The sequence below is a fragment of the Barbus barbus genome (assembly GCF_936440315.1).
Source record: "Barbus barbus genome assembly, chromosome: 36".
Lineage (NCBI taxonomy): Eukaryota > Metazoa > Chordata > Actinopteri > Cypriniformes > Cyprinidae > Barbus > Barbus barbus.
In genome coordinates this window covers 3,462,501-3,600,804 of record NC_136714.1, presented here as the reverse complement: position 1 = coordinate 3,600,804, position 138,304 = coordinate 3,462,501, and the positions used below count along the sequence as shown (strand labels likewise).

The following is a 138,304-nucleotide window of genomic DNA, read 5'->3' as shown; positions in this document are numbered from 1 at the left end:
CCAAAAAAAGCATGTCTTAAACTACTTTGCGCTTGAAATTGCTGCAGTTGTTGTTGCTAGGAGGAGGCACCACAGACAGCAGAGAGCATGTGGTAGAAGAGAGAGGATTTTTCCACACATAATATTTTATTTGCATGCCAGAAGAACAATAACAATAACAGAATCTAAAGTAAAGTCGTGACGTATTGTCAAGTATGGTGACCCATACTCGAAATTGGTGCTCTGCGTTTAACCCATCCAAGTGCACACACACAGCAGTGAGTAGTGAACAAATGCACACACACCGTGAACACACACCCGGAGCAGTGGGCAGCCATGCTGCGGCGCCCGGGGAGCAGTTGGGGGTTCGGTGCCTTGCTCAAGGGCACCTCAGTCGTGGTATTGAGGGTGGAGAGAGCGCTGGACATTCACTCCCCCCACCTACAATCCCTGCCGGCCGGGGACTCGAACTCGCAACCTTTCGATTACGAGTCCGACTCTCTAACCATTAGGCCACGACTTTCCACGACAGTTCAATCCCCCGACTTTCTATACAAATCAGAAAAGATTTACTTAAGTAAAGTTAAGCATGCTTTTATATTCTTAATAATATCAAGGCGAACATTTACTAGACTGAAGCAAATTAGGTTCACTTGATTATCTTAGTTATCATCTCTTAATTATTATTGTATTGCATTGCTTTGTTTTGTCCCCCACAAAAAAATCATAAACCTGGATTTTCTGACTATATACGTATTTATATATATATAAAATCAGAAATATATAGTCAATATATAGATACGATAGTCAGAAAATTCAGGTTTATGATCAAACCTTTTGTTTTGTGTAGCTAAGCTTACAGTAGAGCTAAACTTTTCCTAACTGTCTGAATTTGTGAATTTGTCTGCTATCATAACTACTTTTACTGCCCATGTTTGGGCATACAAAGCTAAATTAGCATATTCACTAAATAGCTCAAATAAACGCATGACAAATCTATGTTAGCACACAGAGCACAGAAAGTAGTGAAAGCTGCAGTGCAGAGAGACCTGAAGCAGCTAGCTGTTTCTCTATATATAGTGGGTATCCTGCTGTGTGTGGTCAAGCATTCTGTTTCTAGAGTGGTGAAGCCAGGCCTTATTAATGCTGTCCTCAATTACTCCACTGCCTCCAGTCCAACATTCACCATGCCATAATCTCTCACAAACCATTCATAGTCTTGATGGGACTATAGATGACATAGATAGTTGTATCGCAGTCTTCAAAACGTGACATTTTTTTATGAAAATTCCAGAGGCTAACGTATACAAATTGTGGCACAGTTGGATATGATATAGTTTGAGTCTGTCAAGCAGCTGGGTTTCTTTGCAGAAGTTTCACCTGAACTAGACTGTTTTATTCACTTTGTAATCTAAATCATTGAGGTTCTCTCAGATTTATGGAGGGTGATATCAGTAGAGACAGGCTGTATGAGATAGAGTGGATCTTTTCCTCAATTTGGTCGAGAGGAGAAGCGGTGTGTAACAAATTGTTTCATCATCTAAAAACTGCCCTGATGCTCCCCCACACACTTTTCCCAGTCTAATCCATTTTCCCATTTCCTCATTGCTCATATATTCCACTTATTGGAGTTTGAAATCCAATGGAATACTGAGGATCCCACATCATGGATGTATTTGAGTGAATGGTGTGATTTATTGTTACTAAGCAATTTGTTTATTTGTTTATTTTTTATTTGTTATTTATTTGTTCCTTCCTTCCTTCAGGTTTCAAAATTATATTAAAATGCAATTCATATAGACAATGACTTGATATATCTCTTCTGCAAAACTTTAAATTCTGAAATAAAGCTTTTTTTCTTTCTTTTTTTTTGGTGGAGTGTGGCTTCAATTTATAAATGTCTGGAAATAGCCAAAAATAAAGTCAGGCCTATACATAGGCCTATTCCATACAACACACACACACACACACACACACACACACACACACACACACGCAGACAGGGGCGGACCCTGGACTTTTTGGCACAGAGCAGCCCACCAAACCCAGTGCGCAACACACCGCACCACACCATAAATGACTGGCATACTCCTTTATAATTTGTCTTTTCTGTTGTATATGGCAAATAGTAAAGAATTTTAAAGAATTTTTATGAGGGACAGTTTAATATCACTAAAGTTAAATACATATATAATCAGTCCATATTACACAATGCTCTGGTATTGTCTAGAAGACTTGAACAATACAGAATGTGGACTGTTTTTATGGTGCCTTTCATATTGGTCATATATAGTATTTGTCCTTTTGCAGGAGCTTGACATCATTTTAAGAAACAGAGCTCCAATTGTGGAAAAGAGTATACAAATTATTTTTATGATGAAAAATACAGTAAACAGTACTGTGAAATATATAATGTTACAATTTAAAATAGCTGTCTTCTATGCAAATATATAGTAAAATATAATTTATTCCTGTGATCAAAGCTGAATTTTCAGCATCATTACTTTTTCATTACAGCATCATTATCATTACAGTCTTCAGTGTCACATGATCCTTCAGAAATCATTCTAATATGCTGATTTGCTGTTTTCACTGTTGTGCTGCTTCTTATTTTTGTGTAAAATGTGATACCATTCAGTCTTGGGTAAGATTAAAAAATATAAATTAATATTTTTCTTCAACAATGTTGCATTAAATCAAAGATTATAGAATACAAAAAGGGACTTTGATTAAATTGATTTAAGTGACAGTAAAGATATTTACACTTATTACGAAGTAATTATATTTCAAATAAATGCTGTTCTTTAACTGAGAACCTGTAACAGGGCAAACGAGACGTGAGGATCCATACGCAAAGCTTTATTCACAGACATGACATAAACAGGCAGGGTCGAGCATCAGCAAACAGGTCTGTAAGAAGCAAGACAAAGTGTATTCCTAAGGTTGGCGTAGATCGATCAGCGTACAATATCCAAATGGCTTGGCAACAGGGGTAATCCAGAAACATGAGCTATAGTGCAGATGAGTCCGAGCGGCGAGACGAGAGTAAATCCAAGATACACGGGCAGGAATCAGGAAACTGAAAATAAGGTAACAGGAAAAGACTAGACTGAACTAAAACAAGACACTAAGCTCCGTAAAGCTGCTAATCACTAGGTGAGGGATAAATGCAGCACAATACTCGGTGACTAAAGCAGGATTTGAGTGTGTTTTATATAGCGGGTGTAATCGCTTTCAGGTGAGCGAGTGATTGAGACAGCTGTGTGTATTTAGTGCAATGGATGATGGGAAATGTAGTCCAGGGTGATATGTAACAGTCTGTGTGGTGTGAAAGTTAATGTAATAGAATAGCGATCTCTGGTGGCTAGCGGATGGAAGTCCATTAACCAGATTCATGACAGGAACCCACCGGCGCAGAGCAGACAGAGCAGAAGACTTCCACGGTGGAGCACACAGAGCAGGACCCCACCAGTGCGGAGCAGACAGAGCAGGAGCCCACCAGTGCAGAACAGACAGAACAGCAGCCCACCACGACGGAACAGGAGAGCACCACGACTGAACAGGCTGACCAGGAACCCACAGCAGAGATTGGAGCCTTGGAGAAACTGAGACACAAAAAACAGAGAAAGCATATACGGTCTCAAGGCAGGGAACACAAGAAGTCCATCAGTATTTTCCCTGGTGAAAACTGAGAGGGCAGACTGTTCATAAGCAGGCTCACTGATTGAAACTGGACAGGCAAACAATTCACCCACTGGTTCACAACTGAGAGGGCAGACAGTTCATAAGCAGGCTCACTGATTGAAACTGGAGAGGCAAACAATTCACCTACAGGTTCACTAGTTGAGACTAGACAGGCAGACAATTCTGAATCAGATTTAACTGCAGAGTATAAACCAACAGATAGTTCACAATTTGATGCATTGACTGACACTGGAGGTTTAACATCAGACCTACTGACTGAATCAGGACTGACACAAGGCTCAGAATCAGGTTTGTTAACTGAAACCAGATAGGTAGACAGTTCATATATGGTCTCTAAGGCAACAGAACAGACATGAGGTGCATTTATAGTTTCCGGGCTCAAAACAGGCAGTTCAATATTAGACTCATGGACTGGAACAGGACATACAGTTAAATTCAGGATTAAGTTCAGACTGAGACTGGTAAAAGAAATGGTTCAGAATTAGGCACGGCTGACAGATCAAAACCAGGTGCACTGACTGAGACTGGACTGGCAAACATTTCAGTAAGTGATATAAGACAGGCAAATATTTTACAGTCAGATTCAGTGGGAGCAAGACAGACAGATAGTTCAAAGGGAAACTCCTTGGCTGAAACTGGGTTGGCAGACTGTTAATTTTCAGTCTGATTGGTTGTGACTGTACAAACAGACAGTCCATTAGTAGCCTCTTTGGGAATGACAGACAAGGCTGCTAATTCAAAGACAACTTCTTTGGCTAGATCGGGACAGGACAATAATTCACAATCGGCCTCAATGGCCAGTTTTGGACTGGACGAGAGTTCAGGGGCAGCCCTTCTGGCTGTGACAGGACAGGCGACAGTCTCCTTGACTGTGACAGGACACACTGGGAGTTCATAATTGAGCACCACTGTCACCTCTGGAGGTTCTGCAGCAGATGCCGCCACCTCTGGAGGTTCTACAGCAGTCTCATAGGGTAACAGAGAGAAATTGTTGCTGGGCGCCACCACCTCTAGATACATCACAGTGGGCGTCGCCAACTCAGGCAGTTCAATGGTGGTGTATGCAGCCCAGACGCAACATAAAACAATCCCCATCAAGGGAAGTGCTTCAGACAAGGGAGTTAGTTCAGGAACAGGTGAGTTAGAGTGAATGGATTTGGGGATAACAGCTGTGCATGCAGACACCAGCAGAGCATTCCTCACACTAAATACCAGACTGGGATACCAAGAGACTGACCTTGAAGATCTGAGTGCAGCAGACAGGAAGTAACCAGACTCTGGATGATCAACAGCGATGTGGCGAGACCCAGGACTGTCAACTGGGACATGACGAGACTCTGGGAGATCAGCAGAGATGTGACTAGACTCTTGACGATCAGCTGTGACTGGACTCACGAAGATCAGCTCTGCTAAGAACTCTTCTCTGCTAAATTTAGTGGTGTTACCCCTTTGGGTTTCGCCTGATTTGTTTGTGTAGTGTTGCGGTGAAAGTGGACAGAGCAGTTGTCTCGGGGGCACTTCCGTGGGTTTAGGAGATTCGCCAGTTTATAGTTGTTTTTCCTTCCCATCGGGTTTTGTGCATAATGGAACCATCATCAGTAGCCACATGAAGACCAGGGTTGAGTTCATGTAGGTAGTTTGGGATTTTGGTAGTTAGTCAGAAAGGCGCACCTTACTTTTATTATTTGTGCTTTAGGTTGAGTGCTGTTAATTTAGTCTGAGATTTCACGCACACGGTTAAAATGTCTACAGTAGAGGAATTTATAGTGTCTCCGTCGGAAGAATTATTAGATATCTGCACGAAAGAGCAGCTTCTTAAAATAGCTGAACATTATGTTATTGATGTCGGCAGTAATATGCTTAAAGAACGACAAAAAGCTATTTTGAGGAGTAATTTAATTGAAAGAGATTTTGGCAGAAAAAATATGTCTCTTTCAATACCTCTACTTTCCATGTCGACTTCAAATTTAACATTTGAACACCAAAGAGAGTTATTTGCCATGCAAATTGAGCATGAAAGGTTTAAAGTGAAGTCCGAGATAGATAGGGATTTAGCGGTGGCGAAAATTACGACAGATTAGGTTAGATTTTAAACATGAACTTGAAACGGATAGAGATGGTGCTGCAGCTAGAATAGGTGTGTATTCACAGTCAACTTCTTTTTTGGGACGTGGCAATTCCGGTTTTGATGTTGTAGGAAATTTGCGACTGGTGCCAAAATTTTGCGAAAAAGATCCAGATTCTTTTTTTGTACTTTTTGAACACATTGCTGATGCATGTAATTGGCCAGACGCGGCTCACTCATTGATGCTTCAGACTGTATTGAACTTGGAAGAAAAGCGAAAAGCAGAGTCATCTTGAGTTTGCTCGTGATTTACAAATGCATTTTTCACGCTGGTGTTCTGCTGCTGAGGTCAGTGATTTTGAAGGGTTGTACAACTTAATTCTGTTCCCAATCTTGTTGCAGTTTATGTTGGTGAGCAAAAAGCACAGACCGCAACTACAGCAGCAATGCTTGCAGACGATTATGTGTTAACGCACAAACACATCTTTAATCAATATAAGAACCAGTTAAGTCACAATGCACCAAGTACTAATGTGTCTGAAGTTGTTGTGCACCAGAATAAAGGTTTCCAGTCTGAAAATAGAAGTAATGGTTTACGTGACTGAGATAGATTCTGTCAGTATTACCATAAACGAGGCCATTGGAAGTCTGACTGTTATATGCTTAAACCTAAGCTCAAATCTGTTACGGTTGCTTCGGTTAAAGGTGCGGGTTTAGCAGTAACTATGAATTCGTCTAATGTGAGTTCTGCTGAACAAATTAGAAACACTTGTTCTGCAGTGTTGGAATCTTACCAACCGTTTGTTAAAACGGGGTTTGTGTCTTTAGTAGGCAGTGATACAAAAGTGACTGTAAAAATTTTAAGAGACACAGGAGCATTTGATTCTTTTATCCTGGCAGAAGTATTGCCCTTTTCCCAGGAGTCTGAATTGGGTAGTTCAGTTCCAGTTCGGGGGATGGGGTTGAATGTTTTGTATGTGCCGCTGCATAAAGTGATGCTTGACTGTGATTTGTTTCAGGGCGAAGCTGCACTGGCTGTGCGTCTAGCATTGCTGATTGAGGGAGTTGCTGTTATTCTTGGTAAAAAATTAGCAGTCTGGTTTGGTCTGATGTTTCACCATCTGTGGCGGTGGAGGAAAAACTTTTGTTAAATCAGGACCTGGATGAAAGCAAGCGGGATTTTCCTGAAGTTTTTACTGCTTGTGCAGTAACACGCGCTATGTCGCGCATAAAAACTAATACGGATCCTGCTACACAGTCTATACGGATAAACCTTCAGAAAAGTTTTCCTTGCCTTTGTCTGATTTTCCTTTTGTCTATATCTCACAGTGAGCTTGTCTTGGAGCAACAGGCAGATTCCTCTTTATCGGAGTTGTTTCAGCTGGTTAAACCTAACACTGAGATGGGGGATAGCGCCAGTGGATATTTTCTCCAAAACTCGCTATTGGTGAGAAAATGGGTTAGGATTGGTTAACTTGGGAACCCTGTTTTTCAGATTGTGGTACCATCAAAATTTCGTGACGCAGTTCTGAAGGTGGCGCACAATGAATCTGGTCACTCAGGCGTTAATAAAATGTATGACAGAGTGTTGAGGCATTTCTTTTGGCCTCGTGTTAAAAGGGATGTGTCTGCTTATATTAAAACTCGTCATACATGTCAGCTTACAGGTAAACTGAACCACACGTTAAAACCTGCTCCGTTATTTCCTATTCCTGCAGTGAGTCAGCCTTTTGAACATCTTATAGTTGATTGTGTAGGTTCTTTGCCTAGATCGAAGTCTGGTGCAAATTACCTACTAACGGTGGTGTACATTTACATTTACATTTATTCATTTAGCTGACGCTTTTATCCAAAGCGACTTACAATTGCTATATATGTCAGAGGTCGCATGCCTCTGGAGCAACTAGGGGTTAAGTGTCTTGCTCAGGGACACATTGGTGTCTCACAGTGGATTCGAACCCGGGTCTCTCACACCAAAGGCATGTGTCTTATCCACTGCGCCATCACCACCACATTTTTTTGATGTGTCAAAAAAAGCTTCTTAACTTTCCCCCGTTTGGTGGTGTGTGTGTGGGGAGTTTCTCTCTCGCGCATCACCCCTTTTGTGTTATTTACTTGCCAGCATTTGTGTTCAATTATCATTTTGTTTGTCAAATACATTTGTTATATTTTGGTTAAATCCTCGCTTTCCTCTTTTTTTGTCATAATCTTTGAGCCGGGTTATGACACCTGTTACAATGTTCGAGGCTCTGCACTCTGAGCATAACTTGCTTTTCTATAACAAGCTATAAAATATTTTCTATACACACGTTAATGCCTTGGGCAGTGGCAAATAGCTTTGGTTTATATTTAATTTGATAACATTAATGTTATAATTTGAGATTTATAATAAATATTTTAACTGCTAATATGTATAAGGAATACTGCTGTAAAAAAGCGCCTTATTTGTTTAAAGTGTTTGCAAACCAAATGTTATTGCACGTTTGTTCATATTGAAGTACTTTTAAATGAAAAAAGTACACAATACACTACTTTTGAGCTTTGAATTTTGTGCATAATATCATGCGATTAATCATGATTAAAAATTGTAATCGTTGGCTAGCACTAATATATTTTAAAGGAAATGGTTTATTAATTTTTACTTGATAGTTTCACCACTTGACATTTTGAAAGACATTCAATCCATATATTTGTTGAAAATGGTACACTCAGATAAATAAATAAATAGAAACTGTACATTATTTTTACCAAAAGGGTGCATATTAGTACCTTAAAGTTACACTTTAGTACTTAAAGTGTAGCCCTACTTATTATTGCCTTTTAAAAAGGTACGATTCCAGTGACAGCTTTTGTACCTTTATTTCTGAGAATGTATAAACTTTCTTTCACAAATGTATTTAATCAACTTGAGTACAAGGACATTTCTTGTTTCATTTTGAAGATGAAGAAAATGAGTCTCTGATCTTCAATTATGATCTTCATTAAGATCCCAGTTCCAGATAGATTTGCTGTCAACTTTCATTTTGTGGAGATATGTTTTAATTAAGTCTGATGACTGACAGAGAAATAAACTGTACCCTCAGGCCAAACATCCGCTGCACAACCAGTGGTAGTCTAATTTAGGAAGTGCTCTATTTGAAAATAACCAACCTTTTAGCAATACCATCAACATACAATATTGTGACATCCCAACAGAGCAACTTTAATCACCAGTGGACCAATTATCCATGACTTCATTTAAACAACGCCACAGTTTAGGAAAGGTTATTGCTTTTGACTCACAAACAGTCTGTCAGGTAATTGAATATTGAGCCAGTAGGTGCTGATTGCAGGAGGTCTGATTTGAAGTGGATCCGTCCTAAGTTAGCAGCAACTGAGAAATTTTCTTCTTAAAAAACAATATATATACCTTTTTGGTAACAATTTACAATAAGGTTGAATTAATTAATGTTAGTTAACATGAACTAACAATGAACAACGCATCTGTTCAGCATTACTTAATCTTTGCTCATGTTAACTTATTCATATACTAATGCGTTAATTCATGCATTAGTTAACATGAACTATATTAACTATGCCTGTAAATAGCTTTATTTAATAAGCTTTATTTAATTATACTACATACAGTATACAGACATAACTTTATGTAGCAGCTAACACACACAATGGATAAACAATACTAACTCCCCATTTGGGCACTGATTTGGGCTATTGGTAAACTTGGAAACCATCTAAACATCAACGGATTATGTTTCTCATGTTTGTATATACTGTTTATTAACATAACTTACCATTAGCAAAGTATTTACTAAGGGAATTTGTGAACCTTATTGTAAAGTGTACACTAGTCCAACATTAACTAACGTAGACTTTATTAACATGATTTAGGCATACCACTAACAAATAATAAACAAACAAACAAAAAATAGATTTAACAGTTTTGTTCCTATGTGACAGCACACCACTAAAGCCTTGTTTCCACTGAGCGGTACGGTACAGTGTAGTTCAGTACAGTACGATCCGGTACGGGTAAACCTGATCAGGCTTGCTTTTCCTCTGCCAACAGTAGGCTACCCTTTACTTAATAGTCGTGGTGTATGCCAGAAAGTAGCAATCGACAATAATGCGTGACAATAAGCACAACTCTGCCTCTTTTATATCAGTTTTAATGAACAATAATAGCCATTATAAAAGTATACGTACAAAGTATTAGAGGCTTATATAAGAGGAAATAAAGACAAAAGCAAATAATTCACAGTCAAACGTTTGCTACAAAATCAGCGCTGTACTACGGTAAAGTTCAAAATAAATATAAAGTTAAACTTTGTGCTCAGTCAAAACTATATGACCAGGAACAAACAATACATTCATGAGACCACGAATGCCTGTTAAATATACACAAACGAATTGATTCTCGTTTAATCACTACAGAGACATCAGAGCCAGCGGCAAATGTCGGAAGGACTAGCCGAGCGTAAGGCTGCTCGAGGCGGATACATGAGCACAGAGCATCAGGTGATCGCCTGGTGCTTCGAAATCGGCATAGCAAATTTTCAAATAGGCGCTATATCTTCATAAATAAACCACAGATTTGAGTTTTAAACAACTACATTCTCAGCCTGAAAAACTCTTAAAACTACATAACAGAATAACAGTAATATTTTGAAAATTATGCGGGTTTTTGGCCAATGACGTTTCACAAATCCACAAGAACAGACAAGAACACATATTGAAAAACGGTTATTGTCTGTGTGAAAATATAAAAGAATAAAATACACTGTTATATTTTGACTATCTACCGAGCGAGCGCACGTTCTCGTGGGGTTCGGTGGCAAAATCACCCGCGGGAACAGGACGGACTTACTGAATTGGAAAGCGGGATAGAAATGGTCCTCTTGGAAGACTTTTCAATGACATTCATCGAAAATAGCAGCTTTAAAACGCAAAGGTGATTACCAACTATTTGTCCAGCTTAACCTGACCATGCTTGCTCACTTCCTTAACGTTAGGAGAAACACCTCCTTCTTCTCTAAGTTTGTTTATTTATTAATGAATTGATTATACTGTATAATATAAAGGCAGCGGCTATTTGTACTAAGTGCAAATAGCATATTTTCTTAGCAATAGATATTATTTACACTAAGTGCAAATAGCAATGGATTCTATTTACACCAAGTGAAAATAGCAGTATTTTTTAACGATATGCTATTTTAAACTAAGTGTAAATAGCTATAGATTCGATTTACACTATGTTAAAATAGCAAGATTTTCTGCTATTTATACTACTTATTGCAAATAGTGGCAATTATCTGCACCTCAGTATTGTAGTACATTATAAAATAGTATGCAATAATAATGTATTGAGTGTAAATTATAGTTTTAATTCAAATTATTAAATGGATGCCACTTTATTGGGACAACAAAGCCTTCCCTACATCTACCCTAACCCTACCCGATACTTTTATTTTTTATAAACCCCCCTGCTCTCCCCCCACTCACCATCATGAACAGCACTGTGACTGCAGTGGAGTCATTCAGATTCCTGGGCACCACAATTTCTCAAGACCTGAAGTGGGAAAATCACATTGAGTCCATTGTTAAAAAGACCCAGCAGAGGTTGTACTTTCTTCGCCAGCTGAGGAAGTTCAACCTGCCACAGGAGCTGCTGAAACAATTCTACTCTGTCATCATTGAATCCGTCCTCTGCACTTCAATAACTGTCTGGTTCAGCTCAGCTACCAAATCTGACCTCAGAAGACTACGGAGAGTAGTCCGGACTGCTGAGCGAATCATTGGTACAACCCTCCCCACTCTCCAAGAACTGTACTCATCCAGAGTGAGAAAAAGGGCTGGCAAAATCACTCTGGACCCCTCACATCCAGCACACTCCCTCTTTGAACTGTTACCATCTGGTCGACGCTACAGAGCTCTGAGCACCAGAACGACCAGACACAGAAACAGTTTCTTCCCTCAGGCAATCCATCTCATGAACACTTGACAATAAACGTGGAACACACAACTCTATTATTTATTCACCACACTTGCTTACTTTTTTGTATTTTCATTTAAAATTTGCACATATCAGACCTGTACATACATAATTGTTTATATTATATATTGTGTTTTTGCTATTTTGTACATTGCCTATTTGTATATTATTCTTTTATTATCTGTGTCCTGTCCTGTTGCTGCCATTCTGTTGCACTGTGGAGCTACTGTCACTACAACAAATCCCTTGTATGTGTAAACATACCTGGCCAATAAAGCTCATTCTCATTCTCATGTTAATAAACAGTCTACAAATGTTAGTTAAACGTTAGTTAATGTTGAACTAGTGTACACTTTACAATAAGGTTCACAAATCCCCTTAGTAAATACTTTGTTAATGGTAAGTAATGTTAATAAACAGTATACAAACATGAGTAACATTATCCGTTGACGTTTAGATGGTTTCCAAGTTTACCAATAGCCCAAATCAGTGCCCAAATGGGGAGTTAGTATTGTTTATCCATTGTGTGTGTTAGCTGCTATATAAACCTGTGTGTACTTATGTAGTATAATTAAATAAAGTGTATTAAATAAAGCTATTTACAGGCATAGCTCATGATCATTAACTAAGGCATGAACACATTAGTATATGAATAAGTTAGCATAAACAAAACATTAAGTAATCCTGAACAGTGGAGTTGTTCATTGTTAGTTCATGTTAACTAATGCATTAACTAATGTTAATTAATACAGCCTTATTGTAAAGTGTTACCATATTTTTAAAGCTATGGTTTTTGTCTTAAGTCTATTCCAGCTGAATTTTGAATTTATCCACTTTCTTGATAAACCACAAATATAGTACTCTGCATCCGATAAAGCTGAATTTCTTTTGCACTAGAAGGGTTCCTTTAAAATGGGAGCATGCTCTTAGAAAACTGAAAATAATCCTGGTAATGCATATTTTGTCTGTGCATTTGTAAGTATTCCCTTCAAGTTCCTAAACACTTAAAAGGTTTTTATTCATATATTGGTTTATGATACAAACACTTTCATTTTTCATTGGATTTGACATGCCCACAGGCCCTTTAATACTGCACAACTTATAATTTCATCTAAGAGTAATCACTGTACGATTAGCATACATTATGTGTGTTTTAATACTCCTAACCTTGGATAAACCAAGTGGCAGAAGATCAAGTGCTTTGGGGTTTTTGAGAGTGGGGTAAAAAACAGTCTTACAGGATTAAATGTATTTTATATCACACCTACATTGTGGTTTAACTTAATGGTATTGAACATGGGGCGTGGGATTGAAAAATCACACTGAAACTGTGTAGAACAGGATCAGCCACAATGCAACAAATCATGGCAAATCATTATTATATAAAAATGCATACAAATATTTATTCTGCTAAAAATGTAACTCAAAGAAACCGAAAAGCCTAGTCTTTTCTGAAACTGAAAAAAATAGTCTTTTACATCTTTTAGTCTTTTACATCTTGGATGGCTTCAGGGCGAGTAATTTTTGGGTGAACTATCCCTTTAAACTAACAACACAAACTATTATAATCTTTCATGTCTTGATTCTGGTTGTACCAACACAATCTCATGGCAATTCATAATTATTTCACTAATTCATAAGAATTGAATCTCATTCACACATTTTTGTATGATCTGCTAATGGCCCAATGTTTTTTTTTAGGGGTGCATGCTTTCATTCATACAAACCCACCACCTTAGTAAATAGTTGTGTTTTCTTGTGATATTGGGGTGACTGTACATCTTTTAATGCCCAATACAGACTAACTTCCACAAGAACTAGAGGAAGAAACAGCACTTCTAAGAAATGGTGAAAGCATGATGTATGGTGTAATGGTGCATGTTCATACACAAACTCATATTTCACCTTCTTCATTTCCTTCAGATCTGTCTCTAGTCCTTGACTGATGGATCAGCAATGAACATTCACCATTATTATGCTGGTCTAAGTGTGCATTGTCCTATAGAAAATAAATACCCCAAAGAATACTGTATTATAATAATATTTCAGGGAGGAAAAATAAATGTATTAATTTAGCCGTCTCTTTTATCCAAAGCGATGTGCAAATTAAGATTTATTTGTTTGTTGTAGTTAAGTGCTACAACAAAGCAGGAATTCCACCAGCAGGGAACAGTGAATGAAAACGTTCTGGAAAGTGATCTTGTTCCTGTCTGTGATGGTCCCATTTACTTAACAGACCTATTTGTCATCAAATTATTGCAAGACTAAATAATTTTTAATTTTACAACTATACGGTACTCTCCCTTTAAGTCAGCAGTTGTTTCATTTACGTCTTTTATGTTGTCTATCTCTTTCAAAACTGCGGCACACACTGTGACATTTCCCCCCTTTGGCTTTGGAGAGTGAATGTGATGCACAACATGGTAATGTGTCCCAGAGCAAGTTTATGTACACATGCTCACAAACAGTTGAACTGACAATATGCTTCATTAACCTCTAGGGGAAATTACATAACACGGTTTAAAACGAACTACTGCAACTTCACATTTCTTATGTAGGATTTTCTTCAGACTGTATTATGTAAAAAAAAAAAATTATAATTACATAAATCTATTTACACTGAAATATTAAATTAAAAACAAATAAATAAATAATTTTGAGTTATCACTTTTATAATGACAAGCCACATCCTTTTTCCTGAAAACAGTCTCTTCTTTGGAATTGTACTGTCACGAATCTGGTCCATGCTCTCCCTGTCAACCACCACTAGAGGTCACCCGTTCACCACAGTGACTTTTACACTCACAGCACATTGGACTCCATTTCCCACAATCCATTGCACAGATCACAGCTGTCACCATTCACACATCACACACACCTGATCACCATTTTCCAATCACCACCACACACCATATAAGCCTGGGACTTGCTCTTGCTCAGGGCCGAGTATTGTTAGCGTTTATCTCTCATTCAGCGATAGCAACTCTACAGAGCCATAATTCTAGTCTTGCCTTGTTTTCCTGCCGTGTCTGACCCTGCCCGTGTTTCCTGGATTAACCCTTCGCCTTGCCGTTTGGACTCTGTTTGCTCCCCGTTTGGATTATTGCTCTCGTCTCTGGATTATCTCTCTGCCTTGCCCCTTTGGATACTGTTCGCCGATCGTTGACCCACGCTTGCTCCACGGATTGCTCTGTCTTGCCCTTGCCATACCTGTTTGCCGATGTCTGACCTTTCATCTGTTGAAAAGAAAAGAAGATATTCAAACTATTACTGTATAACAAAAGAAGATGTTCTTCAAATATCTTCTTTTGTGTTTCACAGAAGAAAATAAATCATATGAATTTGGAACAATGTGAAGGTGAGTAAATGATGACAGAACTTTCATTTTTGGGTGATGTTAGGACAGGTCTTAAAGGTTATATGCATTAGCACTAAAATTCCGTTTTTCTGTTGAGAAAATGAATGAGATTTCACCTTATGTTCCCCAACTGCTGCACTCTTTTGTAGTTGAAAGTTAAAAAGACTGGAAATCTGTAAAATGAGCCGTCGCACAAATGGCTCAGTGCTCAAATTAAGATCTCACAAAGGGGTTCTCAATAAATCATTGAGTAATTTCATTGGTTCCATCAAGAGCCAATTTGTGTATCTGTGACATCGGGGTCGAGAATAACAGGAACGGGATGAACAGGTGAAAGAAAATGAGCTCAATTTATCTCCATCTCGACTTTTTCTTCAGCAGATGAGCTAATCACCATTCTCTCAGTCTAGCTGTATATTATCAAGATAGAGAAATGATTTATTCAAACCTAATTTGACTACTTGTTTCATTCAAAGTCACAAAGAGTCCAAAGCCTCTGTATAGCCCACAGGAGCTGCTCCTCTTGTCAGAAAATTGAGATTGTATTAAAGGCTTTTGTGACAGGCAGTGCAGCAATGCTACTGTAAGTGACCTAATTTTAACCATGACTCATATGAGAGCCCCAAATCTACATCTAATAGGAATGAGTGTTCTGATGAACTCATCAGAGTAAGAAAGAAGGAAAGAAAGATGTCTTCAAAATCCATTTTGAATAAAGAAAATTAGGCCTATATTAAGCTTTTTTTTGTTTTTTTGGAAGCCACTTGTCTGTTCTGTTTGTATTTGTGTGAATTATTTGATATTGTCTGCCATAAAATTTGTCTCACTCTGAGTTTAAGACAGCAGAAATTCGCTTAAATTCGATTCAGTTCAATTCTAGTTTATATGTATAACGCGTTTCATGATACAAATCATTGCAAAGCAGCTTTACAAAAAATTTAAGTTTCTACATTATAATAGTAGCTCGGTGGTGACTATGTCGAGGTGATGCAGAAATGCACAGTAAAATTCATGCAGTTAGTTAATGACATGTAATCAAGCAGATGGTGAAACAGCTATGATTATGTGTTGAGGTCAAACATATAGCAAAATTTGGTAGTTTTGTATGCTGTTTCAGGGTTGGCAACATCTCTTCTCAGGTGTTCGGTCATCTCAGATCTTTGTAAGGGTTGGATCCAGACTAAAGCTTGTGTAATTCCTAGTTACCTCGGGATGCCAATCCCGTGGCAGACACAGAGAAGCAAATAGAGACAAAATTAGCATAGATGCTGTTCCAGCCAATCACAACATGATGTGTTCAAAACAAGCAAAAGAATGATAATGTGCATTTGATCAGATATAAATGTAGTACAAGGGGTATGAGATGCATTATGTGAATGCTTGGCTAAAGAGATGTGTTTTAATCTAGATTTAAACAGAGAGTGTGTGTCTGAACCGTGAACGTTATCACGAAGGATATTCCAGAGTTTGGGACCCAAATGTGAAAATGCTCTACCTCCTTTAGTGGACTTTGCTATCCTAGGTACTACCAAAAATCAAGAGTTTTGCGACCCTATGGAGCATGATGGATTGTAGGGTGATAAAAGACTAGTTAGGTATGCAGGAGCTAAACCATTTAGGGCCTTATATATAATTAGTTATATTTTGTAACTGATGCAGAACTTAATAGGTAGCCAATTTAGAGACTGTAAAATTGGGGTAATATGATAATATTTTCTTGACCTGGTAAGGACTCTAGCAGCTGCATTTTGTACTACCTGTAGCTTGTTAACTGAAGATGCAGAACAACCACCTAGCAGTGCATTACAATAGTCCAGTATAGAGGTCATGAATGCATGAACTAGCTTTTCTGCATCCGAAACAGGTAGCATTTTCCGTAGCTTGTCAATGTTTCTAAATGGAAAAATGCTGTTTTTGTAACATGAGAAATACGATTTTTAAAAGACAAGTTGCTAAATTAGGAGTTGTGTATCACCGTGCTCCCACTCACGATCAGCATGTTATATGTTTGGGAGTGGACCACACTCAGAAAAGGCTGATTTTCCGTGAGCATTTCACGATGAGGAGGCTCTGTTACCTCCTGGCTTTCTTCTCGAGGAATGGGAGTTAGGCTGCAACCTTGCGGCTTGGGTCCTGTGTTTGCCGAGATGGCACGTGGCTTATACTCACAGTTTGAGACGAGAACAGATGGGCATTCCCATTTCTCTCTCTTTCTCCAGCTGCGTGCAAACAGATCCCGAGATGTTTATATATAGTGATAATAAACAAATGTGCCACCAAGCAAATCACTTGCATCTGTCAACCATCCCATAAGTTGGTATGATGACAGCATAGCCATCTGTGGTTACAATTTTATGGGATAATAAATGAGGAAAATATCAGAAAGGGGCTCTTTTGTTAAATCCGTGCTGCTGCGCCCACCCAAAACTCCTCGGAGGGTATTGGGACACTAAAGGTGTCAACCTGATGCTCTTCCGGCTGATCAACTTTTTATTTGCTTTGGAGCTTATGGCGAAGTCCTACTTCATACATGCCTGCGCATCTTTAAATGCATACGTAACCCTGAGACGATATTTTGCATTGCAACAGTATTGTCATGGCAATTAATCTATTATTTTAAACACAGTATTGTCTATTTTGTTCAATTTTACAAACAAAAATAGTTCTAAACAAACTCACAACTGTTGTGACTTTCCAACAACAACACACATTGTGTCAGGACTGTGGACTGTTTTTGTTGTGTTTTTTGCTCCCCATGTGTTTTTTTGACCCAGTTTCTCCCCTGTCTGATTACTCTGATTATTAGTTGATTCCCCGCAACTGTCTGCCCCTAATTTAGGTTAGTATATAATGTGTAGTCCTTTCTATGTTTCCTTGTCGGTTATTAGATGTCTTCCTTGTGAGTCTACCCCTGTTCCTTGCCTGTTGTGTCATTAAGACTGTTATTTGAATAATCTCTGTGTCTCCTCATTCCGTGGTCCTGAGAAATGTGACAGAAGAACCGACCGAAACAGTTACCTCGGTGTCTACCCTCCGTTTTGTTTACCGTTTTTACTCCGTGTTTTTTTCCGTTGTGTGTTTCCCTATGGATCCCCTCATCCAGCCCGAATTCCTCCTCCTCCTGCTGGAGCAGGGGAACGATCTCTCGAGGACCATACAAGACTGTTCCTGTTGTTAGCTAACGCCACCAGCTACCCGGACAATGCACTCTCCGCATTCTATGATGCAAGCCTGAACACCACATGCAGAGTGCTGTCATCCGAAGATGGTCCTTGAGAGGATTTCGCCGCCTTCGTGTATTGGACTCTGGCGAGAAACAAATCGCCCCTCACCACTCCAGACCCAGAGCCCAGCCCACATCTCCCCGCTGTGCGGAGCATCAGCCCGAGCCCACCGATGATAGAGATCCAATTCCCGCTGCGATCATCGAGTCAGCGCAAAGCCGAGCTAATGAGTGGAAGATCGCCCCGGAAGTTGCGCCCAACATGTCAGACCAGGTGCGAGAGCCAGCGACAGTGCCCACCACAAGGGAGCAAGCCATGGACGATGTGAGCGCGGAGTGGAGCTCCACCCCCTGCACCACGTCTGAGGGTGAGCTGATTATACATCTGGGGCTGCTGGAGTTGGAAGAGGGTCTGATTGACTGGGAGACTGATATGGAGATCGAACTGCCCCCTCTCCTCTCTCCATCATCCCCGCTGGTCCCGTCCAGCCTTCCTTCATCTCTGGTCCCCATGTCCAGCCCAGACAGAGGACTTCCGATCCTCCAGTGCCCGCTCCTCGAAAGTGCCCTCCAGTGTCTGCTCCTCGAAAATGCCCTAACAAACACCCACCCACTCGCTTGCTCCTGCCTCCTCCACCGCTGTCGTCTGGCAGCCCCTCCGCTCACCCTCAGCCCTCTATCTGTACGGTGCGAGCCCCACGGGACTGCCATCCTCCAGCGTCGCTGGGGCTGGAGGATCCCTCACCTCCACCTCCAGCCTCCGAGGCCCGGACTCCGGCTCGGCCTGTTGACCCAGCAGCTCCACCTCAGCTCCTAGCTCCCTTGCCTCCACCGTCACCCGTCGATCCACCAGCTCCTCCGGGCTCCCTCGTCCCGCCAGCTCCACCTTGGTCCTCAGTAGCTGCGGATCTCCGGATCTCTGTCTCCGCCTCAGTCGCCAGAGCCCTCGGCTCCACCCTGGCCACCCGTATCCCCGGCATCTCCCTGGCTCGTTGGCTCTTCGTCTCCTCCTCGGGCTCCTCCACCACCTGCTCCGCCGCCATTGGTCGGCCCCCTGGAGTCGGCAGCCATCCATCCTCCATGGCTCCTCCCTCTTTTGTCGCCCCCCTGGTCTCTTTCTACCGGCCCCCTCCTAGGTGTCCGGCCTCCTCCTGAGCCGCCTCCCAAGTTCCCATCTGCCCCTCCCCATGTTGTTACTACGATGCGAGGCCGCACCTTCCGGTAGGGGCCGTTATGTCAGGATTGTGGACTGTTTTTTTTTTTTTGTGTTTTTTGCTCCCCATGTGTTCCGTGACCCAGTTTCTCCCCTGTCTGATTAGTCTGATTATTAGTTGATTCCCCGCACCTGTCTGCCCCAAGATTAGGTTAGTATATAATGTGTAGTCCTTTCTATGTTTCCTTGTCGGTTGTTAGATGTCGTCCTTGTGTGTCATTAAAGACTGTTATTTGAATAATCTCCGTGTCTCCTCATTCCGTGTTCGTGAGAAATGTGATACAGTGGAGTTTCTGAATGAATCAGCCAGCTGAACTGTTAAATGAACGACTGAATGACTCACTCAGTAAGACATTGACTTGCCACCACCTATTGGCAGTTTAAAGTATTGTTTCGTTTTGTTAAATCATTTCATATTCCAATATTCATTAAACAAAAAATAATACCCAGTTTTTATAAACATTTATGCAGTGATGAATTAAAATACTTCTTTCTAAACCCACTTTTTGTAATGTCTGTTTAATGCTTTTCTCCTCTAATACAATAATAACTTTACCATGATCTTTTGTGTGATAATTTTCAGCCAAAGTAGATATAAGATGAATTAGATTGATAATAATAATAAAACTGAACTTGGAAATGCTTTTGATAGATTTAGAAAAAAAAACATTCAACTTTGGACTATGTGACCAAGATTTTACATCAAAGTATGAGTATTTTACATCACAATATGTATATTTTGGTGGAGATTCAGCCCAGAAATGTTTTATTGTCAGGGAGTCTCTGCCTCAGCTCGTTACACTCCCTTTATCACTGCACTCTCCACACTGCACCGGTGTTTCGTCTACAGTTTGCATTCACGAACTACGCCTATCTCCTTACTGTGCTAACCTGTGTTTACTCACCATTAGATGCTCCTTCGCTCCACCGCTCCAGTTCTCCACCATTCCTTCGCTCCTCTGGATCACCTGCCAAAGACAAGCTTCAATTACCTCAGCTAAGAACCCAGGAACTGTTGTTTGTGCTATACTCACCTGCCATCAGCCATTCATGGTCTGCTCCTCGAACCTGTCAATGTGTCCACCTGTGTTAACTCTTACTTCTTGTCTCTGGCTCGAGTTGCTGACAGAAGACCAGACCAAACAAGATGACAGCGGCTGAAGACAGGCTTTGGTGTCTGTGGCAGGGTGGTCGGGAGCTGGAAAGGTATGTAGAGGAGTTCCTAGAGCTCTCCAACCAGGTGAGCTGGCTTGACGCCGCGCTCTGTCTGTTTTCGGCTGGAGCTGGATGATGACGTAATTGCCTGCGATCTTTCCACATACAGTTTTTTTTCTTTTTTTCTTTTTTTCTTTTTTTCTTTTTTTCCCTGTTCGAGTTGGTTAATCATGTCCTCTATTTAAATAGTGTAAGTCTCGAAGTAGAAGAGATTCAGAGCGATCATCATCCAGTCCCTCCTGAAAACCACCGGGCCTCGCCAGCTCACCCCTTGCCAGGACCTTCCACATACCTGGCAAAATCTCCTCTAAGCACCGTCTCTGTCCTCAGCCCAGAAACGCCGTCTGCGGCGAAGTCAAGCCCGCCGTCCGCAGCGAGGTCGCGCCTACCATCTGCTGCTCACTCAAGCCCGCCGGCTGTGACTCACTCAGGATTGCCAGCTGTTTCAAAGGCAAGCCCGCTGGCTGCTGCCCACTCTCCACTGTCAAGCCTGATGGTCCTCTCCCTCGCCTCAGCCCTAAAGAGGAGATTGCGGAGTAAGAGACTGTGGGCTCCAGCCCCAGAGCGCACTCCAATGCCCGCTCCTCCAGATCCCGAATCAGGCCCAGGGAGGTTCTCGGAGTCCTCTACTTTCCAAGGATTTTTTTTTTGAGGGTGCTCCGGTCATAGAGGCGGGGGCTGGGACCTCGGTGGTCCTGCCATGGAGTCCCCAATCCGCCATGGCTGCCCGAGTCTCCTGCTCTGCCATGGCCGCCCGAGCTCCCAGCTCCACCTTAGCTCCTGGGACTGCTTGTCCCGCCATGGCCCCTGAGCTCCCTGATCCGCCCTGTAGGTGTTCCCCGTATCCCAGAAATTCTTTTGGCATAGGCTGTAAACCAGAAGTTGTGGATAAATCCACAGACAACTCTCAAGCTGCTCAGCTTTGTTTATCTGTGCATTTCTCAGATTGTTTTCCAGAGGACCTCCTGGCTTGAGTTGTTGACAAATAAGAGTGTCCAAGATAAAGAAAATGAAATGCAATTTAAGAATTTTGAAATGGTTTTAAAATTAAATATAAAAATGTAATGTGGTGTAACCATGAAGGAAATATAAATAAAGAGTTTTTCACTACATTTTCCTTACACCATAAATACATTTTAGTGTACACAATTTAATCAAAACTACTTGGCTTGAATTGATCTTACGTATGAATTACCCTGACACACCGTATTAATTGAACATTTTGGCTCTTGTCCAGTTGAAGAAGCCATTTTCTTAGAAATGGTAGAAAAGGTATTTGTGGATCATTGCCTACTGTGACTTCATGAATATAGGAAATTTTCAGGATGCATTCTGGTGAGGTTCATCTTCAAAAATCAAATTGTTTTTGCTATCTATAGCGCAGTTAAATGAAGTTTACTCTTATATATTTGTGAGATATAAATCTTTAGTAAAGCAATAAATAATGACCATTTGTTTAGACAATGTTCCGTCTGATAATGATTCTAATGAAAAGTGCAGAAGCAGCCTACTGTTGCTATGGTTACATGCCCAGGCAAACATTATATTCACAAATGTCTATTTACCACCCTGACTAAATTGTGATTACTTTCTTGATGGTTACTGAAACGTTTGTGAATATGAATGTGATGAAGTTTCATTGATCACAAAAAGTTCACTGACATGGAATAAGTCGCAAACTGAGAATAATAGCACACAGGAAAAAAATTGCATGCATATGCATTTTTTTTTCAGACGTTTTCTTGATTTCACTGCATATGTGACAAAAAAAGGAAATGAAGTAATTTAAAGCACTTGTCAAACTTTTAAACAAAATCCAAACATAGACAACTATTTTTTTTTTGTTAACAGAGGAGAAAAAAACTAAACAAAACTGTCACATAATTACACAACAGAAGCTACATTAAAGTCAACTAGACTGGAAACAGAAGAATCAAGTTCAAGTTACAAAAACCTAAGGAAAAAAATTACAAGCATGATTTAAATTGCTTCATTACTTTTTTTTTTCAACATCATTAAATAAAAGTACCTTATATTTATACATGTTGGCAGGTCATCACTTTCACGTACAATATTAATGAGAAGAATTACTCATGGAAAATGTTTGGGCCCCATATAATTTACTTTTTGAATATTTTGCCACCAGAAAAAAAAAATGTGGTGAAAAGTCGTTCTATATATTCATCACTTTGACAGGGCTTTTCCCATGTATGGCCATTTACAACAACTCATATCCATTTTCATTATTACTGTGTATCAAGCTACGACAGTTATGATCTTACATCATTCCTACATGGAATCATTGTCACTTAATGATCAATATGTCTTGCATATTTGTATGGACAACTGCATAATATGTTTTATCTGTTGGGAGAAATGTCAGAATTAAACACTACTAAGGCTTTTACATCTTTTTACAAGTCATTTTATGAACTGACCTATATTTGGTAAAACGCACTCACACCATTCTGTTATTATTATTATTATTAATATTATTATTATTATTATAATCTGGCCAGAAAATCATATAGAAAAGCGAAATCATTAATAGCAATAAGTAACTCCTCGACTACAGTATCTCACAGGTGACCGATTCCATAAACTCCACTGACTTCGCTGCTCATTTGAATTAAGCAAAATTTTTCTCAACTTTGGCAAGTCAGTGGACAAGCCCACATTGTGTATCACTCACGTGGCCAGATATCGCCAGGTCAAAAAAAAAAAAAAAAAATGTCATCCAATTGCTTTGCCTCAGTAAGTCGCTGTCAGTGTGAATGGAGCATGAGGTGCTCAGACACAAGGATGACACTAATTGCAGCATGAGGAGGAGGTAAACCGTTATCCTGGCAGGATAAGTGGGAGAAGTTTTCCACTGGGAGTGAGAATTCCTGGGAAAATACTTGTTCAATCAACTATTGATGGTGTAATTACTGTTGAGGAAAAGGAAAACTGGAGCTAGCAGACTTCTTTCCTGGAATATAATTTGACCCTAAACCCAAATATTATTATTATTTTTGTACTGCGCAAGCAGTATTTCCTAAAGAGCTGTGCACTGTAACATCATCCTAAAATATAAATTTCCATAAGCCTTCCTCAGTGTTAATACTTCACTAAAAAGCAATTTTTACCTGATTTACATACATTATCTGTGCAGAAGTGTAATAATGAGGTCCTTGTTTGGAAACACTTTAATGTTTTAAACTTTATACTTGTTTGTTCACTTACTTGAAAAATGAACAACTGAAGTAGTGCTAACGCTTAATGACTTCCCTTTAAGACCTCAAAATTCTACTTAATATTTAAGTTTTTATATATATATATATATATATATATATATATATATATATATATATATATATATATATATATGTGTGTGTTTGCCATACACACTGTCAAAATTGTATATATACAGTAGATTTTACAGTGTGTGTGTGTGTGTGTGTGTGTGTGTGCGCACAAGGTGACTTTTTTTTTTGAGAAAGTAAAAATGCACAAAGTTTCCTGTAAGTGGCAGGTTTAGGTATAGGGTGATAGAAAATATGGTTTGTACAGTATAAAAACCATTACACCTATGGAATGTCCCCACAATTCACAAAAAACAAACACATGCGTGTGTTTGTGTGTGTGTGTGTGTGTGTGTGTGTGTGTGTGCACATGTGTTTGTTTGTTTATTTATTTCTTTCTTATTAAGGGGTATTTTTATGTCCTTTATGAAGTCTGTTTATGTGTTCCAAATATGCATTATTTTTCACACACTGTATTTTACATTATTGCAGCACCTATTCTCAGTCTGCCTCAAATGTTCTGTTTAGTTCCAGTTTTGATGAAACCCCACCTTCGAAACATGAAATGTGCTCTAAATGGTTAGTTGGCTCAGAACCACTTTTTAGGTGCAATATGGGATTTGACCATGATGCAGACGAGGCATGTGCACATGTAGATTTGGTCCTTGCTGCTGTGGGTAGTGTCAGCTAAGGCCAAGATATCACAGTTAAGAGACACAGTTATTAATTTATTGGCTGGGCAGTTTTATAGTAAGCCTTGTTTAGAAATGAGTTTAGAAGGCTGTTAAGGAAAGTTTCATGTTATAAAAAAAAATAAATAAAACATTCTGCATGGATTTGCCAAAATTTGTGAGGTTTGTTGCATTGTGTAATAATAATAATAAAAAAAAAAGTTTAGTAAAATCTGCCCTGGCCAATATCTTAAAAAACTGCAAATTTCTCAAACCCATGTGAATGTTTTGCTTTATGCTGACAGAAGTGTAACAATGTGACATATTTCAAATGAGTTTCCAATTTGTGGCAGAATAAGTAATAATATGTGCCAGGATTTTTTCAATATACCCAATAATGTGGCTTCTGGGAATATGTCTGATTTATACAAAGCAAAAATTGCAAAAATGACCATGAAATAGACAAGGTGGTGTTTTAAAGGAATAAATAAATAACTTAGGCCAATAAAATACAGCTGGCACAATACATTGCAGGTTTATTGGCACTGGCTTTCTTTGTCTGACCAGGGTCAGAAATTAACTTTTCCATGAAGGGCCAATATTTGCACTCTGAAATTGATTTCTAGGGGCATTTAAAAAAAAAAATCTATCTTTGTTGTGTTTTAGATCAAATATTGAAATGGACAGTTCACAACAATTAAATCAATCAGAAATCTAAAGGCTGTTTAAAAAAAAAAAGATGTTGATATGATGTTGACCATATTATCAACATCATCAAAAACTGTCTTTAAAGTGCAAAGCATGCAGGCACAAAATATTATTCTTTCAGTAGTTTGAGGTTTTCATTAATTTACAAAGTTTTACAAAGTTACAGATGGGTTTAGCTTAAGCCAGGACTAGGCCTTAGGTAAATTAAGATATTTAAGCAGCTTTTATAAAAATGTCTTAGAATAAAACTTTACAGGTGTGCATCTTGAGACAGAACAATGGCACTGACATATTTTAAGATATGTCAGAGCAAGATATTTTTTAGATGAGACAGCTCATACATGCATTTTAATCTGGGACTAGCCTTAAGCTTTGTCTGTGAAACCGGGGGTATATGTTCTAAAAATTGACCAAAAACCTATTTAGCCAGAACACATTCCTTTAAGGGAACCCTGAGTCATGTACCCCCACTCTCTTTACTAGCTCAATATGTCAGCTCATGTTCGCCCTGGAGCAGTTAATTGAATGCAAACACTTTGCACTGCTTCTGAAATAGCAGATATATTAGCTTGTAGCCAAAAATCTAATTAAGCAACTAAAGTTATTATCTACCATTATTGCTTGGCTCCTATTAGCAGGGGATTGCACAGTAGAACGTGTGTGAACAGTTCAGCATAACAGTGATTCCTTGTTTTATTAAGCCTTGAATGCATCTACATATGTTATTTGTTGGGGGACTGTCAAGGTCTCTGAATGTCTTCCAATCTTGCTGGATTGGAATGGTAGAAAGTACAGTAGCTAACACGCTAACCAAATGGCAACACTAGTCAAGAATATAATGCCTCAAAAATGCTATATTCTGATTTACAAATGGGATTATTAGGAAATATGTAATTCTATGAAATTCAGGAATTTTTAAGTGTGTTTTGGGCATCCAAGTAGTCTTTGGGGACATGTTTCATTGAATGTCCATGCATCTAACACTATTTATGTATTGTTATATGCATACAGCAATGCTATCATGGCAATGAATTGAATTATGGATCCTGCAATGGTCAGATGGTAAATACAGTTGCAGTTGTTGTTTTTATGAATGGTCTATACTCAAATGTAAATGTTTGCCATCTTTTCCAATTTCGAAGTTATTCAGCTATGAAGTTAAACCTCATTTTTAATTTTAACTGAATTAGAGGCAATTAGAAAATCTTCTTTCTGAATAATTTCAGCGCAGCTGTAAAATGTGCTTTAATGAGCATCATCTGCATCAAAACTCAGAGTCTGAAAAGCGTCTTTTATATTAGGCAATATTGTATGATCAAAGTGTCTTTATGTTTCATGCTGCTGCAGCCACATTGAGCAGAAGATGAAAGATGAAATCTGAGTTAATATTTCTCTTACACAGCCTCTATTATCAATGCAACAAAATAAACGATGTTAAATAGTGTGCCATATGGTTAATCACATTTTCTTTTAATTGCCAGTTGTTCTTTTTCATCAAAAATGTGCATCTTTCACAATATTTAAGTTTTGATGCGATAAACTCCAAATGTGCAGCAAATTAGGCCAAAAATATGGCTCTAAAATAGCAAAGCATGTGTTATTAACCAGTGTGACGTGTGCACAGTGTATGTCCTCTGTTGTGACATTGGTTAATTGGAATGTTTAGAAGCACTAAACCTAATTATTGTACATATCAGTATAAAAAGGGTGTTAGAACACATATAGGCCTACCCAGAAATTAATGAATTAGCTCACAACGATTGTGTTATGTGTTGCACAGTCTACTCACATACTGTTAATTTAAAAAGTGAGTGTAGTAATTGGGTGCTATAGTTAGTTGAACATTGCAACATGGCCCTGTGGAGTGGTAAAGCCAACGTTATTCTCTATAGAGCTCCTCTGATATGCTTTATTCCACTGGCTGATTGCAATGCATTCCAGATGTGTCCTTTGCCCTTCTATGTCACGGTGGAGCTAATTGTTAGTGTTTTCTATTTCTCTTTGAGTTGCAAATTTCCCAGAAGTGTCGTTGTCTGTGTGAAACCACTAATTACCTTGTATAATTAGACATAAATTATGGTGCGCAGCACTGTCACATTGTACTTCAGTGGTGTGAACCTAGTATGTTTAAGAGGGCAAAAGATGTAGATTTATCAGTGGAAAGGACTGTTTTAATGAAATGGATTAGGCTAATTCATGTTAATTAGAGTGCCACAACAAACAAATGAATATTAACAAACAGTGACATCAGAAATGTGCTGCATTCGATGTAGAAAACGTCAAATAAACAAACATTTTGCATTAGTTATACTATAACTAGTCACTATGAAGCTACAATAATTAAAAAAATTAAACCTTTAAGAAACAAGTTTGTGTGGTAATAATTACAGTAATTACATCATGTGTTGTATGCTTTCATGTCCGTTTGCATTAGGTGATTAACTACTGTTGTTTGTTGTTCTTCTAGGACAAAAGTTTTATTTTGATTTCCTGAGTCTGCTATTAGTTTATAGCCCATTAGCATCGCCAGCACGGCTGCCGCTAATCTCGCTTACATTGCTAATACTTTATTCACACACATTACCATTATTTCACTGTTACTTGCTTAAATGGCGGATTTGTGTCTACCTTTGAGTGCAGGTGAGGACACATTCGAGCTGCATTCGGTGCAGCTGGAGCTGGAGGCCATGGAGAAACGAATCTGCAACCTGGTGGAGAAGCAGACCCAGCTGAGAGAGCAGAGAGCCACGCTGGAGACATCCTGGGCTGACGCTCACAAGTCCGGGGTAAGTATACAGCACGCTGCTAACACTCCCACCACCTCTACTCCGTGTGTTTCTCTGCACAGACCCTGTGCGCCCAGTATGCAATCTTCCCAGATGTCCTTCACTCAGGCACTGGGACGCCACGGACAAGGATCTGTCCTAGGTCCTCTGCTATTTTCAATATACATGTTGCCTCTTGGTAATATACTTAGAATATACTTCAGTTTTCATTGTTATGCTGATGATACTCAACTATATATCTCAACAAGACCAGATGAAAATTCTAAACTATCTAAGCTAATAGATTGTGTAAAAAAATTAAAAGGTTGGATGACCAATAATATCCTCCTATTAAATTCAGGTAAGACAGAGATATTACTTATTGGACCAAAAAACAGTACACAGAATCTCTTGGATTACAATTTGCAACTAGACGGATGTACTGTTACGTCAAAAATCTGGGTGTTATATTAGACAGCAACTTGTCCTTTGAAAATCATATTTCCCATGTTACAAAAACAGCATTCTTCCATCTTAGAAACAATGCCAAGCTTTGAAACATGCTACCTGTTTCTGATGCAGAAAAGCTAGTTCATGCATTCATGACCTCTGGACTGGACTATTGTAATGCACTGCTAGCTGGTTGTCCTGCATCTTCAATAAACAAGCTACAGATAGTCCAAAATGCAGCGGCTAGAGTCCTTACCAGGTCAAGAAAATATGATCATATAAGCTTCAGTCTGGATCCAACCCTTAAATGATCTGAGATGACTAAACACCTGAGAAGAGATGATGCCAACCCCTCAGAGGACCTCAGAGGATGCCAATGCTCAGACAACATACAGAATTACCAAAGTTTGCCATAAGTTAAATATAATAAGTTTCTGCAATATATAAATATATTGTAGCAACTTAATTTCCTGTAGAGCTGCTTTGCCATGATTTGTATCGTAAAAAGCACTATACAAATAAACTTGAACTTGAACTTAGAGCACATCAGTCTGATTCCACGTGCTGTTTTCAAGTGTTATAGTTGAAGCATTATTAAAACATTATTTGCTTTGTTGACCTTTTTTGGCCACAAACTTCTATGGCAGTCTGTTACAACAAAATTAAGAACACTTGAAAGTAATTTAATCTCAAGCTGTACATGTTACGGGGCTGACGAGACGTGAGACGTGCGGATCCACGTGCAAAGCTTTATTAAGAAACATGGTCAGAAACAGGCAGGGTCAGACATCGGCAAACAGGTATGGCAAGGGCAAGACAGAGCAATCCGTGGAGCAAGCGTGGGTCAACGATCGGCGAACAGTATCCAAAGGGGCAAGGCAGAGAGATAATCCAGAGACGAGAGCAATAATCCAAACGGGGAGCAAACAGAGTCCAAACGGCAAGGCGAAGGGTTAATCCAGGAAACACGGGCAGGGTCAGACACGGCAGGAAAACAAGGCAAGACTAGAATTATGGCTCTGTAGAGTTGCTATCGCTGAATGAGAGATAAACGCTAACAATACTCGGCCCTGAGCAAGAGCAAGTCCCAGGCTTATATGGTGTGTGGTGGTGATTGGAAAATGGTGATCAGGTGTGTGTGATGTGTGAATGGTGACAGCTGTGATCTGTGCAATGGATTGTGGGAAATGGAGTCCAATGTGCTGTGAGTGTAAAAGTCACTGTGGTGAACGGGTGACCTCTAGTGGTGGTTGACAGGGAGAGCATGGACCAGATTCGTGACATAGCCCCCCCCCCAAGGAGCGGCTTCCAGACGCTCTTATATAGTCCAGGAGGGCGGTGGAGCGGAGGCGGAACAGGGGGAGGGACGGAGGGCCAGGTCCATGAGGAAGTGGGAAGACCGGGGACTGAGGCAGAACCGGCAGAGCAGGACACCCAGGCGGAACCGGAGACCAGGACAGAGCAAGAGCCCACCAGGGCGGAGCAGACGGACCAGGAGCCCACCAGGGCGGAGTAGATGACCACCAGACCGGAGTAGAAGACCACCACGGCGGAGCAGACGACCACCAGACCCGAGCAGAAGACCCCCACAGCGGAGCAGACGACCACCAGACCCGAGCAGAAGACCACCATGGCGGGGCAGACGACCACCAGACCCGAGCTAGAGCCCACCAGGGCGGAGTAGACGGACCAGGAGCCCACCAGACCGGAGTAGAAGACCACCACGGCGGAGCAGACGACCACCAGACCCGAGCAGAAGACCACCATGGCGGGGCAGAGGACCACCAGACCTGAGCAGAAGACCCTCGCCAGGAAGCAGACTGGGCAGGAAACCATGGCAGAGTCTGAGATCTGGGGGAAACAGAGACAGACAACACAGGGAGAGCAGAGACAGACAATACAGGGAGAGCATTCATGATCTCAGGGGGCGTGGCAGGGCAGGACGAGGATTCATAGACTGCGTTTATAGCCGTGACAGGACAAGGCGTGAGCTCACAGACGGCATCTTTAGCCGTGACAGGACAGGGCGAGAGCTCACAGACGGCCTCTTTAGCCGTGACAGGACAGGGCGAGAGCTCACAGACGGCCTCTTTAGCCGTGACAGGACAGGGCGAGAGCTCACAGACGGCCTCTTTAGCCGTGACAGGACAGGGCGAGAGCTCACAGTTGGCCTCTTTGGCCGTGACAGGACAGGGCGAGAGCTCACAGACAGTGAGTTCAGAAATGGTCTCCATGGCCGTGACAGGGCAGACAGTGAGTTCAGGAACGGCCTCCATGGCCGTGACGGGGCAGATAGTGAGTTCAGGAACGGCCTCCATGGCCGTGACAGGGCAGACCGTAAGTTCAGGAACGGCCTCCATGGCCGTGACAGGGCAGACCATGAGGTCAGGAACGGCCTCCATGGCCGTGACAGGGCAGACCATGAGGTCAGGAACGGCCTCCGTGGCCGTGACAAGGCAGACCGTGAGTTCAGGAACAGCCTCCGTGGCCGTGACAGGGTAGACAGTGACGTCAGGAACGGCCTCCGTGGCCGTGACAGGGCAGACAGTGAGTTCAGGGACGGGTGCCACCACTTCGGGAGGTTCTGCAGCGGAAGCCGCCACCTCTGGAGGCACTGGAGCAGACTCGTGGACAGGAGAGGCCTCAGGAGCACAGTGTGCAGCCCACACACTCAAAATGGCAACCGCCATAACGGGAAGTACTGAGGTCAGGGGAACAGTCTCTGTAACAGACAGGGTTGAGGCCCTGGGAATGCCAGCTACTCGCACTGACATCAGTGGTGGGTCCATCACACTGGATATCAGACAGGGAACTTGAAGGACTGACCTTAAATCCTTGGGTGTGACAGACTCTGGCTGGAGCACTGTGACGTGGTGTGACGCTGGCTTGACAGCGGAGACGTGGTGTGACGCTGGCTTGACAGCGGAGACGTGAGCAGACTCTGGCTTGACAGCGACGACGTGAGCAGACTCTGGCTTGACAGCGACGACGTGAGCAGACTCTGGCTTGACAGCGACGACGTGAGCAGACTCTGGCTTGACAGCGACGACGTGAGCAGACTCTGGCTTGACAGCGACGACGTGAGCAGACTCTGGCTTGACAGCGACGACGTGAGCAGACTCTGGCTTGACAGCGACGACGTGAGCAGACTCTGGCTTGGCAGGCAGGACGTGAGCAGACTCTGGCTTGGCAGGCATGACGTGAGCAGACTCTGGCTTGGCAGGCATGACGTGAGCAGACTCTGGCTTGGCAGGCATGACGTGAGCAGACTCTGGCTTGGCAGGCATGACGTGAAGGGGTGCTGTTGCTGCCGCCATTTTGTGAGTGAGTGCGGTGCCGTGTTCCTCCGCGACACCCACAGTGAACGGAGAGCCCACACACAGTAAAGCATAGTCCATAAATTGACTGAGAGATGAACGGGGACCCTCGCGGATTAACCTTGACCGGAGCGGCTGATTAATGCCCTCACAAAAAAAGTCAATAAGTGCATAGTCCGGCAGATCAGAAAAATAGGCGAGGTCTAAGTACTCCTGAATATAATTCTCGAGCGGTCGCGAGCCCTGCTCGAGGGTTAATAACAGTCGTGCACAATCCATACCTGGCCAATGTCCTCTGGAAAAGCCGCTGGATCCTTGTGTGGCCGAGTATTCTGTTACGGGGCTGACGAGACGTGAGACGTGCGGATCCACGTGCAAAGCTTTATTAAGAAACATGGTCAGAAACAGGCAAGAAAGTCATATAGGTCCGTAATGAGTAAATGATGAAGGAATTTTCATTTTTTGGTGCACTGATATATCCTTCTGTAACTCAAAAGCCAAAATGTACTGGTGAAAAGCTACACTAAAGAGAGATCCTCCAATCTGCAAACCTGTGAAGCCAAGAAACTGTCTTTACTCTTCCCAGTCAGCGTAGATTTTTATCCCTCATCATCATCTTTGTTACCACATAAGCCAACACATTAACACCATGCCAGCAATGGAGTGCTGCTGGTAAGCTTCCATCTCTTTTCAATCTGCAGCACTCACTAGTGCAATAATCATAAGCCTCACCGGCTTCTAACACTCCAGATCCGCCCGCCTAGCTGGCATGAACTGAAGCGCTGCTTGGTGGGATGCTAATTGCCATTTCCTCGTCTCAAGCTTCTTGATTGCACCCCGGCTGTTAAGGATGACGACCTCCTGTACAGGAATGGCATCGACACATCCAGCTGGAGCGCAGAGCTCTCCGCCCGGCGCAAATACTGCTGATGTGAAAATCAAGTTCTGTCAGTGTTGTGCTGAGAAGATTCCACATATGTTTTGAATCATTTAGCATAAGACAATTTTGAGATAAAACAACGCAAATATGGCCCATATTAATGACTCAAAATGGCTCGTATTAATGTCAATATTTTTCATTTCATTTATTTTATAAGAAAAAAAATAAATCTATTGAAAACTTGTCTGTTATTAGTCATGCATAAAAAAGTCATGGCACATGCATAATTCCGAGCTAACAACAGTTTAACATAAACAGTTACTAAAAGAGAGTCGCCCAAAACATCTAAAGTAAAGGTTGATATAGTATTGGATGATTTTTGTCTTTTGTGGCTAGTCTCTGGAATGTTCCAGAAAGCAGTAGAATATTACAGAATGTTACAGAAACATCTAGAATGTTCCCATTCTTGAAAAATTTTTAATAATTGAATAAAAATGTAAGGAAAGGAAAGGAAAGTGGTGTGTGGCCAAGTATGGTGACCCACATTTATTCATTATATTTACTGAATAATCCAGCAAACCCTCTCATTCAACAAACAATCTGTGAGGGTCTATGGACCCATCCCCCCGAAAGAGCACCCTAAAGGGCTCAGTTACCAGGGCAACCATCTGATAACGGACCCTTCTGAAACCCACACAATGCCCATACAAACAAAACTTTCTTCCTTGTCACTCATAGACAAACCTTTCTACAGATAAACATGCATCTCAGGACATTGTGTGTATGATTTTAACTATCTTGTATAGTGTCTCTTGCATTGTATTTTGTTTTATGCATGCTAATTATATTGATATGAGTGAATATTATGAGTGAAGTACTAGTTAATGTAACTACACCTATATCTTGTGTCCTACCAAATTAATAATCATTTGATGACGCACACTTTGGTGTACACCACCTCCTCATAGAATGCCAGGTGTGTGTGTAATTTAATCAAAGTATAGACTGCCAGAGCCTTTCAAACCATGCTCTCAGACAAAGGGCCATAAAACCCCCCAATATTTCCAGCCTCTCGCTTGGAAATTCAGCCTTTCTCATTGGTCAAGCCCATCCTGAAAGGTGTGACTCTTCCCTGACTTTAAAGGGCTCACGCACAGGTCCGCCTTTCTCTTCTGCAAAATCTTCCGATTGCTGCCTGTGTGGTTGGACTCACGGAGCGCCTGAGCCGGTGTGTGCGGGCGTGCTCAGCAGGCCCCAACATAGAGCCTGAACCATAAGGAAAACTTTTTTGCTGTTACATTGTGTAATTAAGTAAATGATTAAGCAGCACAATAATTGTTGTAAAAAGTGACTAAAATGTTGCATCAGAAATCACATAAAATCCAATAAATTGACAACAGACAAATAGAGAAACCTGGATAAAAAGTGGATTTTTGTGAAAATCCATTTAAAATATCTTAAGCAAAATTAATGGATTACATTGCACTCTGTAACAGATTATGGTGCTGAAATCTTAAAAATCCAATATGCATGCAAAACTCTTGTGAAATGTCAACTTTGTTAGCAGGAGCTCTGGGCTATCTAAATAAACAGGGTTTCATGCACACATTATTAATTTAGAATGCAAAACTATATCTATTTTGTCTTACAGTTTGCTGTTTATTAAGTCAAAGTGAAATCAAAACTGACAACATTTACCACTTTAAACAGAAGATTTGTTTTTATAATGTTTATCACAATGTATATAGGCTATTGGGACCAAATAGCTACCTTTATCAGCAACTTTTCATACTCCAGTCATGTTTTAAAACATTTGTTTTGAGCACAGTTGTTGTTTTAAATGGTTCAGCACTACACTGATTTATAAAACAAAATTCTTAAGAGTTTGTGAGCTGATGGTTTTCAAGATGAAGGAAATGCCATCCCTACTGACAAGCACCCATAAGACAATATACTTGAAGTGTCAAATTCAGGAGAAATAAAGGCACTGCCATAGCAGTTTTAGGCCCATTTTCAGCTCAAATTCAAACCCTCCTCTGCAGGGTTGTCAATTTTTCACAGCCTCCACTTGGGAACCGGTGGCAGAAGTAGGTCAACAGCGCCTCAACCTAACTACCCAACACAGCCTGCACAGAAAGCTCTCGAATGAACTCTAACTATAGCTTGTACTCAAATCCACTCTTAGGAATTATAATAGAAATGACTGAACTCTGAACTCTGCTTATGAACTAGAAGCACTATGCTTGAATAATTTCTCCAGTTTCCTGAAATTATCTGAATGATTTTATATTGAACTAATTGAAGACGTCTGTAAACTATATGTTTTAACATTCTTAGGTATCTTGCCCTGCAGACACAGATCAAATCTGTTTCCACTGGAAATATATAAATAACTCCAAAGTCATAACTTCAATAAATTTTAGATCAAACTTAATTTGTCTGAGAGGCAACCCTGCTGAGTTATCCAATTTCACAATCTGTAGCCACTTGGAATTGGAACTGAGATGCTATTCTTGGTGAAGTGTGTCATTTGTGCACCACTAGGATCACAAAATGGAGTTGCAAAAAAATAATAATTGTTTTGTGTCAGGCTGGTTGGGATGCTCAAACAAATAGTGCAGTGTTTTCATAGCACTACAGAGGGGAACTCAACCTTCAGATACTGTATGCTTAAAAAGGGAGAGGAGGAAGTATTGCTTTTGGGGAAACCAGTATAGCAAAAGAAAGTTTACAAAAAACATTGCCTACCCAAGATTTAATGACTGCAGATATTATGTAGAAAAGGATTTTCTTACTAGACAAAGACTGTTTGATTTGCAGCATTCTTTAGTGTCTTCAATGTCTGTTTTCAGTTTATTCATGCCTAACAGCAAAGAGGGACTTTGGGAGAAGTGCAGTTTGACTAACAAACATAGCCTATGTGCCTTTATCTTTAGAACACTTGTTTGGCTTGCTTTTTGGGGGAAAACATCTCAGCCTTCTTGCTTTTGATCATTTTTCGAACCACTTCCAAAGGTTAGTAAAATGCTCGTCCCTAAACAGATTTATTCCAAGACAGAATTTGAGCTGAATCAGTCCTCTTAGAATGTTTCATTCTACATGAACCGAAAACATTTCCATCATGATTATCTCTTAATGACAGAGGAGCTCAGAGAAATGACAAAAGATTATGTAGAAAAGCCAAAAAGTAGTATACTTCAAGTTACTTTATTAAGTATACTTAAGTAAAGTTCAAGTATATTGTTTAAGTGTACTTTACGTAGGAAGTATACAAATATCAGTGTACTAGTAGTATACTTGAAAGTGTATTAATTCAATACTCCTTGGGACTAAATTGGCCCACTTTCTAGTATATAAAAGTATACTTTAAGTATAACAGTAGTAAACTTTGAGTACACAACTAGTTTACATCAATGTTTTTAGCTTATACTACAATTATAGCCTACTAAAAGTGAACTTATAGGTATTTACTAATTAAATACTTGTAATAGTATTTTTAGTACACTTTGAAGTATAGTCTACTAGTTTAGTAGTTTTATACTGAAAGTATACTCGTAAATTTTTAACTTAAGTATAAGTATACTACTATTTAAGTATACTACTATGTCCCTATTAGGTATTAATTTATTTTAAACACAGAATATGGGTAAGTTTCATAAAAAAAAGAAACATTTTGAAATAAAAGCTGAAAAAAAGACTATGAATTGGATTCAGAATGATAATCTAAACGTAGATGGAGTCGATCAACACCCCAAAGCTTGACAGTCATTATTACCTCTTCATTGGTCGACATTTTATTCCATAACGTTACACGGTTTTGATGCTGTTTTATGTCTGATGATTGTGTTAGATTACGTGTGGAAGCATCTGTTGATTTGGTTTTTTCTTCACTTGTGTTTTTTTTGGAAATTCTGTACAGAAGATGTTTATTTGCGCCCCCTACCATATTACAATGAAAACACGGATTCTAGGAGCACAGGTATAGCTCAAATATATTTAGATTTTTTTCTAAGTATGTCAAGTATACTTAAATGTCATTTTAAGTATATTTCTGAGAAGTACATAAAGCCCATTTCTGAGAAGTACATAAAAAGTAGACTAAAAGTATACTTTCCTATTTCTTTAGTTTAAAAGAAGTATACTAATAGCACACTTGAATAAACTACTTTTTTGTATGGGTATGGTTGGCTTTTAAGAGCAGAAAGCTGAACTAAAGCTGCTTTTTATGTCTATTCACTGATGGTTCTGAGAAAAAAAAAATCTTTATTAAGTAAATCAATAGCTGCTTTCATATCAGATGAAGATTTTTCTCCAATATGGCAGAAAAGCACTGCAGGAATACAATAGCGAAAACATATAGTCTAAACCTTTCAGGAAATACCAACCATGAACTCTGAACCCTGAGTCTAAAAACATTAATAATATTTCATTAAAAGCTGAAAAAAGTAATCATTTCATGTCATTTCAATCCTGCAATGCTTTCTTTCTTTGGTAAAACAAATTGAGATGTTCAAATGTTTTCTGTTTTTGGATAAAACTGAATGCATTTTAGCGCCACTCGCTAGACATTTTACTAGTATCATGAAACATGCAACAACATGATCACTTTGCAGAATGTGGCCATAGGCATGTTTTTCCAATAAATCTGCATTGAGGCTTCTACCTTTGTGAAGCAGACTTATACTCTATGGTGATTTTGTGCGTGTTCTAGAGTAATTAGTCACATGGTAATTAAGGGTTAGGTGACAGCTATCACATATGCTCTATCATTTTAAACTGCCTAGCATAATAGGATGTTCTGCATTCAGTTTTTTTTCAGAAAGTATTAAGCAAAGATAATATATAATTCTGTCATGATGCACAGTTGATGCAAAGTAAAGTACATTCATATAAGATTTAATGTTTTTATTCCAAAAAGGAATGGGTCAAATATTCACCCTCATTCATTTATCACACTAAATACGAGGTAAATAATCCATGTGCATTTCAAATTCATAGTGTCGGCTGCTTAATTTCACGATTCATTTTCCTGACTTTGGGCCTACTTTCAGTGATTTTCTTTTTCTTTCTTGAATGATAAAACCTGATGAAGGTTAGAGAAAGACTAGCAAATCTTTTGAGCTTCCTTGGAGTATCATGAAGTCCCCTGCAACAAACTACTAAGATCAGACATCAGGGTCAACTGTCAGGTCAAGACGTAAGCAATAATTCTGAAAGAGATGCAGAGCTGTCCAGAGAGCCGGGGGAACTGCTCAGACATCAATCATTTCTTCAACACTTGACATTCGGCCTCTTTGGGAGAACAGCTAAGAGAGGAACATGAAGAGAACACGAAAGCATCCTAAGGGGTGAATTTTTGTTAATGGGATAATCATCCCAAAAAAGGAAAAAAATGTTGATTCGGACCTCCTTAAGAGTGGTATTCTTAAAAAAATAATAATAATAATTATTGTGCTGAATGGAATAAGGTATACAGAATGGAAGAAGGTATACAGGAGCAACATTCGAGCAATATTTCATTGTTTTGGGTGAAAAGTCCCTTTAAGATTGAGAAATTAAGGGTTTGGCAGTTTGTGGGAAGCAGTCGAAACTTCTAAAGCTCAAGATGAAACTCTTTTTCTGCTGTTTGGAAGTCACATGCAGTGAAACTGGAAGACAATCATGAATGCATAAATATGCACGAGACTTCATCTCAGCACACATCCGCCTCTAAACCCAAGTATTAGAAATAATGGGACCTAAAAGCTCCCGCTCATAGTGCTGACTTGACAAACCTGCTTCTCAGAGGTGGCTCAATCTTTTGAAACTGTTGTCAAATTTAATAGCACACTAAAGGCAGTACTCTTCTCTATACATCCCGTGTTAGACAAACCACGAGGTCTAAACTTAAATTGCTATGAATATTTATGAACCTGATTTTAAGGCACTGATGGAGAGGATCAATTTTCCACAGCGTGTAGGTCACTCATAATGTTATTTCTATATAATGGTGCTCAGGTGATACTTTTAATTAATTATAATCAGTGAAATTATTGCATCCCATTGTTTCAACAAGAATATTTTTTTTAATTCTTTCTAAAAATGCATATGTACATGGAATGGCGTGGGCGTGAGTAAATATATTTTACACATTTGTTGCAATTAAACTCTAGACACACGTGAGAAACTAACAGTGACTAGAGAAAGTATTTTCTTTATTTGCTTTCTATTTAATCTCCCTGCTGTTTAGATACTGATCTCATGTATGATTTTCGAATGTGATCTCATGATAATTCGCATGTATTTTACGTAAAATGTGGTTCTACAAAATGGAAGTTTTCTACTTCAACAAAGTGGTCTATGATATTTGCGTTGACCAACTGCACCCCATGCAATTAATTAGTTAATTAACCACCAATTAAGACACACAACATCACAGACCCAATAAACAAATATGAATAAAGCAATGATGCACGTAAGAATTATATGTGAGTGCTTTGCCTAAGAGAAGTAACTGATTCACTCCCATCTGTTTGTTGTAGCCAGACGTTGCATCCACATTAAGATTGGTACCCAGTCCCTAAAGGATGGAACATAGATAAAAAAACAAAAACAACAACAACATTTGACTGTTAAGGTTAGTGCATTAGATTCTGCTGTTAGATGTCATACACAATCTGGTTCTAAAAAGCATCTCCATTGGTGTATATTCAAAATTAGATGTATAATATGATGAAATACATTTTTGCAGAGGCTATTTGTGGTAGATTATATCTACACTCTGTAAGTGCAAATTGTGCAAATGTTTTTTTTTTTTCTTTGCATTTTCAGGGGAATGCAATAGTCTTGCAAGAGAAAATACTGTTATTAAAAGCACAAAAAAACTTAAAAAAAAATTATTATTATTTTTAAGAGTGATCCTGCTCCAGCTGAACATCTGACATTGAGATTATATGTATTATAAAGTTTCTTGAACAGAACCACTGCTGGTCCACACGGAACCATCCTTGATCCCGTTTGTTTAGTACATTTAGTCATTTGGCAGACGCTTTTATCCAAAGCGACTTACAATTGGGGAATACAAAAAGCGATTCATCTTGAAGAGGCAATCAGACAGAGGAAGTGCTCGTAACACCAAGTCTCAGTCATTGTTCAAATAAGTACAAGCTAGTAAGGGAGGGAGAGAAAGATAGAGGGAAAGAGTACGTTTTTTTGTTACAATATCATCCACATTTGAATTATTCATCCTGCTTCCTGCTGAAAAAAAATGAACTGTACTTCCCCTGTGTAGAGTTTTAAATAAGAACACCCTCTCACCGAGAGTGACAAAAGTCATTTGATGTTCTTAAAGATGTGTCTGCTTTAATGGATTCAAGGAGCTTGAGGATAATAACATTGACATGCCTATTTAAGAATGTTGAATGATGTGTGTAGTGATTCGTACTGCTGGATTTCATATGTCAAAACATATTTTTGGCATGACCATCTGGTGGTGCCTGTGTAAAATATCCTTCTTCCATATGTTTTCATTGTCTCTTCAGGAGACAGTCACACCAGCCAAACGCAAGTTTTAGTGAAAAGGTACAATTTATGTGCTACTAATTATTTTTGCACTGCAACACAACCATGTACAAATTAATTTTGTTAATTCAACCAGGAGTAAGAGTTGGGATGAAACGGCAGTAATATGCATAATTTTGGGGAGACAGGCTTAAATCCTTTAGACCTGCAGTATATGATGTTGTTGACATTTAAAGTTATGTTCATCTCTAGAGAAAGAACATTATTTGAATCACTAATTTATTACTGGATTTCCAGCACAAAACCCATCTATACAGTGCATTTTCTTCAAGCCAAGTGTGTGTCGCATGATTACTGGCTTTATGCAAAATGTAAGCAGTGATAGTTTAGAAATGTACGGCAGTTGGAGTTGTGTGAGAGGTTTCACTAGCTGTGCAACGGAAACTAATGAATCTATATAAATACTACATTAATTAAATATACACTTTCTGTTTTTATTAATATTTATTTATTTATATGTAATATTAATTAATTTATTTATAAATCTGTTGAATGTTTCTACTTTTAAAAATGTCAGTTATTAAAATGTATGATCATACATACAATATATCCTAGTTCTCTGTCGATACTCCACTTCATACTATGTCTTGTCTTAAGATGCTATGGGAAAAGCCTTTTTTACTTCTGACTGAAGCCTTATTCAATCACGCAGTGAAACTGCACGGCCATTGGTTCGTGCAGTGTGTTAAAAACGAAGCAATGGCTCTGCAACGGAGCTGCACGAGCCTATGACGCTATATAAGCGGCCGTTTCGCCATATGAACTCAGATGTCTTCTCTTTCGATGATGACTTTGTCTCTCGCTGATCCAGGAAGCCAGCTTGCCGTTGAAACGCCTCGCAGCTGGAACCAGCGACCTCTGCTCGGCTGAATCCGCACTGAAGGCAGTTCCGGTCCCGCTCCCCTGCAGCCATCCGGCGAAGCTCACGCATTTCTAAAAGAAGCAAACGGTGTTGTTGCAAATGCCGCACCGTTATTGCGGTTCATGCAGGTCCCCCCTGCACGCCGATGACGACCACAGCGAGTGCGTTTCCTGTTTGGGGAAATCCCATGCAGATGCCGTGCTCGCTGGCTCTGATTGTTCTCACTGTGAGAACATCAGTCTCGCCTCTCTGCGCTCGCAGATTGCTTTCTTTTCAGAGAGCGACTCCACCCCTCGCGCCCTCCTGTTTTCTTCCTCGCAGGGACCTGTGAGGAAAAAACAGCGGGGTAGAGGATCTCAGCACACGGCTGAGAGCGAGGTCACGTCGGCTCAGACCCCACGTGCCTCGCTCTCGCCACACAGAGGGGTTTCTCCCGTCCCTTTTTCTCTGCTAGCATGAGTGATCTGGTCTCGTTTGGGGGGAGTGACGAAGAGCTGAATGATGACAGCATGTCATTAGCAGCTTCGGACGCAGAGGAGCTGTCGGGCTCAGTAGCTGACCCCGCCCTCCTGCTTTTGTCCGCTCCCAGCGCCGCCAAGGCTGGGATGGATGCCGAACTTCTCCACGTCCTCTCGAAAACGGAGGAAGAGCTGGGTCTGGAGTGGTCTCCATCGGAAGAGCCATCTCGCAGCTGTCTGGATGAGTGGTTCCTGCCGGGGCGCCGTCAGGCCCCTCGTCAGCGATCCTTGCCGGTCTTCCCTGAAGTTCCCCACGAGCTCACGAGATCATGGCACTCCCCCTACTCCGCTCAGCTCCGTACTTCCGCTTCATCCGGCCTCACCACGGTCGACGGTGCTGAAGAAAAGGGGTACGACAAGATGCCTCCTCTAGACGAATCAGTAGCCGTACATCTCTGCCCGCCCTCTGCTATCGGCTGGAATGCAAAAAAGCCCACCTGTCTAAGCCGTGCAGGACCACTGCAGCGCTCACTGGACGCTCCTACGCTTCGGCTGGACAGACGGCTTTGGCGCTCCACTCTATGGCGGTCCTCCAGGTCTTTCAGGCCAAACGCCTCTCTTCTAAGGACGAGTCTGAGCCTGATCCTGCGACTCTTAGGGAGCTGAGAAGTGCTACAGACCTACACCAAGACCGATGGTGAGTAGGGTGAGAGCAGGGGGTTTCTCCTGAAGTCCACAATCATCTCCACTGTTTTGAACGTGTTGAGTTCCAGGTTGTTAAGACTGCACCAGACAGCCAGCTCCATAACCTCAGTGCAAAAAAAAAAATGTTCCATTTCTTATTACATTTATATATTTTTTAAATATATTTTCAAAAATATAAAAATGGCCAAAAACATACTGGTAGAAAATTTAATTACACAAATATATTTTGAAGCATATTTTAGCAAATATACATTAAATGCCATATTTTTTTTGTATATTTGGAAATATATTTCCATTTTTTTGAACAAATGTACTAACTAGTATTGTTACAATGTAGCACTAGTAATTTGCATTAGTAAAAATATTTTAATTATAAATTAAATATTTTATTTCCTTCAGAAGGGTTCTAGCTTTATGGGGGAAAAAAATGCCGTTTTTGATATATATAATGAACTCCCTTGAATTTCTAATCAATTATTTTGATTATGTCAGGTTGACTGTGGGTTATTATATGCTGAGAGCTGTAATAACTGTGAAGTGTTTCACACTACATTTTGAAGCAGCTTAGCGTGAGTCCCACTTTGAGTGGTGTTAGCTTTAAGCAGCCAAAATTAAACTGCTCATTCTCAGATTTTCTGTTGATGGCAGTCGCCGCAGTTGGCTCAGCTTCACCGCCCCACAGGGAGTGAGGGGGGATGCTTATACGATCCTTTTGTAGTGCTTCTAAAGTCATCAGACACTGGGATACCCAGATGGTCTGGTGCTATACTTTTGTTGCACTGACACGCTTATTTGAGGGTGAGCAGAAATAGATAACCCTCATACCTAGCGCACTTCCTGCCAGCTCTGAAACACAATGCCCTTACAGCTCAGCTGCATGCTATTCAACCCCATTATGAAGTTAAGTGGCAAAAGTTTTAGTGGTGCCCAAAGTCTTTGGAAGAAATGTCCTTCCTGTAAACCCTTACTTCTTCTACTGTTTGTGCTTGACTTAAGCCAATTTGTTCTGTCCTTTACGATTCTGTCCCTCTCTCTTAACACTATTCCTAACACTGACAGAACTCCATTGGAAGGAAGACTGGAATTTGCACCCACTGTTTGCTAACATTGCTTTTGGAAATCCCTGGGAATGCCTCATTGGCTATGTTTTGTGATTAAGGGATTTTAACGGCCATTATAATTTGGCAGGTTTTATATTCTGCTACCATCGTTGATGGAGGAGTGTGGTAATTCTATTACTGTAGGTTAGTCTTGTGGTTCTGAAACCAAGTCTTTGTGACGCTGGATAACACATATGGCCTTTTGGCTGTCCCACAATGCTAGAGAACTTAGACCTATGTGCAGAAAGGTCAAAACACAGTGGATTTAGAAAAAAACAAAAACAGAAAATATTTCCTACCATGCAACAAAGTCATAGTTAAGAGTCAATAAGAACTCAAAGAGTTTAAGAAGAAAGGCCGTTTTAAAAGATGAAATACTGAGATTTAAGAAGATTTTTGGAAGCTTCTTTATAAGTGAGGCTAAAATCAAAATAGTTTTTGGTAATGTTACCTCACAGAATGTATGTGAGCTCTGCGGTCAGTGCACACAACAGGAGCTTTACCTTTCTCACTTTCTTAAAGCTGCTGTATGCAATTTTTTGGGAATGTACTAATGCATAATAATACCATAATTAGTTTGCAGATATTTAGGAAATATGCTATGTATTTGTTTCTGTGAAAAACAATGCTAAAGCCAGTTATTCTACTTTGAAATGTGGGTTCAGTGTCGGAATGTCTATTTTTGTTATGGTCTGTGTGACTCCGCCCACTGCCAATTTACCCAATGGTAATTCGACACCCCAGGTTGCCAGTTGGCAGAAAGCACAGCATACTGCAAACATAGAAGTCAGCAAACAAACTGGGTCAGAGCTCCCAAATTCCCCAGAATGGACCGCAGTGCCCATTTTAATCACTAGCTGTCAATACAGAATGTAATTTCAGAAGTAGACACTAGCAATGTGTCTCTTTATGAAATGAAAATACCTAGTATTTCAAATCAATATGTTTTGTCATTGTTATGTTTAAATCAACACTTTTTTCCATGTAGTTGAATGCTTGAATGAAAAAAATTCCATGACAAAATTCCATCCCATACATTACACAGATCCTACAGAAAGTCATAAATGTGAATTATATTACATAAATATTACAATTGGATAGCTCTTGTGTTTTCATAACCATTAACAGTTGTGTTCTTGGTCCAACACTTGCAGAATTATTTTTTTTTATTAGTTATACAGTGTCCATGAGATGCAAAGCATTTGTCCCAGGGGGGCAGTAAAGGAGAGATAGAGCACTAATATTTTTTTCTTAGCTTTACTGCAATTCATTTTAATGGTGGGGGAAATGAACTTCCCATCTCCTGCATGACTCAATCTTGACTGAGATCTACACACTGGAGCCTTACACTAAGATGAATATGCAGTGGTAAAGTTGGTGTGCCTGCTGCTGGAAATCTTTAAACCACATTTGCTTTCTCATTCTATGGATATGATCCTAAGCTCTGTTGTTAAGTTGCTGTGCAGTGATGTGACTGATCTGTTTTCAAATGTATAGTGATTTGCAAACAACACAAGAAAAGTCAAACTGTGTTTCAAAAAATGTCAAACTGTTTTTTTACATTTTACATGGTACAACTCTCATATGCTACATATGGAGCTAGAAGTCTGTTAATTCCGTTACAGGAAATGGGATTCCAGTAATTTCTTGAATATATGGGGATATTTATAGTGCTTGGAATTCAATAGTCTACTGGATGTATTTTAGGGTGCATTAAACACAAACAATAGCAAAGAGCATTTGCTTCGCTTGAAGAAAGTCGCCACATCTGCCCCTTACAGCATTAGGAAAATAAGCTTTCTTCTCTAGCCATTTTCTCCTACTCTCACTCTCTCTCTCTGTCTCTGTCACACACACAAACATACACAATCACTTTTGCTCTCCATCTTGATCTCCACCTTTTTCATCACTTATCTCTTATTTAGGTCCATTTATTCTTGCCAAATAGTTCAGTGGAGAATAAAATTTCTAGCATTATTTACCCTGTTCTTTCTTCCACGAAACACAAAAGAGAAATTCATGATGTCATGGTCATTCATTTTCATACAATTACATTGAATGGGGACTAAAGCTTTTAAAAAGATAGTTTACCCAAAAATTTAAATTTGGGGTTAATCTGCGCGTTTATGTCACAAGCTGCAAAGTGGATTTCGTTTTTTGACTGTTTTTGTATACTAGTCATACACCTTTTCTTTGTTTTAAAAAGCAGACTTAATATTTATTCAGTTCAATTCAATTTTATTTGTATAGCGCTTTTCACGATGCAAATCGTTGCAAAGCAGCTTTACAGAAAATTAAAGTTTCTACATTATATTTAGTAATAGTTTATCAGTGGTGACTGATCTCAAGTTGATGTCCATATGGCAGAAACGTAGGGTAAAAATCAAGCAGTTAGTTAATGTCATGAAATCAAAGTGAAAGTGAAAGTGAAAGTGAAGTGACATGCGGCCAAGTATGGTGACCCATACTTGGAATTCGTGCTCTGAATTTATCCCATCCAAAGTGCACACACACACAGCAGTGAACACACACACACCGTGAACATACACCCGGAGCAGTGGGCAGCCATTTTTATGTTGCGGCGCCCGGGGAGCAGTTGGGGGTTCGGTGCCTTGCTCAAGGGCACCTCAGTCGTGGTATTGAGGGTGGAGAGAGCGCTGGACATTCACTCCCCCCATCTACAATTCCTGCCGGCCCGAGACTCGAACCCGCAACCTTTGGATTACGAGTCCGAATCTCTAACCATTAGGCCACGACTTCCCATCAAGCAGACGGTGAACACTATTAACAGCAATGATTATATGTTGTGATCAAACTTATAGCAAAATGTTGTAGTTTTGTATGTTGTTGTCTGAGGGTTGGCATCATCTGAGGTCTTCTGGGGGTTGGCATCATCTCTTCTCTAGTGTTCGGTCATCTCAGGTCTTTGTAAGGGCTGGATCCAGACTGAAACAGATCCTAATTAGGAGACTACAAGCACACGAAGCTTTGTGCAATGATGCTTATTTTATTCAAGCAGTTTTTCACAAAATTAACCTAGAGCTGATCTGCAGAAAAAATAAGAATGTTGGCTTAAATACTTTATGGACATGTGTATGTGTATGACATATATGGGTTTTTGGAAAGAAATGAGGGTAAATAATGACAGACCTTTAATTTAACAGTGACCTATTCTTCTAAAGTTAATGAATGAACTTTCCCCTTTCCCTTTCACTGATACATAAATGTACATTTATATAGGGCTCCTGCTTTCTTGCAAAAATAAATGTGTCCTCCTCCTGTAAGGTCTTTTGTTAACAACCAATGATTCATGTGCAGCATTTTCATGGACAAGGAGGCTAATACAGGGACTCTGTCTGAGGCAATTAGCAGACTCCCCAACATGGAGGCATGTTGGACTACTGAAAGGAGATTTCCTCTGTTGATAAAGATGTGGGATTTGATACTTTCTATAAAAATGTGTTAAATGGGTGTTAGACCATGAAACAATAGTAAGAAATTAAAAGTTACAATAGAATTAGATGTAGAAAACAGATCCTGTATACACGTAGTCACATTTTTGACAATAACAAAAGTTTTAACAGATATTCATAAGAAAAAGCTTGTGCAAATGATATGCAAGTGGGGCTATTAGAGGTGTTAAGTGAGTCGCTAAAAGGCTTTTATCAATGTTAACAAATGTACAGTGAATGAATGTTATTGTAATTCACTCATTGCATCATGTGGTCTGTGTTTTTCTTTTAATTTAGCTAATTCACTGGGTTCCCAATAGCCCAGTTGCCTGTGGAGCTGATAAGAACCATCACTGCAATTCTCCATCTATTCAGCTTTTTAGGTGAGTGTACTGTATGTACTGTATGCAAGTAAGCTGGATATACTATATCCAACTTTTTCAGGAATATGAATATTAAAATGTAGCAGAAAAATTACTGACCTTAGGCCATTCAAGATGAGTTTGTTTGTAGATGAGTTTGTTTCCTTATTGGAACAGATTTGGAGAAATTTAGCATTTCTGTACATCACTTGCTCTCCAGTGGATCCACTACAGTGAAAGTGTGCCGTCAGAAAATATCTGATAAAAACATCACAATAATCCACAAGTACTCCACAACCCTTTATATAATATTGTAATTTCATTGTAACAAAAATCATTATTAGAATTACCTTGTTGATGTGTCCACCCAGAGTTGGTATACAATGGAACTTTTTGCAAGTATTCATCCGAGAATGGGTTATATGTGGCCATAAAAAACTGCACATGGTGCACAGCATTCAAATGATTCTTGAATGGCATTAAGAGGGCTCATGTGTGCCAAGAACACATTCTCCACACCATTACACCACCAGGACCAGCCTGTGCTGTTGACAGAAGGGAGGATGGATCCATGCATTCCGGCTGTGTACACCATATTCTGACCCTACCATCTGTGTTTCACAGCAGAAATCGAGATTCACAAGAAGAGGCAATATTTTTTCCAATTTCCAACTCTGCCCAGCAGTCCAGTGGACCATGTTCTCGCTGACAGCAGTGTCATAGTCTTCCACTGCTGCAGGCCAATCATTTCAAGATGTGACATGCTGTACATTCAGAGATGAACTGCGAATGATTTGTAAGAGGAGTTAGTTTCTGAACAAAGCATAAGAAGTGGATTCCGGAAGTAAATTATTAGCATTGTTGGTAATAGCTAAACCTTTTAAAACAGACCTACTATGGAATTTAAGCTGTTAAGTGGTGGTATATGCTTATGCACAAGCCACAATTCACAATGATTTTAACTTGAGTGTTCTTAAAAATCAGGCTTAATAACCAAATTGAAGTATTACACTACCCACAATCCTGAATGGAGGTAAACCAATCTCTGTTATCAAGGAAACAGGAATCAACAGTGACCGCCCACTTTAGGAAATCAATGCGAATTACATAATTGTCTCTTTACACCTTTAAATAACTTTATACAATTATAAAGTAGTGTTGCAATTCCCAATTTGGTTCATGTTGGTAATAGGTATGCTACTAAGCAACTAGTTAATAATAAGTCCTTAAAATAATATTTTACCATAGAATTTTATTTGTATAATTCCACAATAAAGAACAATAATAGATTTTGTATTTTTATTTTTATTTAATTCTGTGGGGAAAATTTACTGGAAAAAGTGGGCCTTGCCAGACCTGGCAACAGTAGACTGAGTTTAGTGAAATGTCAATTGCATTATGATGCAAATTACAATTCAATTAAATTAAAGTAATTTTGACTGAAGAAAGTCTTACCTATGCAGATGACAGGCTGTTATTAAATGTGATCAACAAAAGCATCATCAGGCATGTGTGTTTACATCTTCTCCCACACTTTCAATTTCTCTGGCTTATATATCGTCAGCCTCTATCAACACATGTAATTAATAAATAAATATTATAGTGGCTAACGCATTTGATTTCAATTACAACCATCATACCAACTCTTAGTAAGCACTGGCACATCATTTATAATTACAAAGCTTTTGCACTAAGCCACTGGCCTGAAGGGCTTTAATTAAAACTATAAATACTCCTACATGACACACTAATAATGCAACATAGCTCTATGCATGATTTTCCCATTGTAAACCTTTTAAGATTTCACATGGCTCTTCCCTAGACTAATATGATGCTTCGGGCATGAATCAATTGGTTTTTAATTGGCATAGAGTGCAAGGCACATCTCAAGACTTATTATTTATACTTCAAAAAACACATGGATGATTACTGGAATACTTTGGTCTAATGTCTGGTACTAGAACAGATCCAAAAGACTCATGATGAAATAATAAAAAACATTTTATGTTAAACAGTCACTTACTGTTACTCTACATTCACTGTTGTTCATATATTTCAGATGTGTTCTTATGTTTGTTATAAGATTAGGAGCAGTATTTTGGAGCAATGAGTTATGTTAGCCAACTATGGTCATATGTTTCATCATTACCAACATAGTTTAACAATTCAGTGTTTCCTGAAGACCATAGTTCCAATGAACATTCCCAATCATCATTGCAAACATGCATGAATGGAACTACAGCTCTCGACCTGTAGCTAGAAGCAACGTTTCTTGTTAGTAAGACATAGACTTACATAGACCATGTTAGAAACAATAAACAAAATGCAGTACATACTACATCTTTCATTCTATTTAGGGTGAGTTCAGGTCAAGTGAAATATATGAGGCTATTTCTGCTTGATTGTACTGGGCTCAATGGGTCTGCCCTTTCAGAGCATAGCAATGGTCTTTCATTAACACTGTTTCTTTAAATGAATATATATATATATATATATAAGTATTTTTTATTGTAAGGTGGTTAAATATTGCTGGCCCTTTTTGGCTGAAGATGCTCAATAAAATTGGCCACCATAAATGAAATAATTAAAAACACTACATAAACGAATTTGCTGATTATTTAATAATTTATTTATTTGTGCATGTATAATTGAATTTTTAGAAATATTTTTATTAGTGCTGTCAAACGACTACTCGCGATTAATCGCATCCAAAAAAAAAGTTTATATAATATATGTGTGTGTGTGTACTGTGTATATTTATTATGTATATATAAAGACACACACATACAGCATATATTTGGAAAATATTTATATCAAATCAAATCAAATCAAATCACTTTTATTGTCACATCACCACAGCACGTGTGCCTTCGTGAGTGAAATTCTTGAGAGCGTGCTCCAGACACTGCAAAAACAATTTACATATAGACATTACCATACATACGTACAGACTTATACAGATGACAATGTGTAATATACACATACATATACTCAGTACACACAGTGTACTATTAGACAGACATACAGTTACCGATACACATTATACACAGTATGTAGTACACATTCTACGTTATATACACACAGTAATATGCGAAGATGCAGCAGATTATATATAAACCGGATGTGCAAATGTCATGGATGTGCATTGGATGGTATCCGGTGCTGGCAAAAAGACCAGCACCGGATACCATGAATTTGCATGCATATATTTATATAAATTATATCATATTTAAATGTATTTAATATATAAATGTAATATATTTTTCTTAAATATACATGCATGTGTGTGTGTATTTATATATACATAATAAATATACACGGTGCACACATATATATTATGTAAACACAATTTTATTTTGGATCTGATTAATCGCAATTAATTGTTTGACAGCACTCATTTTTATATATGTTTATCAAAATTCTGTCAGTGTAATGGTTCAGTTCAGTTCTGTTTTAGTTTTCATGGACTTTTAGTTTGTATTACTTTGCTCCCCAATTCTCATTTTTCATTTGTTACCATGTTTACAGATTTGCTCATTGAATTCTCACACCTGGCCCTTGTTTTACCCCTCATTATTTGGTGCATATCTTGCCCTTGTTCAGTTCAGCTCTTTGTCTTGTCTTGTTTAAACTGCCACATGTTTTCTCCTGTGGCTTTCTTTTTATTCCTTCGATTATCTTCTTTGTTTTGTTTAATGAAGTTGCATTTAGATTCTACCTTCTCATCCTCATTTTCCTGACGTGCTGTGAAAGTTAGATGACATCTAACGCATGTCAACACAAAATGTTCTATCAGCTGTTTGAATTGTACACATGCATGAATTGAGTAACCAGATTTTACTGGGTGTATAGACTGCATGTTAAATATGTTGCTGAGTGTGTTTGTTTGATCTAAACATGCATGGTTTCATAATTTTTAATTAAGATGCAAGGTTTTTGTGATAAATCAAAGATGGCCCACTTTACCCAAAAAGCTATTTGTCTGGACTGCATGACCTCAACATTTTATTGATAGCCAATATACCTTCCTAATAACACATTACATGAACTGAATTCAAATGAAAATATTACAGCTAGATTTAAAAAAAATGTAAACGTTAATTTAAAAAAAAAACTCTCTTTAAAAAAAATTAGCAGCTTTTTGTTTGTAACGGGGCGAACGAGACGGGAGAGGTGCAGATCCATTTGCAAGCTTTATTCCAAGACGTGGTCAAAAACATAGGCAGGGTCAAAACATCAGCAAACAGGTATAACACAGGCAAGACACAAGAGTAATCCTAGGGCAAGCGTGGGTCTTTGATGGCGAACAATATCCAAAGGGCTTGACAACCAATCCGGTCTCATCCCAAATCGTCACATATTGACGCTTTGGTTTTGGCGTCGCTTTTTGACGCTCAAGGTACCCCTTTAGCGTCACTTTTCGACGTGAAGGGAAGCGTAATTTTTCGGCGTCGATATGCTAACGCGCTATTGGGAATTATATCGTCATAATAAGGTTGCCATTATTGCATATATGTAGAGGTGTGATTTTTGAATGTAAACAGTCAAAATAATGACTTACCCAACCCCTGCCCCTAAACCTACCATCTGTGAAGAAAACGCAAGATATAGGAGGCAGATGCAAGTACTGGCATAATTTATTTAAAAATGATTAATATACGCTAAGTGTTGCCTATTTAAAAAAATTACCTTCCCTTCACGTCGAAAAGTGACGCGAAAGGGGTACCTTGAGCGTCAAAAAGCGACGCAAAAACCAAGCGTCAATATGTGACGAGTTGGGATGAGACTGTGTTATGACAACAGGGGAAATCCAGAAGTGTGAGCTAATAGTCCAGATGAGGTGCAAACAGAGTCCGAAACAGCAGGCAAAGGGTTAGTCCAAGATACACAGGCAGAAAATCAGGAAACAAACAACAAGGCAACAAGAAATGACTAGACTTAGCTGCTTTACTGAGACCAGTTTCCAGTTCTATCACTAGGTGAGTGATAAACGCAGAACAATACTCGGCAGTCTGAATGAGGAAGTCCATGACTTATGTAAGGCGTGTGAGGGGAATCAGCTGTGTAATCAGTGCTTTCAGCTGTGTGTGTGTCATCAGTGCAATGGATGATGGGAACTGTAGTCCGGGGTGAAGTGCAACAGTTAGTGTAGTGCAAGAGTCCATGTGGTGAGCGGGTGACCTCTGGTGGTTAGTGAACAGAAGTTCATAAACCAGATTCGTGACACTGTTGTTCAGTTGTGACTAGTTAATTTCTCCAAAACATCAGTATACATTGGTAAAGCAGCGAGTTACATTGTATGGGAAAATAACCTCTGTTTAGGAAAAAAATACAGATAAACTCGAAAGGGATTTTATTGCTTGTCACTCCTGGTTCAGTTATGGTGAACATGGAAATTTGTGTAGAGCGCTAATCTTGAAAGCAGCTTGCAAATCAAAGCTCACTTTCAACCCACGAGAGTACTGTTCAATATTCATGGCGCAAAACCTAAATCTTACATTAAATCAGTTCAGCGCGCCATTGTCGTCAGTGTACCAATGTGATTTACACAGATCACCCGCCATAATGTTACATCTCAAAAAGTGTATTTCCAAATAGTTCCCTGTGCTTGACAAAATATCTCATCACAGATGTGCTGCCGTTATACGACGGCTGGAAAATGGATCTGAAATGAAATGGCTCACACTGAAGACTTTCATGACAGAATTTATATTTCTGACTGCACCATAACACTTTGCATTTCTTGTTCTGCGCCTGTCCTGTTCTGAGGTACTGATGGGAGAGAGAGAGTGATGGCACTGTTTGATTCTTTAATCAGAGCTGGGATGTGAGGAGTTAACTGTCTCTGAGGGGCGTATATCGACCACGCTGTCTGCTGTGAACTTCATGCATACTCATGATCAAAGATGGCAGAAATGGAACATAACCAAACAGTTGCTATTACTGTAATGCTTTTGCTATCTCTTAATTGGATACTCTGGATAAGAATCTTATTTCTGACAATGGAATGTTTTGTAAGTATATCTTAAAGAAAACATATTGACTTTATTTTTATCTGTAACACTTTAGTTTAGGGACCAATGCTCACTGTTAAGTAGTTGCTTATTAGCATGCATTATACTAGCATATTGGCTGTATAGTAATACTTAAAAATCACATATTAATGCATTTTCTGCATGATCACATTTTAGATACCTTATAGTCCTACCCAATACCTAAATTTAACAACTACCTTACTAACTATTAATAATCAGCTAATTGGGAGTGTTGACCTTTTTATCATAGAACATCTTACATGCTTGGCAGTGCTGGGTTACTTATAAACTGCAGTATGTTACTGATCGCAAATTACGGGACAAAAATTTATGTAATTCAATACATTACACATTCTAGGTAATATAGACTGCTATTTGATTAGTTTTAGATTACTTTTGACTTAACTCGTTTGTTACATTTCTTTAAATAAAATAATCTAATCTTGTCCCATTTGATATAAAAAATATACAAAGAGAACAAATATATTACATTTGTTGTTATTAACAACATGAAGTACATTAAACATTACATTATGTCAAGGGTTCCAAATCTGTGGTTCGTGAAGGAACTGCAGGGTGTTTTTGAGTTTAATAAGAAGTTAATAATTAATCAAATCATAAAAAAACTAAAATGAATCATTTTGAAATAAAATAAAACACCTACTAAAGAAATTAAATATTTCCTTTGTTTACCTGCATGTCATGTCACCATTAACCATTAACATTAATAATGTGAGGATGCTATGTTGAAATGCATTTAAATAAAAAAATGCATATGAATAATTTATTGCTATTGAATAATATGAATATGTAATAATGTGATCAATAAAAAAGTAGGTCACACTTTATTTTAAGCGCCAATTCTCACCATTAACAAACCATTAACCATGACTTTTGCATTAATAAGATCCTAATGTGTTACTTATTAATAGTTAATAAGGTAGATGTTAAGTTTAGGTATTGGGTAGGATTAGGGATGTAGAATAAGGAATTATTCCATTCTATTAATATGTGCTTAATTACTACTAATAAATGGCTAATATTCTAGTAATATGCACGCTAAGCAACTAGTTAAGCGACCCTAAAATAAAGGGTAACACTTTATTTTAGGGTCTCTTAACTAGTTGCTTATTAGCATGGATATTACTAGAATATTAGCCATTTATTAGTAGTAATTAAGCACATATTAATGCCTTATTCTACATCCCTAATCCTACCCAATACCTAAACTTAACAACTACCTTATCTATTAATAAGCAGCAAATTAGGAATTTATTGAGGGAAAAGTCGTAGTTAATAGTGAATAAGTGTTCCCTATTCTAAAGTGTTCCCAAATAAAGTGTTACAGATTATTTTATAATCTAATTATAAGTAGCCTACTTAGTTTTGGGAATCTGATTATATAATCCAGATTACATGTAACCGGTTACTACCCCGCACTGGTTCTTAGTAATTAAAATTGAGTCTTTTGATACAATAACCCCACCGAATAAAGAAGAAATGTGAAATTTACCTCAAATTAAATATTCTTTTATCATGTACTCACTATCATATTGTTTCAAACAGTCTTTCTTCTGTGGAACACAAAAGGAAATGTTTTGAAGAACGTTCATGCTGCTCCTTCTCATTAAAAATGCATCCAAGAAGTCCACATGCTTTCTGTGCATATTAAAACAGATCATATGACACGAGAGTGAGTTGATAATGACCGAAGTTTAATTTTTAAGTAAAAACTTCTTTGAAGATGTAATTTTGAATATTTTTACACAGAAATTAACTTGCTAATAATCACAAAGCTGGACTGGCTAATGAGTTATTTCAGTCAGTTAAATGGAAGATTTGATGTAGCCTAACACATATCTGGCTGCATATCCGTTTTGGTTTATGAGCTGTGTTCTACCAATCATCTGATCCCATCTCCAGCTGAAGCACGCTCATCCATTACCCTGAAAAATAGATGAACGTTGCTTCCTTATCTGTGTAATCCTGACAGAAGCACAGCTCCTCCCTGTGAGATGAAGGCAGAGACGGCTCACTCTAAAGGGAGATCTATGGCAGATTGCTTTGCTCTCTCCAGCTAAACGCTGTCCTCAGAAATCCTGCCAGCCTGCCTGCCTGGGAAAACAGGCAACAGCAACATCACAAGATTCTTGATAAGGCTGTGTGTGGTCTCTCGATTTTGCCATGCTTTCCAGATTTATTTTTATTTCTTAGCAATGCTAAGGGATTGACATTGTTAAAGGTGCTATAGGTGATTGTCTTCAGCAACATTTTTTGTTATTCTGGTTGAAAGTGTCTTCACATCCTGATAGCTATCATTAAGTTAAGTGGTCTAAATGTATTTATCTGTATTAATATAGTCTGTGGAAGGTGTAGGACCAAGAAATGTTCATCCAATCAAAATGTTCGGTCCGAGCATTTTAACTGGCTTTCCTACCTGCCTGTCAAAGTATGTATTTGCATACCTCTGCACACCCAGTTCGCGCAGACATGATACGTCATCAGCGCGTTCATGCACGCTGTGCAGACGGAGCGAGAATGGCAGGCAAACATCAATAAACCGATCTTCCTTTCTGGTATTGTAGTGCTTTTACTAACTGTGCTATAAAGTTTTCTCACCGTGGAATGACACATGATGTAGCCCAGCGGTTCACATTTCCAGTCCTTGGGCCCCCCGTCTCTGCATATTTTGCATGTCTCGCTTAGTTAACACACCTGATTCAGAAAACCAGCTCTTTGGGAGAGAGCTACGTGCATGAACTGTAGTCCGATTGACATGCTCCCTACACAGTGTTCATTGCTCCCTGCTCCCTGAGCAGGGGAAATCCGTTGAAGTTTATTTATCTCTAACTTGGTTAGACATATGGCTTTGATTTCATAGAAATTTTAGAGTTCAACATATTTTATAAAGTACTTATTTTATATAAAATAACAATAGTATGCTACATTATCTTTATTGTAAACTTAAACTTTTTTGTACTTTCGTTTTTTTTTAAATGCTTTCACTTCAGCAATAATCTGCTATGTGTCTTCATTAAAAGAGGCCAACCTTGGGTCTGTATTCCAAAGTGTTCAGGAATTACAGCCATGCTGTAACAAGCATTGATTAACAAGTGTTCTGTTTTCAGTGATTTTATACCTCCAAAGGGGCGACGTATCCTGGGGGGATACAAACATTAAAATCAAAAATAAGAGTCAAGTTTTGAAAAAAATCATGAAATTGTATTATTTGAGTTCCAATAAGATGGAAAATAGAAATAAATTAATTTTTTGACGTCTCTTAATGGTCTTGCCCTTTTTAAGGTTAAAGAAAATAAAATAAAATTAAAATAAGCAGTTAACTCAAGTAAAAACGTTCCACTGTGTCAGTGTTGCTAGTTAAGATATTCTAAAAAGGCTATTTCAAAATACTGCATAAACATCATGGGCTGATACACAGTGATTAACTTGTGATACTTTCCTCTATATTACTTTTTTCTGCTCCTCTGCGTCGCTTCCTACGGAAGCGTATTGCATTCACTTGAGGAAAAAAAATCTACTTAATTAATTAAGAATTACGATATAATTTTTCATGAAAAAAAAGTTTTTGCTCTGTTTTTCTGAATTAACGAGTTCATTATCTCAGAATTACGAGATCATTTTTCATTAAAAAAGTTTTTGCTCTGTTTTTCTGAATTAACGACTTAATTATCTCAGAATTACGAGATCATTTTTAAAGAAAAAAAAAGTTTTTGCTCTGTTTTTCTGAATTAATGACTTAATTATCTCAGAATTACGAGATAATTTTTCATGAAAAAAAGTTTTTGCTCTGTTTTTCTGAATTAACGAGTTCATTATCTCAGAATTACGAGATCATTTTTCATTAAAAAAAGTTTTTGCTCTGTTTTTCTGAATTAATGACTTTATTATCTCAGAATTACGAGATAATTTTTCATGAAAAAAGTTTTTGCTCTGTTTTTCTGAATTAATGACTTAATTATCTCAGAATTACGAGATAATTAAGTCATTCATTCAGAAAAACAGAGCAAAAACTTTTTTTTTTCATTAAAAATTATCTCGTAATTCTGAGATAATTAGTGAAGTGTGAAGTGAAGTGAAGTGAAGTGACATTCAGCCAAGTATGGTGACCCATACTCGGAATTCATGCTCTGCATTTAACCCATCCAACGTGCACACACACAGCAGTGAACACACACACACCGTGAACATACACCTGGAGCAGTGGGCAGCCATTTTATGCTGCAGCGCCCGGGGAGCAGTTGGGGGTTCGGTGCCTTGCTCAAGGGCACCTCAGTCAGGGTATTGAGGGTGGAGAGAGTGCTGGACATTCACTCCCCCCACCTACAATTCCTGCCGGCCGGAGACTCGAACCCGCAACCTTCGGATTACAAGTCCGACTCTCTAACCATTAGGCCACGACTTCCCAATTAACTCGTTAATTCAGAAAAACAGAGCAAAAACTTTTTTTTAAATGAAAAATTATCTCGTAATTCTGAGATAATTAACTCGTTAATTCAGAAAAACAGAGCAAAAACTTTTTTTCATAAAAAATTATCTCGTAATTCTGAGATAATTAACTCGTTAATTCAGAGAAACAGAGTAGATTTTTTTTCCTCAAATGAATGCAATACGCTTCCGTAGCTTCCTGCCTTGTGCCCCTGATAATTTTCTTTTTTCACTCATTTTTTAGAAATGATACTGTCAGAGCACATAAATGACAAAACTATTTTAACTGCGTGCGCCATGCATAATTAATGCATTATGATTATAATTATGTCATGACGCAGAAAGGGTTTAAATTAGTCCAACATGTCATGTTGTCAAATCTTATAATTTTTCGTTTGTCAGTTTTATTTTATTCAACATTATTTTAATCAGTTCGATCAGTACTAAAATTGTTAACTGTCAGTAATCATTTTGCTTAATATATGGGTGTAGGAGCGCACAATGGTCACAAGAGGACGCTCTTTTGAGAAAAAAATAAATAAAATTGTGCGGTGCCCCCCAGTCATTTTGCGCCCTGCCAATGTCGCCTATGCCAGGGGCCGGCCCTGAGGGTGACATAATATACCTCAGTAAATAAATACAATTTAAATTAACGTCTCGCACACTTTAATGCCCTTTGTATGGAACATATACGCTCACTATGAACTGGAATCTTGGTGGAATATCTGGCGATGTCCACTTCACAGGGCACTTAATGACATACGGTCGAACAGAACAACCGTCGGACGTGATAAGAAATGTGAGAGCAGGGAGGGCGCGAGGACTGCAATTGGGAACCGTTGATGTAGCCTATTGTAGTAATTTAACGTTGTCTCTGGTATTCTGCTCTTGAGCGTATGTGCGTTCAGGGGCGTGGCTTTGGACGGTGATTGCAGGGAGGGTGGAACGTTCTCTTTCAGTGCTATCAGGCTAAAGTTAGCATTTTCCGAGATCTCCTACTGCACCTTTAATGGATGACAGCCAATGTGTAGTATGATAATATATTTATTAAGTATGTATGCTTTAGCTAGCAATAACTATATAAATAAATTAAGAGACCAGTTGAAAATTAGTTTCTCTGGATTTGCTGGATTTACTAAGTATGGAGTTGAGTAAGATGTTAATATTTGTTTTATTCTATAAAGGTCTGATAATATTTCTTCCAAATTTACAATAAAAATATATGAACTTATATGGACTTTTTTTTTTCCAGAAAATAACAATTGGTTAAAAAATTATTGTTTTCATTTGTTGTGATTGAAAGTGGGTTATTACACCAAATATTATTATTATTATTATCATTATTATTTCAGTTATTTATTTAGCTCTTCTGAAGTAAACAAAACAAAAGTTGTTTTCCTCAAACGCATAACTATAAATGTTACATTAAAAATATGAATAAAGTAATCCAAATAACATTTTAATATGTATATTTTATATATGTGCTTATTTGTAAACTTAACAGTTTAAACAGTACTATATTATATTATTAAAAATAACATTATATATGTTTCTAAACTTACATCTTATGGTAATTTGTAACTAATTTATGTTCTAAAAACATATGGTTGATTTATGATTCATGTGAACTCATTCAAAATATTTTAAGTTGTCTATGAAATATGGTTGGTAATAATCCTTTGTATGAATGTTGCAATATGTTCTATGAAAGTCGTTCAGAAACACCTAGACAACTGTTAACATACGCCAATAGAATCACAAAAAAAAGACAGAAAAAAAAGAAAAAGTGTCCAGTATGCTAGACATATACTGTAGAATGAGGAGGCCAGATATGGATGTTTATTTGTGCAGAAAGAGTCTAAAGCCTTCAAAATGTCTAGACTCCACATTTTTCCCTTCAAATGTTTTAATTTGAATGCTTTGCTATAACGTTTCAGAATATATTTATTCCAAGCTGTAAATCATTCAGTTAATATCTCAGTACCACAGGCAAAAGGGTTTGTTTCTATAGAACTTTATTTTATGTACTCATACATTTTTAAATCCTCTATGCTTGTATCTAAAGACATCTCAGATGATGCTCTCTTTTATACATAACAAGATACTGTACATTTGTGGCAAACATTAGCAGACACAACCCACACTTTGTGCTTTACCTTTTTTCCCTGTATTTTTGGTATGTTTTAACATCACGAACAGACAAACATTTGCAATATTTCATACACTGGCATGCGCACAATGATCTGGACCTTTTTGAAGTCAAAATAACACCAAACAACATCCTTTTTGTGGTGTGTTCTGCAACTTTTAAAATTAAAATTTTAATGCATTCATTTATTGGTTTTATTCTCACACATACGGTTTTGTCAGCCTTATGAAGTTTTTTTTCTTTTTGTGTGGGTTAAAAAGAAAACATAAAAAGGGCTCAAACAATAGGGGGTGTAGCTGTTGATACGCCGGGCAACATCTTCAACAGGCCGGCCCGGCGGGAGAGCGTGCCACGAGTATGTGAACATCTGAAAGGAGCAGAAACAGACGCAGTGTTTCACAAAACATGTGCCAAACATTTCTTCTTGCTGGCCTATTTCAAAAAGTTGCTCGATATCATCAGATTTTCTTTCTTTTTGAACTCAGAAACCTGCTTTCAGCTTCATTTGTCTAGTATTTTAACAATATATTAGTGCAGTTATATTTCCTGTTCCTGAAGTTTCATGAACAAATAAAACCAATGAGCCGAAAGGCAACAGAGACTGTATTTTGATGCATATTTTGCATTGCACATAATGACACACATATCTATAACATTCAAAATCCTAAACATCTCTTTCATTCCTCCGTGTGCTTGTGAAAATACAGAGTAAACTTCAAAACACACCATTTTGATTCATTAAATAAGATTTTACATACGCCATACATTCTTTAATGGGTACAACAACTCAATCTCATATGAAAACGTAACTATTTTATGAGGTGGCAAATTCGTATTGATTTGTACGACGTTATGATTTTTAGAAAAAAAAATAAAAAGCATGAGATCCACCTCTATTCCTCACCCTAAGTCATAAGCAGATTGTCCGAAAAATGCACGAATGAGACTTTATATGAATCAGCCACCAATTCGCCAAAATGCGAAATAGTTATGAATTGGGTTGAGATTGTGTTGGGTACAATTATAAATGATCCTTCATCGTGTTTGAATTTAAGAGTATTTACAGTGTAGTTTGAATGCATATTCTCATTATAGTTAACTTTTACAATCTAAATAAACAAAAACAAATTCAATTAAAAACATGTGTTTTACGTTTCTGCTTGTTGCAGTGCCAATAATTCACTTTCTATGCAATTGATTTTTAAAGGAAAGTTTATCTTTACGAAGATATAACATATAACACAACACACGTTTTTCATTTATGTCTAAGGCCTTTGTCAGAATATTATGAAATATATATAAAAAAAAAAAAAAGGGTTTCACTACATTTTGAATATCAGTGGCATTTTTATCACTTTTACCGATATTTGCACTCTTAACCTTTGGCTAATTTCTGATCCTGGCTGTGCTGAAGCCTTTAATTTGTTGTCATTTTATTAATGGAAATATTTATTTCGTTATCTGAAATTATTGGTAGGTGTGAAACTGAATATGTGCACCGCTCTGAGTTTATAAATAGTAAATAAACATGTCAAACACGATAGCATAACAGTGATCTCAAGCTACAGCTTTCTGTCGACTTTAATAAATAGCAAGACATGAGCTTTTCCTTTAACATAGAAAGAGGAATCAGACTATCCATCCAATTTGAGAAAGACAGGATAATTTAATTTCTCATTATTTTCTGACAGTTGACAAGGAATGTTGCAGAATATTGAAAAATGTGCCAATGTGAAACTGCTGAGTGCCATACCTCTGAGAGATGTGAGATGAAACGTGTTATGGGCATGGAATTCAAATGTACATTAGATACTGCATCCCATAGTCTAACTCTGAGGCCTGTTTCACGCCGCATGCACAAGTGTGTAAGCAAAGCAGCAGCAGGAAAGCGTGGGTTACCAAATTGAACATTTCCACTAATAATGACCACACATTATACAACGCTTCTCAAGAATGTGCGGTAGTGGTGCAGATGTGACATCAGAACTCAGAAGACTAATTTGGTGCTACTGGTTCCTTCAAAAAAATTGTTACGGGATTTTATAATGTTTTTTTTTTTCTTCTTCGATTTAAAAGTAAAATAAAGAGGTAAACATAATTTGATGATATTTTGTTCTGCAATGTAAACGGCACACACACATACTGAAAACACAAATTTGGAAGCAGTTATGTTTTTTTTAATTCTCAAAGGAAACAGTGGCGAATTAGTCTTCCGTGTTCTGATGTCACACCTGCACCACTCCATTAAAAACTTTTACAAACCTGATCATCCTTGAGGAGGGGGAACATATTTATATCTCTAAAGATACCCACAACCTAACCCACAAACTGTAACAAATAACAGTATGAATTCAGTCAGATTTACTGAATAGAAACTACCATTTTTGTGCCTGTTATTATGTGACAAAAAAGAAAAACAGGTGAGTAGTTAGATTCATATTTTAAATTACTCTATAAGCTTGTGATGGTAAGTATAATTACTTGGCATTTTACTGTATTTGTTTGGCCAGTGTGAATGCTGTTACACTTTAGATTTGTGAGGATTTTGCCGTGTCCTTGTATGGGGTGTGAAAGAGGCCTAGTTTCTCATGACAAGTAATTCGTCTGCCTACAATGAAAGTGCAAATGCTACACGCAGCACAATAACAGTCAATCAGAACATACTGATATTTAACATCAACCACTGCCAGCGTGAATGCGTCTTTAAATGGAAGAGACAACTTTTGTCGCTTACTACTTCATCTTGCTGTGACTAGCTAGGATATGGTGTAAGCATAACATCTTGTTGGAGTAACTGAATTATAATCATAATGACATTAATTCCATCTCTGACTTTTTTATCTAATCAAATCATAATGTATTGATCTCTCTTTCTGGCTACTATAAAAGTGGCTTTTACCACCAAATCCCTTGCTATATATCTCCAAAATAGCGTTCGTATAGATAAAGAGGAAATGGCCAATTATAGAAGCTAGAGTGCCAGTGTGTGGTGCGAGCACAGCACAGCTTGAATGAACCACGTGAATCTCCAGATACTTCCTGGTATAAAGCAGCGGTGAGTTTGTGCTTTAGGTGAGTTGTGCTCATGTGTGGAACTTTAATTCCACAATTGGGTCTTTTCCCATTCTGTTACTGTAGTTTCATCTGGTACTTTATTATATAATTCATATGGATTGCAAACACTTTTATTGTGATTCAGCTGTCTTGAGTGATCTAAGAGTAATCTCTTACAGATTACAAGTGCAATTTATATAAAATACATTTCAATGTTATTTACAAGTGATTTGCAATGTTATTATTTTACAATATGGACAGTGTTTGGGGGGAAAATGTAGGAAACCTGTGGAATAAAATAATGATTTTATGTATCCTTTTATGCATGCATAATCTATTCTATTATAGATTATATTCTCTCTGCCCTTTCATTTTTATATTTCTGGTAAATAGGCTTCATGATAGGAGAATGAGAGGCTGGAGGATACATTTTGATTAGCACTCAGTGAATTTTAATTTAGATTCCAATTCAAAGGGCTACTTTGAGAAAAGACAGTTTGCAAGACCATGTCCGTCATTTACTCCTCAAACCATTCTGAATGGAATTCATCACAAGCGTGCATCTGGAGTCTTTCACACTTCACAGTGTGTAGTGAAATTAAAGACATCTTTTATATATTGTAATACATTTGGGTTATTATCGGACACCTGAAAATAAATGTAATGTTTTAATTATTTTTAATGAAATATATATATATATTTGTTAACAGTAGATGCCTCATAACACAGAATGCAATACAAATCAAAAGGTCCATATCTTATACATAAAATCTGTGAAGATGTGATGTACTGTATAAACATATGTGCCTTTCTTTGAACATCTAGTCACATTTTTGTAATTAATTGTGTAACATTAAAAGCATTTGTAAGGTAAACTCAGTTTAAGACTGCTCATCTCATACAGTTAAGGTTAAAAATATAGGATAGTAGTGAAAAAAGAAATATGTGAAAATTTATGATTAAGAGGCAGATAATGTTTCAATCTTCCATAATAATCAATTGTAATTTAACAGTTTGAAAATAAATATGTGGCATTATTTTAGTTTTTTATTTAGATATTATTGTAAGCTATTAATCCATTCTCCTTACACCGAGGTCTGTCTAGCATCATTTTAAAATGAACTCAGTAGCAGCAACTTATGGTGATTATATTGGTTTCGAAAATCCTTGTAAATCATTGCAAAATGTTAAAAGTTAACTTAAACAAAACGTATTAAGGATGATGTTCATTATTAACCATTTCCACTGAATTATCATCAGCTATGTCTAGGTCTCATTACATTTAATAGTCCTTCCAGAACATACAACCAGAAGTCTTCCATTTCTCATATTTGCTCACTATTATTAGTGATGGAATGAACAGTAAAATGTGTTCAGCAAAACGATTGCACAACCCTAAACTATGTTCATGTTGATCAATGTGTGATTGCTTCCAGAATATAACCCTAACCCTTTCCTGTTATTGTCATGAATTTTCCATACTTTCCATATTTAACCTTTGACCTCAGGAGTAAGTCATCATCTACTCCCATTTTGAATATCATGTTTAAATCAATATGTTGCCGGCAGCAGTTTCAAAGCCTTTATGTGATGGTATTGAGTTTCCACCCACAACCCTTTTATGCCGTGACTATATGCGCAGGGGTCTTTGATTGTAGCTTGGGTGAGGTATGAAAATGGAACGTGGAGAATCCGAAAAAGGGAAAACACAGTTGTCTCCATGGTCTTCTGTGCTTCTCAGTGTGCTGAAATGGAAACCCACTCTCACATCCGCCAAGGCAGTGGCTATTCTTAGAAAGGGCACAGTTGGGACCACATGCATTATTTATGAGGTGGATACACATTCATCTTTCAACCTCTGGGCCACCTCAACTCAATCGCTGTGGCACTAACATACCGAGGTCAAAAATTCAGTTGTAACAAACACAATTACACACAAAGTGTAACTCAGCAAGGGAGACTGACCAAAGAGACAAGGAGTTGTGCGTCTTTCGAAAACACTCGCGTCTCTCTGTAAGTCTACAAAAATTTAGGTGTTTACAAGTAAAGAATTAGCGTTCGAGTGGATGAAGTGGTCGCTTGGGTTGTTGAGCAACATTGACAACAAGTCAGAGGCAGTAGTAGTGTGGTGTGTACTAGCAATAGTAGTTGTAGTATTAGTAGTGAACACGTATGCTATTGTAGCTTGCGCTTTTAGGTTACCGCCGCTCCTCAAAGACGGTATTTGCGCAGGAGGTCGGCTTGCCACATGTACTTGCGCTCGGGAAAGTGCTTGGGAATCTTGATCTTGCGGAAGTCCTGGATGCACTTCTCCAGCTCCTCTTCCACAGTCAACTTTTCTTTCGCTGGCCGTTTCTTGCAGGTGCTGGTGTCCCGGGAACTTGTGGTCAGCGTCCGGAGAAGGACGCTCTTGCGATGCTGCTCGGACTGCTGCTGCTGCAGGACATGCTGAACGGGGCCTTTCTTGGGAGGCCTGTCCAACGTTTGCACGTGCGTCTGTCGGCTGACCGGCCCACGGATGACGGTGCCTTGCGGGGAGCTGGCCTCAGAGTGGCTCTCTGAGCTGGAGGTGGAGAGTTCATTGAAGGAGGTTCCACTCTCACCTTCGCCTTCACCTTTGTGTCCCTTGCAGCAGCAGTCGCAAGGTGGAGATGACCAGCGAGATGGGCCACCTGGAAAAGAAAAGAGAAGAGTTCACTCAAGGCCTGAAGGTGACATAGACTATGTGTATGGAATACTATAGTGTACTTCTTACTGTATAATATGCCACGTATAGTATACAGTAGCGTTCTGTCCAACCAAATTTTTCAGTGTTTATGATTTTATTTAATAAATATACAAATGGATGCTACTTTATTAGCTGCATTTCCACTGTCGGGCCAAGTTCTAGTGCGTGCCAAGGCCAGATGGGTTTCCATTGTCACTTCCAGGGCTTGAGCAGGACTCCTCGGGATCAATGGCAAGGGCTTTTTGGCCCGCCGACAGTGGAAAAGCGGCTATTGAGAACTTACTGGTAGAAGCCCAATCCTGCTTCTACCCCTAACAATATGGAACCTGTTAATTAATAAAAGTCCAGGAAGAGAACAATAGTTTTGAACGTGGTAACAATATGGGCCGCATGCATGAGAACAAAGCATCCATTTCAATTAAGCCACATTTATATTACATGGTTCAAGTGACCCAGTTCCAATATATTTCCACCTATTTTGCACAGATCGGATTACACAAACGTGGAAAAAGGAAAAAAGCACATGGATTCCGATATTCTCAGTTTGGTTTCATGCCTCATTCATATGTGGAAATAAATCTGAAAATGAGTCAGATACGAGTATTTGAATCTGCCATGTAAGCAGACAGATTGTATATTCCCATAAAAACGAGTAAAGTAATAAAAGCGTGGCATCAGACATGTATTGAACGCACATTTTTGCGCCACTCACTGGACACTTCATTTTGCAACTGCCACAAAATGTAAGGTATGTAATAACGGTGTGGCAGAAACATCACCTTGACCATATAAAGGGTGACTGAAAATTTCTAGGAGAACAAGCAGAAAATTTATGGAGCCTGGGTTGCTATATTATTTTCTCATCACGTGTGCAGCCTGCACTGCAATCGTTCACATATTTTCATAATTTTAACTGTATTACTGGTTAATACTTTGATAATAAATAGACTTAAATCATAGAAATTACAATGTGCAGTATTCTTTTAATTTCAGAGGGATATAATATATATGTATGTATATATATATGTATATGTATATATATATATAAATTACTATTGGTTTACATTAATAAGTGCAGTTCCTAATAATATTACATGCTCATTTCTTGTTAATTTCATGTTTATACACACTTGACAGTAAAGCTTGAGTTGGGAAGCTGACAATATCAACCATAACATTCAAAATCAATTTTTTTATGTAGAAAAGGTATATCTTGTACTCTTATTAAATGTCCCATTATTCTTCTATAGTCTTATATGGAACTGTCCAACAACTTCAGTGATTATGTGTGATTTAGTCGCAAATTGAAGAATTTGTGATTTTTCTTACTTCATACACATAAAAGAGCAAATCTCTGTCAAAATATGATTTCTTGATGATTTGATATTTTATATTAGCCTAGTGATTTTATAATTCATATCTTATAATGTCAAAATATAAAGGAAAAAGTATAAATGAATGTCTAATAAGCCAATAAGTGCTCCTCTGTTGCCATCTACAAGTTATAATGTTGATTTGATGTAATTTTTTAATTTTACAAGTGTTTGTTCACCACGGTATATTTTGGTCATCCCATTGAAAACAACATTCAAATTGGATCATTTTGGAGCTTTAAAGTGCTGGCAACAGTTGTGAAATGCTTGTACGTCATTGAAAATTGCTTGCATTTCTCTCTCAAAAGGCTGTACAAACCCTGAAATTAATAATATAACATTTGACTATTTCTACCACAACACCATGGTTACAGTTAGCGTTACTGCTTCTTGTTGTCTACGTCAGCGCTGCTTGAGCTGTTTATAACTGAGAATTCTGTGCAGAATTTGCATGCATCTCACGAGATCTCACAGCAACCTTTATTCATTTTGTGGTGAATTCAAACACTTCTTGCTGGATCTCGCAGCACTGTTCTGTAACAGTGTTGCGATATCAACTTTGATTCCCAAGTAAAGGTGCACTATTTGAGGGGACAGCCATTTTAAGTGGTGTTCGAAGGGATAGTGGATGTTCTCGAGTGCACTCATTCAATCCCACAATGCACCGCAAAAACGAGTGTACAACCGATGTACACTCAACGGCTAGAGAATCCCCAGAATGCATCGTGAGAGTCGCGCGCCGAATGAATTCCCGCGTCTCGGCAGAAGATGGCACCCGCAGCTGAATCATCCATCTATTAATTTTAGAGGCGCTCGTCCACGGCGTAATACAGCATAATACAACACAGGTACAAAATTAACTGTAAATTGACTATAAGGGTTTATACATAATTTCTGTGACAGAGTTCAAAATAAATCCTTCAATCTTACTACTGGAGCTGCCTGTATCAAATGATTATTAAACAGCAAGCAAACTATGCAAAAGCGGCAGTCCTTCCGGTGCACCCAGTGTCCGAATTCACTCACTCGTATTCATTCACTCCTTCAAGTGAACTGTATGAGAGGACTAATGTAGGGAATAGTGAATGAGGGTATAGGGGGCGATTTCGGATACAGCCAAGTTTGTTTGTGTCACGGTCCGAGCTGATAAATGGTCCGTGCTGCGCAGCTCAAACGAGTAGTGGGATTTTGTTATGCTTTTGTTTCGTTTGCCATTTGATGTTTCTCATATGCAACAGATATAGCAGCGCGAGTTGAACAATGCAGTGGTCGCACCAGTGCGAGCATGCACAAAATGTACTCGCACTGGCAGAAAAAATGGTCGCAAAATGCCACCATTTGGTCGCAGTCTGGAGTCCTGATATATTTCCAATGAGCCTGGTTTGCTATATTATTGTCTCATCACGTGTGCAAGTAAAACTAAGTTATGCTGGAAATGGTGTTCCAGTGTTCTGGAAAACCTGTGTTGAAAGCAGAGATCATCTTAGAACCAGTATAATAAGGCTTACGCCACAAAAACATACTGTGTGCTTTTATGTCAGCCACAAAGCACTACAATCAGGGGTATGAGACAAACAACATTCAGCTCCATTCACCTAACAGAGTGAAGCCAATTACACAGGCTGTGTTTTCTAAGGCCTGTCACTGATGAACTATGTCTGTTATTCTCCACCACATTGATCCACGCTATTTCACAACACTGATCCATGTCAGATTTTTAATTATGCAACCTCAATCCATTTGCATTTAATTATGCAAATGAAAGTTGGGGTGTCAAAAATGATTCACAGCGAGAGTGGCGGCACTTGATCAAACCCATTAGACGCCTATATGAATGTTTATGCACAAAGTCAAGGCCACATAGTTATAATTAAATATAATATAAAAGGTAATTGTGGAGTTGTGGCTACATTTAGCAATCTAGATTTGGCGAGTATAGACCTTCACTGTCAAATTATCATCTTTCAACATGAAACACAGTAGTGTGCATATCAAATTATCCTACAATCTGGATTCAGTGGATAAATGTCAGTGGATAAATATATATAATATCAACACACAGTACATAATATCCCTGTATATACCTCAATCTCTTTTAATTTAAATGAGATTAAACCTATTTATGTAATCAGTTATTAGATGTCATTAACAGTTCAGTACATCTGTTGTACCTTCTACTTTAATTTTCATCACTGAATCACAAAATGTCAGCTATAAATCTAATTTGAACTTTTATTTGTAGCCTATTATGAATTAAGAAGGTTCAGAGGGTGTATAATCATGCTGTAAGTGCCAGAAAGATGTTCATTTGCTGCAGTGAAACTATTTGGTAGTGCTATTGATCCCACACCAGCAATAGAGACCTTGTATTGCCAACACTGCAATAAAACAGTTGTGCTGTGTTGCAAAACACACATCACACCTCTAGGGATCCACCTCAAGCATATGAGATGAAGTATAAATATGATTTTAAAATGAAAACACACTGAGTCCTTTATGCAATAACAACCGTGATAGACAATATGCCAATAAATATCCATAGTGCTTAAAACATGACCTATCTTTATTGGGACAGTAAGAGGCCCCAAAAAAATGACAGGAAGTTGTGCTTCTCATTATGTGGCAGAGTCTGCTCTGGAATTAATTTGTGTCACTCAGTATAAAAAGGGACCTTTGATCGATGAGTCGAGGCCTCATAATTGGGGTTTTGAAAAATGGCCCCTGACTTGGCAAAACAGCTAAATCAGCTGGCGGCCAATTTTCTTGTCTAAACGGAATTATCAGGATGCGCCAAAGCAGTGTTGACAAATGCCATGCTTTTAAAAATGCCTCAGTGAATAATGTAGTTGGTCATGGGAAAATACTGAATAAGTTAATTAATGTATATAATAGTATTGAGTTTTTTTGTGTATGTGTATGTGTGTGTGTATATATATATATATATATGAAGAGTTTGGTTCCAAAACGCCATTTAAAAAAAAAGAGTTTCCACCAAAATCAGTATTGTATCTGGTCGGTATTGAAAAGTCTATTTTTAATTTTATGCAAAATGTGATACTTGTGGTGTTATTCTGTCATGTTTTCTCCATTTTTTTTCCAAACCACAACAAACGCCAGTCTCCTTTCTCTGCAGAATGCGATAAATCCGCTCAACCAATCACAGCGCACCATTCCACGCACTCTACCAGATTGGTGGCGCTTTGAATACACCCGGTATCCTAGTTTTCCTCATCTACTTTGTACTTTGTGATCAACAAACAAACAAAAATTAGGGCTGCACAATAAATCGCATGTGATTGTCATGGGCATCTCGTCAGTAAAGCCACTGTTCAAATAAACCTACCATTAAAGTGCCCCTATTATGCCTTTCAATATTACCTTTCATGCAGTGTGCCACATAGCAGTATGTGAACATAAACTTTCTGCAAAGTTGTGAAGCCGAAAGTGCACGATATATAAAGTTATTGTCTATCAAAAAAAAAAAAAGTCAGCTCGAATTCGCCTAAACAAGTCGTTAGGAATTCGAATCTTATTCTGTTAAAGCTGTACGTCACAAAGTAACACATTTGCATAATGTCTGCCCATGGGCTATCATTCGCGCTGTACGCGGTAGACCAATCACAAAGGACTGAACCATCTGACCAATCACAGCAGCGAGGGCTCACGGAAAGGAGGGGTTTAGAGAGACTGATTCTTTGAACTGCTTTGCACGATTCGTTTAGGAATCATTTAGAATTTAGGCAAAATTAAAGCAATTTTTTGAGAAAACTAAAGTGTTTTTTGACCTTGGATGCATGTAAATGTACTATGTTACTATCGTAACCTCAGTTCCCTGAGATATGGGAACGAGTACTACGTTGTAAGACGCTGTATGGGAAAAACTCCTTTTTTCTCTTCAACTGAAGCCTTTTCAATCATGCAGTGAAACTGCATGTCCATTGGTTCGTGCAGTGCTATAAAAACGAACCAATGGCGGCGGTGATGAGCGAGCCTATGACTATGCAGCCCGCCATAGCCCGCCAATATGGGCGCTTCGGCGCTTCGACGCTTCGCCGCCGCATCTCAGATTTCTTTGAATGAAGCAACTGAGGCGTGCAGCTCATAGCACGGCCAGGAACGCAGTACTTGTTCCCATATCTCAGGGAACCAAGGTTACGATAGTAACTGAGTACGTTCCCTGTCGATATTTCACTCATACTGCGTCGTAAGATGCTGTATGGGAACCAGTACAATCAAGCCGTGCTATGATGGGGAACGACTCAAAACCATAACTCACGTGGGAGAAGACCCAGGGGAGTTAAAAATACACCAAGCACAGGCTGAGCCATGAGGGTCATCCGTGGCCTGGGTGTCGGCCCGTATAGTTGACACGTGGTGTCCATATAACATGGACTGCCCAAGAGAAGGAGGGGCTTGAGCAATGTTGGTCAAGTGAACCCCTAAGACTGCTTAACTAGCCGGCGGCGGTGAATTAAGCGGAAAGGACTCTGGCCTGCAAGGCAGGAACGTCCAGGTTGTAAAACCTTATAAATGTGGACGGCGAGGACCAGCCGGCCGCCTCACAAATTTCCAAAATGGACACCCCGCTGGACCATGCCCAGGAAGAGGCGATGCCTCTGGTGGAATAGGCTCTGACTCCAATGGGGCACTGCAAACCTAAGGAGGAGTATGCTAGGGAGATAGCCTTCACCTGGAACCACCTGGAACGTCTTTGCTCCGTAACAGGGCGACCTTTAGCGTGGTTACCGAAGCTGACAAAAAGCTGTTCTGATCTCCTGTATGAGGCGGAACGTTCAATATATACCCTGAGGGCCCTGACGGGGCAGAGCACGGACAATTCCTGGTCATCCGTCGAAGGGGCCAGCGCAGAAAGCGTTATGACCTGGGCTCTGAACGGAGTGGTTTCAGGATGACTTTGGAGTAGTTAGGCCCAAATTCCAGGCAAGCAGGGTTGACGGGAAAGGCCTGTAAGTCTCCTACTCGCTTAACCGACGCCAGTGCTAACAGCAGGGCGGTTTTAAACGAGAGCGGTCTCAAGCTTGTGGACTGTAATGGTTAAAACGGGGGGCCCTTCAAGGCCCTTAGCACGGTTGGTAAGTCCCAAGGTGGAACTGTACAAGGGCGTGGAGGGTTCATTATCCTGGCGCCTCGTATAAACTGGACCACCGCACTATTTCTGCCCACCGATTGGCTAGCAATAGGGGCATGAAAAGCCGCTATGGCTGAAGCGTAAACCTTGATGGTGGATGGGGAATGCTGTTTATCCAGCATCTCCTGCAGAAATGAAAGAACCACTGATATCTCGGAGGAAACCTGATCTAAGTCGCAGTCTTGACACCGAGCTGAGAAAATAGACCATTTCAGAGTATAGAGGCGTCTGGTAGACGGGGCTCTTGCTTCTGCCATAGTGTTTAAGACACGCTCTGGGAGGACAAAAGACTCCCGTTGAGCGGCCACACATGCAGGGCCCATAACTCAGGCCGTGGAGGCCATAGCGTGCCGTTCGCTTGAGAGAGGAGGTCCCATCTCAAGGGAATGGGGCACGGGGCTGCTTCGAGCAGTTGGAATAACTCTGACACCCACGGCTGGTTCCTCCAAAGGGGGGCTACTAGAAGAAGCCTGTGCCGTTATTCCCTGACTCATCTGAGTACCTGTGGTAGTAGAGCGATTGGAGGGAAAGCATAGAGCGGAAGGCTGGGCCATTCGTGGGCCAGGGCATCCGTGCTCTTTGTGAAATAGATTGGGCAATGAGAGTTGTCTTCGGAGGCGAAGAGGTCTACTTGAGCTCTGCCAAAGACCTTCCAGATTTTCTGTACCGCAAGTGGGTGGAGCGTCCAGAGGAGATGTTTTTCCTCGACAACATGTCTGCTCCTTGGTTCAACTTGCCCGGCATATGCGTAGCCTTCAGTGAGTGCAGATTGGCCTGAGCCCAAAAAAGAAGGCCTTTCGCTAGCGTGCAGAGGCGCTTCGAGACGAGGCCGCCCTGGTGATTTCTGTATGACACCACGGACCTGCTGCCTGAGGTAATAGTATATTGTGTCCCCTTATGTCCGGCAGGAAGAATTGACAGGCACGGCACACTGCTAGCATCTCTAGGCAGTTGATGTGCAGACCTGACTCCTCCTCGGACCAGAGACCGAAGGTCGACTTGCCCTCGCACAGTGCTCCCCAACCCTTGTTGAAAGCATCTGTCGTGACAACCTTCCTTCTGTGCGTCGTGTCCAAGATCACACCTCACTTCAGCCAGAGAGGGTCCCTCCAACGGTTCAGGGCTTAAACACAGGCCCAGGTCACCGTTATGCGATGGCGAGCGTGACGCCAAGCAGCAAATGGAACCCTCTGCTTCAGCCAGAACTGGATGGGCCGCATGCGAAGCAGGCCCAACTGAAGTACTGGTGAAGCTGCTGCCATAAGGCCCAGCATTTTCTGGAAAGCCTTGAGCGGGTGGATGGTCCCTTCCTTGGAGGCCGCACGACGCTGAATCGTCATGGCTCGTTCCGCTGAGACAGTTGCTGTCATCTGCACAGAGTCGATAACTGTTCCCAGGAACGACACTCGTTGGCTGGGTAACAGTGTGCTCTTGGCAAAGTTGACCCTGAGCCCCAGGCGATCTAAGTGGCTGAGGAGGAGGGTCTTGTGCGACATTGAAATCGCCTCCGACTGGGCCAGAATGAGCTAGTCGTCGAGGTAGTTGAGGATGCGGATTCCCATCAGTCGCAGAGGGGAGAGAGCCACATCCATGCATCGCGTAAAAGTGCGGGGAGCCAGGGACAGCCCAAACAGGAGGACCTTGTATTGCAATGCCACCCCCTCGAATGCGAATCTCAAGAATCGTCTGTGATGGTGGGCTACCTGGATCTGAAAGTAAGCGTCTTTCAAATCCAGCGACATGAAGCGTCAAGGAAGGGGACCTTATCCGCCATTGGTTCATTTTATAGCACTGCACGAACCAATGGACGTGCAGTTTCACTGCGTGATTGAAAAGGCTTCAGTTGAACAGAAAAAATTTGTTTTTCCTATACAGCGTCTTACGATGCAGTACAAGTGAAATATCGACAGGGAACCTGTTTTAGGAGACTCATAAAACAATATTAGCAACCTTAAAAATGGCATAATAGGGGCACTTTAAAATAACAGACAGATCCTTTTTTTTGTCAGTGGGCAAACGTACAAAAGCAGCAGGGGATATACACACACACACACACACACACACATACATACATATATATGTATACATACATATATACAGTGCCGTGAAAAGGTTTTTGCCCCCTTCCTGTATTTTTTTATTTTTTTTTTTGCATATTTGTCACTTAAAAGATTCAGATCATCAAACTAATTTTAATATTACACAAAAATAATGCAAAAATTAAATACAAAATGCAGTTTATAAATGATGATTTCTTTTATTAAGGGAAAAAAAGCTGTCCAAACCTGCCTGGCACTACGTGAAAAATGAATGTTAAATTATGAAAGAACTGTGATTAACCACATTATTTTAGAAAGCTGAGTTAAATTTCACTAGCCACACCCAGGACTGATTATTGCCAGACCTGTTGAATCAAGCAATCACTTAAATAGAACCTGTCTGACAAAGTGAAGCATGCTTAAAGAGCAACACATCATGCCACGATCTAAAGAAATTCAGGAACAGATGAGAAACAATATAGTTGACATGTATCAGCCTGGAATGGGTTATAAAGCCATTTCTAAGGCTTTGGGACTCCAGCGAATCACGGTCAGAGCCATTATACACAAATGGAGAAAACTTGGAATAGTGGTGAACCTTCCTAAGAGTGGCTAGCCTACCAAAATTACTCCAAGAGCGCAATGACGACTCATCCAGAAGGTCATAAAAGAACCCAGAACAACATAAAGAACTGCAGGCCTCACTTGCCTCAATTTAGGTCATCGTTCATGATTCAACAATAAGAAAGAGACTGGGCAAAAACGACATGGCATGGAGTGGCCATGTCAAAGTCCGGAATTAAATCCGACTGAGATGCTGTGGCATGGCCTTAAACTGTCCATTAATGTAGAGCTGTTCTGCCCTTGAAATTTGTGCAATTAATGCTTGCTTTAGAGCCTGAGAAGTGCAAAAAAAAAATGTCCACAAACAAATAAAGGTATGTCTGGGCAATTAAAAAGACATTTATTATATTCATGATAAAACAATGTATTTGTACATATATTGTTTGTGTAACGTAGATGTAGATTTTCCAAACATAAGAACTGTCATTGTGACCAAAAATAAATAAATAAAATTGCCTTAATGGCTCAAAACATTTAATGTAAAAACTGTTTACTACATACTCAATGAAATCAATCCACTTAAATAAACAGTTTGAATTCTTTCAGAGAAATGGATCAAACTTACCAACGCTAACAGCATTTCAGCTACTGAAATTTACTGGAAGAGACATTATTATAACTGTCAGTGAGTCTAAATTAGTTTAATTACACAATCTTTAGGATAGCTAAAATGTGAACTAACATGATCGTTATATGCACAATATTAATATAATCACCAGGAAAGTCTTAACAAATATATAATGCCAAACACTATCGTGCATCCTTATAGCAAAATATCAAAATTCAAAAGCTGGGATAAGAAAAGGTGCGATTAATTAGTCTTTTTTTAATTAGATAAAATGAAATGCATAAGATATTTAATAAAGATTTTTTAAAAAAAAGAAAAAAGAAATAAGTTCAAATATTTGAAAAATAAGAGTTTGATTTTAAATATTTGACAAAAACATTATTTGGCCAACTCAACATAACGCACATAAAAAAAATAAAAAATTATAATGATTGTTCTGAATAGTTATTTTTATGTTTTGGCTGCATTATTACATATAAAACAAATGCTATTAGCACAAGTTTTTTTGAGGCTACAGTGAAGAGTGACGCTAGAAAAGCCCAAAATTAATTCATGCACGTGTCCACAAGACATTAACTGCTAAACCTCAACATTTCTACAACAGCTGACAGGGGCAGCACCCAGTCACAGCTTCCCTACCTCTGTGTGCCGACCGTCAAGCCCCGATCAATCTGCTGTTCCAACACACACCGGCCCAATCTGTCCACCCGGCCGCCCAGCCATCCATCTTCACTCGCACTCTGGCCGTATCAATACATCAGACAGCTGGTGAAGGTGCCTGAGTCATCGGACCCCGATTGATTCTTGTCATATACCTTGGCAACATGCTGAAGATGGCAAGGGAAGATAAACGTCGGCACTGACATGCAAGCAAATAATCAGTCTCATTGTCATTTATTTAGTTTGCCACTGTCACGTCACTGATGCACTATTTTTTAATGAGTTTGGACACTGTACCTCACGTCAGAGTTTCTGGCAGGAGTCACAATCTCTGAATCTCCGGCCATAGAAGAAACTATTAGCAATAAATTTGTTAAGGTGCCAACAGACCCACATAGCCAGACTTATGACTGGCAGCATAAAGTCTGAACGACACTGCAGATTATTCTGCCCAAGAACTGCCCGTTAGACAGGAAGAGACAGCTAAGTCAATGCCATCCTTCAGCTCACACACACAAATAAATTAAGCCCATTATAGATTGTGCCTTATTCATTTAAATTTATTCATTTAGCAGAGACTTTTATCCAAAGTGACTTACAAATTTGAACTAGTTTGAAATGTTTTACTGTATTACAAACAATTAAATATGTCAAACTAGTTCAAGCCAGAACAAGAAGAGATTTTTTTGGACTAAAAATATTTCTAAAGGTTATAGCACAACGGAGTGCAAAATGTTCGCGTGCGTTTTTCAGTTTTCATATTCCTCATCCTTTCCTATCAAAATGCATTTTGCTTTTTGCTCTCTGAAAGACATTCAAGAATGTTTTGAGATGGGTCTTACATCAGCCATTTCTTTTAAGTCCAACTCAAATTTCACTGATGTGATTGTGTGTGTGTGTCCGCATGCTTGTCCATGTGTCTTTTATTCCTATAGCAAGCATCAAGACATTCTCCATGCACAGTTTAAGCAAGACTGCCTCAACTGCTGAGCAATATGCCAGCTGTCAGCCAGGCATGCTGTGTTCTCTGTAGTGATGGAGTCGTCTTAATTAGGTCCATCTATTTCTGGCCATGAAAACGATGACATATTTCCCATTTAAACTTTGCTTAATAGTTTTATATTTTTTAATTATTGCTCAAGTCTCTGACTTGGATGGACAAAACAGTATTTTTACACATCATTGTGCTCTACAGATGAAAACGTCATACATGTTTGGAACAACATGAAGGTGAGTAAATGATGACAGCACTTTCACATTTCCCTGGTCTTATTGTACACAAGACATCTTTCGGTTTCGACTGACGTCACCAAATCTCTTATTTTACACTTTCCATTAAAACACTTGGCTTCAGTTTGGTATGGAATACCCACTTTTCAAGATCAGGTATAACCCACTCTTGCATTCAATATTCAGTTTCACTCAAATATGGACATTTTATGCTGACTTTAAACAAAAAGCCAGCATTTCCCATTAACTCTGCTAAAAGGGCATGCTGTGATACTAACACAGAATGAGGGATTTCAGAGTACAATTTCTTAAGCTTGCATCATGAATACCATCACTTTTTATTTAATAAAAATGTAAAAAATAATTAATATTACCGCAACCACATCAGGCCCTCTTATGTTTCAGAGGAATTTCTGGATATCAAACCGTCACTATCAGTGTTTGGATAAGAGTGTAATCTTCAAGTATCGGCTCTTACGTTTACATCTACTGAATAACACAACTAAATCCTGACATTTGCATAGGATTTTATAGATCAAAAGGAATTATTTTCATAAAATAATAAGCAAAAACATTTCTGAGACAAAATTCGGTGGGATGCTATTGAAATTGTCCTTGGGACTTACTATGCTTTACTGATGGTTAAAGAAATCTGCAACAAAAATGTAGCCATTAAATTCAAGGGAACACAACGGACACATAATTTTTCTCGGTAATTTGGTGTAGTTGTTGCTATAAAATACCATACAATACTTTTATCATGTTGCCTTTGTCAATCAATTGCACTCTAGAGCTACTGTAGATATCGACACTGACTTCCTGACTGCCTTTGATTGTAATTCACAATAGTTGATGAGATGATCCAGTCTTCCCATTACTAATTCTAGTCCTTTGCATACAAATATGAAATATTCCATGCAATTAAAAGAGTTCTGCTGAATGTATTACCAAGATAAATGTTGTGTATTTAAATATATTTGTAAAGATGAATATGCAATTTTCAGCATCTATCTGAGAGTGAGCAGCATCTGCAGGACTGTGTTACAAACAATGCTCAGCAGAAAATGTTCCAGAGTAGAGGTGGAAATGGTCATGAAAATAAAAACCTGAGTTTGGTTGTTGAGTGAGGTTGAAACCATGACAAGAACATACTTTCCTGTAGCTCAAACAGTAAAGAATAGTAAAGTAGCAAAATACCATGAATGCAATGTAAGCCACTTTGGATAAAAGCATCTGCCAAATGCATTAATGTAAAAATATGATTTTTTTGATCACACTGTAGTTTGGGGACCAATTCTCACTGTTAACTAATATTTAACTACAACTTTTGCCTCAATAAACTAGACATGGGGTCGGATTAAGGAAATCTAAAATATGATCATGCAGAATAAGTAATTAATATGTACTTTATAAATACTAAACAGCCAATATGATAGAAATATGCATGCTAATAATCAATTAGTTAATAGAGAGAATTGGTCCCTAAAGTGTTACCGATTTCTTTTTCTTTTTTTTTTTGCCATAAATACTTCACTAACACCCAATCTTTGTCTGTCAGTGCATCAAACCAGTCTGATAATTTTTGAAGTAGCTTTTTCTGCCAAGGTCTCTGTGCTTCTAGCAGCGTTCACACCTGCCGCAGTGCTTACAAAGAACAAACATATCGGCAGGGCTTATTTATCTAACTGACCGCTGGAAGAAAGTGTTGATGCTGCATTTACTGCCGCACCTGCAGATCGAGATCGCCGATTAACAATGTGACAGCACTGGAAACTAGAGCAGCACTGAGATCTCCCTCTCCCTGCATGATGGGATCAGAGTCACAAAATCAGGAAAAAGACACGCTTGCCTGCTTAATAACTGAAGCAAAGTGAGAGGCTGATGGAGGCTGAGAAAGGGGTGATAGGTACTGGATCAATACCATCGAGAATGAATCTTCTTGTCATGGTTCCAAACTCACCCCACAACCAAACCCAGATGCTTATCTTTTAAGGTCTATATGCTAAAGTGTTGGTTGTGCAGTGAGCAGTTGCATTTAAAGAAGAAAAAATGTCTCAGTCTCTTGACAAAGACTGGAAAATAGAGTCAAGACCTATTGTTGCCATTAGACAAACAAGTACATCTTTTAAGACCAGTCAGTGCAAGTTTATTTCAGTTGAAACAGCTCAGAATTACATTTTAGTCTAGGACTAGGCTTAAGCCTTGTCTGTGAAACCGGGGGTATATGTTTTATTTGATTTAGTTTTCTTATTTTATTTTAGTGAAAGATTTATTTTGAGTAACAAATGTTTTTTTTTTTTTTTTTTAGTTTATTTCAAGTAACATTTTTATTATTTATTTAGTTTTAGTTTCAGTTTTAGTTAACAACGATAACCCTGTTTGCCTTATATTTATTTTGGTCATGACAACTTTCAGAATGATTGGCATGGTAATGTACATGACAATGTAAATGTATTTGGTCTTGGCGGAATAGATCTGCTACGCTGCTGCTGCTGCGGCAGAACAACTACCGAGACTTTCTACTGCCAATACATCCACAACATGCTGCTGTGAGCATGTAAGAAATATTGCTGCTGCAAATATAACATACATGAAATAACACCCTATAGCATACATTAATCACCTCGTAGTAGATACAGGTGGAGCTGGGGAAGGTGGAGAGTTCCTGAAGCACGCTGCGAAACTGCTACAACAAGCACTAGTCCTATTTTTGAATGTTGAGCAGAGAGCTCATTGGCTACCCATACAGGAGAGAACCAATCAGCTGTGAAAATGATGCCATTAGGTCAGCCTGGGTTACAAGCAAGCTCCAGAAATTGGAGAAAGCCAAACTGCAAAGAGAAAATCGATTGAATTTATTTTTACCAATAGGTAGCTAAATTTGTCTGTACACTGCAAAAAGAAAAAAAAGAAACGGACCAAAAAAGGTCTAGGAAAAATCCAATTATTTATTTTTCATATGCAAAAGTGAAAAAGTGACAGAAGTGCAAAATGTATGTACTGTATGTGTTGGTCCAGTGGTGTAATTTGTGCTTTTGACACAGTTCTGGGTTCAAAACCCAACTTTTAATAAACCAAGCTGAATTGTCACTGCATATTAGTGGATGTATGTCAGAAACAGGGCATGTGACTTAATTGGAACAGAGAGCAAGCCGTGGAGTGACGAGGAGCAAAAGAGAAGGAGAAGGGTGCAGCACCCGTGACAACAGTGCCGCTTGAAAAGTATGTCTAACAGGGCCTACTTCAGCCCAGCTAAATTTCAACTTAGCCCCCTTAAAATTTTGTGATAAACTCTGTAATCTGTGCACGAATTTGTGATTCGTGATTCGGTCTTCTATAAATCTCACATGAAAATGGGGGTGAGTTCTTCAGTCCGCAGCGGCACAGGTTCAGCATCAGAAGTTGAGAACAAGGTTTGCACATTTAAAGGGGTCATGAACTGCCTTTTTTACATTATTTTGTACTGCTCTCTGAAGTCCACTTATAACGATATCAAGATTTTTACATCAAAAAACATAATTTGGAAATAATAGGCAATTTTCTGTCCTGTTTTGACCCCCCACATCAGAACGCTCTGTTTGAATAGGCGTGGAGGATTGTAGACTTGGAAGTTAATGCCCACTGCTATGATTGGCTAATAGTTGTGTAGGTTTGACAGCATATGTGCCTCATGGATGGACGCTGCCACGATTTAGGTTAAAAGCGCATAAATACTCAGTACATTTCAAATAATCTGTAAGAAGAGACAAAGAAATAGTGACCACATAACTTTACTGTCAGATCCAATATAGGCGGCACAGCATTGTCTTTTCATTTCAATCTTTCTGAAAATCTGGCGTCGAATTGTGCCTTGTTTGTAAACAAATCCAGGATAAAATTAAGTGAACAAAGGACCAAGTTCTTACTGACGCAGTCTGGAACTGCATTAAAAATAAAGTTCAGCAAATAAAGTTTATCGTTTGGTTTCTGCGTAGACCTGCATTTATTTAAGTTTGTTTAGACTAAAAAATTTGAGCAGATACAAAGGAGGAGATTAGATTACTTGACAGAAACACAAAACATTATGTTGTCTGAACAACATTTGTGAATCTATGTAAAGGGATTTGTGGTTTTTGATGTCACTTTGAATGAAGTGGCAAATTGATAGATTCATGTGCTGTCATAAAAAAAAGATTTAATATGGATTGATTGAATGTGTATATATACTCTTTATTACTAGTTTTAATGCAAAATATACATGAATGAAAATCTCACCTCTCGTGTAATGGTTCGATTAGTGTTTCAACCACAAAAAGATGTCATTAAAACAGCTTGTAAAGAAAATCTAACATAGCATTTTATTTACCTCAGGCAAGTCATCAGCTCATCTTTTGCTAGAGAAATGAAGACTAGAGAAGAGCATTTTGAGAAATATTAGACTATATACTTCATTATATATGGTTAATGATGTCTTAATTTAATGTAGACTATATGTTTAAATAAATATTTTATTAAACTAATTATGACTCTGTAAATATATTTCAACAACAAATAGAGAATTTAATAGAAAAGTTAATTTAAGAACAATTTACATGTTTGCATACATTATTTATTTATTTTTAATTTGAGTGTTGATTTATTATAGTTAAAAATACACATTTGGGCTCTGTTGTTAGCTGTGTAGCTGTGGGCTCCCTTTAGAGGAGAAGCTGAAGTGGATTTTTATCCCTAAGGAAATTTTAATTATAACTGAATGTATTTAAAGAAAGAGCAGTTTGTTCAGTAAACCATTGTTGAATTAAAAAAAAATATATAAAGCAGGAATTGTGTGCGCTCAGAACAAACAAAACAAAGGTTCTCAGGTGCGTAGAACAAAAAGAAGAAAATTTTTAGTCCAATAGGTAGATAAATTTGTCTATACACTGCAAAAAGAAAAAAAAAGAAACAGACCAAAAAAGGTCTAGGAAAAATCCAATTATTTATTTTTCATATGCAAAAGTGAAAAAGTGACAGAAGTGCTTATTAAAAACAGACCAGAGAGCAGACGTTTCAGCCATGCTTTCTTCAGTCTGCTCTCTGGTCTGTTTTTAATACAAAAAAAAAAGCGGGATCATCCTGAACGACCTTCAAGAGCGGCACCGCTCGCCCCCTCAGAGCGTTTCAGAGAATGCTGGGCCTCATGGCCGCAACATCACCTGTGCTACAGCTGGGCCTGCTTCGCAGGTTCACGGGTTCCACCCCACGCATGGCGGCACGGACGCCAGCATATCAGGGTAAGCCAGGCCTGAGTGACAGCCCTGGCCCCCTGGAAGAACCCACAATGGATGGAAAAAGGTGTGGCCATGGGCATGGTCTGCAACAGGAAAGTTGTCACGACAGACGCCTCCAACACGTGTTGGGGGGCGCTGTGCGAAGGCAAACCGACCTTTGGCCTTTGGTCGAAGGCAGAGAAAGGCTTCCACATCAACTGCTTGGAGATGCTAGCAGTATGTCGAGCCTGCCAATTTTTCCTGCCAGAGCTAATGGGACGCCATGTGCTGATTCACTCAGACAACATGTCCGTGGTGTCCTATATAAATCACCAGGGAGGTCTCTCCTCGAGGCGCCTCTTCATTCGGGTAGAGCGCCTTCTGGAGTGGGCTCAGCTCAACCTGCGCTCGCTGAGAGCAGCACACTTGACGGGCAGATTGAACCAAGGAGCGGATATGTTATCTCGGAGCAATGTCCCCTCGGAGGAGTGGATGCTCCATCTGCAGACGGTTCGGATGATTTGGAAGATCTTTGGCAAGGCCAGTAGACCTTTTCGCCTCCAAAGACAACTCTCACTGCCCAACTTATTATTCGAAGGTCAAGGACGCGTTGGCCCACGACTGGCCCAACCTCCTCCTTTATGCATTCCCTCCGATCACCCTGATTCCACAGGTCATCTGGCGGATCAGGGAACAAGGACACAAGGTCTTATTGGTGGCCCCCTTGTGGGAAAACCAACCTTGGTTGTTGGAGCTGACTCAGCTGCTGACTGCAGCCCCCTGGCCCGTGCCCCTGAGACGAGATCTCCTCTCTCAGGCTAACGGCACAATATGGCACCACCGTCCCAAGCTGTGGGCCCTTCACCTTTGGCCGCTGGACGGGAGCCTACCAGCCTCCCAGAGCGAGTGCTAAACACCATTTCTGAGGCTAGAGCTCCGTCTACGAGACGCCTCTATGCCCTTAAGTGGTCGGTTTTCTCCGCTTGGTGCCTAGACCGCGGTGAAAACCCCTCTACCTCTGAGTTAGCGGTGATTCTGTCCTTCCTGCAGGAGCTGCTGGATAAAGGACGTTCTCCCTCTACACTCAAGGTGTTCGTAGCAGCTATAGCGGCCTTTCACGCCTCTATAGCAGGCCAATCAGTGGGCAGAGACAACGCAATTGTCCGCTTTCTGAGGGGAGCCAAGAGGCTGAATCCACCTCGGCCCCTTACCGTCCCTACATGGGACCTACCCACTGTACTGAGGGCCCTGAAGGATCCTCCCTTTGAGCCGCTACAGTCTACGAACCTTCGGTCACTGTCGCTGAAGACTGCTCTGCTATTAGCACTAGCGTCAGTTAAGCGAGTAGGGGACCTACAGGCGCTCTCTATTAGCCCTGCCTGCCTGGAATTCGGGCCCAACGACTCCAAGGTCATCCTGAAACCAAGGCATGCATACGAACCTAAGGTACTTTCAACTTCGTTCAGAGCTCAGGTCATTACACTCTCCGTGCTTCCTCCTTCTGAGGAGGACCAGGTGTTATCCTTGTTATGCCCTGTCAGAGCTTTGAGGATCTACTTTGAGCATTCCGCCTCCTTTAGGCGTACGGAACAGCTCTTTGTTAGCTTTGGTAACCCCGCCAAAGGGCATCCCGTCACGAAGCAGAGACTCTCTAAGTGGATAGTGGATGCAGTTATGCTGGCGTACTCTTCCTTGGGCCTTCAATACCCCATTGGAGTACGAGCCCATTCTACTAGAGGCATCGCCTCATCATGGGCTTGGTCTAGTGGTGTGGCCATTAGAGAGATTTGTGCGGTGGCCGGCTGGGTCATGCCATCCACATTTGCTAGGTTTTATAACCTGGACGTACCGGCCTTACAGGCCAGGGTCCTCTCATTACTCCCCAGGACGAGCATGACCTCTATGAGTTTAGCTCGCTTTAGTATACTATTGCACTTCCCTATGAGCATTAAATGCTTATGGAGGTATATTAGGCAGTTGTTCCTCGACCTTAGCACGGCGTGATTGAATTGTGTTCCCATATCGTCTTTAACAAGACGCAGTACGAGTGGAGTATCGTCAGGGAACGTACTCGGTTACTATCTTAACCTCGGTTCCCTGAGATACGGAACGAGTACTGCGTACTTTACCGTGCCAGGTAGCTGCACGACTCAGTCGTCGCTTCAGTCGAAGTAACCTGAGAATCCTATGGCGAAACAGCCGCTAATATAGCCAGATAGCCCAGCCCATTCTGGCGGGCTTCGTCACCATAGGCTCGTGCAGCTCCGCTGCTGACCCATTGGTTCGTTATATACACACTGCACGAACCAATAGTCGTGCAGTTTCACTGCGTGATTGAATAAGACTTCAGTTCAAAGGCTTTTTCCCATAGCGTCTTTAACAAGTCGCACTACTCGTTCCATATCTCAGGGAACCGAGGTTACGACAGTAACCGAGTACGTTCTTTGTTTTGTGGAAGTAAAGTTCCTAAACCACTTTCTGAATACAGAAAAAAAGGAATTGTCTGGCAAATAACGGACAAGGACAGATTTCTATGTGACGCTGTCAGTCATGGAGCTTCAGTGAAAATGACACCAGCAGTTTCTCACTTGCGTTTCTTGCCAAAAAAAAAACTAACTGGCCTTGGTTTTCAAAAGGAAGTATTAACGATGGGGAAATCAATGGCGTGATTCTCCCGGGACTCATTAGTTGTGGCATGTACAACAAAAAAATTTGGAAAAGGGCTTAAAGAAGATGATGCAAGTACCAGTGAAAGTATTAAAATATGCAAGTGGGATATTCATTTTATCTTTAATTGAGGAATATGCTTGTCTGCAGCTTTGCAAGTAAACGGTCCTACTGAAGCAAAATTCTACCTTAACCTTGAAAATATTTCACACGGAATGTGTCCATATGTTTGTATTGTGTCCGGTCTTTTAAAATTTTAAAAGGAAGAGAATTTACACTAATACTGGTTTGGGAAAGATAACATGCACCATTTACAAAAAACGCAATTACGTTTTGACCACTAAAGCACACGAGATGTTTCTTTTTGACCATATTTTCTCATGCCTGCAAGGCTTTATGACTTTGTTTTTGTTGACTAAAGAGATTTCTCAGTCCCATTTTCAACCAAATGGCCTTATGGGAGCTTAATTCCAACAGAATAGCAGATTTTTATGTTGTTTCGTGTCTCAAAAGAGTCGGTGCATTTTATCATTGGCTCTATTACATGAGTATTCAATTAAAACTACGAGAAGTCCAGTCTCTAAATTTTCTTCCCAGCAGCAACCATCATAACTTATATTGCTTCATTAGCCAATGTGATTTTTAGGGGTAATAAAAAAGTCTGACCCTCCTATAATAGGTTCTAGAAGCTTGACAACAACAACGATACAGCTGTTTTGTCCAGTGTAGGACCTGTACAGTATATATATATATAATAATAAATTATATATAGAAATAAATGCAGCTTTATACATGAGCAGAAGCTATTTTGACTTTTGTCAGTTAGAAGAGCAGAATATTAGAATGATTTCTTAATAATAATGTCACACTGCACACTAGAGTAACTCCTGCTAAAATTAGTCGTGGCCTAATGGTTAGAGAGTCGGACTAGTAATCGAAAGGTTGCGAGTTCGAGCCCCCGGCCGGCAGGAATTGTAGGTGGGGGGAGGGAATGTCCAGCGCTCTCTCCACCCTCAATACCACGACTGAGGTGCCCTTGAGCAAGGCACCGAACCCCCAATTGCTCCCCGGGCGCTGCAGCATGGCTGCCCACTGCTCCGGGTGTGTGTGTGTGTGTGTGTGTGTGTGTGTGTGGATTTGTTCACTACTCACTGCTGTGTGTGTGCACTTGGATGGGTTAAACGCAGAGCACCAATTTCGAGTATGGGTCACCATACTTGACAATACGTCACGACTTAAGCTTTGCAAAGCAGAAAAAGAAAAAAAAATTCACAATATTATTATTGTTTTAACCGCATTTTTGAATGTCAGTGTCATCATACAACCCCAACCTTTTGAACAGTGGTGGATATTGGGATTCATCTCAGAGCTGGTTTGGTTCATGGCTTTTGACTCTCTACTTAAAGATTCTTATTTTTTGAAACCCCAGTGGAGAAAATTAATGCTTCCACAAAAAATGCAAAACGTGGGCAGACACTGTTATGTTGACCTCAGCTGTATTCGCTGTACTAAAAAACATTTGTCCCAACTGACTTCCACTGTATGTACCACACACTTTTTGTTTTTTTCTTTTTTCAAAGTTTCGCCTTTTGTGTTCACAGAAGAAAGCACGTAACACCAGATTGGAATGGCATTAGAGTGAATAAACTTAAATTATGCTTTATTAAAGGGTCAACTAACCCTTCAAAGACACAAAATCATGACTTGTAGTTTGTTATCTGCCAGTCAATAGGTTGCAAAATCAAACAAATCATTGGTAAATGAAAGATGAGCAGAATCTGGAGACTCTGCGTCAGCAGCTGAGAAAAAACCCAGTGCTATTTCCACTTTGATAAACATCATCTGCTCTTCCATGTCTCCAGCACCAGTCCCAGTATGCGGTAGGTCATTAGGTACGTCATATTTTGGCTCTCCTTGACTTCTCCACTCAGATATGAACAGGCTCTTGCAGACTTTCTCACAACGTGACAGCTTTTCACACATCTGCTCTTTTGTCAGGCTTCAGGGCTGCTGAGTTCTGCCACACTAGATTGCTCTCACCACGGCTTGGCAGCTGAAATCTTCATGTAGTCACAACATGCTCTGTTCTGCTTAGATGAACTTTTGTATTCGGAAAATACTTTTTCTTTGTATTTAGAGATGAAGAATCGCTTTTGCGAAAACATGTATGTATCCTATTTTAACCAATATACTCCTTGGTCATGTGTTTCATGGCTTCTTTTACAGATGTAGCATTGTCATAATATGGTATAACTTGCTATAGCTCACAGTATAGTATTTGAATAACCTCCATCGGTACAGAATAATGGCAATTGTGTGCTGTTCTGTACTATCGGCAGCTCTTTCAAGGCAGTCTCAAGACAGTCTGTCTCGGAAGCCAAGAATTTGAACTATCGCCATTAAATTCAGTGCATTTTGCATGAACAAATTTCTGAATGAGAACTATCCATTCAGATTTGAGGGATTTGAAGGAATAGTTCACGTAAAAAAATTACAATTTGCTCAAATGTAGTCACCCTCAGGCCATCCAAGATGTACACGAGATTGTTTTTTGGGGGAATTGGAGAATTTTTGCATTCCATCACTTGCTCACCAAGGGCTCCTCTGTAGTGAATGGGTATCATCAGAATGAGAGTTTAAACAGCTGATAAAAACATAACATACAGTAATTCACAAAAGCCTCGTTCAGGCTGTCAGCCCAAATCCGATTTTGTGCAAATCCGATTGAAATCCGATCATATTTAAATAGTCTGAACGGCAACGAACAACATGAAATCCGATTTGTGCAAATCCGTTTCAAGCTACATTCGTATATGGTTTGGAATACGCCACGTAAAACGTAAACACGTCAGACGTTTTTGCAGAAAACATGCTTAACATCTTTGCAGAAACAAGCTTGTGTCGTTGCGAAGTGCAAGTCAAATGGAAAAACACATTATCCTGCTAATGTACATGTACATCTTTGAGTTTTGAAAGTAGCTGAGACGGCAGCATGGAATAAAGCCGCACATTCCAGCTTCCTGCGTTTCTGCCGCTGCCTCACAAGACGAAATATAATAATTCAGCGCAACTGCGACGGCAACATGTTGTCATGTCGTAAGACAACATCTGTATTGCAAACTGTATTTCTGTTACTGTTGTTTTTAGCATAGGCATAACAACGCAACGGCATTACTATAGAAACCAATGCACATTCCATAAAAACGAAAGAGCACTTATGGACACACAAATCGGATATGAACAGTTGCGATACACTGTGTGGACAGTCAGTTATTCAAATCAAATTCCATCCGGATATGCACAAAATCAGATTTGGGCTGACAGTCTGATCGAGGCTAAAATGACTCCAGTTCATCTTGTGAAGCGAAAAGCTGCACATTTGTAATACAACCTGAATTCAATATACAAACTATTTTAGTCATTATATATATTCATGACATTGTCATACAGTCAGTATTCACACGCTGATGTGTTTCCATACAGATGATAATCATGCAGATACGGCCACATTCCCCACACACACATATAAAAAATGTAGAAGAAAAAAAAAAAAGAATTTTCATGGATAAAGCAGATCGCTAAGTTACGCCCCGCTCAGATGACAGCTGCGTCACAGCGTGCGTCACGCGCTGGCAGGAGGGCGTGCCAAATTCAAATAAACTATATTCCGCTTTTCTGAGACTTTTTTTTCGTGGACGGTCTCATTCTGTTTGTAAAACTGTATGCTACAACACCGTGTTGTTTTTTTACCACCAAGACGCTGTTTTTGAGCGTACTTTATTCCATAACGGACGCGAACAATAACTCTCCCAAAGAAATAAAATGTAAACAAAGGAATATTCATCCTTATTACAACGTTATTGTTTCGCTGGACTAAAAGTGCTCGCTGAGATGTTGTTCTTTAAATACATTCCTTATAAGCTTTCCATCGGAAAACAGCGATCTGTCGTCGATGCTTGAGGCTTAGTCCTTCAGAATGATATATAGTTTGCCGATATTAATGATATTATTTCAAGTTAAGTTCATTCATAAACATTAAACTAGTGGGGAAAAAACGCTTCAGTGCGCCGTCGCTCTGGCAAACGTTAACAGGTTAATGATGGGCCACATGTTCTCTATCGGTGAACGATCTGGACTGCAGGCAGACCAATTCAGCACCCCGACTCTTCTATTTCGAAGCCATGCTGTTTTAATAGCTGCAGTATCTGGTTTTGCATTGTCCTGCTGAAATACACGTTGTCTGGAGGGGAGCATATGTTGTTCTAAAACCTTTATATACCTTTCAGCATTCATAGTGCCTTCCAAAATATGCAAGCTGCCCATACCGTATTCACTTATGCACCCTCATACCATCAGAGAAGCTGGCTTTTGAACTGAACGCTGATAACACGCTGGAAGGTCTCCCTCCTCTTTAGCCCGGAGGACACAGCGTCCGTGAATTCCAACAAGAATGACAAATTTGGACTCGTCTGACCATAGAACACTTTTCCACTTTGAAACGGTCCATTTTACAGGGCAACGAAATGCAGTAATGGATTTCAGATCTCTGAGTTGATGCCACTTCTTAAAAGCCATGCCAATATTTACTTTTAGTACAGGCATCTGTGTTTTGTTTTTTTTTGTTGACTGCAGACTCTCTGCAGTTTGAGATTTCTTAGTTTTGACAAGTTTAAGTTCTAAGCAACCGTCCAAAGAACAAGCTACAAACGCTCTACACACATGCCGGCCGGTGCATCTTCTTTCTGTTTACAGTTGTGATGTAACCACACAAAGTTGAACAACATCACACTGACGAATTACATTCGTTTCCCATGAAATCGTACCCATCACATCAAATTATAAATCATTATTATAAGCTTATCATTGTAAATCAAGGTAAGGTTAGAATGTCTTTGAGCACTGATGTCAATAAACAATTTTTGCCTAATTTTGACCAAAACGTTACATATTGCAGGTTTTATGATGAATTTGTTTCATATAACACTCAGCTAACTTTTTCCAAATCTATTCAGATGAAGAAACAAATTTATTTACAGGAAACTTGGATGGCCTGAGGGTGAGTAAATTTTAAGCAAATTTTCTGAACTATTCGTCTACGAGTGTATGCAAAATATTAATATTAGATACTAATTACATTTAAATTCAATTAAAATTAAAATAGACTTTTTCCAATGGCTAAATGCTGCCAAAAATGAGATTTAAGACAGTTTGGAGATTTTTGTAATGTAAAGATGTTTTTACAATTATTTTTTTAAGAATATTGTTTTCAGGTTTTGTCTAAAGAAAACAGATAATGACATTAAGTTTTTATTATTATTATTATTATTACTATTTTCTTAAGTATTTAATAGGAAGATAGCATGCAGATTTGTATTTTTATGTTTCATGAATCTGGCCCAAACATGGAGTTCAGAAATGCACAGTCGACAAGCGAATCTTGGTGTTTGGCATATTGTAAATCTGCAATTCCAGTTTTCTTCTCATTATACAGCTATCACTGTCTGTTATCTGGCAAGGGCATAACCCAATGTGCTCCACTCAGCGGTGCTTAAATGTGTTTAAATCTTTCACCCTATCACCCTTCAGTCCTTATTTACTTATTGTGTCCTTAGCAGCACATAGATGCCAATATATGCTGCACCCTCATCCATAATGTAATGCGTTTAAAAGTTCTGCAGCAGCACCGTGGTATTAGCTAAATGATGTGCAACCCAGTTAAGTCAAAGCTCTGGGGTTGAAAGCATTAGGTTCAAACTTTTGCATGTCAAAAATTCTATTGTGCAGTGTAAGCAAAATTTGACTGGGTAAAATAACAGAGATGATAAAAGGTGCTAGATTTATGGATATATATCTGCCTCTACTTGTTTTATGCCCTTCCATTGTGCAAATAAAAATGATCCAGAAAGACTCATCAACTCCTCCCTAAGATCTTCAGCATAGCTAACAGATGTTTCCACAGAATAAAGGTGCAATACATAGATAACCTGAGAAATATATGGCACAAGGCAAATGCCACCTTTTTAATTGAGGATTTAGACTAAACCTTTTTATCAGAAACCCTCTTTCTACTTGCACCTCACTACAAGATTGTTATACTGGCACTTATACCAATTTCCCTGTGAAAAGCACACAAGATGCGACTGTTACAAAACATGACACTGTGTCATATAACAGAGAAGAAGGCACATATCATTTAAATTTGCCACATTATTATATTAAACATCGCAACAGTCATTGCACAAGTTTAACTGCCTATCCAGTCATAGTGAATAGTTGTAAACAGATTTAATTTACTGTCCTTGATTATTAAATAATTTAATTGATTTTTGTCAAATTTACTCTGTTTGCAAATTGCATATCATTTTCAGTTGAAAAAAATAGCATTTTATAATCGATAATTATGTGCAACCAAAATAATGAAAACTATAGAGATACTTTTTAATTTGAATGTATCATGTACTTTCATGATTTCCTTCACTACAATTAAACTAGAACAATTTACACTAGAACAATCGAAGTACAATTTAACTAGTATTTACACAATTTAGCTATTTAATTGATGATTAAATGGTTTAATGATTTCAATGATGGTGGCATAATACTAAGGGGCAGGAGAAATGACCCAAATTCATAAGAAACTCTACATGGTGCAGTCCTATTGGGACAAACCCACCATGTCTCCATGTCTCCAATTTCAGACATTTACACTGTCACAATCTACTGTCACAAACTACAGGTCCAGCAATGCAGCCTGCAAAACTTTCCTCCTCCACCTCCCCAGCTCCACCTGTCTATGTTTAGCAACAGCATTTGCAATTAAATAAATAAATAAATCCTATTATTCATACTGAAATGTGATCATATACAACTGGGGGAAGCAGTGTAAAGAGGTTAGAGAGTTATATTTATTTACACATAAATAAATAGTCATCACACCCTAACGTTCCAGTCTACATGACATAAGTTCTTGTGAAAATGAACAAATTATTTCAGCTTCTGCCTGTTTATTGTGTAGGGAGCAGTGAACACTTTGTAGGGGCTTAAATGTGAACGCAGCGACTTTATTCATCACTCCCTTGTGGTTTTTGGCTGTTAAATGGTGCCTAGCAGCTGAAGATCTTTAATCTTGTAACTGGCAAATGGCCATTGCCGTTACCTGACTGATGGGACAGAGAATCAATAATGAACCAGTGCTAAATTGCGTGCTGCGCTCTCCATTTTACGTGAAGTAACCATTGCTGCATTTATCCTCTGCTGAAGGGAAAAAAATACAAAACACGTTGTTGCAATCATTTTAAATAATTTGTAACATCTATTAGATGTTCGCTCAACAGCTTTATTTTTCCAGTCTCCGTCACTTTGAAAGCAGAATAAAACTTCAAGTAACATTTCTGAAGCAGTATTGACAAGCCATTTCTTTTGATTTCATCAGCTAATGTCGCAGTTGTGCTTTTTTTTTTTTTTTTTTTTAAGAAACTTCATCTTAATGCACAATGAATTGCTGTAAATATACAAAAATATGAAAATAATAATAATAATAGCATACAGGTTTAGAACAACATTAGGATGAGTAAAGGACATCATTTTTAAACAAACTACTCCTTTAAATGAACCTTCACTGCGGACTTTAATGAATGGAGAATTAAACTTAGTAAAGGGCCAGACAGAATCCATTTGGTAAGAAATCTTAAAATAGAAAAAGGAATGTCAGAGCTGTTAAATAATTTAATGACTGCAGACATTGTTATATTGGTTATCTTCTCCACAGTGGAATGATCTTGCCTGTGGCAAGAAAAGAAGAATGACATGGTTCTAGTGTCTTATTTTGGGAGAGTTGGTTGACAGAGCACACGTCACTGAAATCCCTTCGTTTGCTTGATGTGCTCAGTGACAAAGTTCTATGAGAGGCCTAAACCGCATGTTATTGAGACAATGTCAGTATTACATAACTGATTGATCTTGGGATGTTGGGTATAGAGTTATGGATACAATTATGGGTTAAACTCATATAAAATATAGAATATAAATGTTAGAACTTGACACAAGAGATCTTAAATCTGTCTGTTAACTGAAATATACGCATCCACATTGTGATTACAGCTGCGGTTCTGACCAAGGAAGTCTATAATACCTGGAGAAACCTATTCGTTTTTATGCATTCATCGAAATTATGAATCTGGATACTGGTAAAACATCTACTATCATATGAATAATGGCTCTGTTATATAATTCTACCTGTCCATCTTTGTTTAAAGGCCTTGTCACACAAAAAGCACATATTTGCTACAACTTTGAATCAAAACATTGCAGTCGTATAGACCTACTGGAGACTGATTAAAATTAGTCCAAACAAACAAAATCAATGATTAATAAGAAGCTCATCAGATAGAGCTTTTGGAATCAGTTTTTCAGATATCTAAGCACATGAAACATGTCAATACAATTCTCTACACTACGATTTTCTTTTAAAAGCACGTGTGTCCAAAGTTAAAATGTTTAGCAGTATCAAAGTTCTACAAAGTTTTACAAAAGGCTATGTGTAAATGGTGAAATATAAAGACAATAATTGGGCTTTTAGTCAGTTTCTTGTGTTAAAATGCTGAACTGTGAGTCTGTTCATCTTGAACTATTTATGATACCACAGCTAAACTGATGCGTGTAATGGTGTATGAAACTTTGGTATGACATTAACATTCAACAGATGCAATAGAGTTATATGTCAGTGAGCCAAAATTAAAGTGATAGATATCAAATGTATTTAATGAACTTAGTGTTTTCTTCTTTTAAGCAGTAACAAAACTATACTGGTAACATTTTAGAACAACTAATTTTACATTCTAAATGTCAGTTGTTAATGTTATTAATGAAATTGAGTCTGTAAATTAAAATTTTGAATCCAGCTGAATGTGAATTATATTATGTGCTGTTTGCCATAACAATCAATATATTCAGTCTCTGTGTTATTTAATTCGGTTTCTCTTCTAGTGTTTAAAAAATACATCTAGAAGAATTTAGTCAATACAAAATCCTCTTCTATTCCCTTGCTGTTCATTAACACAAAGAACATAATAAATTGGTTTAAAATGCATGTAAAAGACATTATCTGTAGGACCTTGTCAATGGCTTAGCGTTTCCAAATAAACTGCTGCAATACTTACTTTTTCATCTGATCGATTAATTAATAAACCTCAAAAAGGGATCTTATGATGGTGTCTTTTAAGAGATTACAGCTAAGCCAAGCAGAGGTATGGTTTACCTGGTCTCTCAGACAGACAGATGAGGACACAGTATTGTGGTTATTGATGGACAGGCAGATAGTGTCTGCTAATCGTACCAGATACACTATCAGCCACTGGAATCTGAGCTGAAGGGCAAACAGAAATAGCTGAGAACAGAATGAACGACATATAAGCCAGACTGAGACGTTTCATGTTTGGCACGACTGATTCTAATTGTTCAATAGTTGCCTACTCACATTAACATGATAGAAGCCAATGTCTTTATAATAAACATACTGACCAGAAACTAACGGTAGAAATCTGTGCTTTCTGTGCAAATCTACTTTTGAAAAACACAGGACAGTAATAAAGCAATTTTTGCAAGAGGTACTGTTAGACATCAATGACTTCAACCTCCACTGTTTTTGCATTTCACAACCTCCACTTGTTTTTGGTTTTGGTCTCACTGCAGTCATGTGGCATGTCTGAAGAGGTTACTTTTAACTGAAGTATTTTCTTAAATTTCCAAGTCAAATGTAGTGTATACAGTATTCCTAACCACATCAAACACACCTGATCTGGCTAATCAAGTGCTCCAGGATCGCTAGAAACTTCCTAGCAGGTGTGATTTGGAGCTGGTTGGAGCTAAACTCTGCAGACAACCGATCTAAACCCACTACAAGCAAATCTACACCATTCCTTAAAGAGTCTGCAGTGCTCGGTCTCCTTCTACAACATGAGACTATCAGAGAATGCATTTTATGATGGCACCATCAAAGCTGCCTTGTTCAGTCACTCCAGTGGCCACTCTATGGCACTATGCTGGACTGGAGAAACCTGCAGATTCCTGGAGAAGGTAATGAGGCATAGACCCCACATCTCAGACTTTCCCTCCTCTAGCTAACATATTCATGGACCTCAGAGGAAGATTACTTATTCACACAGAGCACCATAAATCATGGATTTGAATGTCAGAACGGGTAAAAATACAGCAGTGGCAAGAACAATGCAAGTATACAAACCGTTCAAACTATTGTGATGTTGAAGAAGCTATATAAGATTCATCGTTGCACATTATTCCAAGTCTCTCAACAAAACTGGTTAACTTTCAAAAGCCTTCATCACTTGAATTAAGATTATAATAAATTAATTTTTAAGCACAGCCACCACAAAATCAGACTTTAGGCACCTCCTTTTCCAACACTTACTTTTTTCTTGGAAAGGTACATCACCGCATGCTCATAGTGCACTACACTTGCAGCACTTATTAAAAAGTTGAAAAAAAAAATACCTGCCTACTTTTTCTAGGTAGTCTGTTCCTGACCATTGCCTTTGAACCACCCTAAGGGCAACAGTTGAGAGGACACCACATATAGAGAGGATTCATGATTGGGTTTTAAAGCTGCAGTGTGCAAATGTTGAACATGCAGCTTATGTTGGGAGGCCTTTAGACTCTACAGTCTTGTTAGTACATGTGGTTTACATTCATTAAGCAGGATTGCCTTAGATAATTAATTAAGCCCTCAAGTTGAGTATGTAAGTTGTTAAGTTCTGAACATCAGCATCTCTGGGAATGGAGAACATAAGCAATCTGCAATTGCTGTAAGCCTGTTAAGATACGGCCTGTCATCTCAGCCAGAGATGCATTTTATCTGTTTAATTGTTACCTGCTTCCTTGTTGTCTTAGGGTTTAATTGAAATGGCAACAACGTATTTTGCGGTTGATGCAAAATCTAGCTCCAATTATAATAGTATGACTGGGGTCATAACAGGGTTACATACATGCTGGACACAACCACAGCATTCAACAAGAAAAGAAGCTAGGTTAATTGATTGCCTTGTAAAAAGTGGGTAATACATGCATCAATGAAATATAAGCTTCTCCATGATAACGAAAAGGAAACATCTTAAAAGTCATTCATGTTGCATTCATGTTGGTTTCAAAAGGTTTTTTGAAAAATACCAATTTCAACACTTTCTTTTTAGTGTGAAGTGAAGTGACATACTGCCAAGTATGGTGACCCATACTCGGAATTCGTGCTCTGCATTTAACCCATCCAACGTGCACACACACACACACACACACAGCAGTGAACACACACACACACCGTGAACACACACACGGAGCAGTGGGCAGCCATTTATGCTGCGGCGCCCGGGGAGCAGTTGGGGGTTCGGTGCCTTGCTCAAGGGCACCTCAGTCGTGGTATTGAGGGTGGAGAGAGCGCTGGACATTCACTCCCCCCACCTGCAATCCCTGCCAACCCGAGACTCGAACCCGCAACCTTTGGATTACGAGTCCGACTCTCTAACCATTAGGCCACGACTTCCCCCTAACTTTTAATGGATCTAATGTGATGTGGTGCAACAATCAAGTAAGAATACTATATTTTCATGTGAGTGTAATCATTCTTTTCCAAAAATGTTACAAAAATTGTGACCTGCGCGCACATGCATGCATAAAATTAAAAAATCATCAAGATTCATCTCATTTTCATCGTTTTTGAAAGAGGAATAAGCTGGAATTTACCTCAGAAGAACAACGCAATCTGAAGTGGAGAAGATCATTTCTGTAATTTATTCTTACATTAGTTAACGTGTTATTTTTACATAAACCTGTACGGATTTACTAGTTGGGATTTTCCTGAACATCTTGCCAAACTGAAATGTATTGTTTAATTTTTTTAAGCTTTTTTGCTATTCAGATGTATTTCTATTTAAAGAAGGTTACATCGTTCTAAAAATGTTTAAGTATTACAGTTGTTTTAAAGTTAAAAGGCTAAACTATTCTATGTTTGACTCAAATTGAAAGAATAAAGAATTTCTATTGTCTATGCTTTAAGGTTTATAGGTATTTTAAGATGTAGCCTACTTAGAGATTTTAATAATTAAGTTACTTACTGAGAAACTAAATTACTTTTCAGACAGAGTAATTAGTAAAGTAATTTAAATACAATATTGATGATGTAATTAGTAACTATAATTAATTACTTTTTGAAAGTAACTTACCCAACACTGGTCACACCATATGACATATGATAACTAACCTTATCATAAAAGTCAAATTATCTGATATTTTAAGAGACTTATTGCAACTCATGTCTTCAGGGGTCTTCTATTTCCTGTTTCCTGTTTTTATTTTCTGCATATTAATGTGTTTGAACCACATGAATATGATGTTTACACCACCTGACTTTGAATTGGTGAAATTTTTTTTTTTTTTTTTATATTAAAAGAATAATAATGTCAAGCTGCGTAACACAGTTTTATTTTAATGCATTTGCATTCTTCTACATCACACTGCCATTTTTACAATTTCCCAATAAAAATATTAAAATGTATTTTATTTCCAGTGTTGGGGAATTGAAATAGTTACACCACTTATTACAGTATATTCTAAATAGGGCAGCTTGTAATCGGTAACCAATTACATTTCCAAGTAACTTTCCAACATTGGTTAAAGCTAATAGCGACACATGATTTAGACTTTTAAAACTTTTAGTAAAATGTTTAATTTGACATTATTACGAAATGCAGTTTTTAAAATTGTACTTAAAACTAAAAGTGTGTCCAAAAATCGCCTACTTTCTGAGTAGGTACTACATTTAAATTTACATTTACTTCACGCCCGTTAAAAAAGTATGTTCTATATATGAATAAATATGGGTGGTATGAATGAAATTTGGATGTACATCCACCATGTTATTACTATCACATGACCTACCAGCTTCACTGCTATTCGTAAATCCTTTCCTGTGGCCTCATGGGATATTAAAGCATCGGTTCAGAATACGGGAGGAAAAAGTAGGTCATCCATGTACGTTTTGCCTACTGTTTTTCGAATACTGAACTCAGGCATGCTATTTTGGCATATTGTTTTTCTCATACAATGTAGTAGGGAAGTGTTCGATTTCGGAACCAGTGTTAGTTATGAAATGTATTCTCTTTGAGTGCACTTAAGTGGCCTTATATTTAATTAATCGTAATTAATAAGTACTGTTTTTTTATATATACTTTTAACATGCAAAGTGCACATTCTGACATGAGAACACTTCTTTTTACAAGAGATGGTAAATGATTTGGATGTTGCTACTGTTTTTATGTGCCATTTTACAACAAAAATAAACCAATTGGCCAACCAGATTAGACCGTGCCAGTTTAACTAAGTACCAGTTTTGAGTGTAAAATACATCAGGCAATTAATGAACTAACACTGTGGGCTGTCCTTGTGTTGTCTGAGGCTGGTACTAGTATGTGTTGTGGAAATGAGCACCCAGATGAAGTAAGTTTGTGCATATCAATGGCTAAAGACTTCAAGAGAATCAAACCTAAAGCAAATTAAGTCATTGCCAACAACTCTAATTGCCTCTATTAACATCATTGCTCTTGTATTCATAGACACTCTCTTTTCATGTGGTGCTTTTTGAGCAGTCCCGGAATAGCTTTGAATTTGAAATGACATATTTGATGAAGAAAATGGAAATGGGGTGCAAGAACAAGAACATGCTCATTGTTTCTTGTCTCGTATTTTTTCCTGACTGTGAACGTTTCTCCATCTTCTTCCAAAAGGACTCTAATAGGACAGAGGTCGTCCTGACAGCACATTAACGCCAATGAGAACTTGCCGTTTCTGTTTTTGTTTACTGATCCCTGTTTCCCGCCTTTGCAATTACAGCCAAGTGCCTCTTTTATTATCGATGCAAACTGTTTTTTGTTCATGTCAGAGGCATGGAGGCCCTTGCCGTAAGTCAGAGCTTTGCTTTATTCCTCTATTCCAACTTTTATGCGTAAGGCTGAAAGACCCTGATCCTGAGGCCTTCACAGACGGACCATAACGTGTACTGAAATTGGTCATTTATGCACCGTGGATTTGCCTGCGAGAGGAAGGGAAATATCATTACCGCAGAGGATAGGAAAGGCTGAGAAAACATCTGGGCCTCTGAGATCAGAAACCTGTTTATGATGTCATCTCCCTCTGGTTAAAGAAACAGGTGCGTGTTAAGTATCACGCATGGCAAACCTCCTAACAAACAACGAAAGGGCAAAATTCATTTGATTAGTAATATGTTATTTGGATTAACAAAGTTATGTTGTCTGTCAGAGACATGCACAGAAATTTTGGAGGGCAGGTGTTCAAGTAAAGTCTTCTCATAATTGTTAATAAAAAATAAAAGTTACATACTGCTGAACATCTTTTAATTACTTGCACTAATTATCAATAAAAGAAAGAAGAAAGAAAGGTGTGGTTTCAGTAACCGCAGTAGTGTTGATGCAGCCAGGGACAGGGAGACGCTGTGTGTTTCTAGGCAAAATCAAAAGCACTTTATTTGGCCTTGCAACAGTAGATGCATTGAGGAATCATTAAGATTACTTACAACAGAACAGCAACGCATTTTATGGACGACCGTTTCGTGAAACTAGGAGAGGAGGTCATTCTGACTTTGTTCTGACAGTCTGGTGCTTCTCAATCAGCGACTGTAAGTATGTTTTGTTATTCGTTGAAGTATTTGCTATTGACTGTTCAAATGCGGAGTTTTGCACGTCGTGTGTGTCACATGTCACATCCCTACGGAGCCCCTTAGAGCTCATGGTGGTGGAAAAATTTTGGGGTGGGTGAACAAAAATCGGGATGGAGGAAAAAATATTTTTCAAATCTTTTGCGTTCTCTCGCAAAACTTTTGCGGTCTCTCGCAAAGATGTGTGCGTTCCCTCGCAAAACCTTTGCTTTCTCTCGCAAAGATGTGTGCGTTCCCTCGCAAAACCTTTGCTTTCTCTCGCAAAGATGTTTGCGTTCTCTCGCAAAACTTTGCGTTCTCTCGCAAAGATGCGAGAACGCAAAGTTTTGCGAGGGAACGCAAAAGTTTTGCGAGAGAACGCAAAGTTTTGCGAGGGAACGCAAAAGATTTGAAAAATATTTTTTCCTCCCACCCCGAATATTTTTCACCCACCCCGAAAACTTTCCGCCACCATGAGCTCTAAGGGGCTCCGTACATCACAGTGGAGTCAGCTGTCTTAATCACGGCTTGTGTGCAAACACATACGAGCATCATCACTGTCTGTCACGCAACTCTGTTCCCATCTCGGGCTTGAACTGATGGTAAAAATAAAGACATTATTAACTGTCTTTACATTTATTTTGAAAGCTGAAGCTTGCGATTATGGAAAGGTGCATTACATTTCTGTCAAGTGCTTGTGGTGTTCGGCCAATCACAATGCACTGTTCCAGTTGGCCAATCAGAGCAGACTGCGCTTGTCGGAAGGAGGGACTTTGTAGAAAACGACACGTTTGAGAGAGGCGGGGCATAGAGGAACTACAATAATGTACAGTATTTCAAAAATAATAGTTTTTTTAACATTAAAGCATGTCAACATATTCTGTTACAGCAAATACACAAAATAATGATCTTTAAAAAAGCATCATATGACCCCTTTAAGGATGCAAATGCAGGTGAGAGTTGCTTTTCACCTAATTCCAGCATATTTACTGATTTGGTGAGATTTATCATCCCTGTCAAAAGATGCTGAAAGAGTGCTAGATCACTAATGGAGAGAGTACGCCCACTGCAGACTTACTTACTTTTTTAACAACTCTAATGCACTGGAAACTCATTGGCAGTGTTCACAAATACCAGTGTTAATCAACTGCTAATCTGCACAAAGCTCTTTAGTATGTCAAAGGAAAATGGCAAGGGGACAAACTATGAGCCATTTTAATTTCCTCTGCACTTTCGAGTCCTTTCGTTTGATGGAGTCATTAATCTGCTGAATAAGGCAAAGGTCAAAGGTCTGTTGACTGATCAATGATGTTATTATTCGTCTTTCTAATGCAAGTATCACTATTGTTCATACAGGGATAGTTCACTCAAATATGAAAATTCTGTCATAATTCAAGCATGTGTGGTTTACCATGTGTGATGGGCTCTATATACAGTATGTGTTTACACTAAGTCAAATGTTTTTGAACAGTAAGGTTTTTAATGTTTTTCAAAGAAGTGTCTTCTGCACACCAAGCCTGCATTTATTTGATCCAAATTACAGCAAAAACACTAAAATTGTAAGATATTATTAAAATAACTGTTTTCTATTTGTGTATATTTTAAAATGCAATTTATTCCTGTGATTTCAAAGCTGAATTTCAGCATCATTACTCCAGTCACATAATCCTTCAGAAATCATTTTAATATTCTGATTTTCTGCTCAAAAACATTATGCTGAAAACAGCTGAAATAGAAATATTTTGTAACATTATAAATGTCACTTTTGATCACTTTAAAGCATCCTTGCTAAATAAGTTAATTTCTATCATTTCTTACCCCCCCAAAAAAAAAAAATAATAAAATAAAAAAAAAAACTATATATATACTAATATGTGTGTATGTATATATATATATATATATATATATATATATATATATATATATATATAGAAAGCAGTTATTTTAAATAGTAAAAATATTTCACAATATTACTGTAATTATGCCTTAAATTCCTGACTTGTCTGAACCTTGTCTAAGCTCAGATCTGTTTGTTAGAAAAGGTTTTTCTTGTGGATGCTTTGTGTTTAAAGAGCTAATAAAAAAATTTATTTAAATATTTATACCCAACAATTGTGAGTATTGCACAAGCAAGCAAAAAAAAAAGGTTCTGTTAAAATCCTATATATTTTAATAAAGGTTAGAAAATTGGCAAAAGCTTTTTTGTATGGGTTGCACTATAACGGGGGGAAAAAACTTAGAAAACAGTGCCAGTTGCGATCAATGCAGGTAGCATTTAGGAGCATAATGAAAAAGGCTTGTCTCAATCACATTAAAACTGCTTTGAGTGAAATTACTTGTCTGGCCAGCAGACGTCTTGTTTCAGAGGCGGTCTGGAAGGACAGAAGTGGAGGTTGTCTGAATCAAGGTATCGACTAAGTTTAAGTCTGAGTGAACCTGACACCGTGATACTGTCAGCCACAGACCTCTTGCTCAGTGCCTCAAGGCTGCCAAAAACACCAACTCAAAGACAGTGCTCTTCAAAGACTGAAACTCAGAGTGGACCCTGAAGGAAGCTTTCTGACCGGCATCTGCTAGCTGAGAATCTCAGAGGAATGAGGGAAAAGTGAATGGAGGTGGGGAAAGTTGCCAACTTTTCTGCTTGGCAGAGTGAGAAAATGGGCTGAGTGGCAGCGACGGGTTGTGTGTCAAATAGCCACTGGCAAAGAAGATGGGCAGGGAATTATGTAGAGCACCACTTGACCTCTTCATTTCCTGTCTGGGAGGATAATAACTGCAAATACTAAAGCCAAAATGACTCCTGATGAGCCTCTTCCATTCTTCAATTAGGCTTTAATATAAATGTGAATTTACATAACAGGACATTTGCAACAGACAGCACAAGTGGTATATGTCAATTATAATGATATTCTAACAATTTAATGGGCTCATAAACATGAAAATAAATCCCTACCTAAGCCTTCATTATAAAATAAAATAAAAAAATAATAATAATTGATTCGTACTATACAGCTGTGCAAACACGTCTCAATGTAATGTGGAAAGTTTCACCATCTTTACACTCTTCTAAATAGCTTTTTGGAATGGAAATAAACAGGGAAATGCACAGTAATAAACATCAAAATTAGGGCTGCATGGATGCATTTTCAAACTTCAAGCTTTTAAAACTACTTCAAACTTTGTCCAGACTTTCTCAAGCTCACTTGACAAATGAAGAATTAATTAGCAAAAACGATAACTCCATTTAATTTTTTTTGTTCAGAAATCATTTTTTTATTACGCATTCCAGGTAATATCAATCAAACTGCAGTTGGGTTGTTTTAATTAAATAATAATAACTTAAACAAATACAGGTAATTTACAAAATTACAGTTCATTGAAAATATGTTTTCCAATTTTGTTTTGAAGGGCTCTTAAAATAATGATAATATTATAAAAATTACTACTGCTGGTAACACTTTAGAATAGGGGACACTTATGCACTATTATCTATGACTTTTCCCTCAATAAATCCTAATTTGCTGCTTATTAATAGTTAGTAAGGTAGTTGTTAAGTTTAGATACTGGGTAGGATTAGGGATGTAGAATAAGGCATTAATATGTGCTTAATTACTACTTTTAAATGGCTAATATTCTAGTAATATGCATGCTAATAAGCAACTAGTTAAGAGACCCTAAAATAAAGTGTTACCCTGCAACTAATAAAACAATAATAGCACTCTTTCCCTGTCTGTCTTCTCACATGACCAGTTGTCTTTTGGGAAGTTCTTCAAGTCATGTCAGAATATCTGTATACCCTAGATACAAACATGTTTACTGGCCACCTCAACTCTAAAGTTTTGTCTGGAGACCAGGCATGTGTATCTGTGCTTGACACCACCGCTGCGGTCATTGTTTATCCGGTAGTTTTTTCCACTCCAGTGTTTCTTACAGTTTTAGCTGCTCAATGTGAAAAGCAGCACAGATGCAAGTCACAGCATACGGGGCCTTTGGGTAAAGTCCTACAGCATTTTTGTGCTTTACCACTGTAAAAGATGTGAATATAGCAAGTAAAAGTGAATGCGTTTGCAGAATTGTGAGATGTGAATGTGCAATTCTGACTTTTTTCAATATTTACAATTGTAATTGTAATAAAAACGAATTATAGTGTAATTATTATATTACATTTTTAAGCAAAAACAAATATGGTGGCAATGTGGCAATTACAATGGAAATAAACAGATAAATGTATAGTAATAAGCATTAAAATTAGGGTTGCATGATGCATCATATTTTAATCATGATCACATGCTTCGTTTGATTTAGTAAGCATGATCAGCTGTTTATTTCTTCATTTTAATGTGCCATTTACATTATCTTCCATTGGTAACAAGTCTCCACAAGCTTTCGTGGTTGTAGTTGCCAGATTGCCTTTCAAGCTTCAAGCATTTAAAACTTCTTCAAACTTTGGCCAGACATTCTCAAGCCAACTTGATACATTGTTTTTCTAATTTACACAATATCTTCAAAATTATAAAGGTGACAGACTATGTTTACATGCATATCAATATTCTGATATTAATCTGAATTTGTCTGAATATTCCAATTCATAATTCGATTGCCAGGTTAAGACAATAATCTGATTCCCCAAATTTGTCATCCTCTAGAATTGTGAGATATAACTTGTAATTCTGATTTGAGCCTTTTTTCTTGCAATTCTGACTTTTTTCTCGCAATTCTGACTGCTTTTCTCAGAATTTTGATATACACTTGTGGAGTAATTTTTTTCTTTTTTATTCCATCAAACACAATGTGTTTCAGAGCAATACCAATTATATTGTAATTATTGTAATATTTGTAATTAAAAACATTATTACCGTAATATAACTAATTGTATTGCAATTCTTTTGAAAGTTAACTGGTTGTGTACATACACTTAAGAATGCTCTAAATAAGATCATCACATTAGACAACGTGTTGTTCTTCAGGTCACAACGTCACATCTCGCTCTCTGCACAGGACCACACAGTGGGTGTGGCCAAACCACTGCGCCAAGCCCAAGAGTGACCAGTAGAAACATGAGTTATTAGTAATTAGTAAACTAGTTGTTAAGTTTTTGGTAGGATTAGGGATGTAGATTATGGTCATGGAGAATATATTCTTTATAGGCACTAATACAGCCAATGTGTAAATAATAGGCATGCTAATAAGCAACTTATTGGTCCCTATAAAGTGTTACCACAATTTGTAGCAATAATTTTTATTTGTGATCTTTTATTTTTTTTATTGTAATATAACTATTTCTGCTCTCAACATGTTTGATTGGATGAAAAAAACTTGCAATTACAAGTTGTAAAGTCCAATTCTTAGCAAATAAATTTAACACTTATTCACTATTAACTATGAATTGTCCCTCAAATTCCTAATTTGTTGCTTATTAATAGTTAGTAAGGTAGTGGTTAAGTTTAGGTATTGGGTAGGATAAAGGATGTAGAATAAGGCATTAATATGTGCTTAATTACTACTAATAAATGGCTAATATTCTAGTAATATGTATGCTAATAAGCAACTAGTTAAGAGACCTTAAAATTTTGTGTTGCCGAGTTTATATAATGTGATTCTTCTGAGACAAAAAGTCTGACTTTTGAGATGTGCATTCGCAACTGTGTGAAAAATGGCAGAATTGTGATATACAGACTCACAATGACCTTTTTTTTATTTTTATTCTGTGGCAGAAACAAGCTTCCTTAATTTAGCAATTACTGGCAGGACACGTCCAGGAAAAAGAGGACAACCAAGTTAAGTGAAATCTGAACCAGGGTCATTAAATTTGTTAAGATCTAATCCCTAGCAAACAAGAGTCTGTACATTTAACACAAGTCTGGCAGATTTGTAGTATGGCTAAAGCACAAGCTGTGGAAAGAACAAAGTCCAGAAGGCACCTCTCTACCTGCATTCAGCCACCTTAACTCTCACATAATGAAGGGAACCTCCAACGGAGAGGTTATTCAAGGCCCTCTAATCACATTGCCATTGAATGTGGCTGAAGCAGGGCACTAAACGCATGCTGTGAGCCAATCAGAGCAGGCAGTTTATTTATTTATTTCAACTTTGCTGGTTAGCATGTTAGATGCATCGATTTAACTGCAGCCAACTTGATTGTTTCATTATTCATGGCCTGCATTTGGAGAAAGTGGGCTGCCAGAACCCATTGGACAAATCACCAAAGCACAAGACAGTGATCAGTGCTAATGGAGTAATCTGGGCGCACATCTTTTTGCCATCAACACATTTTTAGCTTTTTGTGCCATGAATGCTTTGTCCAAGAAGCACAGCCTAGGGCTTTCTGGTAAATGTCTCTGATTGCTGTAATGCATTCTGTGCAGTTTCAGTCTTTGGCATCCCGCTATGGTCCACAATCATATTCTCATTTTTTAATGTCGTAACTAGTTGACAATTACGACTGAATTTAAGTGAGATTTGAGAGCTACAGTGGAGTACAGTTCTTCAATCAAAGCTATTGTATGGCTTATTTATTAAATACTTTTTGGGAACTTGACAGTTGTGCTGTATGAAAAGAAGCAGTGTTTCAACATTTTTGATGTCCTTTGTGTCCATTGGTTGAAACAAGTATCATGCTTGTCCCAGTGCACTGCACAAAATTAGTGTAATTTTAGCTGTAAAATATTGTAAAAATGGAAGAAAAAAAAGAAATAATTATTTTTGTCAATAATTTCATTGACAAGACTAGCACTAATTTTGGCCAAATTTGGTCAAACAGACTGCAATTTTATTTAATGCCACTAGCGGAGAACTATCCATTTTTCATATCAGTTTTTTTTTAAATAAATTATTCCATTGAAGGCAATCCATAATGTTTGAGCAAACTCACGGTGTGTTTCTTTCAAACAGTGAGACCAAACTGTAGACGCTCTCCCAATTGAGTTCCTCTTTGAAGTCCAGAGAGCAAAAACACTGGACTATCGACATATCTCCTTTCTGCTGGATAAGCGACACACCGCAAAGCTAATTTGGTCAGCGATGCCACTCCTGCTCATGACAGAACATCAGTGTTACATCCACGTGTTCCTCTCTACATTTGAATCTCTGAAACCTCGCTGAGCTTTGATGTAGCAAAGTGCCGTGGAAAATTCAGCTGTCTCTCAAGACTTCAAACAAGATTAGGCAAAGAAAGCTGTTTGATGTTGCGATGCAAAATCTTCCTGGCATGTGGGTGAAGTTTCAGGAAAAAAAAAAGATGGAATTGGGATAGGATTTCATGGTTTTACTCCAGAAACACAAGCAAGCAGACCAACCCGATCTCATTAGAAAACATAACTTTTAAGATGTGCTTCCAAAGTTGTTTTTGGATCTTGATTAGATAAATGCTTTGTTCATAATTAGAAGCAAATTTAAAGCAATGAAACTTGCAGGATTTTTTAAGTGGTACAAAGACGTCTTATACAGTATGTTAAAAGCTCAAGGAAAATTTGATTCTCATGTCATGACGTCTTTAAAATCACCAGCTCTGTTCCAAAACCTAATGAGCTGCCGCAGTGCTTCTTAAATGAAATGGACATTTTATAAGTTCTGATTTTTGTGCATTCTACATGAGCAGAAATTCTATGTGCCACACAAACCGTTGCTTTGTCTTAGTACTATGTCCTTCTTTTTGGGAAGAAAAAGTACATACTTTTGAGTGTGTAGCAGAATAGTACACAAGCTTTGGTACACACTACATCATCATAATTGTGTCTTTAACAGGTTGATTGATTTTAATGCATGTTGATTTGCCCATTGCTGGTGTTTCATGCCGAGAACTCCCCTAATGTGTTTGCATAATGATGCATTCAAAAGTTAATGACCATCTTTATTAAAGTTCACAATTCTGTTGCAGATGAAATCTAACATGGATAACATTAAATAAATATTTGGTAACACTTTAGTTTAGGAACCAATTTTCACTATTAACTAGTTGCTTATTAGCATTGCATTTTACTAGCATACTGGCTGTTTATTAGTATTTATAAAGCACATATTAATGGCTTATTCTGCATGATCATATTTTAGATCCCTTTAAATCTTTAACCCTACAACCACCTTACAATTAAAGGGATAGTTCACCCAAAAATGAAAATTATGTCATTACTCATCCTCATGTCGTTCCAAACCCGTAAGACCTTCGTTCATCTTTGGAACACAAATTAAGATATTTTTGATGAATTCACAGAGCTCACTGACCCTCAAGTCACCTTTATTTATATAGCGCTTTTAACAATGTAAATTATGTCAAAGCAACTGCACAATATCAAAAAAGGAAAATAGTGTATCAATAATGTAAAATTAAAAGATTAAAAAAAAAATTTCAGTTAAAGGCATTTCATTATTGAATTCAGTGATGTCATCATCCAGCTCAGTTCAGTTTAAATAGTGTCTTTGCAATAAGGTCGACGATATCGCTGGAAATGAAGTGTCCCCAACTAAGCAAGCCAGAGGCGACAGCGGCAAGGAACCAAAACTCCATCAGAGACAGAATGGAGAAAAAAACCTTGGGAGAAACCAGGCTCAGTCGGGGGGCCAGTTTTCCTCTGGCCAAACGAACCAGCAGTTCAATTCACAGGAAGAATCCGATTGGGTCAGTCGCCCGTGGGTAGATCCCAAATCGGCCCATTAAAAACAGATACCCAACTGTGTCTCAGAGTTGGGTTGTTGGAAAGAAAAGTTTTAAGCTCAAGCTTAAGCTCAGCTCGTTCGGCGCTCTCAGTCATTTAACATCATGATTGGGCAGTGAACTGAGATCAAGATTCAAACTTCCAAAGAACTTTAACATCTAAAGCCTCAGAAACTGAAACCTTCCTGGGAGCGTCATCAAGTCAGAACGAAGCCAACCAACCACTGAAGAGTATTCTCGTGACAACGACCGACCAAGCCGCCAATCCGCGCACGATCTTTCCTGAACCGGGAAGGAACTCAACTCAACTGAAAGCAAAGAAAGTAAGACACTATGTCCTACATCTGCTGGAAACTGGTTGTATTCATCGCTAAGAGTAAAGACAGAAGAGTTCCATGTGTGTGTGATTTCCCTCTGGTTGAAAACGAGCATTAGAAGCTAAAACTCTCTTCAGATCAAAACAATTCATTGCAATGAATGTGTGTGTTTGTTTACGTATTCTGTTTTGTGTCATTTAGCTTAGTATTGTGTTAGAGTAGTGAAATAAACTTTGATTCTATTAAGAAATCTCTTGTCTGTTGCTATGTGATTTGCAAATCTTAATTACTTGCCAAAGATCGCGTTTACCTACGCTCATGAATTTGATAACTAACTATTTGGTTTGTTTTATCGTTGGCCGCGAATAAGATAAACAAAATTGTTAAGAAATAACATGCTGATTTTAATGCTTGCTGGACAAGTTGTTAATAAGGTATCGTTAACAAGGTATAAGTTGGACATTCTGATTAATCTCAATTAATTATATAAATATCGAATCTTAAGAGTCATCCCCTAAAAGCTAAAATTAGAACAATGGTTCTAAAGTTTACTACAGATAATACCAGAAATATGGTGGGAATTAAGTTATATATTATCACTTTAAACAACAGAGAGTGAAAGTAAGATAGAGATTCAACAGAAAAGCAAAGCTACACGGAGCTACAATCGCAAACCTCTCAGCAGCACGACAGACACAGAAGCAATCGATCAGCAAAGATAAAGTGTGACCTAAAGTGAAACTAAAGTGTGACCAAATATTTTATCATCAAGATAATGATTATTAATCACTCAAATCACTCCCTTAACAATTTGACGCGCACGATCACACCGGTGTGATCAGTCTTGGCTGGTCCCTGAGCGTACGATCACATGTGATCAACTGTTGAATTCAAATCTGCTTTCGCGCTTTGGCTGGCGCTCGCTGAGCGCTTGTCATATTATCACAAATATTCAGTGTTTTCAAACATATAATGCTTATTTTAGGTTTCAGACATTTATATACACATAAGTACTAGCAAAACCATACATTTATAGTTTGTAAAGTACACGCTGATGTCTATGGAAACAGCAATAATGATCCTTACATATATTATTAGACGACATGTTTTATTATATTATATTATATTATATTATTAGACGACATGTTTTATTATATTATATTATATTATATTATATTATATTATTTGACAACATGTTTTATTGATATCATATACAGATTGTGTAGGTAACTATAAAGTTTACTCTGCTCTTCTCCCAGTTTACCAGAGCCTTACTTTAACATGTTTCGGGAGGAGAGGATCAATTTACGTGTTGTAAATAGCACAGGTCGGATTCAGTGCGAACTACATGGAGGCGGTGCCCATCACCCGGTGTAGATCAACTAACACAGTCGTTTTAACGTTTTAGTTGTTTAAACTACCAAATACATTTACTTGAACATATTTCAGAATCGGAATATCAGATATTTTCTAATAACATATGTTTGTGAATATAACTAATAAAAAAGTAAAAACGAAATAAAAGCTATCCAGCGCTATTTTGGCTCCGGTGCGTCACATGACAAGCATGGAGCGTCGCCATGGAAAAAATAAGGCTAAACATTCTAAAATAACGGTCGCTAGGGGACTCAGCTAGTATATTGTATACTCACGTGTGAAGGGATTAATTATTCTGTTTATCTAAATCTATTTAATTAAATGCTGGTCTCACATATCCTCCATGTTTGTAGTTTTTTTAAACACGTTTTATTCTGGTTTGTAGTTCTAGTTCTTATTTCAAATACTATTTAGGAAATATATATATATATATATATATATATATATATATATATATATATATATATATGCAGTTATTCGTTTCCCAGTTATTAATTTCTTTTTATCCTTAATTGGAAATTCCAGGAAGACGCAGCAGGTGTTCAGTGGCAGTTCTCCTAATATTCTCCTTGTGACTCTGCACTGAGTCAAGGGTCATCCTTGACACCCTGTGCTTCTCAGCTCAGTTTAATCTTATAGAGCGGAAAAACTGTGAAGAAAATTAAATGAAGATGATGATTTAGAAGATTACTCCAGTTACGGAGTTGCAATTACATTCTATCAGTTTTAAAGAGCTAATATTACCCTTAACAGCTTTATATATACATTTAAAGACCACAAATGGATGCTTGTAAGGCAGGGAAAATTACTGATAAATGCACAACGAACTCCCGAAATAAGGTGATCTGTAATAACAACATAACTGCTGTCGGATGTTTCATAACGATGTGATTATTGAGCAATGAATTCTGCCATCACATTTGCTATCTATCTATCTATCTATCTATCTATCTATCTATCTATCTATCTATCTATCTATCTATCTATCTATCTATCTATCTATCTATCCTCCGCTTTGCGTCGGGTGGTTGTTTAATGCACAGCTAGTATTATCCCTTTTATATATATATATATTATATATTATATATATATATAGCTTCACACTAATGAAATATGTCCTAGCACCACAGGTGTTGCACAAAAAAAAAAAAAGAAAACAAACACAATATTAACAACCATGATGTCATAAAAACACATCTAAGCTATTAATCTGTCAGACTGTGGCAGAGAGTATTTAGCAGCTTTAATCTAACAGAGAGTGACACAGAAACAAGGTTTTGCCATATTGTGTGCGATAAACACTTACAGTTTCTCTGATGAGCACTGTAACTGCAGTATCAGACACTGTTAAAGCTAAAGCCTTCTAATTCCAGTCGTTTTAAGACTAAGCAGCTGTTACTGATGGGAGAGATTAGAATCCGACGTGCTTATTGCTGGATATTTGGAAACTGATGATGTTTTCACTGATTCATGTGTGGCAGGCCCTAGTGTGTATATGATGACTTTAGGTTTGTCAGTAGGGGAATAAAGCTAAAGTGACAGGGCGTACAAAATAAGAAAATTGAATGCCAATCATAACAGTGCCCAAGCAATGCTCCAACTGGAGGCTGGGGTGATGGGAAAGACATTCTCCTAGAATCTACCAGGCGTTAAAACTCAGTTTAGAAACGTATCTCTTTAAAATGTAATGGCTCTAAAAATATCATGTACTATAACAAGTGTAAAATCAAATAATTACACATTTTCCTTATATCTTGAAGACATGCAAGTGTAGGCATTGACATTATTTTCAATAAATAAATAAAACATATAATTTTCAAAAGTACTTGTCAAAAAAAATCCCATAAGTGTTATTCTTCATTACCATATTTTACTTATGAGCTATTTTCAAATTCTCGTTATTTTGAATGTTTGTTTATTTTTTATTATGTTTCATTACATTCATTAGATTGTTTTTCTCCAATGTTTCAATACCCTTATATAATGTTCATCACTAGAAAAAAACTAACAATTAAAAACATGTATATTTTATCATTTTATTCCTCTTCTTCATAATTTTACTAGAAGTAGGCATGTTCCAAGAGAAGCAATTTATGATTTTGATATGCTGGGAGTTTTTATTTTTTCTTTGCTTGTGAAAGTAAAGGTCCCCACCTCCTCAGAACCAGTGGTGTCATGCACAACAGTGGCCAGATGTCTGATGGAACCGCTGAGGTTTATATACCCACTAGCAGTCCCATCAAACATGTCCCTTTAGTGGAAAGAGGAGATGAACTAGAAATGCTTCACAAGCTAAAGAAAACCTTGTGACAACAGTTTAAGGGAAGGCTTTTATCTGTCCCTCGCGGTGTTCTGTGTTTACTGAATTTCTCTCATATTGGTTTTTGTGTATCAGAGATCCCGCTGGGCTAGCTGAGGCAATTGGCCAGGCAGACTCCTGCACTGTCAAGGCACCAGCCTCCAGATGATCAATTTAACTGAAAAGACTGCAAGAAAGGCAGTCAATCAAGAAGAAACAAGGTTTGATAATGCAGGTTGATTGTTTGTTTAGGAATCACGGCACTTCATTATACAAGCTAAAGCAGAATGGTGTGGCTCAAGCGGAACATGTCTGAATTTGTTGAAACAAACACTCAAATACGCTCAAATAAAAACCCAAATATGGCCTGTTGATGAATTTCAAACAGCTCGTAGCTTGTCTATTGAAATGGATTACAAATACTGTGTGTTGGTGGATTTTGATGTTAATTGATGGACTGGAGTAGTGTGCAATACTTGTGGATTATTGTGATGTTTTTATCAGTTGTTTAGACTCTCATTCTGACGGCACCCATTCACTGCAGAGGAGAGTGATGTGAAACTGCTAAATTTCTCAAAATTTGTTATGAAGCAAACTCCTTTACATCTTGGATGTCCTGAGGTCAGTTTTCAACTATTTTTATTTAGTTTTTTTTGGAACTGTTTCTTTAAACATGAATTGTGCAGTCATGTCACCTGCAGAACAAGTATACATAGTCAGGTCATCTACAGGAAACGAGTTTAGTGCTTTGTGACCGACAAATGAGAAAAAATAATTATAATAATAATAATGGATAATAATGGCCTCAGTTATGGAGATGCACATCCCTAATACAGTATATGTAAATATATTATTAATTATAAATTAAATTAAATGCTAAATGACTAAATATTAATAATAAATAATAAATATATGTAATTTTATATATATATATATATATATATATATATATATATATATAATTAGATTTTAATAACTTTAACTGTTTCTTTAACGGTTTTCCTTCTACCTGTTATTGCAAAAACACTTGAACGAGTTGTGTTCAACCAAGTCTCTGCCTTTCTCATACAGAGCAACCTCTTGGACAGCAACCAATCTGGCTTCAGAAGTGGACATTCGATCAAACCTTGCTCTCAGTTGTTGAAGCCCTAAGACTTGCAAGAGCGGCTTCCAATTCTTCATTACTTATCTTGCTGGATCTGTCCGCTGCTTTTGATACGGTCAACCACCAAATCCTCCTGTCAACCCTATTGAGAAAGGGAATCTCAGGAACCGCACTCCAGTGGTTTGAGTCTTACTTCTCAGATAGGTCTTTCAAGGTATCTTGGAGAGCTGAGGTATCCAAGTCGCAACATCTAGCTACTGGGGTGCCTCAGGGCTCAGTTCTTGGACCACTTCTCTTCTCAGTCTACATGGCATCACTAGGTTCTGTCATTTAGAACCATGGCTTTTCATATCACTGCTATGCTGATGGCACTCAACTCTACCTCTCATTCCATCCTGATGATCCGACGATAGCTGCTCGCATCTCAGCATGTCTAAAAGACATTTCTTGCTGGATGAAGGACCATCACCTTCAACTCAACCTAGCTAAGACAGAACTGCTTGTAGTTTCAGCAAACCCATCACTTCATCACAATTTCACCTTCCATTTAGGTTCATCAACCATAGCTCCTTCAAAAACAGCCAGAAACCTTGGAGTTGTGATTGATGATAAGCTGAATTTCTCAGATCACATTGCTAAAACTTATACAACATTAGGAAAATCAGGCCCTTTCTTTCGGAACATGCAACACAACTCCTTGTTCAAGCTCTTGTTCTGTCCAGACTGGACTATTGCAATGCTCTCTTAACAGGTCTTCCAGCCAATTCCATCAAATCTCTACAATTAGTCCAAAGTGGGAACTAAGATTAATCTGTAATGAGCCGAAAAGAATGCACATCACACCTCTGTTCATCAATTTGCACTGGCTACCAATAGCTGCTCGCATAAAATTCAAGGCATTAATGTTTGCCTACAAAACCACCTCTGGCTCTGCACTCCTTTACCTAAATTCACTACTTCAGACCTATGTGCCCTCTAGAAGCTTGCGTTCTGCAAGTGAACAGTGAATTATTGTACCATCCCAAAGAGGCACAAAATCACTTTCACTGACTTTTTCATTAACTGTTCCCACCTGGTGTAATGGCCTGCCCAACTCTATCAGAGCTCTAACACTCTCAATTCTAATTCTATTCTATCTATCTGTCTTTTTATTTTAAAAACAACACACACACACACACACACTTGATACTCTATCAATTGCATATTTGTACTCAAACTGCTAGCTTTTCTTGAAATACTAACACTAGCTTTCTTTTTTCTGTTCTATCTTCTTATTTCTTAAAAAAAAAAACACCTTTCTGCGTGTACTGCGTTAGCCTAACCGAGACTTGTCATAGCACTTGCATGTTGTTGTTCTTTTGTTGGTTTTGATTGTTTCCATTGTCCTCATTTGCAAGTCGCTTAAGATAAAAGCGTCTGCTAAATGACTAAATGTAAATGTAATGTAAATGCAACTGCTTGAGAAAATAATGTTAAAACATCATGGGCAGGGACAAAAGCAACACCCTAAACATTTTATAAGCTATGAGAATACAGATGAAGTCTGCATACTTTCTGCAATCTGTGGCATTTTGAAGAATGCATTTAAATATGGTCAAATCAAATTTATTAAGCATAGCTAAATTTATGTGTGTACTGGAGCGGGCATTTTCACTAAATTCTCTTTGGGAACTGAGCAGCAGACTCACATTGTTGAAAAATTTGACAGGGAGCAGAGCAAGTTCAGAGAGCATCATTGTGAAGTATTCAACTTTATTCAAGAGGGTAAAAAATGATGGGCAGCATTTAATTGTCGTGTAGTGACGGTAGTGATATCTGTCATGAGTGCAAGGAAAAAAAGTATATAAGTATAAATATACATATATATATATATATAAACATAAAATATGTATATGTAAGAGAAGAATATACGTATGTGTGAGAGAGTATAGTGGAAACGGAAGGAGTATGATGGAAACGGAGGGCAGGTTAGGCGCAGCCTCAGCCGTGTTGCCAGAGACAATTACTATAAGCGTCTATGGATTTTTTCCACTAGCTATTTGACAATTTGAGACAAGACAATTTGAAAGTCTCTTCACATCCTGATAGCAATCATTAAGTGAAGTGGTCTAAATGTATTTATCTGTATTTATTGCTCGGTTTCTGCATATAAACCATTCATAATTTGAATAAAAGTTTTATTTTTCATGCTGCAAATTTTAAATTATTCAAGATCGACAGACCTGCCACTTGTTATCAGGGGAAGTCGTGGCCTAATGGTTAGAGAGTCGGACTCGTAATCAAAAGGTTGCGGGTTCGAGTCCCCGGCCGGCAGGGATTGTAGGTGGGGGGAGTGAATGTCCAGCGCTCTCTCCACCCTCAATACCACGACTGAGGTGCCCTTGAGCAAGGCACCGAACCCCCAATTGCTCCCCGGGCGCTGCAGCATGGCTGCCCACTGCTCCGGGTGTGTGTTCACGGTGTGTGTGTGTGTGTGTGTGTGTGTGTGTGTGTGTGTGTGTGTGTGTGTGTGTGTGTGTGTGTGTGTGTGTGTGTGTGCATTTGTTCACTACTCACTGCTGTGTGTGTGCACTTGGATGGGTTAAACGCAGAGCACCAATTTCGAGTATGGGTCACCATACTTGACAATACGTCACGACTTTACTGACTTACTTTACTTTTGTTCTGTTACCTGTGAAATGCATTTATTTGTTATTTTATTGCTTTCAATTGATCTATTTAATGCAATGTTTACATAACTGAAAAATATTTGAAGGCTACATGCTTATGATTTAACTTATTATTTACTTCTGTAGAACCATGGAACTTTACTGGTAGATTATTGAAATTTGGTACCATGACATTATTTTTCATGCTTTTCCAACTGAACATTATCTTTTTTTTTTTAGTAGTAACAGTTCCATATTAAATCATAAGAGGGAATCTATTAACCTTCTTCTTCTTTTTTAATACAACTGTGGCTATTACAAGCTGTCAAATACACCTCGTCCATCCTACAACGTAAACCAATAGCTATTTTTGTATATATACAAAAATAGGGATGAGCCACTCAATATTTGTTTGATATCCGATATTTTGAGTGGAAATTACATCAACACACTGAATTATGCTGTGCATTTCAAGGCACTTCAGTGGGACTTTACATAAACAGTTATGCTGTTGTGCAAGTGCAATCTGAAAAGCGTAGTTTGCCTATTACTCACCCTCATGTCACTTCAAAGGTATAAGACCCTTTCATCTGTGAAAAACAACGATGAAGGACGAGACATGAGATGTACCAACATCATCGTGAAATTTGAGAGCTTGGAAATTCTGAGTCCCACACTTTGAGAACCAATGCTACAAACCTACTGAATTTAACTAAACTGCTTTAACAAAGTCCATTATGAAAGCAGATGACATGAAAGAAGAACGGTGTCCGCTATAATGCTGAGAATGCATTTTGTGAATAATGGACATTCTAATTCTGTGGAAATCTGCTGAACTGTCTGTGGCAGATTCTGTGTGGCTCTGGACATAAGAGACAGTAATTTGGATTAGCCTCTAACCACAGACAAAAGCTCATTAATTTAGGTCTTAACTGCTCTAAAACAGCAGCACTGCCAAACGACGCACGCTGGAAGGAAGGCATAGAGCGGTACGAGGTCATTCTCCATCTGTCATTGACCGTCCCTGTCTTCTCCTCTTTCTTCACATCAGCAGCACCAACTGAAAATGCTGTGGCAGGTGCAGGAATCGACTGTCACAAAGAGGAGAGTCTTTTAGCTTGTATTAAGTGGCCAATAGCTTTTGCCACCCACCAGTTCTCCTTTTTCCACATTGCCGGTGTGAAGATGAAGAGAGATAAGGCAGGGGGCAACCAAGACAGCATCCCTCAGGAGTTTTCTGTATCATCCAGCCACTCAGCAATTCAGCTGCAGGCCGAGATTGAGGCCACTCACCAAAGTGGTGCGTCTGCAACCTTTTCCGACCTGCCAATCAGGGTGAACTGTATCCTGGAGGCCGGGACTCTACAATAAGCTCTTGAGGAATGGCGCTTGAACCGAGAATTATGGTGTATAGGGCACGGAAATCAAAGAGAAGCAATCAACATCACCATTATTTGGCTGTCGAGCTCTGGCCTTGATTGAAATAGACCCTTCTGGGCAAGTTGTGCAATCCTGAAGTGCTCTAATTGTGTTAAAATGAATGCTTTGTCCTCCACTCAAAAAAATAAAACCATACGATTTGGAACATCAACATGGTGAGTGAACGATGACAGAATTTTTGTTAACACTTTATTTTAAGAGCCAATTCTTACTATTAACTAGCGCTGCATATCACTAGCATATAAGCACATATTAATGCCTTATTCAGCACGAGCATATTTTAGATCCCTTAATCCTACCCCACATCTAAACAATTACCTTACTAACGATTAATAAGCAGCAAATTAGGAGTTTACTGAGACAAAAGTCGTAGTTGATAGTTAGTCAATAGTGAAAATAGTGAACCTCTAAATAAAGTGTAAAGTTTTCATTTTTTGGTGACCCATTCAAAACACTTTTATCCAGGAAGTACAAATGGCACTGTGGAAGATGCAAACCACAGAAGGTGACCTTAAACACACAAGGAGCTTTCTTTGGCACAGGGATGTTTACCAGCTCACCTGATCCTTCAGTAACCTTCATTTATTGATCTAGGAGGTGCAAAGTACTTTCCGACTCCAAATACAAAGCTTTTGCTCTGTCTTCTGACTGACACATGGTGAAACCTTGATGACTACTGCCATCCGAATCTTAAGCAAAGTTTAGGGATGTGAACAACTTTTCCTGCACCATTTATGCAACCAGCAGACATGAATGATAGTGTTCTTCAAATTACCAGAACAACAGAATCAGAAGTCCCTATACCACATAGAAATAGGCTGGCAACCACAGAAAACACTCTAGATTCATGGTGGCACATTTTGCATGTACTGTAAGCACCACTTAGATTTTATACAGAAAATGTTAAATCCATTTAGTTATACTGTTGCAAAATCTTTAGACTTATGAATGTTTGCGTACACCAAACTACCTCCCTCTAAATAGTACAGCGGGTTACAGTGAGCGACTAGGGAAATAAAACCCTCCACAGCTGATTTGAACTTCAGAAATCTATAGACATGCTCTCTAGAATGTAAGGATTTGCTAAGATGCAATATTTCATTCAGAAAAAGTAAATGCATTGAATTCAGCTTATGGATGGCGTCTCGATTTTTGGTCACTATTTTTATTCACACCATGCAACCAAATTAAGCAAAAAAACCTTGTCTGAGCAGCAAACACAGCTCCTGCACTGCCAGGAGCACTTCCTCTGAATTCACAAGCTTAAGAAAACAGTTGGCTCTCTGAAGCAGTTCAATAAGAAGCAGACACATGCCTGGATGGATACGGGGGTGGAAATCAAGAAACAGCAGAGCTCAGAAAACTAGGGCTCATAAAAAAACAAAAGCATCATAAAACAGTCCCACACAGTCTATCTGTCAGTTTTAAGGACATGCGATCTTCGACTTGTAAATTATTTGTGCGGAAGCACCTGGTATTAATGCTAATAAAATGACATAACAATCCAAAAATAGCACGGGCTGAATTCAGAATGGGTAGCATAGTCATGGTGCTGCAGTAGCATCTGTTTTTGGAAGCATTTAAGGCTCATATTCCCAGACATATGCTTAAAATAGTAACATGCAATTGTATACCTACACTCATAAAAATGATTTTGCTTTGCTGTACCCAGGTTGATGTAGTCATTTTAAATAATATTTTTGATACTAATAAAAACAGTTTGTTTGGATGTTTTTACATAAGAAATGTTTGTAAAATTGGATGCACCACATGATTTATATGCTTCAATAAATATATGCTTCAAAACCCCTTTCATCTTTGACCCACATGTCATCTGAGGATTGCTTGTCTATTTTTGTTCTCGATATTTGACTGTATTTTGAAGGTTCCCTTCAAAAATGGCGATTTAATTCACTTAATCTAAAAGACGTAACATTTTAATTGTATATGTATGCAATAAAATATATAGATTAGACTACATGTTCCCTTGCTTATTGCTCAAATACTACAATAATATCAATTTAAGTCCATATGTCACTCAAACAACTATGCTCCTGACCACAGGTCGAAAGCTGTAGTTCCAGCTACACAACTTTGCAATGCTGTTTGAGGATGTTCGTTGGAACGATGGATTCAGGAAGCACCAAAACACTGAACTATATTGGTAACAATGAAACTTGCGGCCATAATGAGCTACCGATGCTTTTGGAAATGTACCCCTGTATGTTCTTTGCCCATGATGCACTAAGGTCAGTGAAACATGTAATCATCATTTCAATAAATAAATATGTGTTATATCAATATCATTACATTTTTGCACCATAACACAACATTACTGCCTTAACTAACCTTTACTTGTCATAAGCGTCTTATTAACCTTGATATGCTTTCATTAAGGTTTTTACCTGCATGCCTTTGCACATTGTTGCACATTTGCACATTTACAAATGTTGCACATTTGCACAATGCATGACATGAGTTCTGTTTCATTATTCAACTTTTTGAAACTGACAGCTCTTCAGCTGCTGTGGTCTCATGGGACAGCAAATTGTCCACTGGTTCCACACTCCAGAATCTCAGCAGATGCAATGTGTCATATGGGTATAATTCACCTACTCTAATCTTTTTCATTTGACAGACTGCTTTTTGCACAGAGTGTAGCTGGTTTGGATGCATACACTAGGCATGTAAGACACATCGTGGTGCTTTTAAGGCCGAGAATGTTCTGTACTCATGTAATTTCCTAATCGTATTCCCCTGTCTCATACTCTTCATTACCAGCAGAAAAAAAATGCTTAAGAAAACAAGGCTTGTGTTTTCTATCGTTCTCCATATTAATGAGTTTGGATCAGTTGTCCTTTAAGTGCTGTCGTTCTAGACACATAAAAAGAACAGCTAAATGATTAAGCAGCAGCTTGGTCCAGACATATCAGGCCGAAACTTCACCTAATTGGATGAAATGAGATTCAGGGGTGATGGATTTTGATAATTGTTGGCACTTGTTAGCCTCCTCACACGGGCCCTAGTATGCTGTCATGCATATTAAGCCACAGACCTCCACTTAATGGGTGACGGAGACAGACTTCACAGTTGCCTCACTAACTCCAAAGCAGGTTAATCAATGCTGAAGTTTATCAAATTAAGAACCGTTTCAAGAGGCCTAATAAGAGACATGACAGACCGGACTTTGATGGGCAGGGATCTGAGGACTCAAAGGCCTCACAGCCGCTGAGGGACCTATGGTCACTCCTGTCAAGAACTTTCTGAGTTTGACCTTCATGTTAGCAAAAATGGAGCATTTTTATAAAAATCAGAATGCAGCTTGGGAGTTTGACATTCCTGCACCCTCAGTGTGGCACATATGTCAGCAATATTTTGTTTTCAAATAAAAATCAAAAAGTTCAATCTGACAAAGTATTTCCAAAAGCGGAAGGGTAAAGTCTAGCTTTCCAACATGATATTCTGAACTATGCCTTAAAGCACTAACCTAATGCAGTTGTACTATATAAGAAAATTCCCCAATGAGAATAAGCCATATTGTAGTTTCTCTGCCTTGGACTATTTATGTGCATACTTTAGCATTTGATGCATGATTCATCTCAGGTGAATATATTGTATAATGAACATACACACAGGGACATATTTGGGTATTATGCTTGGAAAGATGCAGGGCAGTTTGTATTTTGAAAGCGTTCCCTTTTGGAATGGAGCCTGTTTTGAATGCAGCGCCGTCTCCATCATCAACCAAAAAATAAAATAAAATAAAAATCAATAACAACAGCAGTGAGTCCAGCCTCTAGATCCTCATCAAATAGAGATTTGTTGATCAGACGGTTTCCTCAACATGCTTCATTCTGTATAATTCACCCAACATCGATTGCATGTTGCAGCTGACAAGGTATGAACATATAAAATCATTAACACTGCAAGTAAAGATCATTTACTGATTGCTAGATTAAAATTCATGTTCCAAGCTCTTAAAATTGTATTTATGTATGTCTTGTTTGAAGCATTTATCATGAATTAATAAATCATAAACATTAAGTTTTTGCATAGTCAAACCACAATCTAAACTAATCTTAAGGAGATCAAATTATTTTCAACTTCTGCATTCTGGTTGCACTGTACATGCTTTTGATTATCACTAGTAGGGTTGCAAAGAGGTGGACAATTTCTGATACATTTCCAGAAACAACTTTTAGACAGTTACTAGAAATGTTCTGCCCCTTTGCAACCCTAATCACAACATATATATATATATATTTATTTGGCTGTTAAAATATTACAACGAAATAAACAAACAAGCAAATAAATAACGGTTTCTTTTCAGCAGTTTTAGTCTTATAGTACAGCTTTTTTTGTTTGGGGTGGCGATTTTTTTTGGTACAATGTGATTCGTACAGAAACATACAATTTAAAGAAAAATTGTAAGCATGAAGGCTCACCCATAAACCTAACCGTCAGTGGAGAATTAGCAGATCTTTGGAGAACATATAAGTGAGATTGTACAAATTCATACACGTAAAACAGTTATAAATGAGAGTGTGTTGTCCATATACACCCGCAATGAATCATATAAAGCAAAATGATGGAGAACATAAACAGTTGTCCTCAGATGCCATATTCATTACAGCAGCATCTCAGAGAAATTACATTATAGACAAAGCAGCTAAATGAATGAACCCATGTATCTGGAAGTAAAGTGTACAGCGATTACATTCTGCATGTTATCCGGATTAAAGAAGCTTCCTGTTGTTTGTGTAAATTAAGTCTAATAATATGACATTAATTGTAATCTTGAATTGATTAATTAGCATTAAGTTATTACTCCATCGCTTGTGCGTGACGTCATTAACAGCAGTCCTATATTGTTGAACCAATGTGGCTCAAATGTGACCATGTTACTATGGTTTACAGTCAAGACCAGCACCTTAGTTTCTATGCTTCATACTATGGTGGTTAAGGAGAGGGTTATGTCGTTTTAACTTAAACACAACCCTGGTCACATTTCTTAAAATTTTATAGTGAGCCATCCCTTTAAATCTAATTCTCTGTCTGGCAGTGAATAATGCAGAGGCTACATTCAGAGTTGGGTCCCTCTGGACTGAGCAGGAGAGCAGCTGCGCCTAACAAGTGGAGCATCAAAACTGTCATGGCTCATTCTCTAGCAAGATAAATCAGTTTAAGCAGGACAACACCACACCACCCACCCTTTTTTAACCAATCTCCTTCTGTTGGTTCATTCACTACCTAATGTGCATGTACACGCAAATTGGTATTTTAGGGGTAAATATATGTATCACTAATACAGTACATTTGTGTTATTTACTCAATATCCAAATTTTTACAAATTCCTAACTTTACTTGTTTTTTCTTGTTCATTTTGTCAACATTTCTAACTACAATACAATAAATTGAAAATGTCGAAGCGCCAAACACTCATCCAAAAGTCCAGTATAGGCCATTAATATAAGGTGCGTAAATCCAAAAAATACAAAGGTATAAAGACGAAGAAGATCCGCACTCATCCAAACTTAGCCCAAAAGGCTTATATCATTTATTATTCAGAGGTCACAAAATTGTGCAAAAAAGTGCAAAGGTGCAAAACGTTTTCAGGTATTAACCCTTGTGCTACCAAGCAAACACCTGCTCTCATTAAAACATGTATTACCGTAATACACTTAATATCACAAAGATACAAAAAAATACACATTTATATCTCAAAACATATGTCCAAATACAACAAATACATTTACAAATACGTCTTTATAACTACAATACATGTACTATTATATATATATATATATATATATATATTCTGCCTAATATGCATGTTACATGATTTTAGTGTCAAAAAAAATAGCTTAGTAACCTTTTCTATGTAATTTTATATAAATTTTACAAAAATTATTTTGCAACACCATGACCCCTGCAATGCCTGTAAACAGTGATTTTAAACCACTTTACAGCTCAAACAATGCCTAATGTTTTACAGAAGAAAGAATGCAATTAATTTAGAAAATTATAAGTTTCACTTTACTGCTTTTAAACCCCCCAAAAACGGAAGAAAAAAGGCCCCAGTCATTATCATCAGTGCCAGTCTTAAAACAAGACTTGAGCAAAAAGGTTTTTTTTCTTTTTTCTGTGGCTAACAACATACCACAAATTGCTGTCAGCTGAGTATAAAGCACATATTAATGCTTTATTCTGCATGAGCATATTTTAGATCCCTTAATACCTCATATCTAAACTTAACCAATACCTTATTTACTGTTAATAAGCAGAAAAATTTGAAGTTTGTTGAGGAAGAGTCGTAGTTAACAGTTAGTTAATAGTGTGACCACTAAAGTGTGACCACTTTTACTGCTAAACGTACCTAAGGTTGCAGATCTAAGGTTGTGTAAATTTTCTCAATATTGTGTTGATGCTAATGTCAGGTTTAGGTGATCAGCCGACTTGTTTTTGGAGGGTGAGAAAAAGTGACATTGTCACAGCAAAAGCCAATGACGTGATTTACAGCACACTGCAGAAAGTCCTCGGCCTGTCACAGCCAATGATTGATTGTCAATCACTCTAACCATGCAACAAACTGGTAAATAAATTTGCCTTCAAGGGATTGCACTCTGGGTAGACTTTGCGTCAGAGCGGTGAAGCCTATAAAAAGCAACTGGTGCGCTCTGCCAGAGGCAAAGCAAATTCAACAGGCTTGCTGGGTTGTGTAGGAGGCTGGATATCATCTCAGAAAACTTTCTAAACTCCTTCCTGGTGCATGCCACTTTTTCAAACTTGGGTTGGTGATTGATGAATGGAAGAATGGTATTAATATTTTTGACTCGAAAACCATACTGAATGTTTAACAGTAGAAATGCTGCATCAGTTTGATGATTGAGCTCAATTAATAACATTTTAACGTGTGAGGCTTTGCTCAGTACATATACCACATATAAATATATAAATGCAACAACAAAAAGGCAAAATTAGGTATTTTCCTTTTGTTCCAGAAATGTTAAGATACAAAACTGCAAGTGGATGCTCGTGTTAATACACCAAGCTTCCTATTGAATATAGCATGTTGAATGCATGCATTTGTTACCTTGGCAGTGATAAAAAAAAAATTGTAGTTATGTTGTTGTATTGGTGAGAATGTCCACCAAGACACCGACAAAAACTGATGTTAAATTTCTGTGTGAGATAGTAAGGCTGTAAACTGTAAAAAATGTACATTTAAATGTGAGAATCCATAAATAATATGGCAGCTGCAATCTCTTTTATGGGCTCAGTCCATTATGTGTTTCCTCCATTTTGCCTTGTGGCAGGGCCACTGCTGGCTCGACAGCACATTAGCCACTACCAGCCTGAAGTAGGTGGTGTTTTGTTACATCATAAAATGTTATGAGAGCTATTACAGAAAGCCATCATCCTCAGCCACTCCATTGAGATGCTTGCAGAGTGGAAGGAGGGGTCTCTCTTTTCAACAGCGTTACTTACCAGGTAAGGGTCTTATATAAAGGCTTTCAGTGCCCGGGTACATTAGAACAGGTATACAGTCAGAAAACTTATATAAACACAATTTCCTGGTGTATCTTGATAAGAACCACTGTATCAAGTGAGCAACAATTAGGTTGATATTTATACGAAAAGCATTTTATTAAACAGTTTTCTAACAAACTACAGTACTAGTACTTACTTTTTAAAACACTACTTCTTTATTTTAAAGCACTAAAGTAATCGAACTACCTTTTTCAGTTTCACTATTCATTAGATATTAGTACTCAGTCGCACAAGTAACTATTGCATAGAAACTTGCTACATTTTCTACAAATTCTACATTTTTGTCACTGAATTCTTATAGATATCAACTAGTATTTACTCCAGTTGTTGTTGATTCCAGTTCTACTAGTACTAAGTACTACTTATTATTTATTTCCTTGTAACTATTCAAATAGTTACGATCATATATTCCAATTTTCCTCGCACTAACAGAATAAAATAGTACCTGTTAATGAGATGCTAGTGAGTATACCAGTTGTTACTATTATCAATTGAATCTTTCTAATATGAAATACAACTAAGAGATACTACAGTAACTTTTATGAAATAAAAAGTAAGTACTATTTTCTAATGAATAGTTACTATGTGCCCTTTTCACATTTCCAGGGTTCTCAGAAGCAGACGTTGCCATAGTTGGGTAAACTGGTGAACAAATAGCCTATAATGTTTCCATTCCCATTTTACCCAATATTAATGCAATTCTGTGACTTTCCAAAAGAGGAAAAAAAATATACAGATATTGATTGCGTTGTAAGATTTGCAGTCACTCCCTCAGCCGTTCATTAGAAACACTCATGCAGTAAAATTGAATGCCAAGGTAATAAAATGCTAAATAAAACACACACATATATATATATATATATATATATCCATTGTATGTATGCATATCAGATGTACAGTATGCTGTTAATAACCCTGAAACCATGAAAATAAGTTATCAGTCTGTGAAAAGTGTCCATTGTAAATATATAGCCTACTAGTCTGAGGTGATAAATTAGAATCTGAACCACAAATCCCCAGAGAAATTGGCCAAATGTACACTGTAAAAAATAACTGTAATTTTAACTGTACAATTTTATAAAAACGCTTCTGAAAAAAACTGTTAATAGGTTGTCAATATGTTAAAGGTACAAATAATAGCAGTGTGTTGTTGAATTTAGTGGTTTACATTCAAATTTCCTTGTTTGTAAATTACAGTTTTATACTGTAAATTTTACAGTTTTGTTCTGTAAATGTGTTTACAGTTTTTCTGTATTTTTTACTAAATTATTCTGGCAACCACAGCTGCCAAAATTATTTTGTAAAAACTACAGGATTTTTTTTTACAGTGACCAAACAGATGATGGAAATCGCTAATGGAACAGGTAATAAGACTAATGAGCAAGTAGGATACTAGTGAACAAGTATTTTAGAAAACATAGCCTACTATAAAAATCAGTTTTCAGTATGCTACTAGATACTAGATAATTGTTAATGGACACAAGCTATACAAGCCTACTTGAAATACTATTTGAGACCTTGAAGGGAAAAAGTGTAAACCGAGTGCGGCGTCTAGTGGTAATTCAAGGAAAGCCTTCTGTGTGTCAGTGGTGTTGTGTTCAGCAGAAATGGCAGAGGATGCGAAATGCGAATGTTGTCAAAACTTCAGAGGAGAAACTTACGGTAAAAGACGTACTCAGTGTAACTTGACCATATCTTGTCGTCAGTGTGCTGGTTGACGAACGAGGCCGTCACCGACGAGTTACAGGCGACCATCTGAAAGCCGCACTCCGAGAGCATGTCGAAAGAGCGCTCCAGATGCTTGAACTTGAGGTAAAAGCGGGACGTGTATCTGTCAGGGGTCCTGTCTGGGTCCCTGCTCTCGTTCAGGGTCTCGCCAAAAACTTCTTTGGCCAGCGCAATCCTCCCACAAATCATAATCCGCGGCACCCGCCGGAATTTGGCATCGGTTTGACTCTCCCTGCCCATCGTACAAGACCCGCGATATCCGACCGTGATGAACCCGCTTTTTCTGTCCGCGGGAACGAGCGACGGTGGAGGGCACATCCGCTGGTCGCTTCCTTGGGAGCCATCCTCGTAATCACTGTGGATGAATTCATCGGGACTGGGCTTCAAGTCGTCTGGGGTTAAGAGTTTAACCAAGTCTGGCAATTGAAAGTACTCCCCTTCTTTCCTCAGCCTCCCCTTCTCAGGGAAGTGGTCAGGGAGGACAACTTGTTTGTCTCTGAGGTAGTCTAACACGTATCTGAACAAAAACCCATCCCGGTCGATGAAGTAACGACCTTTAGGGTCCCTGGCCAGATCATTCGATGCGTTATTTTTAGGAGAGAATATTTTCCCCAAAAGCGAGCCGGGGTTGCTGATTAACGTGGCGTGACGGGTATAATACACTTGCCCCCCGACGTTTAGTTCAATAACGTCAGGAAAACTGCTGTCTTTAGCTCTAGAGTTCCCACTTAATGCCATTGTTTCGGTCATTGGTGCCAAAAAATATCCGTATTCGGAAAGTTCGCTCTCTACAGCTTCGGAAAGGGTTTAGAAAGCACAGACGATGGACCATGCACATTAAATTGCAATAAAAATAGCATTTCAAACAACTAATTGGAACAGGTACCTTACAGTTATTTTATTTTAGAAACCAACCTCTTCTCCGCAGATGAAACAAGTCAAAAAGAGGGAATGAACGGCGAAGTATCCGAGCTGGAGCTACAGGCGCTCCGCCGCGGAAAGGAGGGTCTGTTGCTCAGCAGCGGATGGACACGGCTGCTTATTCCTCCCCCTGAAAAAGACAGTACACTTGTATGCAAATGAAAGATGCTGTTGAAATTCTGCATAAAACATTATAGAATAGAAGAGGTCCAAAGTTCTTTACAAGTTCGGTGGCGATTTGAATCCAACTTTTGACGACCAAACCGGGTAGTTTCAAAAGAATATAATTGAAAACAGTTCAAAACACATATTTAATAGCGACTAAAGGGGTTGATCGATAGTCCCTGCTGTTCAGAAGTAAATCCCGTCTGACATAATCCAGGGTCTGTGTGTTGGTGGGGTTTAGAAGTGAAGATGATGCAGCATCGCTCGCTCTCAGGGCTGTGGCGCGGGGAAAAAAACATAATGGGTTATCAAAAATTACATCATCTTAAAGGAGTATGCACGCGATACTATGGCGTTGCTGGCATACGCGTCTGTGGATAATATCAGTGCAGCCAGCTGTGTTGGCTATAGTTCATGCAGACAGCATATTGATTAAACTATAGAAAACAGACTGCCTTGAATGACATTTTGTTCTCTCATTTGTTAATTCAAGCGTTTGCCAGTGACTTACTCCACTTTTAGAAAAAAAAAAAAAGAGAAAAAAAAGTATTCTCAGTTTGCGTGAGGCTGTTCAGTGGAGGAATCCGGACAGTTTCAGGACCTTGGACAGCGAAAACATTACCTACCACCATGCTCACTCTTCCAGGGCTACCAAGGACCCCCAAATGTGATGATACCTTCTTAAAATACAAAATTCATTTTTAATGTTTGAAAAAAATACTTAGCATGGTATTATAATAACAAAAATATAAATAATTAGACAAATGGAGAAAAAAAGAAAAGAAAAATAGTTGCATGCCATTGTACTAAGGCAAAATAAATTCTTTAAAAAATGATCTGGAAATTGTTTACTTCATATTAAGTCAACAGAGTATCTTTTCCTTACATACTATTAGAGGATAAACCAAAGAAAGATTTTTTCAATTCAAGTCAAATGTATTTGTGCATTTCCAGAGCAGCTTTAGAGAGAATATTGGCTTATAAACCCCAGTGAGCAAGATAAAGGCAGCGACGAGGATTTTGCATGATGCAAAACTTACCAATGAAAAAGAAATACCCCCCCACCCCATTATTTGTTGTTTTATTATGGTTTTTTAGACTGTGACTGTCCATACTGAGGTAATCTAATATGTTGCAGTTTTACTTAGTGTTCGTAAATACCAGTTTTGATAAAGGTGCTTAAATCTTTTTTTTTTTAAATAAATATTAAATAGTATCGCATATGGGAAAAAAGCATATGACACCCCCTCCCCGATAATAAGACCCACTGTAGTCTTTCAGAAACATTAGGCACTTTTCTTAAAAGCATACTGTTATGTCTAATTTATTTTCATGTGATAATCTTTGCGTGATCTAGATGTAGCTACACTGTTTAGCTCTTTAGCATTTGTTATAATGTATTTTTCATTCAGTTGTTCTGTCAATATTTAGAAAAAGAAAAATATTTCTGGTACTCTGGTGTACCGTACTAATATGGAAAGTATGCTAGATAGATAGATAGATAGATAGATAGATAGATAGATAGATAGATAGATAGATAGATAGATAGATAGATAGATAGATAGATAGATAGATAGATAGATAGATAGATAGATAGATAGATAGTGGCGCGACAGTGCATTCATTTGTAAGTAGGCCATGAGCTGTATTCATAAATGCATGCATGCCTTCACCTCTTGTATGCTGCTTCTTTTTCAAAGATACTGGAGTGTAGCAGTCGACGGGCTTACTTTAAATAGCTCAAACTCGACGGCTGGCAGATTTCCTGTTGTGATTTCATGACTGTACACCACATCTCTGAAAGCATTGGCATTCTTAATTTTTGAAAAGCTTTTCTTTGATTTGAAGAGTCTCGGAGGGCTCTCACCAGGTAGCTGTATTTATCAGACAGGCCGATTCCTCTCGTGTCTCTCTCATATGTATTCTCAGAAGAATTGTCTTTGAAAACACAAGCCTTATGGTTTCAGGTAAACCAGATAAACCAGGCCAGTTAGAAGTCTGGCTTATAAAAATCGGGTAGATAAGGATGAAAACTTTGGCCTGTGATCATCTTTGACTACAGTGTCTAGAGATCTCTAATTGAATTGCTTTTCATCCATTTTTTATTTTTATACATTGTTTATTAGTGCCTGTGCAATGATTTTCTTTTTCTGTTCTTAATTGCAATGTAAAGCAGATCAGAGAAAAAATATCATGAACAGTGCTCTGATACATAATGCATATTTTCATATTAAATGAATAACAAATGAATACATATACATTAAATGTACATAGTTATTTGTAATCTGATACAACTCAGTAAAAAATCACCCTTTTATACCTTAAAAATATTAGCTAAATTGTTCTACTTATTTAAGAGTATGGCGTTTGTTTTATTTGAATTACTTTAAATTATGGTTATTTTGATCATTGATATATCTGTCAGTTATTTATTTGAAGTCCTTTATTTTTTTACAAAGTTATTTAAATCTCACCATTTGAAAGTAGAAGTTAAATTAGTAAATGAAACACTTTCAAGAGCTTTTTTTCCCCCCCGCAGCAGCTCACTCTCTATCCTCAGCTGTTTTCCAGATCTGTTTTGTTCATAGAAATGCATTGATCAATGCTAAATACGATTTTTTTTTTATTTTTCAATTTGTCCGCTGTGCACATACAGTATATGATTAATTGATCATCAAATTTGTATTTGATTATTTTTAATCATCAGTTGTTATTTGTTTTATTGATTATTTGTTGCAGCCCTACTTAAAATCACGTGTAGCTTGGAAAGCTACAGTTTTAAAGTAGCTTCCCCAGTACTGATATTACATGCATGAGCCAACATAAAGAAAAGTTGTTGAATAAAGTCTTGCAATAATATCTAGAGCTGCATGATATTTTCAGAGCATATCTGAAAATGCTTTCCTCTTTGTTTGTCAGTTGCCCTTTTGATTTATTATAATAAAAGCAATTTGTTTTAATGCTGTGAAACAAACACTCCAAAATCCGAAATGGAGCAATGTGTTGTTTTTGCAGCACTCTGAGTAAGAGGAAAACTACATCATTACAGGATGATAATTTGTTTGTTCCCTTTTCAAATATCAAGCTCCAAAAAAAAGAAGAAAAATCTAAAGGAAGACAGAATAAGGAGAGGTGGTCTGTTCTGTATGTCTTGTTTGACCTCTCAATCACTCCTTATTCACTGAGCTGTACTCAGTAGGGTCAGGGCCACACAAACAACTTATTTTAAGAAACATGAGTAGTGCAGTGTGCCATTGTCATGTCAAACAAGTACAGAGAGACTTTGATTCACAGAATGATATCTTTTGTCTCGGTAGTAAAAAAAAAAAAAAAGACTAATCTCTAACTGGATTTAAAGACTCTGCTGTCTTGTGAAAATCATTATCTTCTATTTATTTGTTATATTTGATTTCATATTCATCGCAATGAAATTATTGAGTAATATGTGTGTGTTCTTATTTTATTACATTGCTGTGAGATTCAAACAAAACTTGCCCTCTTTAATTTTCTCTGTATGAGTATCAAGAGGATTGTGTGAGTGTGCAATTCTATGTTATGCAATTCTATAAATATTTTATGAAATCACACTGAAGAAGACAGCACAGAGAAAATGAAATGTAAGCATTGGAAATCTTCAGTTAAGTGCTGATCGGATACAGTTTAAGTCTTATTAAATCCTATAGCGATTTGCTTTGTGCTTTCAGATTTTCTTGGCACCGCCCAACAACTGTTGCAAACATGCATGCACACCGTCACACACACACACAGCTAAACTAGGTCTGCCAGATCCTCAAGAGACAGGCTGCTGCCTCACTGAACATTAAGAGCACTAGCTAGTTTGCCCCAGCTCATAAACCACTGGCTGATGCGAGGGTAAAACATTTGGCTTCAATCTCTCTCTCAGCATCTATTTCATGGTGCATGCATTTATTTATTTATTTATTTATTCATTCATTGGACATATGTGGTTCATAAAGGATTAGTTATCTCAAAAATGTACATTTGCTGAAACCGTACACACACTCAGGCTATCCAAGATGTAGATGCATTTATTTTTTCATCAGAACAGATTTGAAAAAGTTATCATTCCATCACTTGCTCACCAATGAATCCTCTGAACGAAACATGAAGGACTGTCAGATAATCCATATTAATTATCATTTTGTGAAGTGAAAATCTGTGTTTTTATAAGAAACAAATCCAATATTAAAGCATTTTAACTTTAAACCAATTTGTTTCTCTCCAAAATATGCCTATATAATCCATAATAGCGCTTCCTCCAGTGGGAAATAAATACAAATCCATCCCCTGTCCTCTCACGTCAAACTCCATGTGAGAATCCTTAAAATATATCAATGTTCCGGAGACAAATAACAGCATGCAGTTGACATGAAGTTTCTGTCATTATTTCCTAACCCTCATTTTTGGTGAACTATCACTTTAATGCGCTGCAGGTCCATTATCAGCTGTTGTGAACCTGCAGAACAATGCAGGTGTGGAAAGGATGCGAGCAGCACTCGGTCTGGAAGCTTATGTCATGCAACTGCTGAAATCCACAAAAAGATCCATAGATGTCCTTTCAGCTCCATTTAACAAACATTGTTCCCCCAAATCAGCATAGGAACTCTTAAAACAGCTCAAAGAAAAATATGAGCTTATCTGTAATACAAGTCTGTAGATTCCTGTGGCATCAAAGCTCGAGCATGTGCTTAAGAGAACACTCAAGGCCTTTATTTATTATTATTATTATTATGGATAATATTAGGGCTGGTCAAATTGAGTGTTTCAAACACTCCTTTAAATAAACATCCTTTAAATCTGAGTAATAACTTTTGGATGTTAGTTGTGTTTTGTCCGAATGATGTTAAGCTTAATTTGTGGGCGGTTCCCTTACATTAAATGTTGCTAAGCAACAGCTTGGCCTCGGAGAGGTGCGGCACCACGTTCCCACAAAATACCAGAGGGATTTTCAGTAATCAGCATGCATCCTGTTTTTATTTTCCTCCATGTTCTTAGTTTTATTTTTACTTTTTTCTTCAGCAGTCAAGGTTTAAGTAACCTTCTGAAGGTCTTTTTTTCTGTTTTCTTCAACTAACAGGAAAGTTTTATTGTTTACAGGTTCTGTCACCATTTACTTATACCCTGATGTCGTTTCAAACCTTCTTTTATGGAACACAAAAGAAGATATTTTAAAAAGTGTCTGAGTGTTTGTTTGATTTTTGTCCATACAATGAAATCAGTGGAGCCCAATGCTCTTCAAAATATTATCGTTGGTGTTCTGCCGAAGAAAGCAAGTAACACAGCTATGGAACAACATGAGAGTGAGTAAATGATGATAGAATTCGCTGTTAAGGTTTGGTCATATTGGAGAAATTTTGCAGGTAAAAAAAAGAGAGAAAAAAAGATCCATTACGAATTGCATTACATGAATCATGTAAATTATATTATAAATCATTCACACCTATTTCAAGTTTTGGAGCTTCTTCTAATGAGCTGATGAGATGAATGAGCCATGTTTGATTAGGGAGACATAAATCAAGGGTTAAAGGTACAGGTAAAGATTTTTCCATTAAAATAGCAAAGAAACACTAAAACAATGTCATAAATTTTGGTCCATGGTCCGTGTCGTTGCGTCGAATGTCAATGGGGTCACATCCCCCCTGTCCCTCCATCCACACTAGCAATTTCACTAGCGATTTTTTTTATTTCCAAAAGTTTCTTGTCTGCACTGAAACGTCACAAAACACTAAAATCATCTTCCTGTTAATAACTGGAAACGCATCATCAAAGTAATTTGATCTCTGTTTAATCCAAAGCAATCTCACTGAAATTTGCATCAGTTTTACGTTTCGCTGAATTGGTGGCTAATTCTTACTTTAATTTTATTTTTTTTAAATGAATGTCAATGGAAGAAATGCTTCACTATGCTAAATAAACCGCTTTTGTGGGGAAATAGCTTATCATTTAATGAATCGACAGCCTTTAACATGTTTTACACTAAACAATACTTTTGTTGGGAACTATATTTAGATTTTACCTTGATTTAAAATAATAATAATAATAATAAATTATAAGAGAAGGCAGAGTAGGGATTGTTGTGGAGGTAGGAGTAGGACCCATTCATGTCATACTACCAACAAATGTGTCCCATTAATAATAGATGTAATATTATTTATTGTCTAAAAATATAGATGTTTTCTTTTGGTTTTAGGTTTTACCTGAAATTAGAATTATTATGACTATACAATGACTTCCAACTTATGTTAATGTAATGCATTTTAATGAATAAAGGACAGGAATAATTTTAAATATTGTTGTAACGGATGAGCATGACAACAGTGGGGATCCAAATGCAGGTTTTATTTCATAAAGCGTGGTCAGAACAGGCAAGGTCAAACATCAGCAAACTCAACAGTAAAGGCAAAGCAAGACGTAATCCAAAAACAGGCAGAAGGTCAGGACAGGCAGCAAACGATCACAAAACATGAACAAACAGTCCAAGGTCAAAACACAGGCACAGAAAACAGGGAAGAACGCTCAGAAATGTCGGCAACAGCTAAACAAGATTTCGCAATGAAGGAGTGCGTAAACCAGACTTTTATGGGAGTGAGACTGATGAGGTAAGGAGATACATGTGCATGCGATTGTTGGTGAGTCCAGACACAGGATTATGGGTAATATAGTCTGTGAGGGTTAGACAACAGTCTGAGGTGGATTTCCCTCTAGAGGAGCTCGTGGGCACTCTGGAGAGAAGGGTCTAGCCTTGCACTTGCACTCTCAGACACTTGCGCTTCCGTGAGTGACGTCGCTTGCAGTCTTTTTAATTTTGTTCTATTTATTGATTTTTTATTTTTTTGGTTTGAATCTCTTAACATTTTACAACAGTAGCTAGGTGGTGAAGACAAGAAAAAATAAACTAAATTACAATGTCACTTGCACTCTCCGCTACCTGCGACGCATTCGACACGAATCGTGTGTGTTGCCAATGGAGACAAGACGCTGTGGGGGTTAAACGATTAAAACTAATTTAGTACAATAACGAACAGGGTCCTGCAAGTCATCTGTAGGAGAAAAAGAATAGACCTGCAAATCTGTGGCTACAGAACAGCAGAATATGAACGCAATGCGCAAAGTTTCTCGTTAAGCGTTTTCCTCCCGTAGAAAACCATCAACACTTAATATGGCTTTATGTATTAAGATACAAGTGCAATTAAAAGATAAAATTCGATGTATAGTTATTATTAAATGTACTACAAGGCAAGCAGACGGCCATGAACACAATACGCAAAATTTCACTTGTCCTCCCATACAGCAAAACGCTCAATGTGGCATAATGGACTATTAATAATAATAATAACAAGGGACTTAAGGGTATTCTGCAGTCTTTGACTAAGATGATAAAGACAATTATAAGTCTTGTTGACACAAAGATAAAGACCAGTAGACATGAACGTGCATTATGAAATGCATCACAGTTTTTCTCAGTCACTTTGGTGCATTTCTCAGAACAGAAATTACATTTTCAAAACTACTTGTTCAGCCTCCACATCAAGCATATTTTCTACACATCTCTATTACACTTTTTGTAAATTTGCCATGAATTGTGCAAGTGAATCTTGACTCCCACTAATATAGATATAGATCAATCAATTATAAAACAATTATCTGAAATAGCTCAAAGGTGCATCTCATGAATCTTCAATTGGAAAGCATATATAGACAGAGGACAACACAAAAGTTACAAATTCTGACGATGGATGAACATCCAGGAAACGATCAGGGACAACAGCCGAGAGGAAGAAGAGGAGTAAGGATGCATGGAAGTGTACAGAGGCAAAACAGAGGAAGAAGCAATGGCTGAACTTCGGGTGCAGCTAAATATTGGGAGATCGGCCATATCCTCAATAATTTAAACATTTCGAAACAGTCTCTTTCAATCAATATCCCACATACAGTAATGTGTAAATTTGTACTTTTGAAAGGAAATATGGCATACATAAGAAGTGCAGCCTTCTGCATTTCAGTACAGTAACTGTCATCCAAGCTGTTGCCATATTTTGCATCAGATAATACTACAGTAACAGAGTGCACTGTTACACTTCACACTACTTTACATGCAATACATTCGTGTTACTGCTGCACATGATTATGGTATTACACTTTTTAATTATGTTTTGTTTTGTTTAAATTAATTGAATAAAACCTAATCTTAAATTGTGGCTTTTTGTGCACTGCAATGACCAGTCAGTGACCAGCAATTCAAAACTGTATGCTTGCTTACTTCTAAAAATCATACGTTTTCATAGGAATAACTTCATATCACCTCATCATAAAGAAGTTACGTTTTCTCATGAGATCAGGTTTAAGGTTTAATCTCACTGGCATCTAAGAGAAAGAGATATCAAAGACCCATGGAAAATGAACTGTGCATGAGCTTGAGCATATATGCAAAATTGGTAAAGACAATGAAAACTCAATGATAAATGAACTGCTATACACACAATTATGCCGTGCAGCTTATTTTTTCCTACAATATATGCATAGTGGTTATTTAGACACCGGTCGATTCAAATCATTAAAACTGAAATGCCACCTTGCTTGCACCTTTTGCTTATTGTGGTTTCATATCCTCAGTATCTCATTAGGCCCAGGCATAGTTTGCCATTCCTGGCTTCTGCTATTTTTGGAGCCTTGGAGGGAATTGCATGATTCACTCACTGGGTCCTAAACTAACTTTTGTCAAGCTGCAGGTCTCCAGCAAGGAGCAGCTGATGATGAATTATTTGTTCGAGGAGGGTTTTAAGGAGGCCTGGTTGCCGCATGGGGTTAGACTATAATTGAGACAGAGCCGCAGCCACAGAGGGACTCTGCTGCTGCCAGCTGTGATTCCATTAGACACTGCCATGCCCCCGTGCTACCCTGTCCTCGCGTCGCGTTGTTTTTCCCGTCACACTTCTCAACCCTGAAAGGCACAGCTGACGCGCAATTTGCAGCGTAACAACAGATAGTGCTGCATGGATTTTATTGACGAACTTGAAGGGGTGTTGATGTGCTATGCCCTCGGCTACTGGAGTTTTGGCATCTGGCTTTATGTGGGAGATAATTGTTTAGGGTAGCGAGGGAGCATGCTCAGATGCATGCGCTAACAAACACATACGCACATGGCCGAACAGCTTCCGCATGGAGTCTTATGACTTATTTATTTCCTTTAACCCACACATCAAAAAGCTTTGCAATATAAATGAATGAAGAGGAAGCAAAATGTGCGAGCGTTCGTTTGCTCTGTTCGAAGCTTATAAGCATTTCCAAAATACAGACCTTAAAGGAAACGGTGTGTTTGCAAACAAACATGCCCTATTTCCACAGGTCTCTGATGCATTCATTCAGAGCATGGAATCAGAGTGAAGGGAGGGTGTGTGTGTGTGTGCGTGAGTGTCTTTGTACTTGCTAGAAAAAAAAGCAGGTTGTTGTAATCTGCACGTACAGCCAGGCAATAGCGCAGGATTAAAGCACAGCACATTAGCAGAAGGCAATTATACCAGAATGCCGATTCACTGACCTAGATTTGTGTGCGCACACACTGATGCTTTTCAGTTTTCTTTCATTAAACTAGTAGTTCACCCAAAAATAAACATTCTGTCATCATTTCCTCACTCTCAAATTTTTCCAAACCCATATGAATTTCTTCTGTGCATGGAACAAAAAAGGAGATGTTCTGATGAACATCCACGCTGCTCTTTTCCATACAGTCAAAGTGGATGGGGACCAAGAGCTGTCAAGCTCCAGAAAGCACCATAAAAGCATCATGATGAAAGTGGTTAATTTGCATTGTGTGTCATTTTTATAGGTAACTTAAGGGATAGTTCACCCAAAAATGAAAAGTCTGTCATCATTTGCTCAACCTCCAGTTCTTCCAAACCTGTATGAGTTTCTTTCATCAGCTGAACACGAAAAGAATGCTGACTGCAAACAGTTTCTGGTCCCCATTAACGTCCATAGTAGCTATCTTCTTTTTCAGATTCAAATGGCAAGCATCCAAATATCTTCTTTAGGGTGAGTAAATGGTGACAAAGTTTTCATTTTTGGGTGAATAATCCCTTTAATGCCATGAAACATAAC

At 38.3% G+C, this 138,304-nt stretch overlaps 1 protein-coding gene across 1 annotated transcript; it reads right to left on the bottom strand.

Moving 5' to 3' along the window:
- Positions 1-65,216: 65,216 nt before the first annotated feature.
- LOC306855931 (BTB/POZ domain-containing protein KCTD16-like) lies at positions 65,217-127,849 on the bottom strand (the record flags this gene model as incomplete). The annotated part of the gene is made up of 2 exons (XM_079394901.1): positions 65,217-65,677; positions 127,033-127,849. The coding sequence occupies 2 exons, from the start codon at positions 127,847-127,849 to the stop codon at positions 65,217-65,219; spliced, it is 1,278 nt and encodes a 425-aa protein (XP_079251027.1).
- Between the last annotated feature and the right edge of the window lie 10,455 nt (positions 127,850-138,304).